Source organism: Talpa europaea, assembly GCF_964194135.1.
Source record: "Talpa europaea genome assembly, chromosome: 13".
NCBI lineage: Eukaryota > Metazoa > Chordata > Mammalia > Eulipotyphla > Talpidae > Talpa > Talpa europaea.
The window spans coordinates 68,442,400-68,586,578 of record NC_140080.1 but is presented as its reverse complement, the minus strand read 5'-3'; the positions used below and the strand labels follow the sequence as shown (position 1 = coordinate 68,586,578).

The window sequence follows — 144,179 nt, the reverse complement described above, 5'->3', positions numbered from 1 at the left end:
TCACGCCTACTGTTTTGTTCTGAGTAGAGGCAGGCTCACTTGAAGTTATTTGTTTTGGACTTTGTTTTCTTTAACTGTTATTATTTATATATTAAAAAACCTGAAATTCAGAATTGTAGAAAGAAGAATGAACATCCATATAATCACTAAGTTTTGGAAAATATTAATTTGGGAATATTTATTTCACTGTTGTTGGGGGGCAGTTGAAATGGTAAAATAAATTTCATACTATATATCACCCAAATACTTCATGTAAATATGTCTTTCTAAAGATGCCATTTCATGGCCCAATGTCATGAAAAGAATTTGTAATTTAATATCTAATATCGAGTCCATATTCATTTCCTGTAGTATACCTCCAAATATCTTCTATAGCTAATTAATTCAAACTTGAATTCAAACTTATTTAAATAGATATTATTTCTTTCTCATATTGAGTGTATTTAAGTAAACTTCATTAAAGTTAAAATATGTAATATCTTAATGATAATAGAACAGAACATGATATAAGTCTTAATAAAACATAGTTTAAAAAACTTAATGGATGGGCCTCCCCTGGTGGCGCAGTGGTTGAGCGCTGGGCTGCAAAGCTGCCTGCAGCCTCTGCAGCACCTTTTTGATCCCCGGCCACCATCAAAGGTCCCACATGGCGCGCAGACCTCTCCTGCTGAGCCTGCTGCTCCCCTCAGCAGTGTACTTCGGTCTTTCTGCCTGTTCTGTTCCCCACTCTGGCTCTGGTGAATTCTCTCACCCTCCCACGCTTCTGACTGTACCCAGTGCTTGTATAAATAAATAAATAAATCTTTAAAAAAATAAAAAACTTAATGGATGATAATGATAGTTTGAAAAATATGTGCACAAATTCTTAGATTCTCCACTCAGGAGGTGAAGATTAATCCCCTTCCTTTGAAGTGTTGGCTGAATTTTTCTAATGAATAGAATATAGCAAATAGGATGGATGTGTTTTTGACAGATTATAGCTTCCATCTTGAATATGTGTGCTCCCCCACCTTCTCTCTCTCTCCCTCCCTCAACCATACCCTCCTCCCATCTCTTCCTCAGAAACCATGTCCTGTGACCTTTGAGCATCCCTATGGAGATTGCATTATCCCTGCTACAACTGAAGATTTAGATACACCATAGGGATGGGGTCAGAATGAGGGGGTTATATGATTCTGATGTTTAATAACATTGATTCTTTTAGGGGGTTGCTCCTGACTAAGCACACCTGTCATGGACAGGACCCCATGGCCCAACCACAGCTGCCTTTTTTTTTTACTGTCCACTATCTACAGTTGATAGAAGCAACTATAGACAAGATAGAAACTGACTATCCTTTCTCTGTCCTTACATTGCTACATTTCTCTTTTATAAAACATGGAAATTTAGAAGCAAATAACCATGAAATTTGGAAATTTATCAGTATTACACTATTTTATGTTTGTTTTGTTGGGCTGTCAGGTTTAACTACTAACCTCTATGTCTTAACAATCCACAATCTGAAAGAAACAATTTTCTTTTTTTTTTATTCATCAAAAAAAGGAGTTCTCTGTGCCACCATAGAAATGAGATTTCGGGGGATGAAAGGGGACAGTCTTCAGGAAACAGGAGAATAATTGTCTGAAGTAGATTTACCTGGGATCCGGGACCAGACTTAATAGGAGGTTTTTTGGTTGTTTGTTTTTTTTTTTTTTTTTTTTTGTGTGGGAGAATGGGGGGTGGTTGGTGGTAGTAGGGACAGAATAAGCTCCATATGGATGATACAACCTAGAATGTAGGATGATAGCTGACACAGGGCAGCCAGCTACAAGACACTAGGGTTGATCTAGGTTTAGGAGGTTTATCCTTTTTTCCATGTTGATCTTCTGTTTTATTTTTCTTTAAAACTTCAGTGAAGACTCATTTTTAAAAGTTTAGTCTAGGGATATGGGGAAAGATGCCAGAGTAAAACACCTACCAAAAACTACTAAATAATAAAAAGGGAGAAATTAATCTTCATTGAAACACAGAAATAGTCACAGTGCCAAAGCCTAAATATGAAATGTGCCTGCCAAATACTGTGTCAAATCCAGTTTCATTTAATTTATTAATTAAGAATGATCACATCCCCAAATGCTGATCAAAAGAAAATTTGAATTGAGAGAGATGATCTAGGAGAACTAGGATACATCCAATGGATAAGTCACAGAACAATAGAAAGACTATGCTAAAGGAAGAATTCTTTTGCCCGTCATTTTCATTGTCTATGACCTGGACACCTATCCAGGGGATAGTGTGAGGTGACGCATGATGAGTCCCCCTCATGAATGATAAACACCAGATGAGGGATATGCCATAAGTAAAAAAATATATCAATAAGTGATTTAGCAAATGGCTTTTTGTAGAAGAAAATAGAGAAACTGAAGTTGTGGATTATCTTGTTTCATACTCTCCCTGTCCTCTGTACTTCCAAAGCATATTTTATAGCAAATATCAGGCTTCATTAAAGTATAAGCTAATGACCAGACAAGAAACTATGGAACATACATAGAGAAACTGCCAAAAAGAAGCAACAGAATATAAGCAAAGAACACACAAAGAATAAACTCAAAAATCAAATCGGACAAGGATGCAGAAGTTCTAAAATATTGTATTTTAAATAAAATTAGACATAGCAATGTCTCTTTTAAAAAAGAGAAGTCAAAGAAAAAGTACAGGTAATCACATAAGAGCCTATAAACTAAAAGAACGAGATTGACTAATACTGAGCAGGCAGAATAATAAAGAAATAGGAGAGACAATTTAAAACATTACATAGATGAAAGTCATTAAAGACAACAACAGAACAAACATGATTGGAAACTGTCAGGAGGCATGTGGACATGTTTGAAAAAATAACACCGTGATATTAAAATTGCTATTCTGCAATCTTCCAGGAACTATCTAGAAAGAACGTTATGTGAAAGGTGATTGTTCTTAAATCAGGTCTTTCAGTCCCCAAGTTTCTAAAAAATAAAATGAAGAAAAAAATGCATGAAAATGATGTCAAATATATGAGAGTGTTGGGTGTGCTAGTAGGTTAGGATCCAACCTGTGCCAGTTACTGTGGTGGGGTTGGGGGAGGGCTGCTCAAGCCTACTGTGGAAACCAGAAAGTCCCCGAGGCTGGTTTCTGGGAAATATGAATATACTTTACCAGAAAAAGAGGTAGAACTGAGATTCTGTATTTCAAACTCTCCGGTGCTGCAGGTGCTTTTGTTCTAGAGACACACTAGAGTAAGGCTTTTCAAAATGAACTACAAACATCATTCCATCTGAGATACACCTAACTGCTAGAAAGCAGGAGTTTCAAGGTTGAGGAACATATATTATAAAATTCCTAATCCAAAAGAGAAGAAATGACTGCTATCATCTAATCTGTAAACATCAATTAGAAAAATGTGTCCTCAATGAATCTTAAAGGACCCTGCTCTCTTTCAGTGGGTATCCAGCAATGCTAAATCATTTGGATGGCATACTCTCATTTGTCAAGTCTCCAGAGGAAAATAAACAATGGCTAAATGTTCACTTTTTTCATTACTGCAGTATTTATTGAGAACCCACGATGTCTTTGACCATTTACAAAGTGTTAAAGATGCAACTGGGATCAAGACAGACACATTCTGTAGAAAACTTGAGAAAGACTGGGGAGAAACAACGACAATTTCTCTCTGGATCCAAATGAAATTTATTGTAGAGGCAGATACATGTAGACTGAAAATGAGGGTGGATGGAAATGAGTGGTCCCTGGCTACCTTACAGTACCTGGAATAGAATGTGGGACCAAACTTGTACTTTACCTAGGAGTGAATCTGGATTTAGGGGCAAATTTTTTTTTTTAATGGTTTCCTTTTTTTTTTTTTTTAAAGATTTATTTATTTATTTATACAAGCACTGAGTACAGTCAGAAGCATGGGAAGGTGAGAGAATTCACCAGAGCCAGAGCGGGGAACAGAACAGGCAGGCTGACGAAGTACACTACTGAGGGGAGCAGCGGGCGGCAGGAGAGGTCTGCGCGCCATGTGGGACCCTCGCTGGCAGCCAGGGATTGAACCAGCGCTGCAGAGGCTGCGGGCGGCTTCGCAACCCAGTGCTCAACCACTGCGCCACCAGGGGAGGCCCTAGGACCAAATTATTAATTCTTCCCCATATAGTACACTCATTCCTTTATACCCAAACCTTAAATAAACTTTGTCAAATATATATATATATGTGTGTGTGTGTGTGTGTGTGTGTGTTATCTGTAAATGCTACACTGACAACTTGACACATGACCTATGCAAATATAATACAAAACAACAACAACACTTTGATCTTCCTTTGAGGTTGGGCTGAGTATGGTAGGTTTAGCCACTGATAAATTTAGCAGTCATTAGTGTGTCCATTGCCTCATGAGGGATTGCCAAGTAGGAATTATGGCATCATAGCAAATGAGGAGACTGGGGTAGAAAAATATGGAATACACTTAGACAATATTTAAAGCAGCATCTTGGGGAGCTCCCTCGGAAGTGAGAAACTTCCCTTTCAGGAGATTATATGTGTTTCATTCCATGAGCCTAATTTTAGAACTGGACCCTCAGAGCTGTTATCTCTTATTTCCAAGTTTTCCTTGTATTGAGTATTAAGTTCATATAATGAAATGCTTCTTTCTGCAATTAAAATATAGTGATCAATAATTATAGAAGGCTGAATTTTCCTTTCTCCTTATATGGCTGCTCCTAACACCTCATCTTCTCTGTCCTGTTTTCCCACAGCATTCACGGCTCCATCCGCAGTGCAGAATGGGAGCACTATTTCATTCTCAGGGACAGTCCTTCTCTGCCATCTGTACCACAGCAGCAATAATTCCAGAAGGACTTGTTTTAAACAACACTATGTCATTGCAAGACAGGAGTTTCTCAAAAGACTTTTAGGGTACAGAGACTTCTCCCATGATCCTCTTCCTATTTTCTTTTCTGTAGTCGCTTTTGCTGGTAAACTGTAATGTCTCGAGAAGGTTACACATCGTCTATAATTCTAAGGGGAGACATTTTTAATTTCTAAAACAGACTTAAAAACTGACTTTGAGCCTATGTATAAAAGAATCAGACCCTATTCACTATAGATGTTGCTGTCCAACAGTTTAGGAAAATGCGTTGTACCTGATTTGACTATATTATAGAAATTAGTAGCTTTGCTATTTTTACAATGCTAGAGTCTCTTAAATAATGAGCTCCCTTGATGAATATGGAACATTGTGCTTGAAGATGTCTTGAAATAATATAACTATTATGGGAAAAAAACAAATACAACAATTCTCAATGAAGAGGTTATAGACTTAACAGAAAATTTATTCCTGAAAATGTATTCCTGAAAAACAGAGATATAACTTTCCCTTGTCACTCAGGTGTGGCAATTAACCCACTGTGCCAACTGTTCTCTCAGGAGGAAAATACCAATGGAGACCAGGGTTACCGCTAGACTATGTCTCAACTCCAACTCAGCCTTTAGGGCAGGTTGGAATAAGTTGAGAGAAGATAAGGAGAAATTTTGTCTAATCAGGCCAATACTAATATTAAACACACAACTATGGAAATCTGGTTTTTAAAAAAGTTTGTTCCAATTTCGTTTATAGAGGACTTTGAGGAAACTCATAATTCTCCACTATTTTGTGTAAGATAAAGATCAGAAATCTTTATCTTGAAAATGCTAATGTGCATTTTTTAAAGTATATTTTGTTCATTTCTCCATTAACTTTTCTCACACCCTCCCCACTCTTACACCTTTTTTTCAAAAAGAACTTTCATCAGGCCCTCCCTGGTGGCGCAGGTGGTTGAGCGCAGCACTGTGAAGCTATCCACAGCTCTTCAGCACTGGTTCGATCCCCGCTGGCCTCAGAGCAACCCACATGGCGAAGCAGACCTCTCCTGTCTCTCCCGCTGGTCCCCTCAGCAGTGTCTTTGTCTGTCTGCCTGTTCTGTTCCCCGCTCTGTCTCTGGTGAATCCTCTTACCCTCCCACACATCTGGCCTGTACCCCAGCTCTTGTATAAATAAAATAAATCTTAAAAAATAATAATAAAAACTTTCATCAATATACATATAAGAGCACAGATCATAAGAGTGCAATTCTATGAATTTTCACACAATGCGTACACCTGTATAGCTACTCAGAGAAATAAATATCACCACAACCCTGAAGCCCTCTGTGGACCCTCTCTCAGTCCCTATCTCTAGTTTCCACTCCAAAGGCAACTCTATCTGGACCTGTAATACCATAGATTAGTTTTACCTGGTTTCAACTTCATATACATAAAGTGATGTAAAGTGTACTTTTTTGCATCTGACTTCTTTGATTCAACATTGTTTATAATATTTATTCATGTTGTTGCATATATCAATGGTTCATTCATTTTCATTGATGAGGGATCCCATTGTGTGAACATAATTGAATCTATCCATTGTATTGTTGATAGACAACTGAGCTGTTACAAATTTTGAACTGCTATGAATAATGTTGCTATAAAATGCTGTAAGTGTGTGTGTGTGTGTGTGTGTGTATCTTTTGGTAAATATGTTGCATGTATTTCTGTGGGAGTGGAATTGTTAAATCACAGAAGTATGGATATGTTCAATTTTAGTAGATACTAACTAATGATTTTCCAAAGAGGTTGTCCCAGTTGACAATCCCATTAGTAGTGTATGAAAATTCCAGTGCTCCACATTTTCATCATTTGGTTTCTCAGTTATATTTTTAATTTTAGACTTTCTGGTGTGTGTATAGTGTTATTTCATAGCATATTTAACTTTAATTTCCTTAGTAACTAACGATATTGAGCACTCTCATTGTCAGTGCCACCACTGTCAGCACAACACCAAGGCCACTGATACCAGTGCTGCTTATACCTTGTGTTGTTATCCCTCAGAAATAGAACATTACTCATTTCACTTGGCCTTCTATTACCATGTCCTTCATTCTAAAAATCAGATTTATATTCTGGTAACTAGCCTACTGGGCCCTTCACGTAACAAACCCCATGTCTTACTGAGAATCTCCCCTCTGATTTGAAATTCACCTTTAGTTCCTGTACCTCTTTACGAGGAGGTCTTTACTGGAAGCTATTTTAACCTACAGGCCAATAGACAGATTTATGGTAGCTCTACCTCCAGAGGTGTGTCAAAATATGGTAAATATATTGTGGGTTCAAGTTGGAATTCTTTATCCACTTGGGTTTCATTTTTCTTTCAAAAAGTCAAACCACACAAAAAGTTTTTTTATAAAATATCAAATTCATAAAAGCAAATATTAATGTGAGATATGTTTGCCTATAACAGGAAACTAGGCAATGAGCAGGAAAAAAATGTGGGGGCATTAGAGAAATAAGAGTAGTCAATGTGAAGCAATTTCAATCCCCTGACAATGACTGATAGATCACAGAAATGGAATCAGATGGATGCCTGTCTCTGAGTGCATTGCAAAAATGTTCCCTCACACAGCTTGTGAAGCAATCAACAGGACCAGGGGCTATTCTGGACTTAGTCCAAGGAAATGAAAGTAGGTGAAATGAATACTGTAACATGGAAGCTAATAAACCCCTAGGGGAAAGTTATCATAATATCACCAGATTGGAACACACTTCTGAGAATATTTGTGAATGGTAATAGAAGTATAAAAATATTGGAAATGTGGAATGAGTTAAAAAAAAAAAGTTGATTGGAATCAACTGTTGTGCACTATAATGGAAAGGTATACAGTGCTGAGAAAGAATGTATGACATTTGCTCTCCTGAAATTCAATTCTAATAACAGGACTCAATGTAGTCTCATAAAAATGTAGTAATGGAAATCAAAAACAATTTCCTTATTTAAAAATACCATCAGCTTTGACGTGAGATTAGATTCTGGAGATTAAAAAGAATGAGAGAAATTACAAGTAAGATTCAACAAGTGTATTTAAAACATAGTTTTACAAGAAGATGTCTGAAATTGCACAAAAAGCAGAGATTTTGGAATCTGAGTGACCTGAATTCATGCTAAGCAAGTCACTTCTCTCATTTCCTCCTGTATACAAAGGCGTGCAGGAGTATTTACTTTAGTGGAATGACATTCACAGTAAGTCAGAGCAGATGCATAAAAGCATCCTCGTGGTACCTTGGCTAAATGCTCAGTAAGTATCACCTCCATTCCCTTGAAATTCCTGTTCATTTCCACACCTACCATAGTATGGTACCACAGTCTACCATAGTTCTCTCCTCTCCTTTCTTTCCTTTTCCACTTCCTTCCATTGAGAAAAGGTTCTCAAAATGATCTTCCCTTCCAAATTGTCAAGTCAACTCTTAAAGCACGGTGGGACTAGTGGGAAATATGAAAGTGTAGAAATGGCCTTGACAAATCTTGAGAGAATATAACATATAATAAACTACTTTATAAGAAGTGCTTTTGAGGGCCTTCCCTGGTGGTAGAGTGGTTGAGCGCTGGGCTGCGAAGCTACCTGCAGCCTCTGCAGCGCCGGTTCGATCCCCGGCCACCAGCGAGGGTCCCACATGGCGCGCATACTTCTCCTGCCACCCGCTGCTCCCCTCCGCAGTGTACTTCATCAATCTGCCTGTTCTGCTCCCCGCTCTGGCTCTGGTGAATTCTCTCACCCTTCCACGCTTCTGACTATACCCAGTGCTTGTATAAATAAATAAATAAATCTTTAAAAAAAAAGTGCTTTTGCCACTGATAAACACTGATCCAGCTTAGGGTAGTTCTAAAATTGGAAATAAATACTGCACATCAGCAATATGTTGCTTTTCTTTTTTCAGTGTACAGTGAAGACAATGCAGACATTAAATGTGATGTGTAAGACCAAATGATTTCTGAGTCTCTGTCAACCCTTTTCTTCTGATTCTGGTTAGACCGACATGTTCTTATTAATCTGGCTCCCAGGGGGAAGGTTGGTGAACCATGGCAGCCTTCTCAGATCTATACCCCCAAAAATCTAGGCAGCACACGGATGGATGCACAGAGGTGCCACCCAGAGGTGATTCTCAAAAGATACCAAAACTGTACCTTTTTATTTTTTTTCTTTCTGTATTTTTCTTTTTCTTTTTTAAGATATATTTATTTAATTTATTTTTTTACATCATTGTTCATTTTTAAACAATATTTGCTTCCCCCCACCCCCTCAGGTGTCTTCCCCATAGTTTCCTTTACCAGTGCACAGGTGCACCATCACCTCAGTCCCCTGTGCTCCTCCCTCCCTCTGATCCCTCTCCTGCCTTTTCCCCTGCAGTAGATTCTGTCCAGGTTTACAAAAAACATAGAGCAATGAAATCAGAAGAAATCTATGATTTTCCTCAGACTCAGCCAATGAGGTATAATCCAAATGTAATTTATTTTCCCACCGTTTTAAAACATATTATTCCAAGGGGAAATTTTCCCCTGCTATTGAGTATTTCCTTCAACAGGTCCCTTTACTTCTGTCTTTACTGTTTTTGTAATTGTTGATTCCAGATTCACTTTAGGTTCAAAAATAGTCTCAAATCAGTAGCCAGATGTTCACTTCTAGAATTGATGAAAATTCTGATCTTTGTTTAGAATTACTCTCCTGTTCAACTGGACAAGTTTTGGAAGAGCTGCCTACCCCCTCGAGGACAGGACATACATCTTCTTTCTCCAGCCTTGCTCTTGTAATCTTTCTATCCTACTCATCAGCTATCTTTTCTAACCCCTCCGCGGTTGCATTACAGAGATTAGAAGTAGAAAGGCTGCAGGGGTATTTCTATGTGAACAGGTATTATTATAAGCTGACTCTATGCTATCTGGGCCTGGAAAAATATTTAACTTCACTCTTTATCTTACAAATGCTATAGTAGCTAAATTGGCCGTGTCCCCTGCCCGTCCCCTCCAAATATATCTCTAGTTTATGCTTCTCTGTGAACTGCCCTCTCCTTTGGTCTTGGTATTCAGATGAGTCATTCTGGAGGGATTATCTTCCTGAGTCCCATTGCTTCTTCCAGGCCAGCTTCTTTGCCAGAACATAAAATGGCATCAGGTCATTTCTACCTCATATTCCTCTCTGGTTTCTGGGGCTTTGCCTCTCTGAACCTTTGGCAAGAAAGAGTAGTTACATTCTGGATGCAACAGCAGCACACCTCCACTCACCTGCCAAACCAGCTCTCCAACACATCTCGTCTACTCTTCAATTTCCTGGGCTGAAGTCAGACCCAGTCCACTCTGGGCTCAGATCCAGAGCAGGGGTAACAAATTCTTCAAGCAATCCTTCAGGTCTTCCCTACTCTCAGTGAGAGCAGGTATGTCTCCAGCTCTCTTCCCTTAGGGAAAATGGAACCTCTTATTGCAACTTTCTTTGAGAAACTGTCCTCAAAATGTTCTTCCTTTTCCTCTGTCTCTCATCCGTTTATCATTTTTACATCCTGCCTTTAGGTCAGTGATTTCCCTGTAGTTGAGCTCCAAATTTGTGAAACCAACTCCTAACCTCCTGCTTTCAAATATATGCATTTTTGATCTAGCACCTCACTTTGGTATGCAATAGCTATTGTATAGTGAAAACTTCCTCAAAATTTAAATTTTAACATCCTATTACATATGCACATATCAATTTTTAAAAAAAGCACCAGCTTAAGGAAAATATCCACCATTTTAATATTAGGGGAATATTACCAAAGTATAAGAAACTATCCAACTACACCTGAAATATTGAGGCTTCCATGCATTAATTTGTTTATCCAATGTTAATTGCATATATATCATATACAGACACTGTACTAAACTTTGAGACAACAATGGTGATCAAAAAATTCCATGGTCTTTAATATGATACATTCTACAAGGAAGGCATCTGCCCCCATTTTCATTTCCCCTTCTCATTTTTCAAATAGAGACTGTATTAAGTCTTTGTCCTCTTAGCCCAATGTTGAAAACATGCATCTCTCTTTGTTGTTGTCCCATATGAAATGATTCTGTCAACATCTTTCCTGCAAAAATGTTACTAGAGTATATGATAGGAGATTATTACCTAAAGTCCTTGCCAAGGTTTTGTGTTATTGAAACCTGAAAGTTCACTTAATCAGAAATACTTCTTGCTAGAGCACCATGGGTCAGTAGGTGAAGCAATGGCATGGAAAGGACTCTGGGAACATGAATTTTAATTTGGTTCTGCCACTGACTTTGACCTTGATCAAGTCCCCAGACTTGTGTCTCAGTTTCCCTGTTCTAAGAGCAGGAGGGGCTTATAATAAAAATTGGTTGATGTTTTCTTTACCTCTAGGGATGGCAAATGGTATAATGATATCTGTTTGGTACATATAGAAACTGAGCTACCAAAAAAAAAAAAAAAATCAGAGGATATTTCTAGATTCACATAGTGAATGAGAAGCAATCTAAAAGTGGAACTGAAGATTTGTAACTTCCCAGTCTCATCTTGGTAATATTCTTGGCAGTGTTAAAAATGAATTCAAATTTTAGTGGTGCATTTTCCCATTTCCATTGTACATATAGTCTTTCACAGAAAGAATCTATCCTCACTTCTCATCCTGTAGTGAAAGAAACATATAAGCTGCCTCTTGAAACTTTTTTTTTAACCATGTGATTTAAGAATAACATGAGTTAAGTGAAACAAAACATTTACTGAGGCCTTGTTTTGAGCCAGACACTGCTAGGCACTAGATGTCTGGCTAGAAAGCCATATAATCAACCAGGGTTCATAGTAGTTGAAGGCTTACTATGTGCCCATGTGCTTTATATGGATTTTCCTTTTAATTATCAAAGCAATTCCTATGGACTTAGATTCAGTGTACAACAGAGGTTTAGAATAGTAAACATCTTCTCAAAGATAACAAAGCTAACACAGCTACTAAGTGATGGAAGCAGAAGTTTTATCCATTCCTTCTAACTCCAGAGTCCATATTCTTTTTTTTTTTTAATTTATTTATGCATACAAGAGCTGGGGTGCAGGCCAGAGGTGTGGGAGGTAAGAGAATTCAGCAGAGACAGCAAATCAACCGAAATACACTGCTGAGGGGAGCAGCGGGCAAGTCAGGAGAGGTCTGCTGCGCCATGTGGGTTGCTCCCTGGCCAACTGGGGATCTAACTAGTGCTGCAGAGGCTGCAGACAGCTTCACAGGCTGCATCTTAACCCTTTGCGCCACCAAGGAGGCCAGAGTCCATATTCTTAACCACTAACTTATGCTGCCTTCCAAAGATGAGTAGGATAAGGCCTCCTGTGAAGAATTTCATGGGTGAAATGAAAGAGGAAAACTGAAAGAGTGTACAACTATGTGCAACCATGAGAAATGTGCAATTATGTTTGTTAAAGATCAGAGAAAATGAGTGTGTGAGGAAAGTATTGCAAAGGAGGTGACATGAACTTGGAGGAAACAAATGAAGCATTAAAGATATGCCTTCAGAGGTAACACATGGGGCTAAGATATTGTAAATCTGCAAGATGTTCTAGGGGAAGAACTTTGAGTGGTAAAGTGTGATTTGAGGAGAGTACAATTTATTCCTTCCTTGGTATCTGTCCACACTGAAGTCTTTTCAATGACTGCACTGAATTTAAATGTAGACATAAGACTTCTCCCTACTCCGTCCTTCTGACCAACATCCATGGTGTAGGAATATCCGTAATTGCAAAAATATTGCCAACTCTACATCAAGCCCAAAATCAGTTCACAACTGTTCCATTTTCCCACAAATAAAGGAATAGAGTTCTGAGATAAACTTAATCTACAGATGAATGAATTTTGTCTAATTGTGAAGTCATCTAAAAACTGATAGTAGCTTTCAGGAAAAATAGTCTCTTTGTTCTTAGAATCCAATTTGAACCCACATTCCTATGACACCAATATATAGGTAGCACCAATGGGTTAGGATTCAGAAATGAGTGTGAATATGCTATGAAGATCAGGATATGGGTTGGAATAAGAAGCAAAAAATCAGATTGCATGCAGATCTGATGGGAAAAGAAAGTTGTTTTGTTTATCTTTTTTTTAGGGTGGGTTGGTTTTTGTCAATAGCAACTCATAGGGAATAGAACTTAAAATGTCATAATGAAGTATCCATTTTGTTTAAATCCTGCCACACCCACAAAATAAACCCTAATTAGCTTATTTTTTCATATATGAAATAAAGGGATCATATAGGAACACATTTTGTGTGACTTGGGGATAGTGACATGTAACTGTGTGCCCCATGATGTGTCATAGGTAAAACTAGATAGAGAAGGATTCAGATTTGCAATTCCCTGGCTTCAATTCTATCTCCTGGTGTTTCAAACCAGGTTAAAGATAAACACCTATGAACGTAAGCTTACAAACATTTAAATAGGCTTTTTATTTCCTCATAAAATACTGCTCAAAGGGTTAAGATGCAACCTAGGAAGCTATCTGTAGCCACTGCAGCACAAGTAAAAAAATAAATAAATAAATAAAATACTGCTCATCAGGCCTAATTAAAAAAATTAGCAAATTTTTGAAAGAAGATTGAGTCACTGGGAGAAAAAAAAAATCAATGGTAATAGCCAAAAAATTAACTTTGTAGAAAATAATATTCATATTCTCAAAGTGAAACATAAAATTCTTAAGTAAAAATATCTGAATTTATAATAGATTTTGCTAATATAATAACAATGTCTACAACTAATAATTTTCCTTCTATTATTTTTAAATGTTGAATATTTTTCACTCTTGATGTCTTTCTTTACACCTAGAGAAACCATGTCTTTAAGAAATTAAGTATCTTACTCAAGCTCATATAGCTAATGAGTAGCATAACATGAAATCAAACTCAAATATACAAGTGCTAAACTAAATTTTGCATGGATTACTGCCAAAAAAATGAAATGACAGTCTTTCTAAGGAATATATAATTATGCTCAGAAATCTAAATTCAAGGACAGTTTTCAAACACTGTATTTTAATGCTGTCACAAAATACTTTTCTGTGCTATTCTTCATCTAAACACTCTCAGACAGACATACCTATATCTGTATACTCCTCTTGGCCTACTTCAGAGCTGTGTGATTTGATATAGAATCACTCAGTATCAAATTCATGCTTTCTATCATCCTATCCCTGATAGTCAGTCCCTTTTGAATGGCTCTTATTCTCTTGTTATTGAGGGGTTTTGACCTAGACATATGATCCCAAGTTGCCAAAAACTTTTTTACCCCCTGACCATATATGTTCCAGAATCTTAACTTCAATTTCTATCTCTAATGTCGATCTCCTTGGATTCTGTTTCTTTTACTTGCTGATCTCTCTGGACTCAATCAGTCAGTGAACCACTCTGTAACTTATGCGCCTAACCAAACTCCCAGTTCTGGTGCCTCTGGCTTGATGCTTTTGAAGAAATGATGTATTTTGAAAGAAGCAAAATGAGTGTAAAGCTTATAAAGCAAGCCTTTAAAATAAGCACATCTTTAAAACCCCAGATCTGAAGGTATTGACATGCACATGACATGTCTATAGACCATGACACCAGTTATGTCTAAAGAACAAGGTAAGCAGGAAAGAGTACAGAAACCATGTGGAAGGAATACCCATCATATACATGCTGGCATATGTCCAGTTTATCTCTCCTAAATTATAATCTACCTGAAGCAGAGACTTGATCTTCATTCCATCTTATATCCCACACAATATCTGATGTAGTGTCTGATGCTAGTTAACCCTCATAAGTAAATATTGAATTAATTCGCTGATTGACTAATACTTAGTGAATTGACTACAAACAGACTTTTGAGCTCATGGTCCTCTAAAACTGTCTTTAGCACATGTATAAATATGTAAATAATGTATCTCTAGAACCCTCTGTATGTTTGCTTTCCTTTCAGAATATTAGAAGTACTGATATTATCTTGTACTCTGGAATTTATCTGTGCTCACTGAAAAGAAAACTGAATAATAATCTAAATATAGGTGAATAGAATAATAATAGATCACATTGTTAACTTCTATTTACAAAAAAAAACCTTTCAAATTATATCTATAACTGGACAGATTAAAGAGAATTACATCTTGGGGCAAAATTAAAAGAGAACAAAACATTCTACTACTAACATACATTCGGGAACAAATGGAAAATAACATTGGAACTTTGAAAATAATGAGGTGGCCCCTAGAATTCCAAGATGGACTGTCTTCCCTTCTGTTTGAATAATGGCACCATACAAGCAAACAGAGAACTGAGGGGCTGAGCTCTAGCCGTGAGCCCCCCACGTGTTTGCATTAGTGAGGTAGGGGACTTAAAAGAAGACTTTGTATTGTTCATGGGGCCTTTCAAGCATAGCAAGGGTGGAATTCCATCTGTTCAGTTCAGTATGGTTCAGCGAGCCGGTTCACTTTTAATGGTTCACTGAATTGTGACACCTAGTAGAAATTACAACCAATGCTTTAAAAAACCTTTGCATGATCACTTATGAAACTCTGTAGCATTTATGAAAGTGTATTTTAAAGTTTCCAACTTCTTGTGTTTCTAATCTGTTTCCAAAGCATCTCTCCCCCAGTGGAAAAAAAAATAATATGTACATATATATAGTGTTTATAAATGTCCCTGATAAAGAAGACTATATTTATTGAGCTCTGTTTTGCACACTTCTTAATTTGTGCTTGATTTCAGACAAACACAGGAAGTTACAAAGCTTTCACTCAAGGTTTGCATTCACCTAACTATGAGCTCTTTACATGAAGAAAGAGCTATGAATGCCTAAGTCTCTGCAGCTGCTTAGCAGATACTCTACCTTGAGGAACAGGTAGAATTCCACTCTACTCGCTTGAATGACTCACCTGACTCACTGAACAATACCAAGTTATTAAGTTTTTCAGTAGAGAGAAGGTGGTGGGGGAGGGTGCTCCATCTGATAGCTGCTCAGTGGTGTCTTTCAAAAAGTCTCTGTGCTTACACGGACCTTTGCAGGAGGCCAAGTACAAATACTGACCAGCAATGATTATGATCTCAACTGAATCATCATTTTCACTTACTTACAGGAGAAGTAAAGTGGCAGAATGTGATAATGATGTAAAGTGATGGATAGTTATTTGCAGTGTATGTTGCAAACAGCACTTGGGGCATGATGGAGGAGATCGCTTGAAAGAAGTTCAACTACTAACAGAAGACATTCCCACTTCACGTTGAGAAACTCACATCAAACCTACCAGAACTATTTCTCACAGGGGGATGGAAGCATGCAACCTATTTGGGAAAAGAAAAAAAAATAGAAAGGAATGCTTGAGGAGGAGTTCCACTACATGTACTGGAAATCTGAAAAGTATGAAAGTAAATCTCTAAAATAGAATTCTAAGGTAGAAGGAAATGCAGAAAGACTGACCACATCATGCACTAAGTCAGTTCATTGTGCCTTCATCATCTGTTTTTATCTTATGTATCTTACACTTCAGTTCACTCCAAAAAAAAAAAAAAAAAGCTCCATCATTTTCTTCTGATCATTGCTCAGCAAAGGAGGGATATGTTACGGAAAGATGAATGAACTCTCTGAGTCTCAACAATAAAGAGTTTCCCACTGAAATTATTCCATCAAAAAATATTCCATTCTTTACTTTTTTTGCTAACAGAAAGAAAACAGTTCAAAATAGAGAGTTCACTTAACTGATACTTTTGGCATTTTTTTTTTATTTCCTATACATTCTTAGAATTATTGTTTTTATGTTTCAGATCAATTCACTGCATTATTCATTTCAAGACAGTTCCTTTGAACTGTGCTCTGGTCTTCTGCACCATCACTTCAGATATTGTCACCACCACATCAAAGCAGGTAGGGATGAGAAACATTCTTTGCAGAGAAGCAATCTGATGTGAGTTTTGCTTTTCTAGGGTCTACTCATCTTTCTGTTGAAATTTCTTTCTCTAGACTTTTTGGCCGTTGGTTGTTGATGTTTCTGTCTTAACTGTATCATTTTCATTTATCTCACACTACAGCTCTTTTAACTGTCTTCAGCTTCCATCAGTGGTTGTATGGCTTATTTTCAACACATAGTAAGATAGGTCAACAGCACGATCTTAGTTCATATTTATGGCATTTGATATTCTTGGCCTTAACTCCTTTTAGCCTGTTTTCTTTATACTTAACTTCTTCCTTCCCAAAGTTTTTCATTCTGAGCAGTAAACTCTTTAAACTAATCAAATTAGTTTTCTTTTTTGTAGAGATAGTTTTTTAATTAATTTTCTTACATTGTTGTTAATTTTTGGACATTATTTGAGAAATAATGGTTTTCATCAGGTAAAAACTAGGTGACCTAGGAAGTTGCCTCAGATTAACTCTGTCCACTTTACATATACATTTTTCTTCTTTTAAAAGAAAAATATTGTAAAATGTTTTACATGTTAGTTGCCCCAACAAATAGTAAGCACAGGGGAAAAACATAATCAGGTCTGAATTATTTTTAATTAATTTTTTTACATCATTGTTCATTTTTCAGCAATATTTGCTTTCCCCCACCTCCTCAGGTATAGTCCCCGTAGATTTTCCTTCACCAATGCACTCATGCACCATCAATTAGGTCTGAATTTTTACTGAATTCTGTAACAAAAGAAAATACTCCTCTCTACAAATGAATGTGGGGATAAAAAGAGAAAAGTGACAGATATATTTTAAAAAAAGATGTTCTGAGTAATCTCTGGAAAGTAGAGATCAGCTATTTGTGTGTCTGTGGGTTAAGTCTTTGAAACTGTTTCTGAAGCTAACCTGGGTGGCATTTAGAAAATCAAAGCATGATTAAAGATTGCTGGTGTGTTTTACAAAAAGAAAAGAAGAGAAAGAGGAAGGTCAGGCCTCACTGACATCTTGGAATTTCTGGAAGACACAACTGACCGTGAAGACTGGGAGACTAGAATGAACACTTATTTCTTTGACTTTTTTTAGAGTAAGCTTTTGATACTGGTGTATATTAGATACTGTGAAGGATTTTGAGATAGGTAAACTCTTTAAGTAATGGAGAAGAAGTTAGAAAGCCTCTAGTGGCTCCCTGAAAAAATGAGTCCATTCATTCATTCAAAAGGTAAGGAATGTCAAAATGTATGTGAAGACTAGTAAAATGGGAAAAGAAAATAGGTCTTTTCTGGACACCTACTGTGTTCCAGGCATGTCACATACTTGCTCTCATTGGATCTTTGCAAGGTCCTGTAGAAATCAGTGTCCTCATTTCCTACATGAAGAGATTGATGCTTCATTAGATTAAGTAGATATCTCCAAGTCACCCGGCTGGAAAGGGAGTGGGGGAACAGGGATTCAAACTCAGGTCAAGCTGGGACCAACCCTCAGACCCTTGCCACTACAACACAGAGCCTCCTGGAGAATCTAATGCTGGTGTCTCCCCCCTTGCTCCTTCCCTGCCAGCCTCTCCTTCCAAATCCCCTTAACCAGATCCTGGTTTTCTTCATTCACAGTAAGGTAGAAATGCTCTATTGCCACCTTGGAGATATTTAGATTTCCCGCGTGTTTTTGACCTTAAACTGAAAGAATTTTGTTCAAAGAGGAAATCCAGGCATCTGTAGCAAATGACAAGAGAAGCTTTTTGACAACTTGTGACCCATTCCTGGCTCTGCACAAGGCCTCCCTCGCTCATATATACCTTTAAATATGAGTGTGTGCAATGTACCGTGCAGAGTTCAGCAACATCTTTTGGCTAACTAGCTGACATTTTGGTGCTTAATAAAAATGGACAGAGCCTGGGGGAGTCAATTACAATAAGGGTACTGAGCTAGAACCTCGCTGGGAAGGAAGAAAAACAAAAGAATACAGTGGCTAGAGTTGAAGAAAATATGTAACAGGTGATCTTCAGTAATGAATTTATTAGTCCATATCATAAGCACTGTCCCTACAGCTATGAGATATCTTTAAACCTTCTGATGTCCATATCTCTCAGCTAGTACATTTTGGACACCATATTTGATTTACATATACACAGACACATACATACAAGTATTCATCTCTGAAACAACCATCAGTTCGATACTTATAAACCCTTTATATCCAAATTAAATTATAAATCAGAGCAAATTTAATTGTTTTAGTGTGATTTTTTTTTTTTAAATAAGCATCCTTGAGGTCATTTTTTACATCCTGGATATTACAAAATCAAAGTACCTTTTGCATCAGTACTAGAAGTATTTTGGCCTTTAGGAAATAACTGCCCTGAGGAGTTTACCAGAGGGAATTGCTTAAAGAGAGAGTCACTTCCTGTGGATCTTCAGGAAGTTCATTAATGCTCTACACCACTCACAGGGACTCCCAATCTCATTCACCATAGCGGTTTTAACCCTGTCCTTTCAAGCTCAAATGTAACACTTGGCCAAGATTGTGGAGATCTTCCAAAGAGAGTATGATTGAGAAATCAAAATGTTACTGATAGTCATTTTCTTGTATTCCACACTAGTAACTCTCACACTTTTACACTCTTAAAATAGAATGAGTACTCCAAAGAGATGTTAGTTACATGAATTAAACATATTAAACCTATTGGTAGTTATCTTACTAGAAATGAGAAGATGGACATTTCAAAATATATTTACTATTTTATTTAAAATGATACAGCTATCATATGCTCAAATAAATCACTATTTTATGAAAAATATATTATCCAAAACAAAAATAATTAGTTAGAAGTGTGGCCTTTTTTATATGCTTGCTGATCATGTTTATGTCTGTTATAATTAATACATGACAAGTAGATTCTTATGTTTGCTTCTACATTCAATCTGTCGATATCTGTTGCTCTGGTAGAAGCATATGAATAAAGTTCAGACTCACACAGAAAGGTAGTTAGAAAAGGGAAGGCATATTTTTGTGGTCATTTCAGATAACTCCTTATAGATCAATTCAGCATGGGATATGAAGTTGTATTAATTAATTTTCTGTATGTTGTTATATTAAAATACATTAGCCTCCCTTGCATTTTGCATGAATCCTTTACCCAAGTATGATTTTTATATCATCAAGCATTGGGATTTGGAAAATATTATTTTACTGAATTATGTAAAACTTCTCAATGTTGATACATGTTAATACAGTATTATTAAAATATCATGTTAATATCACAATTCTCATTAAATAGGTGTTTAAATCAAGTTTATGATAGTGAATATAGTCTCCAAAATTCTACTCTTCACTAGAAAGTTCAAATTTTATCCTTGACAATAAATACTGTCAGTTGTCTTTCTTGAAATGACAGATTCTTTGTTCATTGTCAAGTAAATTTCTGCCATATATCCAAATCTGAAAATATCTTTCAGTCATTCTTTCAAATTAAGTCACATTCCATGAAAAGCTAGCTAGTTTAGCTTGCAACTCTAACATTTACACAAAAAACATTCCTTAAGACAACTTATACTTTGGTATATAGGGGAATTTCCCATTTTTGTCACAAAGAATATGAAAAGATAAGCGTTCAAGGTTAAGATGTAATAAAATCAGTATTTTTATTGCCTCATCAAAGATTTTCTTAAATGACACATCTTTTTTTTTTTAACTGGAATTGCATAGCATTTAAGAATGCAATGACCACAAGTTCAGTTTGGCATCACTGCCTTGATTTTTTTTTTTTTTATGGTAAAACAGGAAGGTTTTACTGTAGCCAAATGACCAATTCTTTTTTTTTTTCATGTACAATTTTTGAATTATAATTTTCTTTTTTTTTAAATAATAAATTTTATTTTTATATTCCCCATACAATTGCAAATGCCCCATTCTGACCCCAATCCTTCCCCTCCCGCCCCCCACCCCCCAAAAAGTGTCTCTGGTTCATAGTTTTTTGTTGATTTTGATTTTCACTTTCTTATATTCATTTTCCTGGTCCCTTGATTCTTACTGCAGCACTAGCAGTTTAACCCACCATTGCTTTTCCATCATTTGGTCAAATGTCAACATAGTAAAAAGTGCAGATAACATCTCTCTATTACTATAAAGATAGTTTTGATTTCATGTACCCTCTGAAAAGATTGCAGGCCCTCCTTGAGGGTCTATGGACTACATTTTAAGAATTGCTGCTCTAAGTAAATAGTCTCTTGTGTTATAAATAAAAAACCTTGACAACTTAGTGCTATTAGAAGTTCAAATACCTTGTGCTTAGCCTTCTTGCATTGACTTGTATGTGGTATCGTTCATAAGGTGTGCATAAAGTATAAATGTTATGAAGTCCCTGCATGTACCTTAATTAGTGTTTACTGGCTATTTTCACTGGCCTAATTTTAGTTCTATGCTCAGCAATTACTCATGTTCTTATCAATATCTGTCTTCTGTCTTTTTATATCTTTCAGAGTAGAAATTGTATCTTTTTTATTTTCAAATTCCTAGCACATGACACTTCATAAATGCTTAGGAAAGTATGGGATCCAGTGAATACAAGGCTGATGGGTAGTAGTCTTCCAGGCTGATATTGGTTCATCCTTATTGCATTATTATTTCTTCAGGGTAAGTGGTATGTAGAAATTACATAGGAACCTAATACAAGATCATTTTGGGGAAGTGTTACTTTCTTTGCCCTCCTTATTTTTCTCTTTAAAAAGTCCCTCTAAATTTGTATTATTTAAAGACACACAGACTATCTGGGAGTGCCTGCCAAATTCCTTATCTCTTAGCACACCACAATTCAAGAACATTTTTCTTTGAATTATTGGGGAATTGTGTATGATTTTTGCTTATTCTGATTAGTGAGGGATCTTGCTGTTCCTTCAGATTTTGTGCAAATCTCTAGATGCTCTAACTGAAAAAAGTCATGTAATCTAACTGGATTGATATTCTAAATATGTATTTACAAAGAATGATCCCCTAGCTGTAATTGTTTCATGTTTTCTAGCAGAAACTAATATACTAACCAACATTTATTCATCCTTTTTGTTTTACAAATTTTTTCAGGTACATTCATAGTTTCTTTCACAATAATAAGAGTTATTAAACATAAAGGACTTTCTCTTTACCAGTTCCAGGCAAGGAAAGCCACACAGCTCTGTGTGATGTTAGCAAAAGTTCTATGTGGCAGGTATTATTATCACTCCCAATTAACAGATGAAAAAACTGAGGCACAGTGGGATAAAAAACTTGGCCTTATAGCTAGTAAATTGCAGACATGGAACTTGAACCCGTTATCTAACTCCAAAGCTTGAATCTTTTCCTCTAAGGCACACTCCTGGAAATTTAATTTTAAGTTATTTTTATTGAAAATACTCCAAATTCTTTATCAGACGCTTGCTTCAAAACACTGTGGTTTGGGATTTGCTGTTTTTGGAAAGCTTATGAAAAGATTAAGAGTCTTAGGATTGATGTTATTTTTTACGAGTCTCTAAGTTAAGAGAGAATATTATCAAACCCTGAAATGTTTGATCAGGATGGCAATCTGAAAATATCAGTAAAAATACCTACTTAATGCCTTTAATAAAATAACCACTAAGCTAGGTGCTAGGCTTTTTTTTTTTGAAGAGGTCTTTGTTTTATTTTCCTTCATTTCCTAAGATAATTTTTGTTTTTAGTATATTTTTTAAATACTATTTAAAGCATATTTTGTAAACTGGTGAAACATAAAATCCCAGTTCATGTGTAGGTATAACAAAAAAAAATTAAAAAACATATCAATTCTTAAATATTGTATTTATTTTCTTGATAAATTATATTCTTGTATCTAAATATTTGATAATAACCCAGAAATTATATTGGCCCCCATGAGTGTGACCCAGTATTTATCTTAGGTTCCTATTATCTGTTAAACTAAAGACAATAATTAGTCTCTGTAGCACAACTGTAAGTAGTGAGCATTAACCTTTGCCAAATGTCTTAGTGTCAAATATACAGTTAGAAAATTAAAATATTTTCATAGGGCCTCCCCGGTGGCGCAGCGGTTGAGTGCTGGCTTGCGAAGCTGCCCACAGCCTCTGCAGCGCCAGTTTGATCCCTGGCCGCCGGGCGAGGGTCCCCCATGGCACACAGACCTCTCCTGCCGCCCGCTGCTCCCCTCAGCAGTGTACTTCATCCGTCTGCCTGTTCTGCTCCCTGCTCTGGCTCTGGTGAATTCTCTCACCCTCCCATGCTTCTGACTGTACCCAGTGCTTATATAAATAAATAAATAAATAAATCTTTAAAATATATATATATTTTCTTAAAATTCTCTTTCTGTCCCAATAGATTGTTCCTAAAACTCCACTGATTTTCCCACTAAGTCACTGGCTAAAGTCTTTTAAATATTATTCATTTAGTGTGTTCATCCATTAAATTATATTTATTTTATCACATACAGCTTCTAATGCCAGAGAACCAAAGATATAGAGATAAAGAAACAAGAAAATATAGTACTACAATAGTTTGTGTTTATTGTATTTTTCCTGCAATTAAATTGTATTGACTCAAAGGGTATATTTGAATCTGTTGCATAATCACATGAAATTTTATATGTGCCAGCACTTTGAAGACTGAAAAAATTGCTACAGTGCTAAGTGTTATTATTATTAGTGCCATTTTAACACAAATTGAGTCATCTTATTGTCGAGCCTAGTTATCTGTAGATTGAAGATAGATGAGATAAAAGTAATATAATTAAATGTTCAATAGCCAACATGTAGGAATCCATCTAAGTTTTCACTTTTGTGAAACGTTAAGGAATATTAACCTGTAGGCATTCTTGTTGGATTGACTTGAAGATATAACTAGACTCACGTAAGAATGGGAACACTGGCTCTCAAATTTGAGTGGGCATCAGAATCATTCAGCAAGCTTGTAAAAACACAAAATTATTGGGCACCACCTCCAGAATTCCTGACATTGGAGCTAGGATTGAGTGCAAGAATTTGCATTTCTAACACGTTCTCAGATGATGCTATTGTTACCTGTCCAGGGACCATAGTTTGGAATTCCCTGTTCTAACATAACCAGGGTCACGTGAGATGTCAGAATGAGAAATTTAATAACATAGTTTTTGCAAGAGAATCTGTAGTCATCCTAATAATCAATGTATCCATAAAGCCAATTATGTTTATGGTTGTTACTGCAGTTATAGCAAAATGAGAGAGAAAAGGAATAAAGGGAAAGTACCTAGTAAATAACTTCAATAACTGAGCCAACATCAGTAAAGGAAGTAGAGAATCTTACTTTGCTGTGGTTTTGCACAGTATTTTGAGTCACAAGAACAATGGTTGAAAGTGCCATCCCTACACAGAGACAATGACTTAAAAGCATCAAATTTGGAGAAAGAAGAAATAAAAATATTAATGGGAGGAAAGAAATATAATCCTTTCTTTTTCAAGGTAAAAGGAACACTGAGTAAGCTTCATGTGTCTTTAACACACTCCATTTCATCCATATGTAACAGTCCTAGCCTTAAGTCTGAAAAAGATTAGCTTCATGGAGCATGGATGGCACCACTAAGTGATCCATTGCTTTGAAAGTCAATCAGGATTCTTACACACACATCTGTCCTTTGGGCTGCTGCCCTCCCTAGAACCCTTATGGCCAAGTAGTCACAGCAAACCCATCTCTTTTTTTTTTTTTAGAGGCATGTTTTGTTTTTTTTTTATTTGTTTGTTTGTTTTTGTTTATACATGCACTGAGTACAGTCAGAAGCGCGGGAGGGTGAGAGAATTCACCAGAGCCAGAGCGGGGAGCAGAGCAGGCAGAAAGACCGAAGCACACTACTGAGGGGAGCAGCAGGCGGCAGGAGAGGTCTGCGCGCCATGTGGGACCCTCCTCTGGTGGCCGGGGAGCAGCCGGGGATCAAACCGGCGCTGCAGAGGTCGCCGGCAGCTTTGCAACCCAGCGCTCAACCGCTGCGCCACCGGGGAGGCCCATCAAACCCATCTCTTTTCTGTGGAAATTAACAAGAAACACATACACCTTTCTACAATTCTAGCAAGACCAGAAGTGCTCCTCCTGAGACCACCAAAACTCAACAATGTCACCCCTAATATTCATCCCCAATTCTCACCCTCACCAAAAATATTAACGTGTGGAGAAAGCTGGGGTCATCTGGAGTGGGAAGGTTTTGTCTGAAATTAATCCCAGAAATTCCTAAAGTAGGTCTGTGCAAGATGGTAATTTGAATCAGCCATGAAATATGGTGACTTCCCTTCCCCCCAAAAAAGAATTAAACACAGGTTTTATTCTGTCATGTAAAAGATATCCAGGATCATTGTTCTAGTTTAACAAAATCATCAGAGGCCCAAATCCCTTTAAGCTCTTTGACTTACCAGTCCCAGGCCTTATCCTCATGGTCCAGGATGGGCTGCTGAGGATCCAGCTAATAAAGGCACATTCCAGGCAGCAATTAAAGAAAAACAAAGGAAAAAGGTGTGCCCCCCCTTTAAGGGAGACATTTTATAAATCCCACACAAACCCCTTACCCTCCCCAACCCCAACACACACACCCATACACACAAACACTTGCATATAGCTAATCTGGAAGGCTGGAAAATGATAACTGGGCAGCAAGAAGCACAGATGAAAATAGGTTTTATTACTCGAGAAAGAAAATAATAGATTTTGGGTTAGCTAATACTAATTTCTGTCATCAGGCCCAAGAAAATTAAAATTCTTGTTTTCCATCATAGAAAGTGGTAAAAGGGTGGAATATACCAACATTGTAACTGTGGCTTTCACTATTTGGGGAACATAGAACTCCTTGGAGATCTTGCTGACATACTGGAGAATCTAAATTAGCTCTATAAATTGGTCCATAGTGATTCAGGAGCTACCAAAGGCCACACTTTGAGAAACACTGCTTTACAGCTTCATTACCATTTGTCACCCATCTGTCTATTGCTGTCTGGAATGTGCTGTGTCCCCTTTTAACTCTTATTCTCTATAACTAGATCTTTTAAGTGAGTTGGACACACTCTCCAGGAATGTCTACTCATCAGTATAGCAAAGTTGCAACAAGAAGGGTAGGTGGGTTTTAACAATGTAGTAAGTGCCTCCTCTAAGGTGAGTGGTAAAGGTCTTCCCTGGGAGGAGTGAGCCTGCCCTGGGTTGGGGAGTAGAGCCCCAGGGTTATGCCTCTGAGTGACTCTGATGGCAAGAAGGAAGCAGCCAGATCAGGCACAGCCCTCAATCTAACCATGAGTGATTAATAGCCGAGCAGAATCTCTCGAGCTTTTAGTCCTCAGCCCCTGCTCTGCTTCCTCTTTAACACTCAGGTAAATGTCAAAAATGGACCTAGGGATTATAGCTGACAAGGGGTAAATGCCTTCATGTTGTCCTCCAAAGGTTAAGGTTTCCCAGACTCAGTTGGAAGCCCCAATCTCCAATAACCATTAATCCACTCTACACTGGTAGGAGTGAGCATATTTATGACTGCAGTCACTAAAGGGTGAAATAAAGATTAGTTTTTAGTTAGGAACGCAAAGCTTTTGAGATCAATACAAACACACTGCTGAAATCAATCTAAAGTTTGGAATTTTTAAGTAAAGATTTACTGGGCTTCCCTCTACAGTTAATTTTCCAAAGGGAAAATAAACTCTGAAATGTAACATAGTAATCAAAATGAGTAAACACTAGTCAGTTTGTAAACTGACCTTGGTTATGTGTATATCAAATAAGTGTGTAAAGCAATAAAAATGCCCATAAAGTGGATTGTAAATTTGCCAATAAACAGGTAAAGCCAAAATATACATATAGATTTACATGATAAAAATACTGGCAGCTACATTTGCCTATCTGAAAACATAAATAATCAATAGACATTAATAATGAGGGTATTCGTGCGTTTCCCTATTACTGTGCATATTAAGTGTTTCAATTATTTCTACTTAGTTTGATAGATAAATGTATAGCTATATTTTATGAAAGCCTTCAAAAAGGATATAGAATTGTTCTTGAAAACAAAAGCTGCTGTTTGGATGAAAGCGCAAGTGGACTGGAAATACATAGCTTGTTATACTCCTCTGATGTTCATGTTTGATGCATGTATACAATTTATTATGCAGTTTCTTGAGATTTGACAAAGTAATTGTCTGGCAAGACATAGCTTTAATGATTTTTTTCTGTTTCATACGAAAAGACTGTAGGTATTTTAGGAAAATGGTTTAATAGATCAGTGTCTATAAGTATTCTTTTGCTTGTTTCATATCTGTAGGTTGTGGCGACCCAGGGATATTTTAGGAGGAGTGTGATTCACTATAGTAAATTCATTTTCTTCAGCAGAGTAAGTGCATGAAAGATTCCAGTAAGCTATAACCTCAGAAATTATTTACGCTACCCTTGGGCCCTGGAGAACTGCGAATCTTCTCAGTAGGGTATGTAGAAGAGGGACAGAACACCTCAGAAGCGAAGGGGGTACTGGAAGACAGCCACAGCCTGCAGTTAATTTATGACCAGTTTGTTGTGATAACAAGTCGTTGTTATATGCCATTGTTAGAGGGTAGAATGATCAATTACACTCTAACTAGTCTGCAGTCCAGATTCATTTGCCACCATTTGCTGCCTCGATGCCAGACATGGGCTCTGAAAGTCCACTTAACTGAAGCACTTTCCTTCCATTTACTCCATGCTTCAGGGCAGAGCTGTAGAATAATTTGGATTCTGAGGACTGATATTGCCCTCTTTTAAATATTTACAGGGTAGAGTGAAATTATTTTAGTCGCTTAATGTTGACATCTGCCACCTGGTGCCCCACTCTTGGGAAATATATAAAGCCACTGAGCAAACATGTGTATATATTCTTAAATAGTAGAATTCACATGGGTTATAAGAGACAGGTCATATTTCTTACTCCACTGGCTATAACATAGGTCCAAAAGCAATGTTTTAATAAATCATACCCTCTAAGAATGGGTAAAATAATTCTTAAGTTTTAATTCCTAACTTTCACAAAGTACACATATATAGTAATTAGATATATTAATATACTGATATAGTAGATACAGGTATATCTATGTATACATGTAAGTATGTATTATGTAAATATGTAACTTGTGTGTATAATACATATATGTGTGTACACAGATATACACTTATGCTTGTATGCATGCACACAAACCAAATCTTCATGTCTACCCCAAGGACAGAACACTTGTTATTTTCATTGTTGTTCAAATGTTTTGATTAACAACACATAATTTTCCAAAATAATTTGGCAGCATTTAAATCATTTTAGTAAATTGCATTTTTATTAGCATAAATATATTTCAGATTCTGATATGTGAGTACTGGGACTGAACAAGGTAGGGTGGAAATTGCTGAATTGCTGTCATGAACCTGCATGATTTTAAGAAACTCCAGGTTAGTAGTTATTAATCCAGAAGAGTTTCTAGGTTTCATCTTTCCAACCTGTATTATCCATAACATGATATATTTAAGAAAAACTCTATACATTTCTCTCATATATGAACTGTAGGATTTCAATTTTTTTATGCTGGAAACCATCGCAAAGACCCCCATATTCTACAGTCTACAAGGACTGTTGCAATAACCCTTTTGTTACAATCCAGTCTCACAGTTTTTTGTTTTGATGTTATATGAATCAATACAGGGGGTGTCAGAATATTCCTGGTAGTCATTCCTACACTGGAACAGCCAGCAACACATTAAGTGGAAGTAATTGTGAACACATGGATATATCCAACTATATCCTACTGCCTCAATTCACACTAAATTCCCAAATCAACTTCCCTTTGACCATATCTCCAAATGTTTGCCGACCTTCCAATGCCATCTGATTTGAGGTAAAGTCAAAGTGGAAATGGAAAGCCACCTTAATTTATTGCAATGAAAGTGTCTTATTTTTTCAAATTTTACACATTGCTAGGATCCCTCCCAGAGCCTTGGAAGGGACCTGTGCAAATGAGGGGCCTGTGCCGCTTCCTCTATTCACTGAATTGGGACTTAATTTGTATGTGGTCCCTCATAGATAAGTTTGGAGGCCAATTCCTCTGCTTCCTTCAAGAGAATTTACCCAGGCTTTGCATTATGAGCTGGAAACCCATATTCCATGCACCGGTCAGCATTTCACAGAAACAGAGAAACATATTCCCACTGAGCTAACATTAGCACAGTGCCCCACCCCACTTCATAAATACTTAAATTAAACTCCAAAGAAAGTTAATATGGAAATAGATTATTTTTCAGTTCTTTTATGAGTTAACTGTTTGAGGTTCACCAAAGCCAAAAATGGTTTCACCAAAACCATCTTTCATGCACAAGCCTTTCTCCTACAGAAATTCACAATGAGCATGGGATAAATGAAACCCCATTTTACCTATTAGAAAACTGAATCTCACTGAAATTAAGTTTCTGGCCTAATTTTGCACAATTTGTTAACTGTCTAGTTGGGATATTAACCTAAGAAATCTCTTTCCAGAGTTCATATATTTGACAACCTTGCTGTATCACCTCCGATTACCTACATAGCTACATTCTCCTAGGCAATATAAGTAATAATACATTTTGCATTGTTTTATCAGGCTCACAAATTATTTTCACATAAGTCAGTTTTCTTTAATGTTATACTACCTTTAAAAGTAAATGTAGGAATTCCCCTTTTAATTTTATTTTTTAGTGTAGTATAGCTGACATGACATCATATGAATTTCCATTGTACAGCCAAGCAATTCAGTGTTTGTATAAATATTATCCCATTTATGAAAGAGAAAATTAAGGATACATAATAAGTAGTAAAATTAGAATATCTATGTTATTAACAAAGGACAGAGATGAGCCTCAGATCCATTTCTCTTTGTTCCAAATACCATCTTCTTTCCTCCTATTCCCACTAGGCATTGAACTATTAGCAGAATGGTGCTACAACCACCCCATTATAAGAACTTCCAGTGGTCATCAGGACCAACGTCCTACAGCAAAAAAAAAAAAAAAAAAAATCAGGCTAGGCTGAGATGATATTATAACATCTCCTGAAGAGGTCCGTGTTGAGGTCTTCCTCTAAATTTACAGAATCCTAGCACCTCTTCTATTGGAAAAAAATTTAGAATTTGAGCAATTCAATTCAATTGCAAAGTATTCAATTTTTGCATGTTACACTGAAAGCATTTGAAGCATAGCACTATTAAATAGTAAATCTGAAAACCCCCACTAAAGGATATAGTTTATTCCTCCATTAGAGCACTTATTTACATCCTATGAGAACTCTCTGTAATCTATCAGCTCGTCATCCTCAAAGAAGGGAAACTGTTTTGGGTGTTCTTCCTTCTCCTCAAGTATTATTTTGCATTTAAACCATTTAAATTGAAATAAAGTTAACTGGTAATGGATCACAGTTGGAGACATCAGTATGAGTTCATGTTTAGTTTAATCTAGATACAGATGGTTTGGAGAGAAACATGTATAGATATGTTTACAGAGTTAGTATACATACATATTTTGCTTTGCTCTGTCAGCTGAGAGCATCTAAAGAAATACTCAAGTAGCAAAGAACCTACCCAATGTCCATATCTTCATTTCCAATGCATTCTTCAACAAAAGGAAACAGGATTCCTTAGAGAAATTGTTGTTACTAGGGATAGGACATGTAATAAACAAGATGAGCATATACATATATATGCATATATATATATCTCAGGAAGGAAGGGAAGGAGGAAGGAGGAAATGATGAGATAGAATAGTCTGCATTACTTATGAAATCCAGACACTTTATGTAGATATTCTCCCCTCCAGGACCTAGAACCTAACTTGTCACCCCTTAAATGTGGGCTGTGCATAGTGATCTCTTTCCAAATAATACAGTATAGAAATAAGAGAAAAAAATAAGTAGTACTTTTACTGTGGAGACACCTGGAAAATACTACCTCAGCCAGGTAATCAAGTTTACCATCAGCAGTGGTAAGTCATGTTGATTGCGTGTATCCTTGATGTCATATAATGAAAATGTGACTTTACCTCTGTGGTCCTTCTTCCCGAAACTCACAACCCAATCTAAGCATGAAAAGCACATGAGACGACTCCCAATTGAGAGGTATACTATAAATTACCTGACCAGTATTCCTAAAAACTGTCAAAAATAAGAAGTGTGAGAAATTATACAACCAAACAAGTCCAAGGGAAAATGATGACTAACCATAGTTTAGATTCCTGGATGGGATCTTAGAATAGAAAATGGAAAAAGGTTAAAACTAAGGAAATTTAAATAAACTGAGTACATTAGTTAATAAGAGAAGTATTGTTTATCATTATAATCAGCTAATTTTAAAAAGCATTGTTTATCAGTTGTAACAAATGCACCAAACTGATATAAGAAGTGAATATTCAGGAATCTGGGTGTTAGGCATATGGGAAGTCTCTGTACTATTGTCTCCATTTTCCTTAAAAATAAATATATTCTAAAATACAAAGCTTAATGTAAAAGTATTTCTGGCTTAGAAAAAAGACAAAATTAAATGCTATATAATAATAGTTTCAAAAGAAAATAAACGTGGCAAATACTGACAGCTACACAAGCTGAGAAATAACACACACCTTTGGAGAATAACAACAAATACCAAATTTCTCCTTCAAAATTAAATATTCTATCTGTTACCTAAAATCATTATACTAAGTCTTCCCCCAAACATCTACAGCACTTGTTCATTAAATGGGATAATAGGGCCTCCCTGGTGGCACAGGGATTAAAGTCTCAGCACTTTCAAGCTATCACCAGCCACTGTAGCATGAGTTAGATTCCCTGGCCAGGGAGCAAACCCACATGGTGCAGCATGAGTGCTCCTCCCCTCAGACCTGCATTTCAGTAGATCTACTTGTTCTGCTCCCCACTCTGTCTCTGGTGAATCCTCTCACCCCCTGCACCTCTGGCCTACACCTCTGGCCAGTTCTTGTATGCATAAATAAATAAAATAAATCTTAAAAAAATAAAAATAAATGGGCAAATAAACACATATCTGGCTCACTTGAAAAATTTACCAGCTTTAGAGATGTACATAATTTTCTATATACATTTAAGTATGAAGGCAGTACAAATGGAAGACTTTCTTAAAGATGAGAATTCTAAAGTTCTCTGTCTTACAGACTAAGAATGTTCTTGATATTTCTTTTTCTTGAAGCACTTAGCACCTTTGAATACTGTTAAAAAGTCAAGGAAATTAATACACATAAAGTGAGATAAAACTGGACAGAATATTCTTCCAAATGGGATATAAGCCCTCACAGAGAACTTAAGTTCTGTCCCTTATCTTGGCCTTTTTTTCCTACTGTTGAACTCAATAAAATTTAAAAAATAAATGAAAAGGTTCTAATTCAACTTTATCATCTTGTATATATTAGCAGTGGCTGCATGTTACTATAAGATTTTGAGAAAATATATCTTTTCACAAATCAATTGCCTTTTAAAAATTAAATGATATACCCAACAAAATCTTTATTTGTCACCTCAATAAATCAGAACCCTAAAATGTATATAACCTGTCAGACAATACTTCAACAATGTAATACTAAATCATAGAATTTGAACAATTTGAACAACTTTACTGAAATATTTTGAAATACTGTACTATAACAAACATAAGGAGAAATAGGGAAGAATGTACGGAGATAGGATAGAGGTATAAGGAAGATATAATGAAATAGAAGACAGAGCAACAGAGTACAATTATTCTGAAAATGGGAAGAGAAAATAGCATTAATATCAAAGAAATTGAGAAGAGAAATAAATATATCCTTCAAGGCATGAACAGGTCTCTAAATGGGAAAGTGAACCTCAGTCAAGTTGGTATATCCTTGAAAAGATACAATCCTTTAAGGTAATGATTGATTATTAAGCATATTAGTATATTACTAAGAAACTTAGATCATGTCTATTAACTATAAAATTTGTTATGGGCTGGTAAATATTCCAGCACAGTAATATGTATCTTCATTGTTAAGAATTAGTTAGAAAAAGAAAAAAATTATTGCCACAAATAAAAAAAAATTGAGGGAGGAGAAAGTGATGAGAGTAATTTGCAAATGTGGATGATAACTCTTTATGATAAAGATGCATTCTCTTGTTCATAGGAAAAGACTCCCATGCCTTTCCTAATGAGCATTCAGAATATGGCATTTCTACAGTTAAACAAATATGTTCCCATGTACTCTAATTCTTTGATAAAGATAAAATTATTTGTGCAGATAAAATTATTTATTTGTGAACATACATAATATAATTTCTGTTGACATACTCAAAATACTTTCAAATTTTGATTTGTTGCCTGTATTTTAAACCTGAAATCTCTGGACACTTTTCAGGAAGAGAAGAATGTTTTTCTTTCTTTCTGTATTCTAAACCTTCAGCTTATTCCATAAAGCACTACAAAATTCCAATTGTTCTTTGGGAATCATTCACTCTAGTCACTTTTTTTTTTAAAGATTTATTTTTATTTATTTATTTTATTTATTTATACAAGCACTGGGTATAGTCAGAAGCGTGGGAGGGTGAGAGAATTCACCAAAGCCAGAGCAGGGAGCAGAGCAGGCAGAAGGACAGAAGTACACTGCTGAGGGGAGTAGCGGGCTGCAGGAGATGTCTGCGGGCCATGTGGGACCCTCCTCCGGTGGCCAGGGAGCAGCCGGGGATCGAACCTGCACTGCAGAGGCTGAGGGCAGCTTTGCAGCCCAACGCTCAACCGCTGAGCCACCCAGGAGGCCCTCTAGTCAATTCTTAATGCAACTCTATATGGCAACTAAATTACAGAAAGTTATTTCTCTCCAAAGTTGAGATTTAGAGAAGAAAAGTTATTGTCCAGAGTCATAAGTGATGTCAAAGACAGAAGCTATAATACAGCATCCTCTCTCATCTGTCATTCTTGTGAATACCTACTAAAAGCTACAGTTCAGAACGAGCAACATATTCTGCAACCTATCGTTAAAATATTCTAATAAATATCCTTACTAGTTTAGACTCTTAATTGCCCAAGACATGTGCATGAAACCCAAATATCCCCAAAGGTAAAAGACTGATGGCTTTTAAAAGTATAGATAAGTTAACTGAAACATAAAATGTTTGGAAAAAAATTAAAATAGTGTTTTTTTTTTTTTTTGCTAAAATGACCAGGTGCCTCTTGAATAGCTTTATAAATTATTACAATTCTGAGTAAATATCTCTATTCCTTCCTATATCCAATATCTGTTAAGCACAAGACATAAAGTACAGAAAGGAAAAAATAAAAGGAAAACTAAAAAAAAAAATCTCTACATGAAATTGTTTATTTTTTATTTAGCAATCTAAGCACTTTTATAAATATTTACCAAAATTTAAGCAACATAGAACCTTAGGAGTAAATGCTTTAGCTACCCCTATTTTCAGATGAGGAAAGTGGGCAAAAGAGGCTATTTGCCCAAGGTTACACACATGGAACGAGCTAGGATTCAAAGTCAGGTGCTTTGCTTCCAGAATCCATGTTTAGAATCACAACACAATAGCACCTTTGTGGGGAGGAGTGGGTAAATTTGGTAAAAGTTCAATTGTATGATGAATGATAGAAACTAGACTCTTTTTTGGTGAGCAGAATACAGTAAATACAGATGTTAGTTTATAATGCTATATACCTGAAACCTATATAATGTTATAAACCAATGTTACTTCAATAAACATTTAGAGAAAGGGCATTTTAAAACATATTTCCATTAAGTACATACTCTTTCAAAGCTGTAGAGCTCTTTGCTGAATTATGGTTGCCATGAGTGAAAGGTTGGAGGGCAGCACTCACTAAGATCCCACCAGGCTCTTGTCTGTGTGCTGAGAACACCAAAATATTCATTTCACAATTTTGTAAAGATTTATCAATTTTCTGATAGATTAAATAACACTACTTTAGTCAAGTACCTAACTGTGAAATAACACCCTTGTTCTTTCTGCAATTATCCTAATAAATTTGAAAATTCAGCTTTAATATTCTATCAACATATTTATTGAATAACTACTATGGGCAAGGTACAGAGTTATTTACCAGGTGAGATTTTCCCAGGCACAAGGCTTTCTGTCCCCTGTAAGCTTACTGAGATGATCGCTAAGATCATGAAATGTATGGCCCTAAATAAGAACAAACTATACACAGGAATATATAACAGATATCAAAATAATAATACAGATAATAAGTACCATAAGGAAATTAAGAGTCTGTTTCTTTTGACATGGTGTAGTTCAACATATACCCCCAATTATCATGTTGTAATTATCATCTGTTGTGTATAATTTATCTGCCTGACTCCTCACAAGAATGTTAGCCTGTTGGGGCAGTGGGGAGAGAATAGTGAGGGAGAAGAATGTTAGCCTGTTGAGGGCAAGGATGCAGTGTTGTTCATCATAGTACCTCAATGTCTAACATTGTCCAGTGTGTAATAATAAAAAAAGGGAGCGTATTCTTGAAGAGTGAATGAAGTTCACAGAAGGCAGGTGTTTCTATGGTGGTTAGTATAGCAGAATGGCTGATCTTTGGAGTTAGCAGTAGTGAGAAAGTGAAAACTTTTCCTCTAAAATCAGGTACAAGGATCTCCACTCTAACCACTACTAATTAACAGAGTAATGGAAGTCCTAGCTAGAGCAATTTGGCAAGAGAAGGATATACAAGGAATCTAAATTGGAAAAGAAGTCAAATTATTACTTTTGCAGTTGACATGAAAATATACATTAAAAATCCTACACAGTCCACTAAAAAACTATCAGAAACTATAAATAAGTATAGTAAAATGGCAGATTATAAAGTCAATATGTAAGTCTCTTGCATTCTACATGCAAATAACAAACCAAAAGAGAAATAAATCAAGAAAATAATCCCATGTACAGTAGCATGAAAAAATATTAAACACCTAGGAAGAAACTTAACAAAAATGTTAAAAGACCTATTCAGCAAAATTTGTAAAGCCATTGCTAAAAGAAATAAAAGACACAAGGAAATAGATATTCCATGCTTACAGATTAGAAAAATTAACATTGTTGGGCCTCCCCAGGGGCACAGCAGTTGAGCACTGGATTGCGAAGCTGCCCGCAGCCTCTGCAGCGCAGGTTCTATGCCCGGCCGCCTGGGGAGGGTCCCACATGGCATGCAGACTGCTCCTGCCACCCGCTGCTCCCCTCAGCAGTGTACTTCGGTCCTTCTGCTTGTTCTGTTCCCCCGCTCTGGCTCTGGTGAATTCCCTCACCCTTCCGCGCTTTTGACAGTACCCAGTGCTTGTATTAATAAATAAATAAATCTTAAAAAAAAAAAGAAAATTAACATTGTTAAAATGTCCACTTTATCCTAAGCAATAAACAGATTCAGTGGACTACTTATCAAAGAAATAGAGCAAAGAAATAGAGCAAACATTTCTGAATTTCTTATAGAATCACAAATGACCCCAATAACCAAAACAATCTTGATAAAAAAGAATGATGATATCACACTTCCAGACTTCAAACTACTACAAGTCTATAGTAATCCAAGCAGTATGGCATTGGAATAAAAACTAGACACACAGATCAATGGACTGGATTTGCAAACCCAGAAATAAACCCACATTTATACAGACTGTTAATTTGTGACAAAGGAAGCAAGGCTATACAGTGGAGAAAAGAAAGGCTCTTCCACAAATGGTGTTGGGAAAACTAGATAGTCACTTGCAGAAAAATGAGACTACCTATGGTGTCATAGATAGGAATTAACTCAGAATGGATTAAAGATTTAGATACAAGACCAGATACCATAAAATACATACAGGACAACAATATACTCCACAAAACTGATTTAACTGATGTGTAAGTGACACAATTTTAACAGCAAAGGAAAACAGAAGCAGAAAGAAACAAGTGGGACTAAATTAAAATGCTTTGTACAGCAAAATAAACTATCATTAAAATGAAAAGACACCCTACAAATGGGGAAAAATATTTGCTTGTCATAATACAACAAAGGGCTAATATCCAGATCTACAAACACTCCTACAATTCTACAAAAAAAAAAAAAAAACACAAATAGCCCAATGAAAAAAGTGGACAGAAGAGCTAAAGACAAGTCTTCCAAAAAGACATAGGGATGGCTAAACAGTCACATGCAAAAATCCTCATCATCACTTATCATCAGGGAAATCCATATCAAAACCACAATGAGCTACCACCACACTCCCATGAGAATGCCCATATCAAAAAACAAACAACAGGGCCTCCCTCCTGGCACAGCAGTTGAGCGCTGGGTTGTGAAGCTGCCCTCAGCCTCTGCAGTGCTGGTTCGATCCCCAGCCACCTGCAAGGGTCCCACATGGTGCACAGACCTCTCCTGCCCCCCGCTGCTCCCATCAGCAGTGTACTTAGTCAGTCTACCTGTTCTGCTTTCCACTCTAGCTCTGGTGAATTCTCTCACCCTCCCACGCTTCTGACTGTGCCCAGTGCTTGTATAAATAAATAAATAAATCTTAAAAAAAAAAAAGATGATGGGAGTTTATGGAGAAAGAAAGGAATCCTCCTACACTTTCGGTGGGAATATAGATTGGTCTATTCTTATGGAAAACCATATGGAGATTCCTCAAAATATTAAAAAATACATCTATCATATACCCAGCAATTCTACTCCTAGGTATCTACCTGGAGAATGCAAAAACACTAATTTGAAGTGCTATATACACTCTTACATTCATTGCAGTATTATTTACAACAACCAACTTATGGAAACAACTTAAGTGCCCAATGACAGAGGAGTAAATGAAGAGGCTGTGGTATATATCCATGATGGAGTACTACTCATTATTTAAGAAAACAATGAACACATGGAACGAGAGGGGATTGTGCTAAATGGAATAAGTAAGAAAGAAAAAAGACACTGGTTGGTTTCATTCATATATAGAATATAGAGAAACAAAACAAAGAAACTGACAAGATTAAACCAAAACAAACCCTAGAAATGACTATAGAATTGAGGTTACCAGACAGGGAGTTAGATGGGGAATGAAAACAAAGGGATAAGGGACCCAATGTTCAGGACTGTTGGTGCTTTGGAGGTGAGTGTGTTGACATACATCTGAGGAGGTGTGAACTTATTCCCCTAAATCATAAAAACCTTGTAAACCAATGTTACCTTAATAAAACAAGTCCTCGGAGTCAGGTTGTGTTGGATTGAATTTCAGTTCTACCTTTGAAAAACTGTGACCCTGAAAATTTATTTGATTTCTCTGCACTTCACTTGGTAGAATTATAATAGTAGTACTATATTAGTAATTTTACTATGGAATAAATCATCCCAAAAGCAAATAGCTTGAAACAACAGTCATTATGGATCAGTCTTTTGGGCTTAGTTGGATCTTCTGTCTTGGCTAGACTTATTAATATATCTGAGTTCAGTTTCCAGGTTGGCTGGGCAATGACCCGTCCATGGGTACCTCATATGCCACCAGGCTAACATGGGCTTCTTCACCTGGTAGCTGGCGTGGTTCTTATAGGGAGAGTCAAAGCATACAAGGTTCCTTGAGACTCAGACTTGAAGTTGGCACAGATTCATTTCTGGCACATTCTATTGGTCAATGCAAATCACATGGCTAGCTCACATTCAATGAGTGGGGAAGGAAACCCCACTTTTGATTGGAAAGAGTACATTGTAAACACATTACAATGGGTATTTATACCAGACTGAATGGGAAGTTGGAGCCATTTTTATGATCTCTTTTATTCTCTCATAGATAAAGGATTGAGAAAATCAAACATCTAAAGGATTTAGACCAGTGTCCACCACACAAGAAATGAGCTTTATAAGTATTAATCATTATTATTCTATTTGAGCTTGCTAGAAGTTTCAGAGTGTAAAGAAATCTGAGTTTAATCTCGAGAAACAGGTGAGATTTTTATATGTGGAGAACCAACACCTTTCATAAGGACACAAGCACAACATACGCACCGTGGTCTGAAAGTGAGTTGCGTTAAAAAACCAGCTCACACACTTCCCAGAAGAGCTGGAGTTCAATCCAGGAAACCTGGATTGCTAGCCAAAGAGTTGGGTTTGATTCTAGGGCAAGTAAGCCACCAATTTTTTACTAAAAGTCAATAGCACCTTTTCTTTTCTTTTATTGTTATTTCAGATTTTTTGTTCTTCAGTTAGCTTCTTGCTGCTGTAAGTTTGTGATATCTCTGGCCATGTCCACTCAAGATGTAAAATAAAGCACTAGAAACCTTTGAGTTTCTGGATTTTGCCACATGCTGCCTTTGAAGAAGCTATGAGTTCCTTCTTGACTTGTTTATTCCATCTGCAAAATGGACTAATTTCTCCTTTTCTCCCCTCATTTTACAAGGGTGGCTATCGTATTGGTCAGACCACAAGTAGTGTTTGCTAACCAAAAGATGCATAGGGGACCCCAGGCTCTGATGTTTTTACAATTTGATGATAACTCATAAATTTTAAGCATAAGTGTCAAGAATGAGGAAAATAAATCAATGTGATTTCCCCATCATGTTAGTCAGCAAAAGACTTCTAGAACTGCCCTGAAGTTAATCTTGGGTTCACCCTGTCCCTTGAGATGATCCTGAGCAAACCAGAGCCACTGGTCTGCCTGGGTCCCTGCAGCTCTGAAGAGAGGCCAGGCTGCTGAGAGCTAGTGGCTGTTCAACTAGACTGCTCAGTGGTAGCAGTTTTAGAATCTTGCTACTGTACATAGTTTAAATGCAGATTCACTGATGAATAATTTTGATAATTCTACTGAAGTATCATGGCTGCTTGAATTAGATGACTACATGATCATATTTAATTTTTTTTATAAGACAATTCAGGCTTCACTTATGCCATGTGAAATCCATCCTGCTGAGTGCTCTTGACTAGTCACGTCCTTCCTGCCATTTTAAAAACAATAGTGGCAGAGATGCAAGCTGCTGATAGTGCTCAGCAGGACAGATCAAACACACAGATGCAATTTCTGTACTTTGAACAGTGAAGTAGGATAAAATTCAAATACTTACAATCGCTTAGTAGCTAGCATCTGATTGCTGCAAATTGAATCTTTCATAACGGGATTTATTGTAAATAGTGTCATATTATTTGTGAGTTCTGCAATAATTTCAGTCAAAGCCAGTACATGATACTGGAGGTGTGAGATTTGCATGATATATATGCTAGTCATGTATAGATTATGAAGATTATAGGAAGATTTTTGTTATTTATATTAATTGCTTACAAAATAGCAAGATGGCAACTTTTGCTCTGAAATTTTAAACATTCTTAAATAGTGTAATTTTAAAGTCCAGAAGAAAACAGTCTAGCCACTTCATTTCAGCAGTTGTTTAGAATTGCCAGCCCCACCCTCCCATACCTCTTCAAGCCCTTCCACCCTAGTTGCTAAAGAAGCAATTAAATTATAGGTAGTTAAAATTTTGAAATAGGGGTTTTACATTGTTTGGAAGCAACAAAGATCACTATTAATTATAATTACTAATCAATATACACTACCAGTAAAAAAATGGAAATTCAAAACTAAGATATTTGAATTCTACAAAACATACCTTAATTCCTTAATCATAAAACTGAATGATGGCAATAATTTAAGTGTTCAGTCCTCTTACTTGCCTTTGGATTTAGTTTCATATGCTTCATTCAAGTGCATAAATGATCAACATTAAAAACAAACTATACAAATCGTACTTTGTATGTATAAGAGTTTGGTGACACTCCACATACTTGGTAGCTTTGATGAAAAAGAACTCAAAGCAGGTGCTGTATTACAGTCACACAATCTTTCTCTTCCAGACCTAAATAAGGGAAATTCAAAAGGGGGAAGGAAAAGAACAAATAGTAGGGCCAAGATTTGGATAATATTCTCTCTCAATACTCTCTTCTAAACAATAACAACAAAAAATCATTTTCTATATTTTTTCATGTATTTGGGTTGATGTTATAAATATATATAAAATACAGCATACCAGCAAGGCCCGAATAGAGAAGTCTTACTCTCAGAAAATCTAGGACCTTGACATATCAAGTCCTTTGTGGGGGATAAATGCTTCAGTATAATCCTTCTTCATTCAGGAAAGAGTAAATAGGCCATACGCATGTTAATGTTTGTCATTCTAACTGTGGAATTCTCTATTCTGAACCAAAGAATTTTCATTTCCCTTCCCCCTCCCTTTTCATTGCTCACAAATCAAAGGGAAAGGTAAAAAGACAGCCTTCCTATCCTTAGGTAGATTTTAATAGGTTTACTAATCAGAGCACATATCGGTTAAAAATGAATCGTATTCATACATTTAATAGCAAACAAAACTCAGTTTAACTCATGTACTGCTTTCTTTCATGTTCATTTTATTCAAGGACATACCTTCCTTTTCCTACTTTTTTTTTTCTTTCTTTCTTGGATACCTCCAACCCCCATTGATAACCAAAATGCAGGGCTATAAATGTAAGGGTGTAATACATCATAGATAAGTCTAGAGAACATGTCCTCTACCAAAATGCACATGAATCTCTGGTGCAGCTAAAATCTCAGGATCATGCTGGAGTTCATTTTGCATGCTAAGCAGGGTCAAATACATGAACTCTATGTGGACGTCCTCATATATCAGATGAGCTCCAAAGTTTAAAGGTTACATTTGTGAAATTGCATCTGGATTTCCTAGTACTTGCTTCTAGCGTCTGTAAATCAAAGACTCCTAATTGAAAGACAAATCTGACAATATGATAATCTTTCAATTAAAAATATGTGGCTTCTAAACCTTTATTTGTTGAAGAGCTGACAGAGAAGTTCAGAGATGGTTGTTTAACCAGAGAAAATGATAGAGAAAATGTGTTTTCTCATAAGATCATAAAGCTTGAATAATGCAGGGGGGAAATGAACAGCAAAGGGCTGTCCCCTATTCTATCTACCAGGCTCTACTTCCCCTGTTCCTGGTTGGTACACTCAGCCACTCACCTCTTAGGCAAGGGCTAGTGTCTTCCAGTCTGACTCCAACCTCAAATTCCAAGACATATAAAGTGACATCTTGGCATACTTTGAGATCAGATCGGAAGATTTCAGCATTTCAGAGTGGGGGGGTGGGATGGGGGTGGAAGGGAAAAGCAGCATACCAATGAAATCTGGAAACAACAGCATATATACAGGCACAAAAAAAAGTTTGCATATTGCACAGAGCGCTTGAAGATCATAAATCTATGCATGAGAAAGATGTAGTGGAAATTTTGGGGGGGATTAGAGTTTATTTTTGTCATCTCTGTGAGACAGCTACTCATTCATCCAGATCACAGCTAAGAAAAAAGCTGGTCACAGAAATTAGCAGTTTCAGCTCAGCAGCGAAGTCGCCAGCCTGTGAAGGCAGAGAGAAATTGACTAATTAGCAATGCGCACTAAAACTTGACGGTTCTTTATAGAGAGAGAGAAGAGAGAGGGAGAGAGAGGGAGAGGGAGGGAGGGGGGGCTCGCTTTTTCCCCTTCTTTCTTCCAAAGATGTTTGAAATCGCAGTCATTTACGCTCGACAATTTTTACAATAGCCTTGAGCCATAATTTTGCGAGTCTCTCCAGCATCCATCCCCCTGTATGGTCTCTCTCTACTGGCCAAGCACGACCGTTTCTCTCCCCAACCGTGGATTTCCTATTACTCTCGTTACGACTCACTGAGCCCCAGGCCCAAGGATAATGATGTGTTGTTTCTTGGTAGCATAATTTGTCACACGTACATTTTTTCTTCTTCTTCTCTTGCAGAAAGCTCTGCTCCCTCTCTCTCTCCCTCTCTCTCCCTCTCTCTCCCTCTCTCTCTTTCTCTCTTTTCTCCCTCTCCTACATTTTCTTGCTGTTGCTAATTCATGGTGATCAAATGATGTACGACAAAATAAATTGTAAAGAGTGACTGCCTGGAGTTGGGAACCAGAAGGTGTTTTCCCCCTCCCAAGGAGAGAGCAAACCTTTAAAAAGGAAGGACAATTGATTTTGGGGGGGGGAGCTTAAGTGAGCCTTGACTTTGCAGCTGGTTGAAAGCAGGTAAGTTTCTGGCCTTGTGTCTGCCTTGTGTCTATTTTGTTCTGTGTTTTGGGTTGTTGGCGGGGAAGAGCCTGGGAGGGAGTCTTCCAGAGGGGTGGGGGGGGTAGTGGTGTGGCAAACGCTCATAAAGAATATAACTCCTATTGCAAGAAATAAGCAGGGGAGGGAGGAAGCAAAGGAAGAACAGGAAGGAAAGAGAACAGGAAAAGATGGGGGGGGGTTACATCGAAGCGGGGAGAGCGAAAGAGGGGCATGATCGGGTCCACTTACAGGGAGAGACTCTAGAAGGTGTTTCAAGACAGCCAGCGCTTTGGGGGCGTGGAGGGGGGGCGGTGGTTGCCGGGGGAGGGAGCCCGAGGGAGGTTGGGGTCCACCTGGAACGGGATGGGAAAGTGAGTCGAAAGGAGCTCAGCCCGGTGTTAATATGAAGGCGGCGATCCAGGACCGGCGCCAGGCAGGACAGAGTGAGCCGCAGTGGAAGGGGCAGGTCCGGCGGGATCCCCCGGAGCCGGGCGGCGGCGGCGCGGGCGGCTCGGGCGGCGGCTGTGGCTCTCCCCGGCCGGCGGGCGCGCGGGCGCGCGGGCGGGATGTGGGCAGAGGGTCCCTTTCTGCTCGGCCCTGGAACGTGCAATTACAGGTTACAGACCTGGCTATCGATCGCCTCACCTCCCCCTTCCTGCCGTCCTCCGCCTGGATGCGGGCGGCTCAAAGACTTTTTTTACAGAAGTAGTTCCAGGGCCAGCGGAGTGGGGGTGCCCGAGTTGGGGGGTGGGGGGCGGCTTCTAGGGTCTGTACCCAGGGACTCGGAAGGAAGAAGGTGCGGCTGCAGGCCCGGTTGCTGGATGGGGTGCAGAGACCCCTACAGAACTGCGCCCCCTCCCCCCACCGCGCCCCCTTTGGGCAGCCCCCGCCCCACCCCTCCCCCAACACCTGCCTGTTAACTTGAACTTCTCGTAGTTACTGGAGTTAAAGCCACAGCGCCTGGTGCCCGGGAGGGAGAACTGTACACACGAATCCCTCCGGGCACTTGCTCCAAATCCACCCCACAGCCCCACTGCCACCCTCCCCAGCTCACTGGGCGCCGCCCGGCGAAAGAGTGGGCGATACACGTCGGAACTTTGGCGCTTTGAAATGAGGGGAGCCAGGCTCTGAGAGGGGGCCGGGTGGGGAGCTGGAGGGGTGCTCCAGCCAGGTTGAAAGGCGTCTCTGGAAAATTAGCGAAACTGAGTGATGACAGGAAGCCAACAGTTTGCGAAACAGGGAAGCAGGCAGGGCCGGGGTGAGGGAAATGAGCTAGAATTGATAAGGACAGCTCCCGCCTCTGCCGAGTCCACTGAGCTGGTCCTCACCGCGCTCCGCTGCACTTTCCCGGGAGAAGAAAGGGCTGTATCTGCTCTCTCAGACTATTAGGAGTTTCTCGGGGCAGCACGGATAATCGAAGGGGTTACCAGCTTTTGGAGGGCTCAGAATCACCCGCCCGCCTGCACGCACGCTTCTTGGACCCCCCCCCCCTTTCCTGCCCCTCAAAACTGGATCAACTGAGAAAAGCAAATCTACCGACACAAGTTGACCTGGAACCTCCGCCGTCGGTCGCCGGGCGCCTCAACACTCTCGGGGCAACCCCCAGAGCTCCCCACTCCCCGGCCTTTCCCTGCATCCGACCCGGCATGGACACAAGCCCACGAGGTGTCTTGGCCTCAGCCGCCACTTTGCCGTCGCTTCTGCCACCGCTGCCTCTGCCAAGAGCCGAGCCGGGGTGGTTTTAGGAAAGTGAGGAGCGAAGTGTGTGGGAGGTGGCGAGAGGAGTAGCTGGGAGCAGAACGGGTGCCCGGACCCTAGTCAGGGCCCTGCTGGTGGTGCTCACAGATCCAGAACCGTCAGACCTTCCTCCCCAGGGTCGGGGTCCGGAGGCGCGCCCGGCCGGAGCCGAGCTAAGCACTGATTGTTGTTCTTCGCCCTCCCCTCGCCTCCACACCCTTCCCCACCCCGACCACACCCCACCCCCTCCACTACCCTTCTCCCCTCCCGCCCATCCCCCACCCGTCTGCCAGGTTGGAGGAGGGCTTAAAGGCAGGTGCGCCGAGTCAGCTCGCCATGTCCAGATCCGGGGACAGGACCTCCACCTTCGACCCTAGCCACAGCGACAACCTGCTGCACGGCCTCAACCTGCTGTGGAGGAAGCAGCTGTTTTGCGACGTGACCCTGACGGCCCAGGGCCAGCAGTTCCACTGCCACAAGGCCGTGCTGGCCTCCTGCTCGCAGTACTTCCGATCGCTCTTCTCCAGCCACCCCCCTCTCGGGGGAGGGGTCGGTGGCCAGGACGGCCTTGGGGCTCCCAAGGACCAGCAGCAGCCGCAGCAGCCGCAGCCGCCACAGCAGCAGCAGCCACCTCCGCAGGAGGAGCCGGGGACTCCTTCCTCCTCCCCCGACGACAAGCTGCTGACCAGTCCCCGGGCCATCAACAACCTGGTGCTGCAAGGCTGCTCGTCCATTGGGTTGCGCCTGGTGCTGGAGTACCTCTACACGGCCAACGTGACCCTCTCCCTGGACACGGTGGAGGAGGTGCTGTCGGTCAGCAAGATCTTGCACATCCCCCAGGTCACCAAGCTCTGCGTGCAGTTCCTCAACGACCAGATCTCGGTACAGAACTACAAGCAGGTGTGCAAGATCGCCGCGCTGCACGGCCTGGAGGAGACCAAGAAGCTGGCCAACAAGTACCTAGTGGAGGATGTGCTGCTGCTCAACTTCGAGGAGATGCGCGCCCTGCTGGACTCGCTGCCGCCCCCCGTGGAGTCGGAGCTGGCGCTCTTCCAGATGTCCGTGCTGTGGCTGGAGCACGACCGGGAGACCCGCATGCAGTACGCACCGGACCTCATGAAGCGCCTCCGCTTCGCGCTGATCCCGGCCCCGGAGCTGGTAGAGCGGGTCCAGTCAGTGGATTTCATGCGCACCGACCCGGTCTGCCAGAAGCTGCTGCTGGACGCCATGAACTACCACCTGATGCCCTTCAGGCAGCACTGCAGGCAAAGCCTAGCCAGCAGGTAGGAGACAACAAAGAGGAGGGTGGGGGTGAAGGGGAGCCGGAGAGGCCGGAGAGAGGGGAGGGGGCAGGGTGAAGTAGGGACAGAGGTGGGCTGGACTGGAGAATCTGGCAGACCGAAAACAAACGCAAACATTCAGATGGTGTGAGGAAAGTTGATTTCAGAGACTCTAAAGGTCAGTGGGGACCTGGCCTAACACCATCCCCCAGCGCTGCAAAGCCCATATTCTCAGTATCCCCAGAGGGGGAAATGTGGGACGTGAGGGTTGAACAATTGACAGGCAGGTGGGACCAAGGCTGGGCAGTTAGAAATCCAGCTTTGGAACTCTCTCTGTCCCAATTCTCTGTCCAATCTCAAATGATTTTGTTTAAAGGGAAGGGATTCTGCCATGAGAAGTCCCCACCCACTCCGCCTCTTTCCTGCCTTGGGCAAAGCCAAAGTGCTCTGGCAATGCTCTGAGAAGTGAGTTTTCATTCTTTCTGTCACTCAAGTTGCTTTTTTCTTTTTTTTTTTTTTTTTAATTGACTGGTGGTTGCTCTCTTTCCACGTGAGAATTCTGAGATTCTTTGTCTGTTCGGGTTGCTTCTGGAAATTTTGATGTTTCTATACCCAGGCAAACTTTTCTATCTTATGGAAAGCCTTCCTTTTTCACTTTCAGAGTGTCTTGGTGAATCATGCCTAGTAGCTCCCATCTCAGAGGGGACCCTGGTTGAAAATTGGGAGGAAGGAAGTCAACTCCTCTGGCTAGGTCTCTTGTGGCCAGCTCAAAAGTCATGAAGAAGTTGAGGAGCAGGAGGAACGGTTGTTATTTGGAATGTATCTGTGTATGTATGTTGCAGACAGGATTTCATGTCAGAGGAGAGGAAAAAAAAAAAGATATCTTTACAAAAACGCTGCTGAGATTAAATTCAAAGACTATAGGATTTGACAGTTGTGTTTTATTGGCTCCAATTTTAAAACCCTCTTTATTAGGCCCTAACAATGCATTTATTTCTCTTTTCAGAAAAGAGAAACAGTATTGTCTCAGTTTCTCATGATAAAATATTGTGATTCGAGATGCCAGTCTGCCCCAGCCTAATTCACCAAAGTATTACATCAGAAAGTACATGGTTTAAAAGTCCATTATGGCCTCTCCCTCTCAGAAGGATGGCTAAAGGCTGGGGTGCACGTTGTGCAGCCTTATGGAATTAAATGTTTATTTTTTCATTGTGATAGTTCTACCAGACCTAGGTAGCTAAAGTTTTAAGAAATGGAAGACATTCCCTACAGTTGTTGAGGTGGCACCAATGTTCAGGTGAGGCCTGTGGGAACCATGGGCAATTCTGAACTTAAAAATCTTCTAAGTTACTTTTTCTAATATTTGTGAGAATGAGTTCATGAATTGTTGTGTCAAAAGGTGATAGTAGGACAATAGCACAAGCAAGAATACAAACCCCCCCGCACGCTTGAAAGTGAACACAGGCACCCCAGTGAAAACATGAGCATGGAATGTATTTTTATTTTGTAAGAGTCTTTCATTTGTCTAAAGATGAAAACGGTAAGATGATTATGGTTGACAAGTTTTACCATATCAATTGGTGCTGGTGATTGATAGTCTGTTATTTTAACTTTTCTCACTATTAAATAACCTACAAATTTACTTAATTTAGTACATATCACACATACTCAAGAATTTAGTTACAGCCCTGAATACACACTTATTTATGTTTTTAAAAATATTATACAAACCTAGTATAAATTCAGAAGCCAGCCGACTAATAAAATGAAGATTTAACTTGTTCTAAGAGTGATTTTGGAAAATGAGCATTATAAATTTGATGCCATAAATAATTTCTGAAGCCCTCAATGTACTTTTATCTGAAAAGTATGTCCTGGGATTCAATGTTAGAAGAGAGTTGACTTCCAAAATGCAGAATCTATTCTTCACCTTAGTCTGGACTCAGCACACCAGTTGGGGCTTGCTGGCTCTGTGCTGGTGGAAAGCTGAGATACCAGGCTGCCTGGCTCTGTGACGACACCTTCCAGCTTCACTGGGCCATGTCATTTGAAGGATATGTAGTGGTGTCTGACCACTGAATGCATACAAGTGTCATGGATGCTGCAAGAATCTGATACTTTCGGTGTAGGAAGAAAACTGTATATTCCTTTAAAGGCAGAAGATAATACAGAAAGGAAAAAGAATTCATGTGAACCTATTATTGATCTCAAAATAATATAATTTAGATTTTGTTCCATTATTAGCAACTGTAGCCTTTCCATTTTCAGGGACTAATTACATTATTCTAATTTTAATTCACGGAAGTAATGCAAAATAAACATCAAGATCTTACTTTGATCTAGACAAAAATGTCGTAAGTTACAATCAATAGTATTATATTAGCCTATTTATTATGGTATCAGCATAATATTAAAATATTATTTCAGTCTTACACATAGTTTCACAGAAGGATAATTGCATTAAACAATTGTGTTTACAATCACATCACTTTTTTGGAGACGATTGAATGGAAGGTTACGGTGTTTATTAATTTTAATCCACTTGTAGTTTTTAAAGTCTAAATATGAAAGAGCTCTTCAAATTCAGAAGAGTTAGGCAATTAAAATTGACCACTCTTTTGGAATAAAAGACAAAATATAAGCAAATAGATTATTTTGAAGGGAATTTACTTACAGAGGAATGTTATTGATAGAAAGTAGGACTATTAATATAACCATTTTAATCATGTGTTTAGAGATTATTAAATAATTTTGCATTTTTAATTAAGTCTAAGAAGTAAAGCAATCCAAGCATAAAGAGTTCCTATATACCCCAATTTTTGCTTTAGTTGATAAGTTTTTCTGAGTATGCCATTTGTGCTTGGATTCATCTTTTACTTTAGCAAATCAAACATTAAAGATAATAAACAAAAGAATTATCTCCTTATAAATGAATATGTACATAACTGAGATAACAGAACTTGAGTAGACAAAAATCAAGATATTTTAAAGTCTTATTATTTCTTACTTTCTTTTTTACTGAAAGAAATTAAAACAATAAGTTCTTTTAAAAAGTTTCTAGAAAAGTCATTATTAAAGGCTTCTATGCCTGAAAATTTAATACAGTGATACGATATGCAATGTTTAGTACACTAAAAAGTAAATATTAGAAGACTTATAGTCTGAGCTTCGTTTAAATAACCCCCCATGTTAATTTTATTTGTATTGTCAAAAATTTAATGCATTATTTAGTTATTGTCCCAAATAAATCTAATTGGTCTGGTTTAATTACTTTTTTCCACATTTACATTGTTCCATACACAACATAGTGAATAAATGAATGAAGGAATGAAGGAATTAGGATTATAAAATAAGACAATCTCAATGTTGCATGTACCACCATGTTCCTCAATCTGTACAATTAGTGTACATAACAAAAGTTTATTGAATCTTCTCCAGGAAAACACCTGTAAGAGAAAATCATTCATGAAAATAATTATATTTTTAAACATTTAACCACCAGCTACTACAGTCCTGTGTTGAAGTGTAAAAATTATATTTTATAAAAGACAGAGGGCTACCTTATAAAGATTTCACATTCTATCAAACAGTCTTTAAAGATTTCATATAAATTAATGCAAAAATCTATTTAAACATCAGGCATACTAATTACCTACTTGCTAAAGTGACTTGCAATGATTAAAAAGCCATTAGATTTCCCAACATACAATTTTGATTCCTGGATTTGATGCTTCAAAAGTGTTTCTTTAAATGTAGGCAGTATTTTCTATTGGTTCTCTTAAGAACTGAATTACAACCTTGAAAAAATAAACTAATCTTGTATCCATGCATTCTCTAAATTGTTACTTCCCTTTATATCAATTTGATACCCTTAGATTGGAAGTTGTTAGGTAGTTAGATTTGTATCAGAAGTTACTCAACCATTCAGAATACAATTTGTTTATTATCTGAAACAAGACCATTGATTACAAAATTATATCACAGGTATGGGAGCCAAATAGTTATACCCAACAATCAAAAGGCAATTTGAATAGATATTAATGCCTTTTAGTGGCTTAGAAGACTTAATGACAAAAGTGGACATGTTCAAATTTTAATTCGTGCTTGTATTTTTCCTTATTTATAAAAATGTTGAGGTGCACTCAATAACCTTAGCTAATTTCTAAGTATCTTGATTTACTTGACTTAAAAATTTAGTCAGAAATGTTATTTATAACAGCTATTGCATATTAGGTGATGTTCTAAGCATTTTACACATGTTAATTTATTTGTCTGTCATCACTAGTCTTAGGGACAGGCACCATCTTTGACCTCATTTGTAGATGGATCTATGAATATAAAAGCTAGGCATTTTGTCCATGGTTGCTGGGAAGTGATAGACCCAAATTCTGAGCCCAAGCAATGTGGCTCTTGAGTTTGTGTTTTCCAACCATAGCATTCTTCTTAGAATGAACCACACCTTGCTGGGATATAATCTGGTGTTTGACCTTACAGTAGATTTAAGACTTTTTTTTTAGAGAAAAAACTTGTGGTTTTATTAATGTATCTGGCACTTAAGAAGAGAGCTGTTGTTCTAGTCCAGGGGTAGGCTTTTTTTTTTTTCTGCAAAAACCCAAATTATAATTATTTTTGGCTTGGGGGGGGCACACAATCTCTGTAGCAACTAGTCTACTCCTCCCTGTAGTGCAAAAACAACCATCAACAATAAATACATAAATAAATGGGCCTGCCTGTGTTTCCATAAGCCTTCATTTATGGACACTGAAATTGCACATAATTTTCACATATATGATATTTTATTCTTTTGATTTTTTTCCTACCATTAAAAAAACAGAATACACTTAGTTTGTGGGCTGTGTAAAAACTGGATGTGTGGTCTGTATTTGTTCTGTGAGTTGTAGTTCACTTACCCCCATTTTAGGTTTTTGGGTTGCATCAGTGAACAAAGCGGACACAAAATTTTGCCCTTATTCTTGCTCAAAGAATCCCATTGATCTTCCTCCTTCCATCTGGGAAGAAATCAAGTCAAAATAAGGCTACCTTGCCAAATTAGATTTCCAGAATAAGACTCAGGGATAAAATAGTCATCCCAGAAAAATGAATAATGATTAATTAAAATGGCGAATAAGTTTTTTTCCCAAGTATACTGGATATTGTTATTCAAAAGAAACAATACCATTTATATTATATGTAATTTCCAATGGGAAATTAGTAGAGTTAGGTACAATTAATGCATTACTTTCTGAGATTGACATACACTTACCACGCAAGGCAATGTAGGCATATAAATGACTATGTGAGCAATTATTTTTCTAAATGACACCCTATATCTACAGCTGCTTTGATTGAAGGGTATATGTTATCAGAACTCCAGATTTCTGAGTCAGTCAGCTGGATGAGTATGTCTCTATGACCTCTCTGCCATTATCCAACGTGAGTAATTTCTAGGAGAGCACTCACACACATAAGGTTTGGCTAATGTCTGTCTCTCGAGTAGAAGGTGACCTCTCTGAATATATGTAATCAAAGTACTTAACTCAGTCCTTCACTTTGATCCAAAAATATGTATTGAATAAGACTTAGTATTGGTCTGAAATACAATTGAGGTGGGCACTTACAGATTTAGCTCTTGTGTGAATTGACAAAGCCAATGAGAAATTAAAATGGAGATAATTTTAGGGACAATAAACACAAATAACTGTTATTTGTCAAAAATAATAGTAACTATCCTTAAATGAGAATCTACCAAGAGCTTGATATATTACTTACATTCTTTCTAATCTTTAAAATACTCTCATTCTTTCTAAATATTAAAAGTTAAAGCTTAAAGAAGATAATTTGTCCAGTTATATGACTAGTATTGAATTGGAATTGATCTTCATAAGTTGAAGAATTTTCTATTATTATAAGTGTAATAGTAGCTATTGCTTCCTCAAAAAGCTTCACCTTCCCTATCTTTGTCTTCCTGTACTGTAGAGTGATTAAAAGTTCCTACTTCTAAGACTTCTTCTAAGCACCCAATCAATGAATAAAAATGAATTAAGAAGCCATAATTCTTTCCTACTGGTCCACCACACTTAGTTATTATTCTTAGTTTAAGGGGCTAAATAATGTGATTGCTGAGATTTGTCACCATGATACTGACTTACTAAAAATGCAGTGAGACAATATATTTTAAATAAATCAGTAAAAATAAGAACATTCAGTTTAACTATGAAAATAAAGCAAAGCAAAATGAGGCCTTGAAGCCTGAATTTTAACCAAGAGGTTTTCCCCCTTGATTTCTGTGCACTGGGTATTGAAGTAGTATCAGCTTTGTTTCTGTGACTACAATAGAAATTTATTCATGTTGATGATAATTACAGGTAATAATTTCAACAGATAGAAGACAAATTGTGAGAATTCTGGTGTATTTCAGTAACATAAAATAAGATTTTTCTAATTGGAAATTTTTCTGTTATATTTTGTTTTAAGGAAATCACTTAAACAATTTTTATGTCATGAATGTTTATACCTTTCATCACTCATTTAGAGAATTTCAGAGAATATATTCATTGTTATATCCTTCCAGAATAACTTCTGATGCGTGAATTACTAATGATGATTTCTTTTTAAAAACTCAACACTATGACATGGGTAGGTGAGTGTCATGAGCAGAGAAAAAATTTCCTGTTGTAATATAGACCAGACTGTCAGCATGTCCATTTTACTGCAAATAAGAGAAGGGTTTATGTATTCACAAATAATGTTGATGAAAATAGAATTAGAACTATCTGCAACATTAGAAGTAAAGCAGAAAGTACTAGAGAGAAAGCCTTTAATGGTAGGGGAATGAAAAGCAAGTATTTGTGATATAAAAAGAGAAAATCATGAGGAAGTGAAAAAAAAGGAAGAAGAAAAGCAGTAAGAAAAATGCAAATAAATGTAAGAAAACAAAGAAATTATTAAAAGATAAACCATCTGAAAAAAAAAAAAAGAACAAGAAAACTAGCAGTCAAGGAGGATGGGCAAGGGAATTAAAGAACCTATATAGTAGATGTTCAATATTTGTCTGACTAATAAATATAAATTTAAAAGACTTTTAAATAGCTATATACCCAACTTAAATAATTTACAGTTATCGACAGTGTTCCATTAAAATGAAAAGTCAATGCTCAAAAAAAAACTAAGTTTGCATGAGAAAAAGAAAAATGCCTATCATATTACTGTCCCTCCTATAATTCATTACAGCTCAATAATTATGTGACTTTAATCAGAGTTAATCAAGATGTTTTATTTTAAAAAATTCTTGTGCTAGTTAAGTGCAGTAGTTTTAGAAGCCTCAGAACTTTGAGGGGACAGCTTGTTAGGCCAATAGGAGAAAATGAAAATATAACTTCATTCTGTAAAATCTGGTATAATTGGCTCTGCCAGCAAACCTGAAAAGCAAGGAGACCTTCCTAACCCTGAGCACCTTTTACTACACATATGTCTAGGACTGTGTCACAGTGAGAACTTGAGGTGATGCATTACAATTTGCCACCCACAGGAAATTCTGTTGTGAAAATATACCCCAAATTTGTATTGAACATGTATAATGCACCAAGCCCTGTGCAAGTTTCTGAAATACATATTTGAACAAGACACACATTCTTGATTTCATGTAGTTTACAATATAAGGGAAAAGTGTAAAAAGTTACACACAAATTAATTAAACTGGTAATCGAATATAGTGATGCATGCCTTATAGAATAGAAAAGTGCCATGAGCCAGAATATTAGAGATTTTCTCTACAGAAGAAGCTTAAGATGCACCTTAAAGGATGAGTTATGCAGAATAATGGGTCTGGGTGGAAGGCAGGATAAGGGGTACCCCAAGATGAGATAAGAGCATGTGTATGAGCACACATTTCAGTACCTTGCAGGAACTGAAAGGTGGTGTGTGTGGCTAGAGATCACATTGATCTAAATTGTTGTCTAAATCATAAGAGAAAGTTATAGACCTCACTAATGATTACCCACTTCATAGTGAAAAAATAGAGGCTTTTTTACTTGAACTGAGAAAATACGTGATACTGTAGTGGAAAAACTGCTGCCTTTGCAATCATAAGCCTAAATGTGTATTCTAGCTCCCTGTTAGCTGAGACCCACATCAGAAAAATGGGTTAATAATTACACTTCTAGGGCCTCCCCTGGTGGTGCAGCGGTTGAGCGCTGGGTTGCGAGGCTGCCCGCAGCCTCTGCAGCACCAGTTTGATCCCTGGCCACCGGCGAGGGTCCCACAAAAAAAATAAATAAATAAATAAATAAATAAATAAATAAATGCACTTCTGCTTCCCAGGGTTTTAGTAAGGATCTGCTATGATCATGAAAACAATAAAAACTATATAAACAGAAATACAATTTTAAATTAATTACTATTTTTAAAAAAGATACATTAAAGCAAAATTTACCTGAATATATTTTTGCCTACCAAGAACACTCATAATCACATCTTTAATTTCACTGATAGCACAAAATTAGTCAAAGATTTCTAAGACCCAAGGAATGAGGTTGGATGAATCCAAAGGTGGGCACAAGAGTATCTGAAGGATGTAGGAAAATTAGACTTTCTGATTGCTCTCAGCAACTTACAGTTAATTCCTGAAAAGGAAAATGCTGGCCTTTTTAGGTATGAAAATCTTTCATTTCTTCCTTTTATAGAGGAACTGCTCCTTCTTTTTAATCTCATAAGCTAAAGCTTAGAGTCTTCGTTTTCTGCTGCTCCCAGAGCCTCTCACTGCAAGTCTGGCTCTCAGCTCCCAGTGCGCCTGCGCCTGCAAGGGTTGGTAAATTGCACCTGCGCGGGACTCTGAACTTCCTCAGTGCTCAGCTGGGCCACCACCGTATGGAGACTGGCTCACTGGAGGCTACAGGCAAGTGAACTGAAGAATTACAGTCGGTTTCACTTCCCTGACTTATGTGCCTTCAGGTGCCTCTGAAGACAGGCGAGGCCAGTGAAATGGAGAGGAGGAGGAAGAGAGAAAGCACCAAATGTAGAGAAGGAAGAGTCCTTGGAGATGAAGAGACATTGTTGGAAAATGCGCACAGATGGATGTGTGTGTGTATCCACAGTCAAAGTGCATATTATTGGTGCTGGCTTTAAATTTTCTGTAGATCACTTCTGAGATGTGTTTTTATGAGGTAAAGGTCTATTTTGTATGTGGGGAGAGGGAGTAAATTCTTCACAGTCTGTCTCTAAGTGAGGAATTATTAGGTTTGGAGGGTCCATTTTATCCCAAAACGGAAATAGTCATCTTTATAAATCCTGCTTAGAACAAAGCAGCAGAACACTCTCTAGCCCTGATTTTTAACACCCCTCGAAACCAAACAAGCCAGAGCTTCCTAGACAGATGGAAAGAATTCAAAGAAAGAATGTACGATCTGTGAGTAAGAGAAGGCAGCATTGAGGGAAAACTTAAATGCTTCAAGATGTACCACCCTAGCATCTCATCACTTTCTACCTCCTAGGCATAGGGGTTCATTGGTACTGTGAGGAATCCCAGTAATAGTGGTCTCTTACAAAGGCAGAAGTGTGTGGTTCCTAGCATAGACCAATTTGATGGATTGGTTACTATGACAACTGTTAGTGGCAACTGAAACCCTGTCAAGGTTTTCACAAACATTCATTCCAATTTAAGCATTATAAACCAAAGGTTTGGGTTTTTTTTTTAAGATTTATTTATTTTTATACAAGAGCTGGGGTATAGGCCAGAGGCGCAGGAAGGTGAGAGGATTCACCAGAGACAGAGCGGGAAACAGAACAGGCAGATTAACAAAATACACTGCTGAGGGGAGCAGCGGGTGCGACAAGAGAGGTCTGCTGTGCCATGTGGGATTTTCCCCTGCCGGCCAGGATCAAACCCGCATTGCAGAGGCTGCGGACAGCTTCACAGTGCTGTGCTCAACCCGCTGCACCACCAGGGAGGCCCTAAACCAAAGGTTTTTGGTGTATTTACAGAGTTGTACAATTGTCACAATTAATTTTAGAAGATTTTCATAATCTTCTGCAAATAACCACGTATCTGTCAGTAATCAGCCCTTTCCCTGCCACCACCACCATCCCCAGTCTAGGCAACTACTAATATACTTTATCCCTCCATAGATTTGTTTATCCCAGACATTTTATATAAACAGAATACTACTGTGTGTTTGTCTGTGTATTCCTTCTCCAGCTTCTTTCATGTGCCATAAAGTTTTCAAAGCTCATCAGTGTTATGGTTTATAATAGTGCTTCATTCCTTTTTATGAGTAAGTAGTATTCCATTGTAGGGATTTGCCACATTTTACTTATCTGTCAAGTGGACACTTTTGCTTCCTTTGGATATATGTCTAATAGTGAAAATACTAGGACATATGGTAATTCAGTTAACATTAAACAAAGGATTAATCTTTTGAAAAACCATCAAATTGATTTCCAAAGCAACTGCACCATTTTGTATTCTCACTAGCTGTGTATAAAGATCCCACCTGTTCAGATGAACATCCCACACCACCACCCCCACCAAAGCACCCATAGGCTTATACATAGTCCATTGTGCTTCTGGATGGGACCAATTTCTATTTTGATTAAGATTCTCTTTGAACAACCAAACTATTGCTTTTCTATTAGAAGATATGCATTTCTATTACACCACAAAGAAGACTCCAGGTCATCATCATAGATCTGAGCGCAAATTGGTAGGAATTTTAAGGCAGATATCTGGATATTCAAGGGCACAAGGTGTTAACCAAAACATGTAATAACTTTGTCATTTTTAGCATGCATCACCAACAGATTTTAAGAATAGATAATCCCTCTAACTTAGTCACATGTGTGTTTGTTTAGAATGCAGGTGTCTTCTTCCCTCACTGGCTATCTTAGTCACATAGAGAAGGTACTTAATTCTAGGTACTTTAGAACTCTTAGAAACTTGACTAACTTCAGCTGTTATTTACTCTTACACTCAAAATTTGGAAAGGGAGAAATCAAAGTAAAACTGAAATAATTAAACATCATTCTAATGCACACAAATAAATTCAAAGTTTCTCACTTCACCAGAGTTACAGAACAGCAAATTAAACCAGCAACAAGTAGTGTAAATAAAAAATCCACTCCAAGGAAGGACTATACCTGTACAAGAAGGAGCCCCTCAAGTCCTCCATCAGCCTAGTCAAACTGAGAACACAAGCTCCAGAAAGCAATAGAAAGAATAATTCTCACCTCAGAAAGATGTTTCTGGAGAATGCTTCACCTTTCTTAAAGCAAGGAAACTTTAAAGTCTCAGATAATAAGAAGCATTCAAAATTTCTGCAATCACATTTATAAAAAAGTCTGTAATTTTATAGACAAATTAGATTCTGCCATGAAAGATTATATAAACTTTTCTTCCATTAGTTCTATCTGTTCTTTTTTATGTTTTTTTTTAAAGATTATTTATACAAGAACTGGGGTACAGGCCAGATGCATGGGAGGGTGAGAGGATTCACCAGAGACAGAGCGGGGAACAGAACAGGCAGACTGACGAAATACACTGCTGAGGGGAGCAGCAGGCAAGACAGGAGAGGTCTGCTGCACCATGTGGGATCCTCGCTGGCCTGCCGGGATAGAACCAGCGATGCAGAGGCTGCGGACAACTTCACAGTGCTGCACTCAACCACCTGCGCCACCAGGGAGGCCCTGTTTTTCTCTTTTTTGAGCTAATGTTGGTTTACAACGCTATATATGCTTTAGTACATAGGTTCATACCTCTTAAGATACATGTTACCATACCACACCCTTACCCAAAGTACGCATAGCCCTCCATTGTCTTAGCTGTATCTGTTTTTATGGCTCCTACTTACTTTTTCTCCATTGAAGCATTGCTATTTATTTATATTTACTGTATATATACAGTAGCTTAGCACTGTACAGAGGAATAGATAAGAAGCCTACCTCCCCATATTCCAAGTTCTCCACATCGAGTGTAATTAGACTGCTATTAAGCTTAGTTGTTATGTGTTGAAATTAAGAAGATCCTTTCTTAAGGCCATCATGCATAGAAGGCCCTGACTCAAGTGCCAATTTCCAAAACTGAGTGAAACTCATTGGTCTCTCTCAGTCCTATGTTCCTATTAACTGGACAGTTCTATTAAGCAGAGCTATATTCATATGCTAGGCTGCCATAACAGAATAACACAGTCTAGGTGGCTTAACAGAAATTAATTTTCTCACAGTTCTAGAGACTCGCCTTTAGATGCAGTTCTAAAGGAAATCTAAGAACAAGTTGTTGTCAATATTGGTTTCTAGTGAGCGCTCTCTTCCTGGGTTGCACCTGGATGCCTTCTCCTTACATTCTCATATGGCCTTTCTTCCATGTGGATGCAGGGACCAAAGGGCATGGGGAACAGAGAGAGTGAGACTAATCTAATATTTCTACCTATTCTTATGAGTATGCCAGTCCTATGAGATTAGGATCCCACCTTTATGACCTCAGTTAACTTTAAGTGCCTCCTTGAAGGTCAAATCTCCAAATATGGTGACAACGGGACATTAGGGCATCAATAAATGAATGGGGAAGGTGTGAGGGGTGGGGGAGAGGGATGGACAAAATTCAGTCCAAGAACAGGACACAGGGAATTGGAACACAAGTTAGGGAAACTAAGTGAAATGTTACTTTTCAACTAGATGTATACAGGCAAAGTTATATTGTCAGTTGAGCAATCATCTAAGTCAGCAATATGTTAATAGCCCTTCCAGTAATACAAAGCTAAAAGAGAAAAAAAAAATGCAAGACTTCTCCCCTTCATCCCCAAAAAAAATCCTGACAAATCAGTCTTTCTCTTAAGTCATATCTTCCTGGCCCTTCTCCGGAGTCTAAATAAGTTGCTCTATAGCGTTGACTCAGGGACCTCATATTTAGCAACATCCCAGGTGGTTTTGCTACCACTGATTTTGAGCCACACTTTGAAAATCACAGAATGAAAAAAAAATTAATTGTTTTTGTTTTCTAACTTGCTACATACCTGTAGTAGAGGGAAGAAAAAAATATCGATAGTAACTTATTGAAAGGTAACTGTGATGAAAAATTATGTAAAACTAAAAGAAATATGATGAACTGACATGAGAAAGAGAGAAATGGGTCCTAAGGGAAGTTAAGAGATGCTAAGAGAGTTATTTCCTGATGATGAAATTTAGGTACCGATTATTACTGGAGAATTTTCAGAATAATTCAAGCCACATAGTTCAGTGTCTACAATTCAGCTTCAGAGAATGTGGTGAACTTTCCAAGAAAAGTACGTTTCCATGTGTCAAAGATTTGATGACTATAAGAGGCTATTGTCACAGTCTGATAATGGTCTCAAAGGTTCTTTGAATGCCCTTTCGAGGCTGGCACGCTGGAGGACTCTTAGACTCTGCTGAGCCCTCAAGCTAGGGCTTACTTTAGCACTTAGCCCCTCCAGGGTTGGTGAAGCAGCAAAGAACAGAAAGAACTGGCTCCCCACGGGGAGGGAGAGGAAAAAAGGAGGAAGATAAGAGATTCCTATTTCACCCACAGCAGCAGGGTGTCCCTAGGCTGGATCCCACATGCCACACCTCATTGTCTCTACAGCATACACACCCCACACCCTGGGTCTGCCTCAGTCCCTTGCTGCCTATCTACCCCAAAATAAGGATAACCGTCTTTATTTATCTTAACCCCAGAATGAGTTCATAGGATTATTTTTCCATTAAAGAGAAATTCTGGATCCATTTAAAGGGTGTCAGCAGAAACTCCCTTTTCTTGAGGAATGGACATCTCTGTTACAAGTGAATATTCCAGAAGTCTGGAGTAATACACTTGGTTAGTAACCAACTTTTCTTACCATCTCCCTGCATGGCCACTCCTGCAGTGACTCTCCAACTGGAAAGAGCCTGCTTGGCAGGAGGCTGGCTCCAGTTCCTCTGAATGGCTTCGTAACTTCCCCACAAGAAATCCCTCCCTGGAGTTTGAGTAATAGGTAATCCCGAGCTCTATCTCATGAGGTTGGATCTGGACATAGCCCCCTCAGCATCCTCCTGAATGACTGAACTTTCTTCTTTGGAATATGATTTTGCAAAATACTTTTACTGTTATGTCTTAGATTCTCAGGTACAAGTAATTGGGGAGATGTTGTTATCCCCTGAACCTGAATTTTCAATGTTATCCTGTGATCATGTATTTTCCTGCACTATTTCTTCTGCGGCAGCTACCAAAGTTTCCCCAGGTCAGAAAGTCATTCTTATCTCTTCAAAAAGCCAGCCAGATGGGAGGGAGAGAGAAGAGAAAGGAGGGAAGTGTCAGTAATGAGATCAGTTCTCAGGAGACAGCAGAGTCTAATAATTGGGCTTTATTAGGAGTTTACATGCAGGAGTTACTTATGAGTCCATCACTAACATGAGAGTGCCGCTTTATCTCCTTTTGTCACCGGGCTACCCAGAGCTGGAAAAGCTCCTTTGTGACAGGCTGCATAGAGCCACTTCTGTCTTGCACACGGAGAAGAGCTTTCTCCCGTCACACAAACACTGGTTGTCCACACCAGCTTGTTCAGCAGCAAGCATCCAAGCTAGTAAGCATGAGACCCTGCGTCCCACTTGCAGGGAGGCAGATTAGTCTAAGAAGTAATACTTGCCATGCAACTTCCTCACGGGGATGTGGGGAGGATTAATGAGATGCTATTTCCATTGCAATTTATGCTCTTCAGAAGAAAGGCACTAAGTAGTAGGTATTAGAATTAGGGATTATATAGGTAATCAAGCAAAGAAGATATTCAACTGCTTCTAGTTACTAAAGCAAGCTTTAATCTGGGAGGTGGGGAAGAGGGGTGAGGAAGCAGTGAGTATAAAGTTGGCTAGAAGCCACTGTCCCTCATGAAACAAAGGACTAAGAGTAGTGAGTGCTGTGTCAATATAAAGAGAGGCCTGTACTGGCTCTTGAGGCTGATAATCTAACCCTGGGGGAGTCTGTATTTCATGCATTCAGATAAAGATCTTAAGGTTTTTTTTGGTCATCTCTGTCTCTGCCATCATTAGCCAATCTATTGGTTTGGTGCCCAGAAACATGTTGCAAAAGCATAAATAAACCACTCCGTCTGCATGCCAGGGGATATGGTCACATTTGGGAATTAATATGTTTTAAGGAAAATTGGTGGAAGACCCTGGTATGTTACAGGGACTGGGTTGAGAGTGAAGGGAAGATGGTTAATTACAATTGCATTGTGCAAAGCTACATCCAGTAAAGAGGTTTGATCTTCTCATGGTCAAACAAAGCAGAAGTGACCAAGCTGAAATATAAATTTGTTTTCAGAGGTTTGTATTTCTAAGTTCTGGTTTCTTCTATTTATTATAGTATATCTTCAACCACGTTTTGCCTACCACTGCTAGGATGTGAAACAATTTCAGATGGTACACAACAAACCATTTTAAAACTTAGTGACTAGGTTAAATATGACTATTTTTAGCAGGGATTAGAAATAAATCATAATTAACCCATAGAGCCTATGATTCATAAATATAAATGTTTAGAACAATGATTCTCAATCCTGGTTGCATGTTAGAATCAAACAGAAATGGTTTTTTAATGCCAATAAATTATTGTCGTTACATTAAAATCTCTGAAAGGTATCCCTACCCAAAATATTTTATAGAAGCTCTCCCAGGTGATTCCACTGAGTAGTTAGCATTGGGAACCAATAGGACAGACTGAGATTATGTTTTTTTTAAGTGATCAGTTTAAACTAAAATATTAAGTAAATAATATGATAGGATGTGGATGTGGCCAATATCATGAAGATTCTATTGATATATTGAGCTGATGACTGAAGATTACACTCTGTCATGGGTGACTCCCATTCTGAGACAATACTGATCCTAAGAGAACAGTAACAAAAGCAGAGATAGTCAATAAAAATGATGAATACGGTGGTGTGACAACAGCAAGACTAATTATTTGGGCACACTCACATAAGAATGAAACACAGAGAGAGAATGGGGGCAATGCCTGGTCAAAGTGGAAGATTGTATTTGAAAATTAGTAAATAAGACTGTCTTTTTGCCAATATATCCCCTTCTGACTCATCTAACTTGTGGTTCAGAAACCTGACTTTTCCTCTCCCTTTTGCCTGCTCCCCCTGCCCCAACCATCACCACACCCACTAACTACAGCTTAAAACAGATGAGGGAAAAAATGGTAATAAGGAATCTATAATGACACATTTCTGGATGGCGGGAAAACAAGTGACATGGACTTCTTCACCAACTCCTTGTTTGATTCATAATTTCTTCATTTATACAACAGTATTTATTGAGCACCTACTGTATACTAAGTCCTTTTTGTTTTTAAGTAGAGACATGATTTTTCCCAGTGAGGATGCATGGTTTTTATATGACCAAACAAACCTCAAAATTCCATTTTCAGAAAACTAAATAATATAATCAATCACAGCCATTCTCCAGTCCCCACATGGCCACGAAGGGAGGAATGTGGTTCCAGGCTCAGATGGAAAGCAAAGGCAGGTTATTCAGCCACACCTGAGAATCACAGAAGGGCTGTGTGCCAAAGCCCCAGAGACATTTCGTCTGTGAGGTGGAAGAGATAAAGCTCACCCGAGGCACTGGAAAAGGTGCCCAAGCCCTTTTTCCTCTATTCTCTCATCTGTTAAATGGGGATAATGATACTTTGTGTTTACCTACCTCAGAGAGGCATTATCAGGTCTATTTAAAGGCTCTTCCATGAAAGCTGCTGTGTAATTACCAAGAACCGCTATGATAAAGAAACCTAAATACAATAGCAAATCAGCTGGAACAAATTCTCAAGGGAGTTTACTTCCCTGGAAAATTTTAAGAAAAGGGTAACAATTCTTCTCCTGGGACTTTTGGATACCCCTCTCACTGGCAATGTAGGGAAAGCTAGCTGACATTCAAAGTCTCCTCCTGACCAGTGTCTCGGGATCTTCCTCTGCTTACTATTCCCGCATGGTCTAAGCAATTTCCATCTGAAATTCTTCTTTCAATTTTTTTCAGATCTTAACTCAGAAACTGTTATCCCTGAAAAGAATTTCAAATCAGCATTTACCTATGAGAATAGAAAAAGAGGGAGACTGAAGCAGAGAAACAGAGAAAGAGAAAAGGGACAGTTAGAAGGTGGGAAAAGTGAGCTTTCAGTTATTAGGTTAACAGGGATGTTTTATGGTTATAAATGGAGGATTGACATTATTGATCACTAATGTCAGACTTCTCTGAATTATTTGACAAAGTATGTAGAGCAAGTGGGATGGGAACAGGAGCACAGAAAGCAAGAACACCACCATTACAACAGCTCAAGAGAGCTGGTCCAGCTGAATTAGGCTGTGACAGTTGACTAGAATGAAAAGAGAAAATGAAGAAATATTCCAACTCTAGAATTTATGCTCTTGTTCCCTCTATTATCACTAGTGTTCACCACAGAATCTGGAACATAGCGAAGCTCCCTTAATAATTGCTAAATATTAAGTGAATTCAAACAGTGTCTAAAACCATAGAGATTATAAAAATCTACAAAAAAATTTATGCATTGATGTTTACAATATTTAACTCAAAGAAATACAAGAGAGGGAAAACTGAATTTGGAAACACTTGTTTGTTTGTTTGTTTAAGCTTTATTTGTTTATGCATACAAAAGCTGAGGTGTAGGCCAGAGGCGGGGGAGGGTGAAAGGATTCACCAGTGGGGGAGGGTGAAAGGATTCACCAGTGACAGAGTGGGGAGCAGAACAGGCGGATCCACTGAAATACAATGCTGAGGGCAGCAGCGGGTAAGACAAGAGAGGTCTGCTGTGCCATGTGGGTCAGCTCCCTGGCCGGGGATCGAACTCGCACTGCAGAGGCTGCGGATCGCTTCATAGTGCAGAGACTTAATCCTTTGGGCCACCAAGGAGGCTCCAACATCTGTTTTGGTTTTTTTTTTTTTTTTCAATCTTTATTTGCTGTCAACCGAAAGCTTGAACACGACCTTGTGAGGGCTAATAGTATTGTAATTTTAGAGAAGCTTAAAAAATAGTTACTATCACATAACACATTTGTTATATTGTGTCCAGTTATGACCTTCACATTTTTTAAAAGGGACAATGATAACTCTCTAGAGATATTGGTGGAAACAAGAGGAATAAATTCCCTGCTCCTCATGGTACTCAGACTTCCATATTAGAAACATCTATTGAAAAACATCACAGTTCTGGAAGCAGGACAGTCTGCTTGTTAAGGGTCAGAGGACATGACCAGGATAGTAAGAAAAATGAGACATTTTTCAGAAAGAATGGAAATGTGGAAAGGAGAAGCTGATGGCAACTCTCTTCCAATATTTGAAGAGCTGCTGTGGCACAGACAGGCATGGCTCTTTTCCTCTTAGACTGAGGAAGATTTTCAGCTCAGCATCAGGAGAAAAAAAATCTAACCCAGCTGCCCAACCTCTTTCCAGAATAAATTGAAAAACCAAGATCCTTTCATTATAAATTTTATTATAAATTTCCAAATTGACAAAAACAATTACTTATCAAAAAACATTACAAAGATTTCGACATTATGTAGAGAACCAGACAAATCAATGGCCTCAGGCCTAGAGTGTTAGAATCAACTGGAAGCCTGTGAAATACTGATTTTGGAAATCTTGTCCCATAGAATCAATAATCTCTCAAAGTTTGGCCCTAGAAAGTATATCAAGAATCTCAATTTTTTAATCTCCTCAGATGATGTTAGTGACTTGTTAGGTTTGGGAAATACTGTAGTAGGTTACTTCAAAGTTCTCTACGACTTCTCTGAATTAATGATTTCTTAGTATATTGCAGAATATTTCCTTAAATAAATGAGAATCATTGTAACCAGTAAAGTGATTTTAGTGTAAATGTGCATAGGTAGCTCTAAAGGGCCAGCAGATCAGCCAGTTTCTTAAATAGGTTAAAACTCTTGCAATCTAGTTTCTAAAAACTTTTTTCATGTATCATGAAAAGAAAAACTTTATCTCGCTTGTTTCCTAATTATTAAAGTTCCAAATCACTGAAATATAAATAAATGAGACTTTGCTGTACTTGGAACACCAGTATGATGAAAAATTTGTTTACACCATGAGATTTTAGGTCATCCTTCAATCATTCATCCCCGGAACCCAAGTATATATGTGCACGAGCACACACATACACGCACACACACACACAGGGATGTGACACATGGCAAATGTTGTGCAATTACTGAGATGGAACAAAGGAGACCTTCAAATTCTGTCGCCTTTTTAACCTATGTTTTGCTATGCAAGAATCTAGGGACTCAAATCAAAGGCATCCAAATAAAATCATGACATATTCAGCTCTTTGTTTCAATTTCTCTAAATCCTGTCTTTCAAAAACATGACTTTGGTCTTAGCAGTGCTACGATGAGGAGTGAACTGGAGAATTTTTAAAATATTAACAGATTTGAAGAGAACATATTAATTTTGGCTAAATTGGTTTCCCATGTAAAGAGGGTCATGTGAGGAACTCTAATTATTACAATAGGGCTACATTTTTAGATTTTGCCTAATCTAAAATTAAACCGGTAAGCTCTGCTAGGATTATTTAGAAAAGAATAATTGAAACCTCCTTTAGCAAGTTAATTCTGAGTCTCCTAATTTTACTTTTCTAACTCAAAAGGTATCTTTTCTTCATGGCATTTTCAAACTGTACTTCACACACATCTAACAAATAGCAAGTTAATCAGAGGTTTCAATATCCAATACACATTCATTATTATCTGTCATTATTGTCATTGTTGCTATTATAATTGCACATTGTAAAAAGAATGGAAGCTTTTCCACAGAAATTATTCACGTGTATTACTTTCTAGGAGTAATTGAATAGTTGACATTACATTTATATCAAAGTAAAATATGTGAGGGTTTTTCTCATTTGTTTTATTCTTAAGAAAGAAGAAATGTAATCTCTAATAGTTCCCTTTATTTGGATCCAAAAACGTTCACAGGTTTACATAATGTCCAAATGCATATTTTCTTTTAACAAGACTGAAAAGATAGCCAATATAATTAAAGAGATAATTTTCTAAGAACATATAATTTTAACAACTGGACAGTGAAGTACTCTTAGTTTGTATACATGAACACAACCAGAATTCCAGTGGAAAACATAGCTTTTCTTTTTTTAACTATTCAATCAAGTTTGGTATGTTGAAATGAAGTCACCTTGTATTGTCAATATCTAAAGATTGGTCAATAATTATTTATTATTATATTATTTACACTTTGTTGTTTTATATAATCCTCATAGAGGCAGGTCAGATATTGTTAGTCTATTTAAAGATGAGAAAACTTAGGCTTCAGGAAGCCAAATAATTCATATAATGTCACCTAGTGAATAGAAAAATAAGCATAAGAATCTGGGTTATTTGACTCTTAGTAAAATTTTTAAAAATTAATTTGGATTTAAACAAGTTTGTTGGTCTTTGGCATTAGAAGGCCTATGTCTGTATACTGTTTCTGCCACACTGTTTATGGGAAATTTTGCACCTCTAGTATAAACCAGTGTTACTGAGATAAAAATAATCATAATCAAAAATAAATAAATAGCAGAGTGTAATTGTTCCTACTATACAGACTGTCTTGAGAGTCAATGGAGAGAAGATGTTGAGAAAACCACTCAAATGTGTTTTATTTTATGTATCCTGTCTTATGTACGGTGCTACTTCTGTGCTGTGCCCTATTTTTTATTTCCCTGTGATTCCCCTTCACAAGGGTAGAGTTTTAAACTTTCTTAAGAATTAACACTGACACTGGGTTGGAAAATTGAGTAACACTAGCTTACTACAAGAATATTAGAACCAATATAAGTAAAAAGTTATAATAAATTGAATGATGATATAAATATAGCAGTACAAAAAATAAGAATTGTGTCTTCACTCACTAAGAAAGCAATACATAGTGAACTCAAACTGCTCCTTCACATAAAACACAGCCAACGTAGATGGAATTCCCTTTACTTCCGTGTAATTCTTCATCATGTTCCCTGAGGAGTTTGGAATGGTTCAGAGATTTATCTTAGTTTATGTTGGAGTCTTGAATTTGCTGTGTTAGGCGGTCCTTTGAATCATATCATTGTTATCAGAGGTGGAAGTTGTTGCCATTTGCTAATTGTGCAGTGGCTAATGTCTTTGGCAATCTCAGTCCAGTTCTTAGAAGAGAGGTGGCAATAACTGGCTCTTTGGACAGAGAGGACAAAGACTCTAGACCCTCTCCTCACCTGCAGAGGCAGGCCATGTAAGTAGGTATTGAAAATCACCAGTGAGATTGGTCCGGCCTAGGTGGATTTACCAGCCCTACAAACATATTTGAGCAATGCAGTCATCCCCCGTATCATTCTTGAAACACATTTTCAAAATAGCACATTATTTAAATATTAAAACAGAGATTTTATTATATAGATTTAGCACTTTAATGTGTTCTTTCCTCTAAGTCTAAGCAGTAGATACTGATCTCTCTGCCCCCACCTGCAGTCTGGACACATACAAATGTGACATGTCTGCACAGCCACAGAATCTCATGACTTCCAGTTGAGCAAGTATACCTATACGTGGCAACTGACAGCAGCCTTAAAAGAATGTTTGTTTTTAATCTTCATCTCTCCGACACTCACAGAGGATTTGATTGTTTGGACTAACACTATAGTTATAGGGGAAAAAATCCTTATCAACTCTGTAACCATGTATATTGAGGATTGTGTGACACAAGATTTATATGTGTGTCATTTCCAAGCAAAAGAAAGGTACTTTCTGCACTGAGTTTCCTTAATCCCTCTTAACAAACCACCCTAGCTACTGAAATCTTAAAGTAGGGAGACCTTGGCTATGTATTTTGTTTTTGTTTCCCAACTACTGGTTCATAAGCATATGGATTTAGCGCCAAAGTTCTTTATAAATTCAACGGAGTTGGGGGGGTTTTTATGTTATGGCAAAATTAATATTGCAAACTCATACTATGTTAGGCATTCTTTTGTAAGTACATCTCCCCCTGTCCATGAGTCCCTAATAGGGGTTTCTCCAGAAGGTATTTTTCCCACTGAGGCATGTACAATGCATTCAATGGCACCAGAGTTTCATTAAAGGAATTCTCTTGTTCCCTTCCTTCACATGGAAATGTCATTAACTGTATTAAGTTAACTCTCCGAATGTTAGGTTCTTAACCAATAAACAGTGCTTCTCCACAAGGGCATACTTCGCCAAGCATCCTTGAATCAGAATGACGGGCTGAATATGTAATAATCGATTCAGAGCCACACTGTGGGCTGTGATGATATGTAAGAGGAACCTCTTTGTATTGACTTTTTCTTTCAATCATGATTGTTCCGTTTCTTCCACCACCACCTTCAGTCTTTCAGGTAAATGAAAAGTTCAATTATATGTAAAGCGACAGTTAAATCAGCAGGCCCCTTGTGGGGGTCTGAGCCTCCCCTCCCCGCACCAATCGCAAGTGTGCTCAATCCATTACTGTTCCTGAGGATCGTGCATCCATCAGGTCGAGTGTGCCGGCCAGGGTGCATCTTATAGCTTTTACTGCATATGAGACGTTGCAGGCCTGTTCTCAGGAACTGCCAGGCAGACTGGGAATCACAGTCACGGTTAATAGCAGCGAATTGCCAGCTCTTGATGGGTGGGTAGTCACTCCTTTCAGTGGTTGCCCCCTGGGGGAGAAGGTAGAAAAACAGAGGGAGGGAATTAGAGTGACTTTGCACAGTTGAGCAGGTTCATGCCGCTGGATCAGTGGCAAGCATTGGCAGGGCTCCACTCTGGGGAGGCTCAAAACAACCTCACAGTCTCATTTTTACCAATTGGTGCTGCTGTGTCGCCAGTGGTGCCCGGAGGGTGGGGGGAGGGGTGAGGAGGAGCTGGGAATGGGGTGAAGGCGAAAGTCTAGGCTAAATTAAAAAAACAAAAAGTCATATTCCTACTGGTTAACCCACCCCAGTTAGCCCTGTGCTACTAATTGTACCAAACTAGTATTTGAAGTTCCCTGGGTGATTAAAGAGTTGGCTCACAAACTCTCTGCATAACCTTAATTTTTTCAAGGTTCTTTGAGTGGAGAATGGCTTATAATAATGATTTTGACTAATACGATTTTTGACATGCAACTTTAATGCTTAACCTTAGTACAACTCCAGAGCATTTCATGTGTACTCAGCTGTAAAGAGTGATGATTTAAAGGGATAATATAAGAAAAAGGTCGTTCTAGAATGAACCTCTAACAAATTGCATAAAGGGAGCTTATTATTCCACGAGTATGGGGATATGCCGCTCTTCTGATCATTTTTCTGCTTGGTTCAAAAAAATTGTTGAGACATGAATGGGAGAAGAAACAGGAAAAAATGAAATAGAAATCTGCAAGCAAGGAACATTCTTTTGATGGTTATGATTTTGTTGCCACTAAAAAGGCTCTACAATAATGTGGTTATTCATCTCCTCTTTTGTTTTGGGTGAAGAATTCGCTCTAACAAGAAAATGCTGTTATTGGTTGGAGGATTGCCTCCCGGGCCGGACCGGCTCCCCAGCAATTTGGTTCAGTACTACGATGATGAAAAGAAGACATGGAAAATACTCACAAGTGAGTGCCCTTCTTTATTTATTTACCCACCTATTTATTTCAGGTTAGAGCTGTCTTGATGAATTCGAAAACATGGTTAATCAAATTAGACATTTTATTGATTTGTTACCTTTTGGAGGTCTGTTTATGTATCATAAGGGATTTAGAGTAAGAGACTAAATTAACATTGCAGAGGTGGCCAATTTGGTAGTTGAATAGGCCTAAATTAAAACTGGCCTAAAATCACTGCACGAGTTTATGTTTCTGTGTGTGCTGTGTGGCAGAGGGGGAGGGCAGCCAAGATCTGCCCAAATATATTTTTTCAGTTACTGTTTTTGTCCATTGAAAAGTGAAAGGTCGGCTAATAGCTCTGGTAAATTTTCTCACATTGTTTAGTTCATTGTCTCTGTAACTAACATTCATTTTGCTTTTCAGGCATTTTTGCTTATTAATCTTTAGTTTGTGCAGCTGGGCATTTGGAGAATCACCCCCACCCCCACCACCACCTTTTAGTACTTGTGAGTTTGGATGGACAGAGCTATCGGGGCCTATCCCAGTCACATTAAATTGTGCTTGCAAACTTCCACCCAAGATTCTCCTCCTCCCTTTCTTAAAGGGTGATTGTGTTTTACAGCAAACCTCTTGCCTTGGGCACTGAGATTTGGAACTTATTGTTATATCGGTTATGATTCCCAATCTGACTCAGTCATGGAATCAAAACTCATCGTGTCCTGAGTGCAGCAGGCTGGCGCACCAGGCCCCTCGTGGGCACACTGACTGCACTGGTCAATAAAACTAAATTTTAACTGTCAAAATTGCCCAGAGCTGTATAGATAAAATAATAAATGAGTAATTTTGATCCATAAATCAAAGCTATACATTTAAAACCGACAAAAGTGAAAGTTAGATTTTCTTAGTGCATGTGTCTTTTAAGCAGCTATATGTTTTATCAGATTTTTTTCAATCATTTCCTCTTTTTTTTTATTGAAGCCCTTTAAAATAATAAAATCAGGACAACAGTTTGCTCATAAGAGCAGAAAAGGAGTAAAGACATGTGAGGTGGTGCTTGAAATAATACATTTCGGAGCTGGCTTACCCCAGCGAAACCTGCAGTAGCATTGTCCAGGAACTGCAACGAGAAAGCTCCCAGGACACCTATACACAACGGCTGTAGTAAAGAAGTGGTGGAATAGTAGCCATGAGATTAAGGAGAAGGAAGAAAGAAAAATAAGTTAGTGATGCCTTAAAATGATTTTTACTTTCTTTTTAATAACAACAACTACAAAAAGCCATTAGTCCTGGTTTAAATATCTGAATAAGTGACTAAGCTGTATTTTAACAATTCATCGGAAAGTAAAGCTAAAATAAAACCATACAATGAGTTTTCTGACACTTGGATAACAGAGAAAGCCTACGCAGACTGAGACACAGATAGTAGGAGGAAGAAAGAGGAAGGACTAAAGGTTCTGAGAGGTGACAGAGAAGCAGAGGATAAGGAATAGGGAGATATTAGAGCTAAGCAATAAATGATAGTCACCAATCTGTCTGTTTTCCCAAAACACCCCACGTTTGGACCAATGTGCTATTTGTCTGAAGCCCTTTGCTAAAGATAAGAAGATACCTAAGAAAAGTTTTATGGATATTTTAAAAATATGTTCAGAGACAAGGTGATCCATTTCTAGACCAAACTGGGACACTTTAGAGAATGGAATGGAAATCTATTCATTGTGCTAGAACAACAGGTATAGACGGGCACATATGGCCTCCATTCTCAGGTTGATTTTTTTCACATTGTTTATTTAGCTCTTTACTAAGAGGAATATGGTAAGCAAGCATGAACTTGAACCAGACCTTCAGCAAGTCACATATATGTCCTGAGTCACGGTTTCTTCATGTTGTCATCATCATTTGAGAATCTTCAAAATATAGTGGCATTTATAATACATTTCGGAGCTGGCTTACCCCAGCGAAACCTGCAGTAGCATTGTCCAGGATTGTCTAGCACACAGCATGAACTAAGCAAGTGACAGGTATAATAACTGTTTTTGTAATACTACTGGCAACATTAGCATGAAGATTGCATGTACCTTTATTCCTTAGAGGCATCAGTCAACTCAAGCCTGCCATGCAGATGGGGAGACAGTAACACAGCAACAGATAAGCTGCCCCCTTCTCCTGAGAAGGGACCCAGTTTTCCATAGTATTCATATGTTGGGTGTAATAATGTATAGACTAAGAAGTAAGATAAAAGAGTATCTGTTGACTCCACTCACCAGATTTGAAATTATAGAGAGAAAGTGACAGTTATGTATTAAAAAAAAACCTCTTATAATATGACACAGTCAAAGATCATGAGCCTTTTCTCTATACTCGAGCACGCTCACAGCTTTCAGCTAAATGACTACTGTACTCAAAGTCTTCATTTCCCTGGGCCTCTATTTGAAAAATAGAGTCCATTTCCAGTTGATCTATGACTACATAGCCCAAGTGAAGGCATGTTTTTCAGGTCTGTTGAAGGAATGTAGACAGTTTATTTGGATGATTTCTGCTGTTAATTTATATTTTTTAATGAAGGTGTTTTATTTGACTGAGATATGTAAGTCAAATAATTGATAGATCTTCACACTGTTCTTGTCATCTAGTAGTAAAGGAAGACATGTTTCCCATCGGAATGATAAAATATACAAGCTCTCCCAAATCCATTAAGACATTGGGGTGGCAGAACTTCTCACTGCCTTTCTTCTGACCCAGAAAAACTGCTGAGCTAATTGGCAGGGAAGTGAGGATGACAGTTAATGCGAGGAGACAGTTCCTGGTTTGGTGTCTGCTTACTTATTGAATGACTGTCTCCACACAAATGAACAAATCAGCTAACAGGCAAAAATCTAAAACTTGATGTTACCTAGAGCCTCTAAATCTGAAAATTCTTTGCCCACTTGGCTTGAGGAAACATTTCTCAGACCGTCGCACAGAATTCCCCTTTCAGAAAGATGCTTTCCACAGGCAGGAGCAAACAGCCACCTGTAGGAGCCACGCCACTCACTCATGTTCTGTAACAAAGAAGAATCACAAGGTCAGTATCCCTTAGATCTTACGCTGTGACATTATTTATATATTGTAAACTATAAGAAATACCCTTAATAATAAATACTTAAATAATAAAATGAATGGCATGGAAGTGAAAAAAAGAATCTAAGTAATATATATATAGATTTGTTTTATATATGTAAATATAATATAAATATATATATATATAACAAAATCTATATATATATAACAAAATTCAGCAGCAAGCCAACCAGTGATTTGGTCTACCCAAATTGCAAAGGGAGCAATTTTTCTCACTGAAAAGACTGTTTCAGTAACGTGCTGGCATAAAATGTATTTTTATCCTCCTCTTTGGAAAACTCATTTAAATATAACCTTATATAACTGATGTTATAGAAGTGTCAGCACTCCCAATCCAGTCTCTATCAGAAAAGTATTGAGAAATCACATGTAAAAATTACTATAAAGACCTTTTGCAAATGTGAAGTATTAAGTAATAATGATAAAACTGGCATTGTTGTTCTCTTGACTTTTAATAATAAAGGGGAAGTTGAAATGTACTTTTGTTCATTTTTATTTTACAGTACTGCTTTTCTTGCATTTCTCACTCCTGCACGCAGTCTCCCGTTTCATTCTTAACTTATTAGAAAGCAGTACAGGAGACATGAATACTAAAATGGTCAATGCAAGAAAAACATGCCTCCTGCACTTTGCAGGTCCTAAACTCAACAAGCCAGTGTTGCTGCATGCTTTCGAGAAAGTATTTCTTCCAGCCCAAAGTTTTTATGAAGTCCAAATGTGGAAGCAGCTTACATTCTTCCCAAGAGACAGCACGGAGGAGCTGGCTAATCTATTTTTATTCCCCAATGACCAGTTTCTTTGCTGGTGGGTGAAGGTGTTTCCCAAGAACTGACTTCCTTTGTCCTACATTTCAGATAAGAAACTTTACTTATTAGGTGCTCTTATGGCTTTCTGTGAGCAAAGACAGGAAAAAGGATTTCAAAATATAGATTTATCCTTCCATGTGCTAATGATGACTTCCCTTTAATAAACATTAGAATGAAAATTAGACGAGTTAAGAAAATTAGAGAGCTTGCTCTTTCTTTTGAGCCTCCCTTTGTTAGAGGGGGGAAAATGTCTTTTCTCACCTCCCCACTTCCTTTCAGCCAATTTGTCACTCTACCCTCTGCTTTGTCGTGCAAGGACTTGGGGACTTTAAGTTTTCAATCATAGAAAAAAAGGAAACTGTTGTGCAGAAGTTTCCTGTGCTGTCTTTTCTGAGCCATGGAGGATATTTATTTAGCTTGATCCCATCTATGCAGGAAGGGTGGTGGGGCTGGACATCAGTGATTTCTTTGAGGAGATGGATTAAAATCAAGCTGGTGGACTCCTCATACCTTGGAAAAAATATATTTTCATAAATGTTGAATGCTGAGAAATGTAAATGTTGAGAGAACAAATCTTATGTGAGATTCTGAAATTCAAATCCAAAAGATAAATACAGGTTTGATCATATCCAATGGACCTTCAGTTGGACTTCTTTGGCCCTTCTGTTTTTTGGTTTCCCTTCTGTTCTTTGGGGCAATGTTAGGGGGAACATCAAGTTAGTAAAAATTTAATAATCATTTCTTGGTTATTTGTTCTGAAGGAAGTAAAAAGTAAGTTCAGTGAAAGGTTTTTATTAACAGTAGGTTTCCTTTATTTATGTTATCTTTATTGCCAAGAACCAAAACCCACAAATTATTTAACTGATTTTCTACACAGGTCAGTAGAGTCTACAGATAGTGCCTTTCTCAGTGTAGGAGAGTTTCAGAAACCAATTAGGTGTTTTGAAAATAACAAAAATGGCTTGAAAAAATTTAGATTTTTTTTTTAACAGACTCATTCCTTTGTCTAGCAAACAATTATTGAAAAGACACTCTGTGCTCAGGATAGGGTTGAACATGAGGAAGATCATCTCTCTTCTCAAGAACCTAAGGAGGCACTTACAATAGAGTGAGAAGTAGGGAAAGCTCAAAGTACTGTGGGCACATAATAAGAAGCCTCTTATCTAAACATGGGAGGTTAGGGGAGCTTTCTTAGAATTGACCTTTTGAATAACTGAAAAAATAGGTAGATGAGAAATTTTTTCTTTAAAAAAAAAAAAAAAAGATTTATTTATTTATTTATTTATTATACAAGAGCCAGGGTATAGGCCAGATGCATGGGAGGGTGAGAGGATTCACCAGAGACAGAGCAGGGAGCAGAACAGCAGACTGAAGGGAACAGCAGACGAGACAGGAGAGGTCTGCTTCACCATGTGGGACCCTCGCTGGCTGGCCGATATTGAACCGGCGCTGCAGAGGCTGGGGACAACTTCACAGTGCGGCGCTCAACCGCCTGTGCCACCAGGGAGGCCCAGATGAGAAAGTATTTTAGTAACAATGCTCAGTACTGAAATGCCAAAAGGCAAGATAGAGTTGGTGGCTTCTAGAAACAGAAATAAATGTGCGTCTCTTCAAGAGAGTCTAAAGTAGGGGAGATGTGTAGTGGGCTGAACAGCTAGTCAAGAATCATATTATATGGGGCTATTTCAAGGAATTGTTAAGATAGGTCCACGAATGAAAAATTGAGTATTAAAATACCCTCTAATTTTTGTTTTCAGTATTAGTGAAAACACAGTGATCTAAAGATTTTATACAGTAGCATGGCAGTTGCTCTCTCTTAGCTTGGAACTTTTAATTTTAGTTCGTGGAATAATTGTTTCCATGACTTTGGACAAAGAAGGAAAGAGAATTGTGTTTGGACTTTTTAAATATGTTAGCATCTAATTTTACCTTCAATGAGCTCAATTCTAATTTGAGATACATGGCTGCACACTGCTATATATCTTGAATTATTTGCTACTGTGTATTCATGCACCAGTGCATTAGTGGATTTTTCATAGATTTTTTTAAAAATATGTGTGGTGGTTTTCCAAATACTGTATTTCAAGCAAGTTGGTGCCTAGAAAACCCAGCTGACTTTATTTCAAGTTTATACATCCCTTGAATATAGCAATTGCTGCTTCTCCAGAGAACTACATGTGTACAAATAATTCTGATGCCTTCTACAGAAATATAAGCTGTGATATTTGCTACTGAGTCTGGCATGAAGGAGGAAGGAGAGTCATATGGGCTCCATAAATTTGCTCTGTTCCATTCCTAGGCAAATTGCAGAATAAGTCTGGCAGACCATTGAATGTGAGTACCAGAAGTTTAAATGATCTTCTTGCCCAACCCTCTCATTTTACATGTTCATTTCATTCATTCAATAAATGTGATTGATACCTTCTATGTATCAGGCATTGTTCTAAATAGAGAGAATACGGTGCTGAGTCAGCAAGTGACATCCTGCCTTTACCAAGCTTAGAGTTTAGTGGGAGAACCAGAATTAATAAATAATTACAGAAAGTAGTATATAATAATACAATGTGATCATGGTCTGACGGAAGGGGCATAAGACATATAAAATCTTGCAATGGACAAAAACCTGATCAAGTTTAAGAGTAATGAAGAATATCACCAAAGAGGTAACATTACAACTGAGAACTGAGGAATGTGATCCAAGTGCCCAGGTGAAGATGTGAGAGAAGACTGCTTCAGGTACTAAAGAGTAAGTGCTAAGTTCCTGCAGAATGAAGGCTCAGGGCTGAGCTCAAAAGAGAGGGAGAAAGTTATGGGCTAACAATAAAGACATGGGCTAACAATGTCAGCAGAAACCAGACTGTTTGGGCACTTCTTTGACAGGTTTACTATTTGAGTTTTTACTCTAAGTGTCTGAAAGAAAGGATGTGTCTTACCCAGAGTCTCACAGTGATTTAGTGGCAGAGTGAAAAATAGAACAGCGGTCTCTATTTCCATCAAACAGTATTGCTTCCTATGCTGGGCTGATCCGGCTCACCAACAAGTGCCATCTAGTCAGGAGTCCCAGCAAATGAATGGGATTTAACCTGTACTCAACTATTTCATCCATGAAAATCTAAATGGACCCAGTGGACTTGGCATAGTACCACGCTCATAGACTAGAACTCATATAGGTTAATTGAATGAATACTCTGCTTTTAGGGGTCAGGAACATAATCTTGGTTTAGGGACTAAACTGCAAATTATGATGTGTAAGTGATAAAATTTGCATTTAAGATTACTGGCAAGCTATCATTCATTGCAAATTTCTTGATATTTTAACTCCTTCTTTGTAGTGAAGTCAAAAATGAAACAAAATAAACACACACAGTAACATCTTTCAGGACAGATAGGTGTAAATTGAAATATACCCCCAGATATTTGTTGACTGTGTGACTTTAGAGGGATTTCTTTCTCTTTGATTCTATTTTCTCATCCTGAAATTGAGTGCAATTGCATTCACCTCTTAGAGTCTTTGTGAGAATTAAATAATATAATGCACATAAGAATCTAGGGTTAATGTCTGGCATGTAGTTGTTCTTCAGTACTTTGTATTCATCTATGACCGAATAGAGATAGCAAGGAAGATTGAGACTTGTCACCTGCTCTTATCATTAAAGCTTTGAGAAAGAAGGTACATCTTTGCTTCAGAATGGAATTTCCACCTAATTCTAATATGAAACTTAGTCATATGCACCAAGATGGACTGGATTATGCTGGGGTAATAACTCTAAAACCCCAGGAGTTTAAATCTACAAAGACATTCCTCACTCATGATACCTGCCCAGCGCAGGTTATCAGAGGTCATTGTCAGAGTTATTCAGGGATCCAGGTATATGGCTCCAGTTTAACATGCATTTCTACAATCAAGGCAGCAGGGGAAGAATGAGCTACAGCATCTTTACTGACCATTAAAAGCAACATCGATCATTTCTGCTCAGCAACAGCACCATACCACATTTCAGGGGACAGGGAAATGCAATCTTCGCAGGAAAATACAAGTAATGACAAACAGTGCAATATGCCGACCATAATCTATCCTATTAGATATCAAACATTCCATGTACGTGCCTTACTGAACTCAAACTACACCCAGCCCTCCCCAGAGGGGAGCTCACCCCAACTAGCTCAATGTTAGTCTTTGGGCTATGAACAGTCATCCCAGTATCAAGCTCAATAGAGCCTCCTCTTGATCTGGAAACAAACTAAAATTATAAACTCTTTGGCCTCTCACACTTAATGTACAGTGATAGATTAGGAACAGGAGCAGCACAATAAACACTTTCATTTGGAAAGAGCATCACAATCTACCAAATACTCAAAACCCTTCCTATTTCTTCTCATTGTCCTTTGTTCTCCACAACCACTGGCTCCATCTATGACAGATTCTTCTTTTTTCCATTAATTTCCCTGGTCCTATCTAAAGTGAAGCTGAGGAATATGCTCTTCCTGAAAGTGAAGAGTTTTCCAAGTACATTTCATATCTGTAGACGTTTAGGGCACAGTACTTATTTTAACTGTGTACTTGACACACTCTCTTTCAGTCCAGGCTAGTGGTATTTTTGGTAATTAACCTTTTTTGTTTGTTTGTTTTCTTAAAAACAGCTGTCTTCTTAAGTTTTCATTCGCTCTATGGCCAGTGGCCATACCCACAGTTCTTTTCTGAGATACTTCTTAGATTGCTTTTTCTTTGTTTTCTTGTTACTGTTTTTTTCTCTTCTCTCTCTCTCTCTCTCTCTCTCTCTCACACACACACACACACACACACACAGTATCTACATATAGCTACAGGCTTTCATGGGAAGCTCCCTCTTTGCTCTGAGTTCAAAGAGTCTAATGGGTATCTCATCTTTCACTGAAACTTCTAAGATGTTCTAACAGTGAAATAACTGTGAAAACCATAATTTAAATTTTGTCTTTGTCACAAAAATTTACTTTTTTTGCTGAAAATTTTGCTCATTTTGTGTATGATACACAAAACCAAACATTTTACCATATGAAATTGAAAACATTGCTTTTTCCACTACTGCATATTCCCAGTTATCTAGACTGTTTCCTTTCAGTCTTGCTCATAAATGTGCCAGTTTCTTATGAGATCATCTGTTTTTATAGCTCTTGCCAAGTGCAGCAAACAGCAAGTTATTTTCATGCCATAATGTGCATTTCCATCTTCCCATGCTCCAATATCAACCTTGTCATCAACCACTAAACCCTCTTGGTCCAATGCTTGCATCCATTGGGTTAGGCTAGGCAAGTTAGAAGGTCATAACAATGATCCCAAAACCTTAGTGACTTATACAAATGAAGACCTAACTCTCTCCGTGCCACATGTCTATGATATGTGGGTCTGTGTTCCACATGAACATTCTAGTGCTCAGGTTGATGGAAATGCCACTGCTTGGCATGTCACAATTGCCATGGCAGGTGGGGAGGAAAATTTCACACTCGCTCTTTAAGCTTCTGGCCTGAATTAGTGTATTGTATTGCAAAAACAAATCACATGGCCACCCCTAATATAAACTGGGTGAAGAAGTACAATCCTTTCAAATTCTCAGAAGGAGAATAATTGAAATATTTGTTTAATGGCCATAGTGACTACAGCAATGCACCCTGATGTTCAACAAGCATTTGGTTCCTCTTCTTATAACATGCAAGATCTAACTCCTCCTATGAGCGGTTACTGCTCAGAAAAGATAATTTCTGAATCTTTTCTGTCTCTTCCTGCATCAATGTGAATTTATTGTTAGAGGTATTCATTCACAGAAGATGAGATGCTCCTATATTAAAGGAAAAGTTTTAAATATATATATATCAATGTTATTATAATGCATTTGGGTGGAATTTTTAAAATTTTGACTCTGCTCAACTAGTTTTAAAATGTCAAAGTTTAAATAATTTTCACAGTTCCCATCCTATGTAAAATATTATACATCCATAATATAGTTATGCAAATATGTATATAGATATAATTTGTATGGTAAGAGAATTCCCAAAGAACAGAATTTTTTTATCATTTAAAAAGTCCTCTTTAAAAGAATTGAAATGACATTCAAAAGTACTATTGAAAAAAGGAAAAGATAATTGGGGTAAGTGATTATTATATGCAAATATATCCATCAAAATAAAGGAGTGGTTAAGCCAAAGTGCAAATAAGCAAACATTTTCAAATCCAGAGATAAATTAAGGGTGGATTCAAGGAACCAAATCTGTATTTCATGAATATATGGTCAGTTAGGATTTTTTGCTTTGTGTTTAATAAATAAAATGAATCCATTACTAAAGAATGATCACTCTATATGTGCACCTATATAATCATTAACTGCATTGCTTTTGATGCAGCAAACATCACAGAAGTGCTTCATAGATGATACCTTAAGGACTTGGCTACATTTAGCTGACATTAAAGATGGTTTTGTGAAAGGAGAATGCTGAGCAGACAGTTTCTTACCTCAGTGTCTCGATGTTAAGGCAAACTGCTCCTTATAGTGTGTCCTAATTATTAATCCCACTGACATGCCTTGTTTGGTCATTAAGTCTTAATTTCATTAAAAAAATAGATTTGAGATTGAATTCTAGTTATTTAGCTAGAACAATAATCATTGTGAGTTTCAAAGACCAAAATCTTCCCACATTTTTATGTTGAAAACCACAAAGCACTTTCAGAAAACCCTACTGCTAAGGCAATGATGTATCACTTTCACTTTCATTATATGTTTTTAATCAGAGCGTGACTTCACACTAGACAAAGCGATGCTTTATGCATGGTCTCACTTGTTTTTGCTAAAATCTTTTGACATGATTAATTTTACTTTAATGCTTTTGTCTTGTTGTAATGGTAAGGATGATGGGTATAAACCAGGCAAAAATACATGCTTTTCTATTATAATGCCTCTGAGCATTAAAAATATCTTAGATGAAAGGGGAAAAAAATCACAGGAGACTGGTCCGACTGGAATTAAATTTCTTGCTACCTGAACACAGAGTACATGAGATTTAAAAAAAATGATTCAGTCATTGTTTTTAGTTTTATTTTTGGTATTTTATAGCAATTTATTCATCTGTATGATTAGATCTGAAGAGGAGGCGAGAGATTGTAACTCACAGATTTCTTGATCTCATTTGTCGCTTTTTAGCATTTTTCTCCTTCAGAGTATTAAGGGACCAAAGTATTAACCAATTCTATACAAAGTTTATCTCGACCACATCAAGGTAAATCAGGTCTTACGTCTCCATGGGGATGCCTGGCTTGGATGCAAGGCGAGTTTAGAGCTGTAATAATTTTCAGTCTAAAAGAATAGAATACAATATCTTTTATCCAAATTACAGAAATCAATGATGTAGATGACTTTAAGAAAATAATAGCTGATCATTCAATAAATGAGACCTGCTTTGTGTGCAACTGTCAAAGTATCAATTCTAACATAGTCACTTTTGCTTTTTTCCTTAATGAATGAAGTAGTTTACCATATTACAAGAGTATAATACCTTCCCTTTTTCTAGATAACCCGACTGCTTGTTTGCTTGCCTCTTCAATAAATCCTGTTATATCAAAACTTGTTTTAGAACTGTCCAATAGAGCTTCATGCAATTGTGGAAAATTTCTTTATCTGCATGGTCCAGTATGGCAGCCACTAGCCTCATGTGGCTTCTGAGAGCATTTTAAACATGGCTAGTAGGACTGAGAAACTTAACTTCTGAATTTATTTCATTTTAATTAATTGAAATTAAATCATTCCCTGTGTCAAATGGCTTCTGTATCATGAGTATAGCTCTAGAAAACAGGAAGTTGTATGATATTTTCACATTCAATCAAGAGAGCAGTCTGCCTCACCTACTCCCCTCTGAAGAAGGGAGAAAAATAGGTGACATCACAAAATAACCAAATTCAAAGAACATCCAATGACCTAAATGTACGCCCCATTCTAGGAACTGGAATTTCACCTTTTAGCATCTCATTCTGTCCTTCCACAAGCTCCATTGTCTCATCATGGTCATCTGCCTCATTCACTCCCAGGACTACCATAATTAAGTGCCCCAAACTGGCTAGCTTAAATCAATGAAACTATAAAAGAGCCTTATTCTTTTATATTTCTGGAGGTTAGACAATCAAGACCCAATTGTCAGTAGGAACATGACCTATAAAGTCTCCAGGGGAGAATGCTTCCTTGCTTCCTCCTAACTTCTGGTGGCTCCTAGAACTGCTCAGTTTGTCACTTCATCAATCCAACCTCTACCTTAATGTCACATGGCCTTCTTCACTGTGTTACTCCTCTGTCTCAGTATCTAAATATTTCTCTTCTCTATCTTATAAAGACATCTACCATTGGCTCCCTAATCCAGTATGACTCATGCACTTGCTTACATCTGAAAAGATGCTATTTCCAAAAAGATTTAATTCACAGGTACTGGCAACTAAGATTTAAATACATATTTTGAGGGATACAATTCAACCCATTACATCTAGCAAATGACAGATGGAAAGAAGCATTGTGTATGGAACACACAGCTATTAGACACTATGTCATGAAGTCACTTGCATTTATTAATTCTCACAACATCACTCTAAGGTATTATTCACTATTGTTATTTTGACTTCAAATGAAGAAATGGAGGCACAGAGACATTAAGTCATTTGCTGAAGGTCACACAGATGGTAAATGGCAGAGCCAAAATGTGCACCCAAATAAAGCTCCAGAGCTGGCACCCTTTGCTTTTCTCATTACTGTAGTGATAACAGAGAACATATTGTGAAAGAGTTAAAGGTTAGGAAAGACCAGTTATGCGACTTCAGGATTTTGTGCAGAATAAAATTGAATATTCTGTGCACAAATGGAATATATTAAGATCCCAAATGTGCATGTTTATTTGCTCAACCTTCCACTCTCCCCTTTATTATTAACTGAAGACTGAAGAAACAATATTGTATTGGAACATTTCTAGAATGAGGTGATCTTCACTTCCAAGGGCCTTATAACCCTGAACATTGTTTTCTGTGTGTACCTCCTCAGCTACAAAAATCATAAACTTGAGATCTTTGTGCCAAGGCATGACTTTATAGAGGAAGAAGCTGTGCATTCATGCTTTCTTGGTTGTTAATGCTCTATCTTGTACTAATAATGCTGAAGTACTCCTCAGTCTGTGGTCTATTGATAAATATCAAATTTTTGTTTCCTAATAATTCATAAATTTGTTCAAAGTTTTTCATTAAGGTAACCATTCACTTTATCCACATCAGTAGCTGCTCTTGGGTATGCATAAACATTTCCTAGAACTAAATTATTTTCTCCACTTTAAAGCTTTCTTTTTTAAAAAAATTATAAAGCAATCCTTCTTGTCCTTTTTCTTGTCAAAAGCCCAAGTCATTTTCCCCTCCTGAGTGATAATTGAAAGATGTCTGTGTAGATGAATTAAGGAGAAGTATAATGATTATTTGCCTTCAATTTTATTATTAAATTTGCAGGATTTTATATTTATATTCTCTGTGTTGTCACAAATACATTGTTTTCAGATCTAGAGGCTTCTAAATCTAATTCAGAAAACGACCCACAGTGGTTCTCAAAATGTATATGTTATCTCTAATGTCCAGTTCATTTGCTAATCTCAGCCTTGAGGTTTCATCTTTTGTGCTTTGCTTCAGCTGGTTTCAGTCCTGACCTGTAAAGCTTGAGTAGGTGTGGCTACATGACGAACATAGAGGGCTGGCACTACCAAACACCTTCACTAGACAGAAGAACCATTCTTGATCTTTGGAAAATGTTTAAGTTTCCCATAACCTATTCAAAAAGAAAGAAAACCAAAAGGAAAAATACATATCTTAAAAAAAACACAGTTTTTGTTCCTTTTACCAAATAAAATTTATTCATTTACAAATATGATAGCAATGCCTAATTCTATCATGGTCTGAGGAAAGTCAAAGATGAGAGTTCAATTCCTTTTACAGTTCAACTGACTTCAATTAGGGGGAACTTCTTTCTCCAAGCCACAAGCTGCACCCTGACCAGCTCCGTATAAGTGTATGTGACAGTTGATAGCAAAAGTCCACTGAAAGAGAGGATGGAACACTGCAAATCCATTAACATTAGTGGAACATAACAGGACATTTATTCTCTGAAAAGTAGGTTAGTAACATCATCCTCATGCATGTTGTTTCCTTAAGCAGAACTGATGGGGGCAAGGAGAGCACAAGCAGCATCTTCCAAGGTCTTCCGTGTTTCATTTGTTTGCATTGCATAATATGTCACTTGACAGAATGCAAACTTGTGAATATAAATGTATTTCTGAGAATAAATAATTTCTATGCCAACTTCTTCTTTTGAGAAAAATATGTTACTGGTTCTCTATCCAGGAATCAGCAAGCTTTTTCCAGAAATGATAAATATTATGGTCTCTGTCACAACTATTCAACTGCACCTTTGTAATACGCTAACAACCTTAGACAATACATAAATGACTAAGCTGTGTTCCAATAAAACTTTATTTATAATGATAGGAAGAGGCCTGGATTTGACCTGCACACTGTAGTTTGCCAACTTTTGCACTCTAGTCTAAAGTCTTATCTATTTTATTTACAAATCACACCTCTTGGTAGTAAAATAATAGTTTTCATGGTAACCATTAACTTTACCAACATCAGTAGCTGCTCTTGGATATGCATAAACATTTCCTAGGACTAAATTATTTCCTCCGCTTTAAAGTGTTACTGTGACTCCCATTTTATATAGAAGGAGCCAAGGCATAAAGACATAAAATAATTTTTTCAAAAAGGAATACAAAGATTCGAACTCAGGTGGTCTTACTCCAGAGATCATGCTCTTAAATCACAAACTCAACTAAATCTTAGGGAACATTTTGTGACCTTCATCTTTAATGCCAAAAGCAGCTCTGTTCTAAATGTAAATAAAAGCCAGCAACGTGGGACACACATTCTATCTACTTCATTGACTAACTCCCCCTCCTCTGCCTGGCTCACTGGACAGGCCCCACAGACAGTGGGCAAAAGTTGAATCGGGGGATTAACTCACACTGGTCAAGGCCATAGGCAAGTACTGAAAGTAGCTAAATATTGGCTCATTAGTCATGAGGTCCTCTAGGAGGTCATATACTGTTGTGCTGAGACAATGTCAGCCTTCAAAGATATGCCCAGCCCTTCAAATGTGTGTAATTAGATTTTTTTCTGCTTATCTTAATTCTGTCTTTGAAATTGCAAATATCTTTTTACATAAACCAGCCTGTTTCCAAAAGACACATACAAAAGAAATAAGGGATGAAAAGACAAGGAAGGATAGTTTTTATTTTAGGAACACCAAAATGGTAATATGCGCTTTAATTGAGCACTTATTATGTGTCTAGCATGTGTGTCATTCATCTTCTTATTTAGTGTTCATGAAATCCCACTTTAAGACAGATAAAACTAGCTCAAAAGGACAATGGAAAGGAATGCTTAGACCAAATAAGTTGTTCAGTTTTAGTTTTTCTTGTCACTAAGATTGGTAGAATAAGAGTAAATATGTATATTTCTTGAAGACTACTATATAATATCCCTATCTAGTTTTCCCACTGCAAAGCCCTTTCAGAAAAGACTGTCATTTATTGTGTCCTCTTAATAAGCCTGGGTATAAACAAGTCAGGCATTATCACTATTTGACTTATGAGGAAACTGAAATTCAGAGCAGTTAAGTGATTTATCAAGGTCATGCAATAATTTATGAATTTGTGACTCAAACCCATGACTGCTGACCTAATTTAGTTCAGTGTTCTTTCTATTAAGTCATGTTCTATGAAATCTTATTAGAAGTTCTTTGACCTGTTCTAAACTGCCATTACTTGATCTCTTAACAATATAACATTTTTCCCCAACTGAATTATTTAGAAAAGCATAATCAAAACATTTTATTCACTCAAACCATTTTGAATGAAAAATAATTAACTCCTTGTTTGCAAATAATGCAAACATGAGAGCTCACAAGGTGCCATATTAAAACTGAAACAGGGCCTTCATGGTCACCTAGGGGTTAAGTCAGCACTATCAACACTATGGCCTGAGTTCGATCCTTGGCCAGGGAACTAACCCATATATGGCGCAGCAGACCATTCCTGTCTCACCTGCTGCTCCCCTTAGCATGCATCTCAGTAAATCCATATGTTCTGCTCCTACACCCCAGTTCTTCTATGCAAAAATTTAAAAAATAAACAGCTGAAACATACTTGTTGTGTAACACAGCGTCCCAAGAGGAAACAAACCACCTTGTTTAATAATGAGAGCTACTTCGTGAAATGTGGGTAAGGACTAAGGAAAACTACTATTGAGGAAAAAGAGAGTAGGAAGGTATTGAGGGCTCTCTAGGATGACAAAATTTTACATTTTATGCTCAGAACCACTCTATGTAATTTCCCTATCTTGTTTTCCCACTAGAAAAACTTTTCAAATCTTTCATTCATTGTGTCCCCATAGTAAGCCATTCTCCCATATTTCCATATGGTAAGACCAATGTGAAAAGATAATCTTAAAAACATGTTCTTTCAAGGGTATAGGAAAAGAATTGGAGGAAGAGGTGATTAAGACAATGATTAACATATGTAAGGAAGTTTGATGGGCCTGGTATTGAAATCATGACAAACACACTTTTATTTGACAATGACTCCTAGTCCAGAGAGAATCAATCCTGTACTTCACTATGCCTAATAGATCCTTCATCTCAACACAAGTCATATCTATCTAACTGAGTCATCTTACTCCAAAAACATAGCTCCAAAACATGTATGTATATAGATACGTGTGCGTATGTTTATATGTAATAATATATATTATTTTTTAAAGATTTATTTATTGATGCATATAAGAGCTGGGGTATAGGCCAGAGATGCAGGGGATGAGAGGATTCACCAGAGACAGAGTGGGTAACAGAACAAGCAGACTGACTGAAATACACTGCTGAGGGGAGCAGAGGGCGAGACAGGAGAGGTCTGCCACGCCATGTGGGCAGCTCCCTGGCCGGCCAGGGATCAAATTCGTGCTGCAGAGGCTGCAGATTCCTTCATAGTGCCGTGCTTAACCCCTTGCGCCACCAGGGAGGCCCTAATAATATATATTATTATGTATATATATTCTCTCAGGTTCCTTCCTAGATACCTCTCTTTCTAGCTGCTCTTTAAATACTAACATTTGGCAAAATTCCTTCCCGAACCCTATTCTCAGCCTGAAAACCCTTCCTGAGCCACAGCTGACAGACCACTAATCTATTTTCCCAACCTTCCTAGTCTCTCTCTCTCTCTCTCTCTCTCTCTCTCTCTCTCAACCCGCTATCTACTGTATTTCCAGCTGCCTCCAGAATGTCTCTATTTGGTCTTAAAATTGCTATCTTGCCTTCAGACCTATTCTGTATTTGTTACTCTCTATCACAGTAAATGGCATCCTCATCTCCCCAATCAAAATGTGTTATTCCTGACTGTCTCTCCTCTAAACTCTTCTTAATCCTGTTACTGAGGGCTGGATTCCTTATCCACCTAAATTAATTTCTTCACTTCTGTTCACATTGTCAATCCCTAGTATAAAATCCTCAGTGAGTCCCTGAAATTCGCAAGAAGAAATCCAATTCCTCAGCTGGACTTCTAGATGGACTTGTGCTGTTTCTCCAATCCTATGCCTTATCCTCAAGCATTTCTAACCTATATGTAGATTCCTGAAAGGTAGTCCTTCTGACTCCCAGGCCAAGTACTCCTGCCCCTTTATACACAATTGTGCAACAGTCTGTGTCAAACTTTGTGCTAGGAATTTGTGATACATTAAGATGTGACCCACATTGTTAATTTGATAGGAAACATAAATGAATCATAGTGTTATAACCGCCAGACCATGCATGTCCTTCTGACCAAGTGCTAGGGTAACTCCTGACCGATAACAAATGATTACTGCCTCTGTGTTATCATAGTCCCCTGCCCATTCCTGTCTTAGAAGCTTATTGTTGTTTTGTGTCGTACTTGTTTAAATGTGTGTATTCCTATACTGAAAGTGAGAATATTGTGCCATATTTATCTTTATGGCCATTATATCAAACATATGTAATAATCATTGAAGAAATGAATGAGTCATACCTAAACAATAGCAGCAGCTTAAAGAATCCTGGCAATCAATAAACTGACAGTTTACCTTCATGCCTTATTTATACAGTGATCAGTATGGGTGAATGTTACATCAATTTGGTTTTTATAAACATAATAGTATATATAATAGTATACATGCATATACTATTATATACTGAGATTCCAACATGCTTACATTTGCTTATTATAAGAGAAATACCCAATTCATCCTGATGTTTGAATAATGGATTTATGTGATATAGACATGTCTCATTCATAGTCCAAGTTTAAAAATTACAGGCAAGGGCTTCCCTGGTGGCTCAGGGGTTAAATTCTCAGTGCTACCAAGCTATCGCCTGCCTCTGCAGCCTGAGTTTGATCCCTGACACAGGCCCGGGTGCTGACCCACATGGTGCAGCAGACCTCTCTTATCTCGCCTGCTGCTCCCCTCAGTAGTGTATCTCTGTAGATCCACTTGTTCTGCTTCCCACTCTGTCTCTGGTGATTCCTCTTACCCTCTACACCAATGGCCTACAGCCCAGATCTATACAAGATTATGCATAAATAAATAAAATAAATCTTTAAAAACTAGGAAATTGCAAAGAGTTGGGAACTGCTAAAAGGTGGGTTGAGATCAGATGTAGAGGGTCAAGTGAAAGTGAAGAACGTTTAGATCTTATTGTATAGTCAGTGGGGAGTCACCAAAAATCTTTGAGCAGGGAAATAGCATAATTAAATTTGTGTTTTAAAGGCTAATTTAGGGTGAATTAGTAAAGGAAAAACTGGAGGCAGGGTAACCATTTATTGCATAACTCACGCAGGGTATAATGAGAGCTGGGTTTACAGCAAAGGCTATGAAACCAATGATGGAATGGCAAAATTAAAACTCATTTAATAGAGTTAAACATTATTTGGTAATGCTTGGCACTGGGGGTAAGAGAGAGAATGGCTCGGTTGGTCAAACTGAACAGATATCTTTGATCCAAAGAGGAAGCCAAGAAAGAGAAGCAAATTTAGAGGAGAATAAAATAACTTTAGTCTTAAACTTGTTGAGTTGAAGTTTATATCCATCATATTCAGCCTTTTGCCCGGCATATTTAAGGAGTCCAAAAATATTTGGTGACTGTACAAATGAAGGGAGGAAGAATTAAAGACCAAGAGCTATTTAAGGGAAGGGACTGGACAGCATTGTTTTTTTGTTTGTTTTTTTGGTTTGTTTTTTATTTATTTTTTATTTTTATATTCCCCATACAATTGCAACCCCCTGATTTTGACCCCAATCCCTCCTTCCCACACTCCCACCCCCAAAAGTGTGTCTCTGGTTCATAGTTGTTTGTTGATTTTGATTTTTTTCTTTCTTATAGTTATTCTTTTTCCTGGTCCCTTATTCAGGTTTTCTAGATTCCTGTTATGAGTGAGACCATCCAGGATTTTTCTTTTTCTTTCTGGCTTATTTCGCTGAGCATGATCCCCTCCAGCTCCATCCATGTTGCTGCAAATTGCATGTGTTTATCTTTTTGAATGCTGAGTAATATTCCATGGTGTATATGCACCACATCTTCTTGATCCAGTCATCTATTTTTGGGCATTTGGGTTGTTTCCAAAGCTTAGCTATTGTAAATAGTGCTGCTATAAACATAGGGGTGCAGGTGCTCTTTGGAATTGATGTTTCTGTGTCCTTTGGGTAAATACCTAGGAGTGGAATTGCTGGATCATATGGAAGCTCTATCTCTAGTAGGTTGAGAATCTCCACACAGCTTTCCATAGTGGTTGGACCAGTTTGCACTCCCACCAACAGTGCAGGAGAGTTCCATTTTCTCTACAACCTCGCCAACATTTGTTGTTGCTAGTTTTTTTTAATATGTGCCATTCTCACTGGTGTGAGATGGTATCTCATTGTAGTTTGGATTTGCATTTCCCTGATTGCAAGTGACGTTGAACATTTTTTCATATGTCTGGTGACCATTTGTATTTCCTCTTTGGAGAAGTTTCTTTTTAGCTCTTCTGCCCATTTTTTGACTGGATTATTTTCTTTGTTTTTGTTGAGTCTCATCAGCTCTTTGTAGATTGTTGTAATCAGTCCTTTATCGTTAGTGTGGTGTGCAAAAATATTCTCCCAGTTGGTGGGGTTTCTCTTTGTTTTTGTTATTGCCTCTTTTGCTGTGCAGAAACTCTTTAATTTGATGTAGTCCCTGATGTTTATCTTTGCCTTCACAGTGATAACTGCTTTGGGTGATATGTCTGTAAAGATGTCTTTGAGGTGCAATTCATGTAGTGTTTCACCTATATTTCCTTCTATATATTTTATGGTTTCAGGTCTTATGTCTAGTTCTTTAATCCATTTTGAGATATTTTTGGTGCATGGTGTGAGGTAGTAGTCAAACTTCATTCTTTTGCATGTAGCGACCCAGTTTTCCCAGCACCATTTATTGAACAAACTTTCTTTGCTCCAGTGCATATTCTTTGCTCCTTTGTGAAAGATTAGTTGACCATAAATCTGTGGGTTTATTTCTGGGTTTTCTATTCAGTTCCCTTGGCCCATGTGTCTGTTCTGGTTCCAATACCATGCAGTTTTGATTATTATGGCATTGTAGTATAGTTTGAAATCTGGGAGCATGATGCCTCCATTCCCTTCTTTTTTTTTTTTTCAGGAGGGTTTTGGCTATTCAGGGTTTTTGGTGGCTCCATATGAATTTCATCAATATTTTTCTATTTCTTTGAAGAATGACATTGAAATTTTAATTGGAATAGCATTGAATCTGTAGATTGCTTTTGGTAGGATGGCCATTTTGATATTGTTAATTCTTCCAATCCATGAGCAGGGGATGTCTTCCCATTTCTTTGTGTCATCTTCTATTTCTTTTAACAGTGTTTTATAGTTTTCTTTGTATAGGTCCTTTACTTCTTTTGTTAGGTTTATTCCCCGCCAAGTATTTTTTTTTGTTTCAATAATAAAAGGAATGGTTTTCTTGATTTCTTCTTCTTCAGATTTATTGTTTGTGTATAGGAAGGCTACTGATTTTTGTGCATTGATTTTGTATCCTGTCACTTTACTAAACTGATTGATTAGTTTAATTAGTTTTTCTGTGGAGTTTTTGGGGTTCTCTATGTATGTTATCATATCGTCCACAAATAGTGGTAGTTTGACTTCTTCCTTGCCTATTTGGATTCCTTGTATGTCTTTCTCTTGTCTTATTGCTCTGGCTAGGATTTCCAGTATTATGTTGAAAAGCAGTGGTGAGAGTGGACATCCTCGTATTGTTCCAGATCTAATGGGAATGCTTTCAACTTTTCACCATAGAGAATGATATTGGCTGTGGGTTTGTCATGGATGGCCTTTATGATGTCTAGGTATGTTCCTTGTATCCCAAAAATTTCAAGGGCCTTTATCATAAATGGGTGTTGTACTTTGTTGAATGCTTTCTCAGCATCTATGGATATTATCATATGGTTTTTATATTTCTTTTTGTTGATGTGTTGGATTACATTGATTGATTTTTGGATGTTGAACCATCCTTGTGTCCCTGGAATAAATCCTACTTGGTTGTGGTGAATTATTTTATGGATGCATTGTTGGATTCTGTTGGCAAGGATTTTGTTGAGGACTTTTGCATCAGTGCTCATTATGGAGATTGGCCTTTAATTTTCTTTTTTTGTGCTGTCTTTGTTGGGTTTTGGTATTAGTGTAATGTTGGCTTTGTAGAATGTATTTGGTAGTAGTCCTTTTTCAATTTTTTGAAAGACTTTGTGTATGATAGGCACTAATTCACTGCTGAACGTTTGGTAGTATTCATTTGTGAAGCCATCTGGGCCTGGGCTTTTGTTTTTTGTGGAGTGCTTTGATTACTGCTTCAATTTTGCTGCTTGTAATTGGTCTGTTTAGTTGTTCTATTTCTTCTTTGTCCAGGTTTGGATGATTATATCATTCTAGGAATTTGTCCATCTCTTCTAGATTGTTAAATTTGTTTGTGTATAAGTGTTCATAGTAATCTCTTATTATTCTTTTGATTTCTACTGAGTCTGTTATGATTTCTCCTCTTTCATTTATAATCCTATTTATACGTGTTTTCTCCCATTTTTTCTTTGTGAGCCTTGCTAGAGGTTTGTCTATTTTGTTTATTTTTCCAAAGAACCAACTTTTGGTTTCATTGATCTTTTGGGTTTTTTTTTTAATTTCTAATTCATTTATTTCTGCTTTGATTTTAATTATTTCCTTTCTTCTACTGGCTTTAGGGTTTTTTTGTTGTTCTTTTTCTAGTTCTTTGAGATGTGACATTAGGTTGCTTTAGTTCTTTCTTGTTTGTTTTAGTGAGCCTGTATTGCTATATATTTTCCTCTTGTTACTGCTTTTGCTGCATCCCATACATTCTGGAAAGTGGTGTCCTCCTTGTCATTCAACTCAAAGTATTTTTTAATTTCTTCTTTGATCACCTCATTAGTCCAGTGGTCTTCCAGTAGTGTGGATTTCAATCTCCATGAAGTGGGAAGGTTCCTTGTTTTATTTTCATGATTTATTTCTAGCTTGATGCCTTTATGATCAGAGAAGATAGTTGGAATGATTTTGATTTTCATGTATCTGTTGATGTTTTTCTTGTGGCCCAGTATGTGATCGATTCTGGAGAATGATCCATGCACACTTGAGAAAAATGCGTACTCAGATTTTTTTGGGTGCAGTGTCCTATAGATGTCTGTTAAGTCCATGAATTCTATGTCTTTATTTAGGGCTCCAGTGTCTTTGTTTCTTTTTTGTCTTGTTGATCTGTCCATTGATGAGAGTGGGGTGTTGAAGTCTCCCAATATATATATGTATTTTCTTTAATATCTGTTTTCAGAGCTGATAATAATTGTCTAATATATTTTGGTGCCCCTTCATTTGGTGAGTATATGTTGATGAGTGTTATATCTTCCTGATGTATTGTCCCCTTGATCATAATGTAGTGTCCATCTATGTCTCTTTTTACTTTTTTTAATTTGAAGTCTATTTCATCTGATATAAGTATGGCTGTTCCTGCTTTCTTTTTTGGTCCATTTGCTTATAGGATTGTTTTCCAACCTTTTACTTTCAGTCTGTGTTTATCTTTTGTGGTTAAATGTGTTTCCTGGAGACAACAGAAGGTTGGATTTTGTTTTTTTAATCTAGCCTGCTACTCTGTGTCTTTTTACTGATGTGTTTAATCCATTTACATTTAGAGTTAATATTGATATGTTGGCATCTGTGTTTGCCATTCTGTTTGTCTTTTTTGTGATTTTTATTCCTTGCTTTATTCTGTTCTTCTTGTTCATTCCTCTGTTGGTTTTGCCTTTAGGACTTCTTGTAGAATTTTTTGGAGTGGGGTTTAGTTATAATGAATTTCTGAAGTTTCTGTTTGTCTGAGAAGGTCCATATTTTTTCTTCATAAAGGAAGGAGAGCTTTGCAGGGTAAAGTATTCTTGGTTAGCATTTGCTGTCTTGAAGTTTGCTGAATATGTTACTCCATTCTCTTCTTGCCTATAATGTTTCTTCGGAGAAGTCTGAAGTTAACCTGATTGGTTTTCCCTTATAAGTTATCTGTTTCTTCCCCCTTGCCAGTTTCATTATTTTTTCCTTGTCTTGGACTCTTGCAAGCTTTACTATTAGGTATCTTGCCATAGTTTTTGTTTTTTTTTTTCATTATGGTAATTAGGAGTTCTTCTCACTTCCTGTATGTCTCTATTCATCTCCTTTATCATGCTTGGGAAGTTTTCTTCAATTATCTCCTTGAATAATTTCTCAGTTGCTTTGTCTCTGTCCTCACCTTCTGGAATGCCTATTACTCTTACATTTCCTCTCTTCATGGAGTCAGATAATTGTCTAAGAGTCTCCTCATACTGCTTCATTTGCACTTCTCTCTCCTTTTCTCTTTTGGCTATTTTTATTTCTGTATCTTCAATAGTACTGATCCCTTCTTCCATTTCATCGATCCTGTTTTCATTGCCTTTCCCAGAGTTCTTTATCTCTTCTAGTAATCTTTTTATCTCCTGCTTTTCTTTTCTTTCCTTTCTTAAGTTCTCAATTTCACTCTTCTGTTCAGTGATTATTTGTCTCAACTCGTTTTTTTCCTTGTCGTTTTCTTTCTGCTTTTTAATCAGGATGATTATTAATTCTCTATCTGATAGGCCGAGAAGTTCTTCCATGTCATCATTGAGCTCTGGTGACTGTTTATTTTTGTGGTGTGTCCTCCTGCTGGCTTGCTTGGTTATTTATATTTTTTCTTCTCCCTGTTGTTTGCTTTCTAATTAGTTCTGTGTGTTGGGACGTTCTGCCACTGGTGTTGTCGGACATCTCTTTGGAGTGCTCCTTTAGGGGTGTTGGAAACTGTTTACCAGACTGAGACCAGCACTGGTAGACCAAAACTTCACCAGGGTGTTGATGCTGTGTTTCTGGGCTCTGTCCCTTACAGTTCCCTCCTTCTGTACTTACTCAGTTCCAACAGGGAATCAGCTAGTTGGTGATTTAGTTCTAGTCACGAGGTGGCACCAGAGACCCGTACTTGCTGACCTGTGCTTTTTCCCAGTGGTTCTCTAAGTAGCGGAGGGGAGAGGGGGGCACAGGGGAGCACCTCAACACAAGGGCTCTTATTCAAGCCAGGTGCTGTGTCTCCCTTGTGTTCACCAGGTATTGTGCCCACAGCTGTATGGATCCCACTCCCTGAAGTCTGCACTCTAGGTCTCAGTTCCAGGGCTATCAGATCCAAAATGCTGGCTGTCAACCTATGCAGTGCCCGCTGCTATGGCGCATCCCACGCCCGGATCCTGTGCCTAGCTCTCAGTTCCAGGATGGGGTCTTGCTCCATGCCTTATTTCTCTCCTTACCCCCGTTTGGGTTGCCCACCCTTTCTCAATGCATGAGGGTGTTTTTGTGATCCCTAATTTCCAACTATAGGGTGTGGGTGATTTTTTTCTGGTCACTAGGTGGCGCCAGAGATATTTCCTAGTGTCCTTCGGGAACTGTTTTTAACCCCGTGGGTGGGGGGGGGGGGGAACAGAGTGGGAGTGGCATGGAGAGCCTCAACGGCGTGGGGGTGCTGTGTCTGCCTTGTGCCCCACCATCATGGGGTTCCCAAACCCCGAATTTTATGCCCCAGGTCTCAGTTCCCAAAGCCCTCAGGTCCAGGACATGGGCTGTAGCCCAGCTCAGTGTCCACAGAAATTGCGCCTTTTGCACCCCACTCCCATGTCTGGGCACCTGGTTTCTGATTACTCAGTGAGGGACATTCACCTCAATGAGGGCCCCTGTGCATCTCCCTGCTTGCCTAGGTCGCAGGCGCGGGGACCTGGGCAGCCTGGATCCTCATATGCTTTTCAAGCGCTCCACTTTTCCGCACAACCTTACCAGCTGGCCTTGCACTGTTTGTAGGTCTCCGGGAGTCTTTACTTTTCTCCAGTGGTGCCTGGAACCATTCGCTCACCTCCACAGCGAATCCTGTAGGGTTCTCCACAGCTCCAGTTCACAGGGTGCGGTGGCCGAAATAGTTCCTTTCACTCACAGTCCCGCTTGATGCATAGTTTGTTCTTGTTGGTTGTTTTAGTTTTTTTTTTTTTTTCCTCCTTTCTGTTGGTCAGAGAGTGCCGACTTTGTGGGTGGGGGAGGGTAGCAGGGTTCTGAGCTTTCCTCCCTTCTAATCCTCTTTTATGGCAACTTTCTTCTTCGGGCAGTTTGCCAGAGTCGTCCATTTATCTTCCGTGTCCCAGTTCTCTCAGGGACCTGCTGCTTTTCCTCCCTATTAACTTTTTTTTATGGGAGATCTTACTCTCAGCATTTCCTCGCCGCCATGTTGATGACGTCTCTCTCAGGACTGGACAACACTGATCTTTATGATAGAGAAGAAAAGATTGGAAATTTGAAATCAGAAGTCACCTTTTAAGAAAGCAGCATCATTCAGATCTGTGAGAGAGAAGAGAGAGAGTGAAAGGAGAACTTATGACTCAACCCTCGGAAAAAAGGACTATATATGTTCAGTACCTGCCATAGAATAGGGCTCCGTAAGTAGATATAGATAGGGTACATAAATGAAAGAATTAAAGAATACCGAATTTTCAGGAGTAGATAAAGAAAGAACTTCTGGGAGTCTTGTTATAGCCCTTGTGTTTCTAAAGTGTTTTGTAGGAATCATGGACTCATTCCATAATTCATTTTCTAGCTTCCATAAGGAAATGTGATGATATAGCCTAAATTCCAAGCAACCTTGTCCTTCTCACTTCAATGTATTCTCTTTGCAGTTTAATTAATTTACTTAAATCTATCATCAAACAGCACTTGTAACAGATTATTCTTTCTTTAAGACTGTATTCAACAATGACAGGAACTAATAACACTTTTTCATGTGCTGAAAGTGGGCCAAATGAACCAAAACACTCAGTCCTTTCAAACTTCATTCATCGTGACCCAGATAGATAATATGTGGCATGACAGGTTTTGGAGCTACAGGCCCAATACCTGGACCATCGTTGAGAAGACCCTGAAATTTAGAGGGAAAGAATGTTTCAATCTCAATCTGAGTTGGCCTTGCTCTTAGAGACCTAGCCTAGAATGGTGATGAGGGTCACAGAAAGAATAAAGAATATGCAAATAATAAGAAATTAAACCCGGGCTTCCCTGGTGGTGCACAGGGTTGAGACACAACCTATGAGGCTGTCTGTAACTGCTGCAGCATGAGTTCAATCCCCGGCCAGCCATGGAGCAGCCCACATGGCACAGCAGATCTCTCCTGACTCATCCACTGCTCCCCTCAGCAGTGTACTTCAGTTGGTCTACCTGTTCTGTTCCCCACTCTGTCTCTGGTGGATCCTCTCACCACCCCCCACAGCTCTGGCCTGTGCCCCAGTTCTTGTATGCATGAATAAATAAATCTTAAAAAAAAATAAATTAAACCTAAAGCTTATAGGAGTCTTAATGTAAAGGGTGCATATTTATAAAAGTAACATTTGGAGGAAAAAAAAAAAACTAAGCTAGAAACTAGAAACAAAACATAATGTGAAAAAAACCACCAAATATCACATGAGGTAAAGCAGTAAAACTGACTGCTAAAATTCAAGCAAATTAAAATCCTCATAATTTATAAAATGTTAACCATATCATTTCCATGCCCTCATACCGCCCCCCACCCCCATGCATACACCAGAGCTTTTTCTTGGCTGATACATGATCAATCTATTTGCATTTTCCACTGCTCTCTGATGAATTAAATAGCCACAGGACAGATTGAAGGGAGGTCACAGAAGGCATAATGGCACTAGAATAATATACACATCAGACTACTGGTCACTGAATAATCATGAATTGACTATATTTTCAAAATATAGTTATCATTCATCATTATATGTTTCTCAGTTAATAAAAAAATTCCCTTAAAATTACTTGTAAATGTCAGATGAATGCAATTCAAAAAATGAGAACATAAAATTAGTGTCTATTTTCAGAAGCACCATTAAGGTCTTTTAGTAATTCCACTGACTTTTTAGATTTTCCAACTGAAGATCCACCTATAAACATTTTTTCATCTCATTATTATGTATAGAAATGAACTTTGAGCAGGTTTATCAGCCCAAAGGCCCTGTTTGGCTTGAATATTACTACTTTCCCCACAAGTGATCATACTGACTAGCTACAATCATCTTTGACTCAAGATTCAGAAAGTTAACTGCTACGTGAGATGAGAAGCTGAAATTCATAAAGGACCTAAGTTAATATGACAAAAAAGATAAAAGGTATCTTGAAGTTACTTAATCAAAAAAAAGATCATTCATAGTTTAAATGAATGTGTTATTTATAAAAATCTGAGAGAGCAGTTTAAGAGGACATTTTTTTAAATTCTTACAACTGCTTCATAAAAATCAATTTGCTATTTTAAAAAGTGCATTCAATATAGAGTAAATTCAATATACAGTAAAGGGTATGTTGAAGCTACTGAAAAGACTTCATCCATAGTTAATATCTATGTAATTGTAAAAATATGAGAGAGCACTTTAGGATGAGGAAGAAAACTTTATTCTTCCAACTTCAGTAATATGTTTGCTTTTTAACTTAATTTACCATTTATAAATGTTAGACGCTTGTGTGGAGTCATCTCCTAAAAAACCAAAGTCAACCAAATCACATATATATATGTACATATATATGTATCATATATATACACCACATATAGAAGTGCAAGTTCATATTATTGCATGAATCAAAGTTACTTACAGATGAAAGGGCAGCAGTAAATTCTTGTTCATTACATTTCTGCCACATCAATGCCACAAGACTTATCTGCAGATCTTTCAAGTTATTGAAAATTCTGGTCTAATTTTAAAAATCTGCCTAGCAATGTTAGCATAGGATATCCTTGCTGAGTATTTGTCCATATGACTCTATAAAAGAGAATATAAACTATATTGTCATCAGCACTAAAGTCTAAATTTCAAAAATGGGTTTTTGGGAATAGCTGGATAATCAGAGATAGATTTCAGTCCAGTTCAAGTATTTTTAATTACTGAGGAAGAATGGAATCAAGAAAATTGTATTGATACTATTTTCCAACTCAGTGTGATGTGCATCCAAAAAATTAATACCAGAGTTTTTAAAGAGAGCCACCTAATTTTTGTTTTTCTTTTGTAGTTTTCCTCTTTGTTTTTATTGGCATTATTTAGAGTTCCGTATCTGAGTATTTTCTAGATGCTTTTCCTGGGGGGCAAGCAAAGAACAGTGTACACCATCTAGTGGCTCGGTTCAGAATTGCAGCAGACCACGAAAGGCGAATTTGAGCTGTGTGCAACAATGGGCGTCTGCAGCCATGACAATTAACAGCCTTACTTCTTTCTTCAGCATTTCTCCAAGTGCCTGAGGAACTCTAACGTGGTTGCCATGAATTCCAGAGGGAAGCCCTCACAGCACATAAAAAGATTCAATCTAGGAAGTTAATTTAAATAGCCCACAGTTAAATTCCTACTTTATTCCAACTACGTATCTATAATTACTCTGCTTTAATGAGAACTTTTTACTTGCCTGCTTAGTAGCAGAATTAATATTACTACTGTAACACTTTATTATATCATGAAGTGAGCTAGTTGGATGGAAGAGAAAATAGGTTCCATTTGTGATCATATGCTTGCTAAGTAAATTGCTTCTCTAAATCATCATCAACCAAAGCTCTGGTTGCCAGTCTGTGAACTCATGGAGAGTCAAGGAGCAACAGCCAGAGGTCCCTGAATCCACAGCGAGAAGTCATGTTCTCTGGAAATCAAATACGTCATATCACTTTCATCTCGGTATCTAGAAATTGTATTTTTTTATAAACACAATTTATATATAAATGTATTTACATATATATTTATATGTAAATTACATAAAAGATAGATTTTTCAAGAGTTTCACGAATACAATGGTCCTAACCTTAGGCAGTCCCACCTCTAGGAATTTGTTCTAAGTAAATAGTTGTTCACGTGTTCAAATATATCCACATAAGTCCTATTTATAACTGATTAATTAGAATCAGATATGTGGTCAACAGTTAGGGGTTATTGATTAAGCTTTAGGTTATTCATACCAAAAAAAGATTATATACAACTATTAGAAACTATTAATGTATATCTCTATGTATTGAAAAGAGCTTACCATATATTTTTAAGTGAGGAGAGCAGTTTTTCTAAAAACATATATATATCAATTCATTTTTTATTAAAGTCTTTTCTTTTTAAAGATTTATTTATTTTATTTATACAAGCACTGGGTACAGTCAGAAGCGCAGGAGGGTGAGATAATTCACCAGAGCCAGAGTGGGGAACAGAACAGGCAGACCGACGAAATGCACTGCTGAGGGGAGCTGCGGGCATGGCAGGAGAGGTCTGCGCACCATGTGGGACCCTCGCCGGCGGTCGGGGATCGAACCTGCGCTGCAGAGGCTGCCGGCAGCTTCACAGCCCAGCGCTCAATCGCTGCGCCACCAGGAGAGGCCCATTTTTATTAAAGTCTTAAAGAATAGTTCTCATCCCAGGAGAAATAATCATTATTTTATCAAGTATCATGGGAGAGAAAGAAAGGAGTCAAGAATGCCCCTAAGGTTTTTGTTTTTGTTTTTGTTTTTTAAGTTTAATGTCACTGTTTTCTTTTTTCTTTTTTAATTTTGGTCAGTTTTTTTTTTAATTTTATATATTTTTACATCATTTTTCATTTTTGCACAATGTATGCATTTTCATCTTGGTTATAGTCCCCATACAATTCCTACCCACCTTGTTTTGATCCTACTTCCTCCTCCCCTCCTTGTAGTGTGTTTCTGGTTTATAGTTGCTTGTTGATTTTTATTTTTAAGGTTTCTATCTTGAACAAATGGAAGGAGAGTTTTGACATTTTCTAGGTGCAAGGATAGAATCACAGGGGAAAGCCTGGAATTTGTTTAGGGTGTTTTGATAGACCATTGAAGCTGAATTGGTGTTTGTTTGTTTGTTTAAGTCATGTGGCTGGAAAATCATCAATGTAGTGTGTGGATGGAAGTAAAAAAAATTTAAAGGGCATGCTTGTGGGGCGTGCCAGCATTTCCAGACTGAGAGGAGAAGGAACCATCAAGGAGCTGGACCAGGGAACAGCCCATGAGGTAGAAGGAAGATCTCGAGAAAATTGTCTTCCAGATGCATATGTGTGAAGGAAAGAGTCATCTACTATGTCAAATGCTAAAGAAAAATCATGTGCAATGAGCCCTGGAAGTGACACTGGGTTTAACAACATGGGTGCTAACTGAACAGCAGCTGTTTTGGTGGAATGATGAGACTAAAGCTTAATTGGAAAGGGTGTAAGTGAAAATGGAAGGGGAAAAATTAGAAATTTTTAAGTCAGGACAATTCTTTGAAAGATTATTAATGTCAAGAAAGAGGATAGTTAGGAAGAAGAGGATATTGATTCAAGAAATAATTTTAAGGTGAAAATATAACAGCATGTTTCTCTGCTGATAGTGTATTGATAGGAGGGAAGAATTAATTATTTCAAGACATGATAAAATTACAGGGGAAAAATATCCTGTAGAATTTGAGAGGAAATTGAGTTAGTACATGGATGGAGGGCTTAACTTTAGAAATAAGCATGGCTAGTCCATCTATCCTTAAAAAAAGGAACTAAAAGGAAAGGCAAAGTATATATTGATGCAGGTAATTTGGTAGGTACAATATTGGGAGCCTGTGGGAGTTCTTTTCTAAATGTTTCTATAGTGAAATAGAAAGCAAGGTTATCAGCTAAAAGTAAATCAGGGAGCAGATGTTAGGGAGTTGAGGAGAGAGAACAAGATGTGAAATAGTCATTTAGGACAAAGGTCAGAAAACTTTCTCTAAAGGGCAAGATGATAAATAATTTAGACCACTCAGTTTCTGTCACAAATTTTCAACATTGCCATTGCATCAAGGAAGTCACAACAGACCATACATAAATCATCAGTATGGCTGTCTATTAATAAAACTTTATTTACAAAAAACAGAGGGTAGGCCATATTTGGTACATGGGCCATAACCCTTGAACCAGAAAAACTGGGATAACAAATGATCTGGAGAAACAGCAGGAATTTCAGACAATAATAACATAAATTTTAAATAAGCTCTATTCACATAGTGGTATAAATATTTCCAGCCAAATTCAGTTGTGTGGGTGCTGACATGGGACTGTATATAACCACGATTTGTATTTCATACTTTGCTATGCAAGTATGAAGAATACAGAAAGAAGTAAAGGAGTTGAGTATGTATGCCAGGAAATGATTACAGAAATGAGCTTTGAAATCCAAGCTGAGTCAAGAGGAAAGACTTGAGGAGAATAAGATTTGAGGAACAGTGAAAAGGAGGCATGGTGAAAGGATTTAGGCCTTGCTGCTAACTTTTGATACTCAGACTGAGGAGAGGGCAATTCACTAGCTATTTTATCGAAGAGTAAGAGTCAAGTGGTGATTCAGCTTTTTGGGTAACAGTGCATAGAGTGGTCTTCATTCCATATGGGGTAGATGTAATGTTACTCCCCCATTTTATCAACATGAAGCAAAGGAGAATCTAAATTGAGTTGGAAGTGGTATTTGGATGACAGTATCATTTACAATAATACCTAGTTTCTTAGCTATTAGGACTATTTCCTCTCTTTTCCTTTGTTATATAAAAATGCTCTTGCCTACTCCCTCCCACGAATAATACATATAACCATTGTTTTGTTTTAGTTAATGGTCTTCCTCCTACCCCCTTTGGCTAGCTCACTCTCCTATTTTCTTTGCCTCTTAACCTTTGTATGTAATTATGTTTTACTTTTTCTGGTTCAACCCTGAAATATGTTTATCTCTTCATATTTTGCCATTAAAGATTTTTTTCTCTTTTATTGGATTTATGAGTTTTAAGATGATTATTTTTATTTTAGCAGAACATACCCAGGTGATGAAAGAATGTTAGCAACATCTAAGAACAAGATCTATTCCTTGATCATAAGATTCATGCTTTACTCCTCTTTAACCATTTAGGCTTTGGAATTCAGGGACCTCCATGATCTTATCTGTTCCCTTATCCTCACTACTTTTATAGTAGTATGTCCCAGTGTTGCTCAAACCTTACTGTACACTCCCGCCCCACAAAGCTGCCTAAGAGTTCCCCAGCCACTGTGCCTTTAGGCTCAGAATGGTAGTGACTGGAGTTCCCTGAGCCCCTTCCATTGGACCATTTCCATTCTTCCTCAAGCACCAAAGACAAAACCTGTAGCTATTATTTTCCAAAACAACTAAAAAAATATTACTTCATCTCATCATTTTCTGTATGTTGGACCTCTGTCCTATCATTAACTACAGTCTGTTTTGCACTAAAAGTGCATGTAAATTGTTCCACCATTGGATGTGAGTTCCTTAATGGTTAAGCACTATATATTCTTCTTGGTTTCATACACAGCATCTAGTAGGTGTCTAACATATGTTAGCTATATGAAATGAAATCTCTTATCCTCATGGAATATGTCATAAGGAAATGAGTTTAAGCCACTTTAAGCATCAGCTCCATAACTCCTAAAAGTCCAGGAACCTGTCCACAAATGCAGATGTGGTTATCTTCTGGGTACCAGACATTCCTACCTCCATAAGTCAAACTGCATTTTAAGTAATTCTGTATCAAACTCATGGTTCTATTAAGCAATTAGCAATCACAAGTGAAAGCCTTTTCTTGTTTGGAGATGTGTTGTCCTTTATAAAATTAAACCATGTGAGAATATTTGGTGGGATATCTAAAAAGGACAATTAAAGAATGTTTATAATTGGCCTATAATGAGCCTGGTACTTTTTGTAAATTGTCCAATTTAATTAAATTCTTACAATAGCCCTATGAGGTAGATATTATAATCTACATTTTACTGATAAAAAAAAATCATGACTCATAGACTCACACAGTTAAATGATACAAAACCTAGATCTTTATGACACTACCCTGTCTTCCATTGTAAAAGGCAAATGACACTTAAGTCTCCAAAACTGAACTAGGTAGCTAACGGTACACTCTTATTAAACAACTATTTCACCTTAACCAAATTGCTTTAGATTCTCTACCTGAAATTTAAAAGTATTGCTTGCAAATTACAGAATTCCAGTTCAATAGAACAAACTATATTGTCATTAATTTAACAAATATTTATTGGGCACCTAGTGTATGCAAGTAATTTTTCTAGGTACCAGGGATTCACTGGTGAGAAAAAGAGAACATGCAGCAAATAGGTTAGTATATTGCCTACCTACGCAGATAATATATTAGGATAGATGTTGTTTATAAACAGACCAAAAAACTGTATAATGATAGATGTTATCAAGTGCCATTAAGAACTGAAGCAAGGGCCTCCCCGGTGGCACAGTGGTTGAGCACTGGGCTGAGAAGCTGCCAGCAACTTTTGCAGCACTGGTTCGATCCCCGGCCACCAGCGAGGGTCCCACATGGTGCACAAACCTTTCCTGCCTCACCTGCTGCTCCCCTCAGCAGTGTATTTCATCAGTCTGCCTGTTCTGTTCCCTGCTCTGGCTCTGGTGAACTCTCCCACCCTCCCACTCTTCTGACTGTACCCAGTGCTTGTATAAATAAATAAATAAATCTTTAAAAAAAAAAAAAGAACACTGAAGAAGGGTAAGGATGTGGTGAATGGCAGTGGGAGACATTATCAGTAGGATTGTCAGAGAAGCTTTCTCCTTCTAACAGACACCTGAATAAAGTGATGGGTGAGCCTTAAGCATACACACACACACACAAATATGAGGCAGAGAGACTAACAAGTGCAAAGTCCCTAAAACAACAATGTGTTTGTGGTACTGGGGAGATCCCAAGGAAGCCAGGGTGTCTGGAGTACCATCAGTGAGGGAAGGATGGCAGGAAGAGGTTTGAAGTCAGGTCATGTGCTCCTTGTAGGCCATTCTGATTAGAAGTGAATGACACTATCTGGCTTGGGTTTTAGAAGGTTCATTCTGGGTGCTTTTTGTGATAATTAAAAAGAGACCCAAAAATGACAGCAAGGAGAATTTTGGAGGGCACCTTAAAAGTCCAGGGAGTAAAGAAACCTGTGGAGCCACATAACCAAGAGGGCAGGGCAGTACTGGTCTCAAAGAAGACTCAAACAAAATTTCACAATCCCGTCAGGATTCTCTTTGTAAGTCTCATTCTCCTCACTACATAAACTCCTTCTTTACTCAGACCTGCTTCTCCATTACCACAGGCTCCAGGATCTGTGCTCTGAAAGGAAGGGTTTCTGCTTGTCAACCCAGTGTGTGAAAAGCCCTTTGAAGGGCCTGGCTGGGTCATGGGACCATGTCACCCGCTGTGGCCCATGCTGTGGTTATGTTCCCGGCTTTGTGACCCAGGGAAGGGGTACTCTGATGATAGCTGAAAGGGGCAGCAGGATGAAAGCAGTTTGCATTTCTTATTGTCTAAAAGACAAGGCAATGTACGCCGAGAAGACAGCAGAAGGATGCAGTGATGGGAGAAATTGATGATGGCATGTTTCCACCTGGCTAAGCAGAAACCTGGTGACTTCTTCCTCTAGAATTCTTTAATACAAAGCTCTTACACTACTGCTTTACCCCTTCCCAATGCTCTCATAGGAGTCCATATCAGAATTTTAACTAGACTGAAATGTCCCAAGGAAGTAAAAAGGATCACGGTGTCAAGCTATCTGACAAATCCTCTAGCACCTCTGACAGGACTCTAGTGGATTCTCAGGAAGATTTGCACATTGATTCCAACCAGAGGAAATCTGGAGCCCATACTTCCCCAGCTGAAATTGTTCCTCAGGAATCTAGAAGCAGAGTTGTCAAAAATACAATCCATGATCAGTTTGCTGAGTGCATTTTGTAAATGAAGCAAACTAGAAATAACTTTTTCCAGCAACTGATGTCTCAAAACTTTTCTGTTGGATGTCTTCTCTCTCCTTGTGGGTTATACCTTGGAAAGTTCTTTTCTTTTTAATTGAAGTAATGTTGGTTTACATTGTTGTTCGTATTTGGAAAGTAAAGGACGCCCCCCCTTTTAAGTGTAGTTACCATAGTACACCGGCCACCAAAGCATCCATAGTCCATTGTGCTCCCTGCCTGCTTTGTTCTCACCCTTTCCCTTCCTCTCCCCCTTAGTATGCTTCAGTTCTGTAGTCAGCTTTCAAGGGTTAGTTTTTATGTTTGCTTTCATCTGACCCTCTGTTCTGTTTCTCTATATTCCTCATGTAAGTGATACCATCTAGTATTTGTCTTTCTCCTTCTGACTTATTTTATATAGCATAATCTTTTCCACCTCCATCCATGTTGTCACAAATGGCCTGAGTTATCTTTTTTGGATCACTGAGTAGTATTCCATTGTGTATATGACCACATCTTCTTGATCTCCTTATCTGCTTTTGGGCACTGAGGTTGCTTCCATAACTTGACTCTAGTAAATAGTGCTGCAATAGACATGGGAGTGCAAGTTTCCTTTTGAATTAGTGTTTTTGTGTCCTTTCGGTAGATACTTAGGAGTAAAATTACTGGGTCATATAGCAGATCCATTCTTATTTTTTCGAGAAAGCTTCATACTGTTTTCCATAAAGGCTGGACCAGTCTACATTCCCACCACATGTCCCAGTTATATTGGAATGTTATATTAAAATCTTATGCTCTACATACATTTGCAATTTCTCTGTTTTCTATTATATCAAGGATCCCCAAGACCACCCCCAAGTTTCAATCATTCACTAGGAAGGCTAGCAGGATCAGCATATAGTCATACTCTCACCTATGACTTACTACAGCAAAAAATATAAAACAAAATCAGTGATGAAAATGATGCATGGAGCAAAACCCAGAGGAAACCAGGCACATACTTCTGAGTGTCCACTTGCAGTGGATTCACACCAGACAAAAGCACTGCCCCCAATATCAAATCATGACAACTCTTATGGAATGGTGGCTCACAGGGAAGCTCATTAGAGATTCAGTGCCCAAAGTTTTTACTGGGTGTTGGGCAAGTAGACATCTTTTGCCCAGCACATGCCTAAACTCCACACTTCCAGAAGAACTACAGGTATTCATATGGATCACATTGTGCAATTTGGGTACAGACAGCCTCTCTTAATTAAGGTAGTGGTGATACTCCTAAGATCTAAGTTTGCTGATGCCAGCCAAAGGCCAACCTTGTGAGTAGACTTTTCCAGGGAGTACAGTCTCACGCCTGCTGCGTTTACCCTTTCCTGCACACTGATATTGACATGAGTTAGTAGGTCTGACTTATCCTGGAGGAAATGAGATATCCCAAGTAGTCTGGTTCTACCAGGGATAAGATGAAGGAGGGAATAGCAGAGGAGGAAAGTTCTTACATATCTTTGTTTTTAGAACCTAGCTTTCCTGCTCATCAACAGGCAAATGCTGTAAAACATCTTTGAAGAGCTGCCTCTATGGGTTCTATCTTGCACCTCTTCCTATAAACTTCCAACTGCAGTGTGGGCTGTCTGCCACATAGTTTCTGTTAGGGTCACCTTGACCTAGTAATTAATCTTCTTAGGTGGAGGGTCCTTTCAAGATAGTTCTAGACAAGTGAGCTTCCAAGTACCAATTCAGTCCTCAGGAAGGTACTGAGCACCATTGCCTCCCCACCAAATCCAGAATGTAGGCCATTTCTACCTCAGCTCTCTCCTTTCTGCTACCCTCACACGCAGCTCTGGCCAGTCTCTTGCCATAGGAATTCTTCCTGTGCCTGCTAAGCCCCAGGGGCCATGGAAATATCCACCAGCTTCTGCTTCATCTTTGGGGTTGACGGAGAGAAGAGTGTTTCCTTCTTCTGAGGATAGAAAATGCCCAGTGTTCTCACAACCTCCCAAAATCATGCTATAAAAAAAAGCCCTATTTACTAATTGTTGTCCATGTCATTGTATACACAAGCTAAATATGTGTGTGTACACACATACACACAGCCAGTCAGAAACAGTTTGGGAGCCAAGGCCTGCACAGATGGTCTGGCATATATCTTTAGATCAGTTTCAGCATTAGGGTCACAGTCTAAATTCTAAGACAGGACAAGTGCCAAATATTCATGCACATTCATAAATATATTCATAAGTAAATATCACTTAATTCAGTGACTGACTAGTTTTGCCAGTAAAAAATGGTGCCAAAAAAAGAGAAAAGGGAACCTCAGTATTTATCATGTTGCCCTACATGTTTCTTTCTTCAGATCTGCAACCCAGCTCTCTGCTTTTCCCCACCAATACAGATTTCAGAACTTTCTCAAAAGGGAGTTCTAGGTACCTCTTCACCACCAAGACCACACACCTTGGATTCATCTCTTCAATTCATAGGCTACACTTTAATTTTCTGTCTGTTATAAGCTGATTGTCTCAGTGTAATCTTGACTGTCCAACTTCTTTAGTACTTTCTGGGAGTAACACACACAGTTCATGTGAAGTGCACACACATACACTGTGAACAAGGAAAGGGAGCAAATCCATCTGAATTTTTGCAACAAAATAACAAAAGTCAAATATGTACAAAAGCAAAATAACACACTGAAGCAAGAAGAACAAATGTAGTGAGAGGTGGGAGGTCTAAATGAAACATTCTGCTCACTGTTTTGAGCATAACTGTCAGCTGACTCTAAATGTCAGAAGAGACTTAGTAAGAGCAGACGTCACTACCTCTGTATTGTCTGAGATTAGACACTTCAAAGGGAATTTGAGTGGGGACTAAATGAGTTGTCTAAAAGGACAGCATAGTAATAGTGTATCTTCCTTTTTTCTTTTCTTTTTTTTTCTTCCACATTTCCCAAACACATTTCTTCTCTGGCCTTAAAAAATAGCTGATGAAGTGATATGATCATAACATTAAGAACATTTTAGAAATAAATCTAATTTCAATAATCACTTTTTAATGTAATAATCTATTTATAATAAAAATAGTATTACTGAGGCCTAACCCAAAGTCTGGCACATAGTAGGAACTCAAAAATCATTTGTTGAATTCATGTTCTTTCTACTGATAATGATTTGTGTCTTTGACAGCCGGGAAAGTCCCTTTTAAACCTTATGATTTAGCTTTGATCTCTCTCTTTCCTTGAAGTTTGGTCATTTCCTCCCTGATGCTTCTATTGCCCTTCTGGAACACTTTATATTCTGTCTCTGTTTATGAGTTCTCTTTCTCTACTATGAGCTCTGTAACATAAGAATGGTCTCCTAGAGTTTTGGACAATTATAAATAATTCCTAAATCCATATTTTTTAATAAATGGATGAGTTGATAGACAAATATTCTTAAACCTATCTTTTGATCTCATGAGTTTTAAAGTGAAGCACTAGCACTTACATCCCAATATTGAATGAATGCAATTCACATTAGAAAACACTTCTTTATAAACTCTCATTCTAAAGACGGCATCCACTTCTTTCCCCCTGCCTACAACAATTTGGGACAATAAGGGGGCCATTATCTAAGAGAATTCAAACTATTTGACAATCATTTTTGCTACCCCGTTGTCATATCATCCATAGTATATTGGCCGTCTTGATCTTTGTCAAGGATCTTATTTCAGCAACTTTATATCTATTGACCTTATTTTCAACAACTTTATATCTGAGCCTTTGACCTTGGCACAACTACGTCTATGATAGTTTCTAAAGAAATATATCACAGTTTCTGAAGATCTTATAAACCTTTGTTTTACACTGACATATGTATTACATACAGGGTGATATCTGTCTGAAAAGTCATAGAATCCCAATCGAAGGCACAGCTTCCTCCCTACCATTTTCTTCTCTTCTTCCTCCTTCATATGTCCTGGTACCCACCACATTTTTGACACCTTACAAAGAAGTACATTCCAGAGTCTCTCTTAGCTAGCATCCATTCATGTTACTGACATTTATTGATTTACTAATATTTCTAAGTACTCTTAGGCATGAAAGTTATAACAAAGCCTGAGTCTGAACCATCACTTGTTCTGGGCCTCAGGGAGCTCATAGATCCTTTAGGAATTACAAACAAAAGACAGGGGATTTTAATACTCTATTACATGGCATAGGAACAGCAAAGGGCACTTTTTAGTGCAATAGTTGCCAGAGGAGTGGTTAATAAAGCAATTCCAATTGTCAAGATAAACTCTCCCTTAAATACAGTTTTGAACTGCAAGAGAAACAATTGCTTTTGGTTATTGCAGTCTCCAAATGCATGCATTTATTTTACATACATGCATTTATTTTACTTTCAGATTTATGTGTCTTAAACTCACTTCAGTAACTTTGTCTCCAATGACTATGGGGACCTGGTCTGGTGTGTGCAGAACAAGTTGGGGGTGAGAACGGGAGTATTGGCAAGATTTGTGTTAATTCAGAAACTCAACCTATTGGACACTGGATTCAGACCATGTGAATTTCTTATGGGGCTTAATTTTCCAGGCTAGTTGTCCATAATGATCAAATCATTGTCAAGTACACAAAACATATTCATGTATTTGTAGTTTGCAGGTATAATACAAATATAATAGAAAAAATAACAGCACCTTCTCTGTAGATTGTTCATTTAATAATAGTTATTTATTCAATAATAGTTATTCAATAATAGTTATTTATTCAAAAATAGTTATAACCACCTGCTTCATATAAGATGTTTCACTATGTGTCTGTTTCTGTCTACAGAGAGACACTGGCCAAGTTGCCAGATCTTCACAGAAACATTAGATGATAGAATTAAACTAGCATATTTTTAAACATTTATGTTTTTCAATTACACTTACTATAAAATTGAAGAAATTGTAAAACAAAATTCCTCTACAATCCCATGGCAAGGAAAACTCATTCAATATTATTAAAGTGAAGCATCTTTCTTTCAGGTTATATTTGTTTCCAACAGCATGTAATTGCTATTTGAATTTGCTTCAATGAGTAAATATTTCACGAATATATGTTCTAGCAATACCAAGCTTCCAAAATATCATTTATTTTGCCAGTTTAGATAACTCATAGAAAAGAACACTTTAAAAATAGAAATCACATAATTATAGGTAACATAACTTAGGAAATCAAGAAATCAAACCCAACAGAAAAATATATAAAATGTAAATGGATTTTAAATATATAAAAAGATGTTCATCCTCTACCATAATTAAATAAATGCAGATTTCAATCCTAGCCAAATACCATTTGTTCACCTGCCATATTGGCAAAAAAAAAACCAAATGTAAAAGGAGGACACTATGATGAATGATATTCATCAAAATGCAAAATGCACCCCTCCTTTGGCTCAAAATTCTTTCAGCAGAATTAATCCTACAGATAAAATATTGTATATGCATGTTGTATACTTACAAGGACACTCACCAAAGCGCTGCTTGTAATAGCAACAACCTTCAGTACATGTCCCCTTCTCTGCATCTCTAGTGTCCCTTCCTGATTAAGCCTGTGTCATTTCAGGAGTGTCCTATCTGATCTCCCTCTACTCCCTCTTTTACTCCTACAACATCCATAGTGGTCAGAATGATGTCTTTAAAACATAAATCAGATTATGTCATGCTGCTGCTCAAAACCCTTCCAGTGCCTTTCCATCATGCTAAGAATAAAATCCACAAACTTATTCCAGCATATAAAGACCCACCTCCCAGCCTCCATCTGCTTCCTGACTTTATCTCAGCATCCTTGGCCCTTATACTCTGTGTTCCAGGCACACTGGCTTTCTTTCGGCTTGTCTGGCAAATCTAGTTCACTCACATTTCAGGATCCTCTGCATGCATTTCTTCCCTTTATTTTCCAATGATGTTTTCTGCTCACCCTATCTTAAACGCCATTCCCCAACGAGGCCTTCCCTGAGCACCCCAGCTAGAGTATAAATAGACACTCCTCATCTTAGTGTTATTTCTAAAACATCATCCCGTTTTATTTTCTTTATATCATGTGTCATCACCTGGCTGTGTGCCTGTGCATTATGTATTTGTTTACATTCTTCTTCCCCCAATAATGTAAGCTCTATGAGAGCAGTGACCCTGGAAACTTAGTTCCCTGCTGTATTATAAGCAGCCAGAAAAGTGTCTGCACTTAATAAGAGTTTAGAAAATATTTGTTGTAGGAATTAATAAATAGCTATCAGAAGAGAATGGAATGCACTGTGTCATACCCATCAAAGCAGTTAAAAAGAATGCATGATAAATTATCCAAGTGTTTTCTCCTAACTCAGCCTACAACATTACATCTGACCTGCCTTTGGTCTCCCTGCTAGACATCATCTTGGATCCCTCTGTTCCTGGTTGTCTTGCTGGGCTCCCCTCCATGCCTCTGCCTTCGGGCCTTTGCACTTGCTACTCCTTCATTTATATCCTGTGTGGTTTGCTTGTTCCCTTCAGTTAACTCTCTGGTCAAAAGTGATGTACTTGTCCATGGAACTGGGAGGAGTCATGCTAAAATAATAAGTGAGTAGGGAAAGACAAATGCCAAATTATTCATTCATATGTGGAACATAAAAGCAATGTAAAGGGATAGATTAAAAAAAAAAAGTCAAATCCTTGATATCTGACTGCAGAACTGAGATTACCAGAAGTGGGGGGCAGAGGTTGGGAACAAGGAGAGGGGGTATCAGTGAACTATGGTGGAGGATTATTGGGGCTTCAGTGGTAAGCATAGTGTGACCACATACATTTATAGAAGTATGAACTTATCCCCTAAAACATATACAATATTGTAACCAACATTACCTTAATAAAAATAATTTTAAAAGATTACAAATAATTAAAAATATTTTTTAAAAGTCAACTACTCAGCCTACTCTGGCCTTTTCTAACCTCTATCAAATATCCCAGCCTGTCACTCCCTCTCCTTTGACCCTGCTTTACTTTTCTTTGCTGCACTTGTGATTTGAAACAAAAGCACCTGCTTATTTGTGTGCTTTCCTTGACTAGAATGTTCCCTGATGTTGTTCACCATGACTTCCCGGCAAGTAGAACATTGCCTGTCCTAGGGCTGCTGCTGAGCAAATATTTGATTGAATGGATGGGGTGGAGGATGAAGTGGGACAAATGTTTCTTGAGTACAAAAAACAAAAACAAAAACAAACAAGTGTGCCCATGGCATATTGCCACCATTTATATTAAAGAAAATGACTCATATAAATAACTTTTCTGGAAAGAAAATTCAAGAAAACACTAATAGGAATAAACTTTGCGGTAGGAAACTAAAAGACTGGTGTTAGAAAGGGAAGGAAAACATTACTGGTCCTGTATATCCATCTTTTATATAAGGCTGAGTTTTTACCATCGCCATTAATTATTTTTGCAAAAAAAATTAGAAAGTATGTCATATTTGACAATTTTGCAAGTTTATATGTTTTAGGCAAAAAAGAAATCAAGGCCCTCATAAATGTTTCATCAAAATGATAAATATTCAATAACAATTTATATGGCAATTCTATAACTTTGGGGTAGCCCTGTCCAATTTTGCTTGGATATTTCTGAGCATTTGTGGTTGCAAAGGGTACTTGTACTTTCTGCTGGAAAAGGTATACATTCCTTAGATAAAAAAATATGGAAGGAAATAGAATAGTGTGGTCCCTAGCAGAAGTCTTTCACTAATATAACAAGCCTCCTGCACATTTTATGTACCAGGAAAAGGGCCTCTGTGCCCAGGAGTCTTGGAATTGGCTTGCAAGATTGAAATATACCCTCATTGTGGAAAAAAATAAAAACTCTCTGCCAATAGGCTCTACCCATCCTTAACAGGCTGATTTGCTCAATGTTTTTCTGGCTTTGTGAAACAAATGGACTCTACTTTAAGAAAATCAACTTTTTGAATATCTGGATTTATGGAAAAAAAATTTAAGGTGTGTCCACCTGCTTTAGTCATGTATTCCTTAAAGTATGAAAATAATAAACATTTTAAATATGATTCAGGACAAAAATATTATACAGAAATTCAGGAACACTATCATTGAACACACAGGTACTCAGTAATTACTTGCTGCTTGGATGAACATACCTATTGAAAATCAGTAGAGTGAAATGGATAAGAGCGTGGGGTGGGATCCAGATATCCCTGTGTTTGGATTCTATCTCTGCCATTCATTTGCTGAGTGTGACCTTCAACAAGTGACTTAAACTCTCAAGGCCTCAGTATTTCTTATAGAGGTAAAATTAATGAATAACACCTCCCTTGGAGTTAGTGGCATTAAGTGAAAGATCCGGGAAAATAAAATGAAGGTATATTTGGTCATGGATTGCAGTCTGTAATGTATTTCAACATCATGTATTATTTCCTTCACTTAATTTTTGCTTGGGAATGGGAGCAAATGAATGGCAAAACAGAAAAAAAAAAGTACACCTGTTGTTCTATTTTCAGATATATAACATGGGAGACTATGTATAAATATAATTGTATATTTAATCTATAAAAATGTAGATATAGGTACAGGTGGATATACAAAGCACCTGCACATTACCTGGCATGTTTATATTTGGCAAATATGATTACTCTTGTGAAAATATTCTGAGGGTTTGACTCTGTTTTTATTTCCACAAAAGCTAATTTTGTGCATAACATCCCAGGACATTTTATTGCACTAGTACAAAGAAGGGGTAAAAGACTGTGTAACTGAGATTTTTATGCCCCTAAAATTATGAGAGAACAATTAACAGGTATATAAGTGAATTGTGCAGACATCCGGTTTGTAACAATTGCTGACGTCTATTTATTGCGTGATGATTAGTCATTCTGCCAAGCAAACACTGTGACTTACTATCCTTTCCAAGTATTTTTTTAATAGTATTACCTGCTCTCAACTTTCTTAATTAAAAATATTAGATGTAAGTGATTTAATTTCTCAAATACAAGTCCAGGTGTTTGATGTGAGAAAGACACAATGGTACAAATTGCTTTAAATTTAGAGACTAAATAAAGGTGTTTCCTTAGATAACAAAGGTTTCTTTTTCAATTTGCTGCCTTTCCCCACTTCCCTTCTAGCACAACTAGTTTGTGTCATGAAGTTAAGAATTCTCACAAAGGACCTTATAAACACGTGTTATTAGATTTTAAATCTGATTTGAAAGTGCCTCTCTCCTACCTCTTCTGAGTAAAGTGACCTTTTTAAATGGAGGGAAGTGGGTTTAGATGACAGTCATGATAAATGCGGTCATGTTCACTCAATAAAATAAGGCCCAGTGCATTTGAGGATAAATCAGTGAAATGTACAGCCCCACCTGTCTGTCTCCATCATTCATTTCCACTGTCACTTTCACAGTGGCTGATGGATCACAGTTGCTGTAAAATTAGACAGCCTTTAATCTCATTTCATCCTGATTAGCTTCTCTTTACCCTTTCCCTCTAACTCACTGACTGACACGCTAAAAGCTCACACCAGGCGGTATATGAACGTGGCGTACAAACTTCTCCTCCACTACCTGCCTGTGAGGGCGAGGCCAGTGTCCACCTGGACAGAAATGTACGAAGGGAAAAGCATGTATTTCTGAATATTTAAAAGAAAATAAGTGCAGTACCCACTGCCATGTAGAACAGATATTTACTTTTGTTTCCTGCCCTATTTATTTTGCTTTCCTTCAGGTTTAATCAGAAGTCAAAGAAATTAGGTCTTTTGCAGAACTTCAATTGATTTAGTATAGATTTTTTTCCTAATAAAATTAGAGCATTTTACATTTAGAATAATAATTCTTAAATAGTTGTTTGTGTGTAGTTATAATTCAAATACTCAACCAAGAAATATAGCATGTAGGTTTTAAAACAAGAGTAAAAATATATAGATAAATGAGGTAAATTAAGGAGCTTTTATTATAGAATTTCAATGACCTGCTCTTTTTCTGAAGATTTCAATCGTCATTTTAGTGCAATAGTTTTCATTTGTTTGCATAAAGCACAATAGGGGTAATCAAATGAGGAAGAGACTTAAGAATAAATCATGTGTTATTTCCATCACTTAATATCTGTTTGCATGAATGGGAACAAGTGAATGGCAGAAACAAAACACAAGTACTGTGTTTTCAGAGACTGTGCTTTATTACCAAGCTGGACTTCCAGTTTAAAAAAAAAGATAATATAATTTTTCACTATTTAGAAGATTTGGGGATGAAACTGACCAAAAATTCAAAACGAATATTGGAAGGATGGCATCAAGTAAGTTGTTTACAGTTACATGACCTCTGTCCTGCCATCAGCAGGTACATGCAAATGACCACAGTGCTGTAAGTTACGCTGACCCGGTGCCATGACAGTGACCTGGAGCAGCACCAGGCTGTTCACAATATACAGAATGCATGCATGGCATGGTATTGGTGTTGGCCTCTTGGAGCCATTGTCATCCTCCAAACAATGATGAGTTGTTTAAAGATAATAAGATGACTACAGTCTTAGTTGTTCGGTGAATCCAACATTTACTCTGCCCCAGTAGACTCTGAGAACTGACATATACAGGACCTGTATGGTTAAAAACATTTTTCCAAAAAAATAACTGAGGATTGAGGGGCAAAAGAACTTTTCCGAGATGACTCCCTTAGTCAATTAACCTAACTGATGGACCACACAAATCCACTGCACAGCCAATTTCTGCATTATCCCCCAAATCAAGGGTTTACATACCAATGCCTTCTCCCTTGTGGGTATAAGTTCAAAAACAATGAATATCATTTGCCAGCCTGCAAAGAAATTGGGGCACCAGCAACATAAAGATATTTAAATCCATGCTTAAATTAAAGAGCAACAATGAAATAGACAGATGAGAACACAGGACCAAGGAAACTCCATGATTCACAGATATGAGGAAGGAGTAACCCAGTGTGCACAGAAAAAAAGTCTGGATCATTCTCTTCAATATTCCCTGGGCAAACCGAATAATTCTATCTGTAAGACGTAGACAGAAGCATATAAATAAGTGCATACATTGTCTAATTTGACATTGTATCTTAAATAGTTTAAATCAATATTGTATAAATTGTAGATTATAGTCTACATAAAACAATGACTATTGTGACAGAAATAAGTGAATAATAAAATAATCAGAACTCCTAAAATCCTTTTGTAAGTTCTGATTTGGTCTGTTTTGCTTTTTCAGAAGATGTTATAGGTTTCAAAAGTGTGCCTGTTTACTAGTTTTATTTGCATGTCTCAGCCAGTATAAGTACATTCTGTGGAAAATTAAAGATAATAAAAACAAAATTAAATGAGAGATGTATAGCATCCTAAATTACTCGGGTATTGGATAGGTGTTCTCTATCACTCTCGCTCTCGCTCGCTGGCTCCCTCCCCCTCTCTCTGTTCTCTGTCTCTCTCACTCTTCTCTCTCTCCCCCAGCGCTGGCACAAGACCACAAAGTGGAAGAGCTGGCCCTGACTCATATTGATTTCCCACTGCACTGGTTTCTTAAGTGCTCTGTTGATCCGTGTCAAGCAATAAGTTCCCTGCCTGCACATGCACATCACCTCCCCATTTGTCCTCACCTAGATTTAAGGTGCCCATATGATGAGCTGAACAAGGACATCATTTTTCCTACTGGTGTCACTGGGCCCAAACCACTGCATGTGATATGATAACTAATGCCGGGTAAGTTTACATTTACCATATGATAGTACAATAACAGCGACTGACATTGCACTGCCCGCAGGGCGACAGGGGGCTCCGGTTCTGGCCATGTGTCTCCCAGAAGAAAATGTAAATGAGAACACACGCAGAGAACTCTGGCATTAGTGGGTTTCTAAATAACACCCCCTCCTCACTGCCACCACATTGGGGCATGGAGAAGGGTGAGACGAGGGAGTGGATGTTTGTGATGTTCCAGACAGTTTTTAATCTTCGTTACAGAAGAGCTCCTAAGCAGATAGATAGAAAATGTGTGATTGTGCTGCTAATGACATTGTACAGGAAATTAAGCGTATACATTTGGAGAAGGCATTAAATCAGCAGGACCTTAATTTAAAAACTTGAAACTGTATGGAAATTCAGCTTGCTCATTGCTGTGGAATAGAAAGCTACCCAGCACCCCGAGTCTGTTTTTGGAAAGATTGCCAACAAACCAAGTTTAGGCAGAACATCTTCATAGCTCCAAGAGTAGGCAGGGTTATTTCTTCCAAGGAGTAACCCCCAGCCCTGACCGTTTGGGGGTGTCAGTCATCGTTTTGGAACGTGATCCCCATCACCAGGCAGGTGAGGAGAACTTGAGCATCAAAAGCAGCACGACAGGTTGTTCTTGACTAATTTGTGGAATAACATTATGCAAAATTCATCAGAAGGGGCTGGGATTGAAGTGGCTGTGAGCACACCGCAGGCGCCGCTGTGGATAGACGGGCGCCCCGCTCTGCTGCCCGCGAGTGTCTCTTCCTTCTGACTTGTCTCTCATTTTATACACTTTGGTGAAAGCAAATAGCAAGTGAGCCAAGGGATCAAGTCCTAAGATGGAAAAATTTCATACATCCTTTTTTTTTTTTAATCTTTCCAGTTATGCCATACAACAGTGCCCATCACTGCGTGGTGGAGGTGGAAAACTTCCTGTTCGTGTTGGGTGGCGAGGACCAGTGGAACCCTAACGGTAACTATTGAGCAACTTGACAGTAGATGTGCAACAAGTGTGTGCATCGTGCAAGGCACCAGAAGCCGACCATTTTGTCATTACTGTGAGAATATATTTCTGTGCAGCAGGGACAATAAAGTAGTCAGCGAATTGGGCTGACAATTGGAGGAGGGTCAATCACGCACTAGCAGAGGACGTAGGCAGCAGAGCGTTCACTCATTGACTGTCTGGGGATTTGAATTCACAGTGACGCCCCAGCCCTCTCCTCATCCATCCCCTGAGGAATGCCACAAGCATAAGTACAGACTCCCCAGAGGCAGGTAGCAAGCTGCAGCTATTAAGAATTCTCACCACCTTCTCCATCACTTTTCTCCCATTTTATCAGTCTAATAATGAAGTTTCAATAAATAAGCATTATCTGCCGTCATGCTGTACCTAACCTTTCCTGGAGTTCCTCTGCAGCATTTATTATTGGAGACCTTTTCCAGTCGCTGTGCCTTTTGCAAGGGCTCCTTCCACAGATTGGCCACCACCTGCCCTGTCGATGTGATTACAGCACAAATTTATTGCAAAGAGAAGTTAAATATTTTAATACCCTTCCCACGCCAAGCACAGGGAGAACACTGTGCCTTGCAGAACATGCAAAATTATCAAGATATTTTTGGAAAGCTTGCACATGAAGGAGGAGTTACAGTTGTAACCTTCTGTGTAACAGAGATCATTAGGACTGAGAAACCATAAAACAGCTTGCAGGTACACATTTTTACTTTAAAACCCCAGAACATCCAGCTGAAATTACATATACTGCATATATTTTATTGTGAATGCTCTCTTTCAGCATCTGTACCAAGGCAAATTATAGAAAATTGTTACATCTGTTCACTCTAGAAAATCCTAAAGGAAAACAATCCAGGCCACCCTGAAAGAACATTTCTTTGAAGAGGGGGGACATTCTTTCTCAAGAGCTGCAGTTGTGTTGCTTGCTACTTTTCAGTGCTGGAAAAGGGACAGTCCTGGGCTTTGTGAGAAACAGGTTTGGAACAGGGGTGAAAGGGTTCTTTTCCCTCCTCTAATTTATCTTTGCAAAGATGTATTCAATGTGTTAACAAAGAATCCTGCTTACATATAATCCGCTGTAAACCGACCCCCACCCCCGGCACACACACACACACACACACACACACTGTTGAACTTATCCTGTCTCTGAAATGGTTTGAACTGAATGGGGCATTTGTAAGTAAACACAGTGCACAGATAACGGGTTTGTCCAAGCAAATAATCTGAAGAACATTCTTTTTGACGGCCGGATTAAAGCTAACACCTGACCCAAAAAAACTGCTGCAAAGTCCTATTTCTAATGACAGTGCTCTCTCAGCCCACCCCTCTGCCAGGTGGAATAGGCCTCTGTTAAAATACCAATTTTGGTGCAATGACTCAACTTCACAAAACACTATGATTCTCCCACTCCTATGAGCAGAACTTAATCAACAGCTAGAAAACCTGCCCCTGAGATTTATGGCCTCCTAAACTAACCTGTAACCGCCTACTTCAGCTTCTCTCAAACACACAGCTAAAAGATTGGGTGGGGGGCTTAGGGACAGTATAAAGGACATATTCCTTCCTCTCTAAAAAATGTAGATTTTATATTCGAATTACCCAGGCTCGCATAAGTATGCTGCTGGATTTCACTGATTTTACTCCTCCCACCCCTGAAAAGAAAAGCAATTTGGTTTCATACCCTCAACAAATATGCTCTGAAGAAAGACTGCAGAGAGCACCACGTCGCACTGCTGTGGGGCCACCCTTCACTGTCACACAGCTCACGGCGCTCCGTGTGAAGGCCCAGAGCTGAGGCACTGTGCACCGCAGGAAACAGTGGGATCCCTGTGATGTAGTGTGTGTCTCCTCTCTGCTTTAGCCACTAGGAAGTCCAGACAAATTCTGTAAAACTTCAGTCCCTGTATTTTAATTGTATATTCTGCCACAGTGTAGGCCTGATAACTCACTCTCTTTACGGTGGGCCCCTCGTTAAAACTTTAGGAGTTCCCACTGCAAGGCTGTCGCTCTGTCCCTGACTTGGGCATGTGAAGTCGTTTCATATAGATCTGGACCAATAGGTCTCCAAACAGAGAAGTCAAGCATGCCAGCGTTGTACTCCCAAGTCAATGAGTCCATCTTCCCTGAGCTGGGGGTACCAGGGCTGGAGTGAAGCAACCTATGCCATGAAGGGCACTTCCCCACAGGGGGAGCTGCATGACCATGAGCAACCAACACTCACAACAGAAAGGGTGTGGGAACCAGAACACACACCACATCCTTTCAGCATTTTCCAAGTAGCTTCAATTTTCTTCCATCTCATCAATTATATAGCATTAGTACTAATATTTACAAAGTGATGGTTTTTTGCCAGGAATTTTGCTAAGCACTCACCTGCCTTGTTTCATTCAATCCTCACAACCATCCAGTGAGGCTTGTTCCATGATGGCTCTTGTTTTACGAAGACACTAAGCCTGAAGAGATTAAATAACTGGTCAGTATGCATAGCTTGCAGAGAATGAGTTGATTCCATCATAGGTCTCATGACTCCAACACCCTAGTCTTTAACTACTATGCTACACTGTTCCCCTTCATAAACATATGCATCTGTTTAGATATTAAACAACAATCTTTTGCTTTGCCTCCGACCTTGTAAAGTTAAATTAGTATTATATTATAACAGAAAGTGGCTCTTGTTTACTCACAAAGAACTCTATCATTCCCTAATTAGAAAACCAGGGAGGAATTCATCTTCTCAAAAATACGGGCTTTTCCTATTATATTATGTCATACAATTAGAAAGAAAGAATATCAAACCTTATGAATACTAACAATCCTATGGTAACCTATAACACATTTATATGTCATTGCTGGAAAGGAAGCAAAATTAAAACTCCTTGGGTTCAAATGTTTTGTATGTGTCAGTTCCAAAGATGAAGTCTGATGAAAACAGTGTCTGAGGATGCATGTCCCTGAATGAAATGAAACATTGTACATTTCAATACATGCTCTTAAACACAAATGTTATTTTACTGATTTATTATCTTGATTATTAAGACCAAACTTTGAAATCATGAAACATGTTAGTTACTGGAAACATAAGCAGGACACATATATTAAATTTTACTCAGCTATAGATGCTAACTCCTATTAAATCCTTTCACATGATTAATGAGAGGAATGCATTATAATATTCTAATGATATATATGCATATATTCTGTCAGTGCCCCAATTTACAGAGAAGCAATTTACATTTTGTCACTTACTGATGATTGGCTCCCAGAATAACTGCCATGGGGAGGGGGCTTCCTTTCCCCCTCAGTTATTTCTCCTCTACCACTGACTGAAAACTTCACCCTTCTTCCATTTCACACGTCACCTGAGTGATAGTCAACAATGGTGTCTGGTGAAAGGATATCATCACAAAAAATGTAGAAGTGGAGGAAGAGTCAGAAAGAAATGAAAAAGGTGAGAAGCAGTAGGATCAAGTGTAGTAGGTGGTATTGCAAGGCAACAGGGAGTATAATTTGAAGACATATTTTAAAATAGTGGTTCTTAAGGATGTGGGGGTGACAATGTAGAAGAATTGGAAGTGCTACCCACCTCCAGTGATAGAAACAGTGTGGTGGAGCTGGGGGGACCTAGTCCTCATAAGAGTGAGCAGCAGGGAAAATAGGACACTCAGAGGTTAATCTCAGAGGTCAGTGATTAGAAAAGAAGTTTAAGGCACCCTTCCGAGGAGAATTTAAGGGTTAAAGGGATTTCATTGATGTAAGATCGTGAGTTCCAGGGATCCTATGGGAGGATTCATGTGGCCAGGTTTGTTAATAAAGTTTTGTTTGGGCATATACAGAAAGCTAAGAATGCCAGAAGTGAGAATGCCCTCCAAACACTGTGATTTCATCAACGGAGACTCAACTCAAGGCAAGATTATGTCAAGAATTGGCTTATAATTGAGTTTTTTTTCAAATTTACCATCATTTCCTATAGAAATAAAACACCATTCTTGATAGATTCCAAGGTTAATTCCCAAAAGAATTTAAGAATCATGACTCTCCAGCTATAATCCTTTAATGTCAGAAGTTCTAAAAATTGTTGACTATCCTCTCACCCCTGCTCTTACACATTAAGGTAGTCCAGAGGAGCACCCCCCCTCAGGCTTTCATCACCACCTGTTTAATGAAGTAAGGCTTGTCAAGGCCATCACCAACCTCCAGGTTGCCAAATATCCTGATCAATTCTCAGTTGTACTCCTTTTAAACTATTTGATGGGGCTTCCAAAATACCTTTCCCATCTTCATCGCCAACAATTCCTATCCTTTCCTAGTTTTTCCTTATCTACCCTAGAGCCATTCAATTTGCATACCCTACCCTACCAGGTGACATCCTGATTGATGATTTTAAATAATATCCCTGGACCAGTTACTCCAAAATGTACATTTGCCACCTCCTTTAGCCAGTGGACTACCAGACACTTCCACTTTGAGACCTTGTAGGCTTCAAAGAAGTTTCAGTCCAAAACAGAATTTTTGATATTTCCGCTTAGCCCCCCACACTATTCCTGCCTGGTCTTCCTTACCTCAGCCAATTGCAAAACCTTTTACCTAGTTACTAAGGCTAAAAATCTGGCCACCTTCCTAAATTAATTCATTTTTCTCACACTATCAGAAAATTCTAATAACTGTTTCCATAAAATAAATCTCAAACCTGACCACACTGCACCACCTTCAAGTCACTATCAACTCTTTGCCCTGGCTTTGCAATGGCCACCGGGTAACTCTCCTGCCTTCAGAATGGTCCCTGTTGAGTCTACACACAGCACCAGTGTGATCTTTGTTAGGGCTAAATTGTGCCACTTTCCTCATTTCTCAGTGAGGTGGCTTCCTATAGTTCTTATATCAAATACACAACCCTACACTAGCCCACCCCTTGACCTTCACACCCCTCTGACTTCTATGTCACCCCAACATTCTTGATAGTTTTTAACTTGTAGCCAGCTAGGGGACATTCCATATGCCATGGGCTCACCATCACAGGTTCAGTCAGCAAATTCCTGAATAACTTGAGAAGACATCTGTGAATGGGTGACCATCCTGCTTAAACTGGCCTCCCCTCTATTAATCTCCACCTTATTTTTCCTTATAGCATTCATCTCCACTTGATAATGTTTATTAGTTTATTCATTTATAAGGACAGGAACTTGTTTTTCTTGTTTACCCATATATTCTCAGAACCTTGAACACATAAGACATGGAATATGTGCTCAACATATATTGTATGATTAATAATAATATTGTCTACATGCCTGTGTGAGCACATGTACACACATATCAGTTATTGTAGTGGTGAATTTTGGTACCTGTAAGTTTAATGACACATGTCTGAACAAAATCAGACTTTTAGAGTTAAGGCCTCAGGTGCTGTATCGAAAACAAAAAAAAACAAAAAAAGGTTATTGTCATCCCAGCTGCTACACAGAAAATGGAGTACACTCTTGTGCTTCCATTTCTTGCTTTGGTGTCAATCTATATGGAAAATGAGATCATTTTAATACCTTGGAGGCATTGCTGTGCTTCTTAGGCTCAACAGAGAGGATAAACTGGTTAACCAGCTCAGAGGACTCGTATTTCAGCAAATGTACCTGTAACACATCACAGCAACTGTGCTTACACCAAATGCATGCACAGAACTTACACAATATGCATAGACTAAAACTGACTTTCTCTTGCAAACTTATTGTAGTGGTTGTGTCATTTCCATGAATAATAGCAGACTCCACCACTGCTAGTTATTGGATCATTAAAAAAAAAAAAAAACTTTAACAAGAGATGTCTTACAAGGTAGTCTCTGGATCTGCTTATTTATAGGTAATAATTTCATGTTCCTAAAGTATAACACGAAAACCCAGAAAGGTTTACCCCAATTTTGTGATGAAACCGGTTTGATTAACAACTAATTGCTATAATTATGGTCAATTTATTTTTATTATAACTCACTCCCCTAAAAAAAGACAGAGGAAAGAGAAAGAAAAAAAAAAGAAGAAATACATTTGAGAAATAAATAGTCATTCTACTGAATTCTTCTGTTTGCTGAACCTGAGAACAGAGACATTTTAAAAAGAACTATTAAATGTACAAACAGGAAAGAAGTCTAAGTTTTAAGTGTCTCAAATATATATTTACAGGAAAACACAGTACAAATTTTGTCAGCCGATATGATCCCCGATTTAATAGCTGGATACAACTTCCACCCATGCAAGAAAGGTAAGTGTTGGGCTTGTGTCTGAAATATTGTTACTGCTTTACAGGGAACATGGGGGCTGAGTGGTTTCCATGATAAGGTGTGCTGGACAGAGCCATGGAAAAGACATATGAGGCAAAGCACCAAACCTGACCTGGTGGATTTGGATTAACTACCTCATTAATTCAATGGAGAAAAATAAACAAATAAGTCAACTATTTGTTCTAATGGAAAAAAAATGCATGGTTTGTCTTTCTTTACCACATTGCATTTGATTTTTAGCAAGCAGAACTAAAATCTTACTGACGATCCCACTCTTCTTAATGATAATATATTTAAATCACAGTGATAGGCATTTTGGATGCAGAAATGTCAATATTGAAGTATTAAAGTCTTGCTAACTCAGTTCCTTTAATTTGCCTTCTCATATATCTTCTCATTATACATTAAAAACCAGATCATTTGTTAACTGAAAAAAAAATAGTTTTACAAAGTGTCCTCTCATGATAGCAACAAAAGACAAAGTGGCTACTATGTTTATACATACTTTTTCTCTCCTGGCTGTTATTTACACTTGAGGCCATTTCTTAATCTGCATATGCAAATTTACACACTAAATCTTGAACACTTGGTTCTTTTCTAATAATATTCTGACATCCTCTTGAGCAAATCCTCTAAGAGTAAAAATAAGCTGCAACTTATTTCTTCTTGATTAAATTGTTTAAGAAATGATTATCTTCCCTCATGACCCTTGACCTTAAAAGCTTTTTTTTAAGAACATTCAACTGAGTTGCACTGAGCTCAAATTAGATCCTTAATCATAAATTCCAGGTTGAAAGGAAATTTTCAGACAATACCATGGACTCTAAAACATGCTTTATCAGAACAAGACAATATGACTCTGTGTTGTGAAGGTGTTAAGTATCTAACTTTTTATTCTCTGTTAAGGTATGAAAACTCTCAGGAAACTAAAAGCTGCACACTAAAAATGATGTAGAATGATAGACAGTAAGGACCATATACGCTTTTAGCACTGTCTAGTTCAAAGGTACCCCAAGAAATTATTCTGAATCAATTAATAACCAGACAAACTTCTCAATCCTCCCTTCGTGCCTCCTTATAGACAGAAACCCTGCTGGTGTCAGTTTTCCATGCACCTCATGTGTCACCTTGTTTATTTCTTAGGGAGTTATTTCCTGGTGCTTGTTATTGTAGCTGCATCACTTTGCCCTTTAATCAAAACCATTCCAACAAGTTTTATTTAAAAAAATTTTGAAAAATAAATACTGGGAACATGTTTGAAATGTCAGCTCCCTGTCACCGTGGCCCCCTTTGCTGGGGGCTGTACACCATGATAATTAACCTTCACGCCTTGGGTTTGGGAGGCATAACTCATGTCGCGGTCAATTATCTCACTGTAGAGCCCCTAAGGATGAGAAGTACGGCTGCAAAACCTAATTAGTAATTTTTTTAAATGTGTATTGTTTACTTGATATTCTATAATGACTTCCTCTGAGGCACTACGGCCTATCATGGCAGGGTCCTACTTAGACAATTTTTAGCAGCTCATTGACCTGATAAAAAGGCCCGCCATGGTCTGTCGGCGCCCGGCAGCCACCGTTGACAGGATGGACTGTTTAACGTTTCTTTCTAAGTCATTATGGTATATCATGTCAGGTCCCTAGTAAAAGAAGGTTTTTTTTAGATTTAGAACAATCAACTCGATAGACCAAATAAAGAGCTCCTTACAGAGCTGAATGGGAAAAAACAGATCTCACAAATGCCCAGTCAATCTTCTAGCTCCATATCTCCTATGGGTTGGTTGACCCAGGCAGCAATCCATAACTTAAAAATGGCATTTTTCTGTCATTGCCAAGCTTCTATTCAAAACAGCAAGCATGATCAGTTACCAGCGTGCTTTAATTGGTGAGTAAATGAAGAAGAAAATAAAATAAAACACACATGACACTTTAGAATGGAAGTTTCTCGAAACATTTAATTTATTTTACATTGCTTAGATGATGAATCCACCTCACCAGAAGTTCCCTACCTCCTCCCTGCCAAACTGGTAGTGACTACCAAACTGCTGAGAAGTTATTATTCTGCTGACAAGTCATCAAAGTGATTGAGAATAATAGACAAACTTTGCAAATCACCGCTAGGGTAACTTTACCTTACAGAACTGGCTGGCCAGATTCCTAGGATGTCTCACCTAAACAGCACTTCCAAAGGAGCTTAATAAAAAGTGCAGAACATCCGCCCAGTTCAGCTTCTAGGCTCACTCCACCTAGTGTCAGCTTTTGAATTGCTTGCCTGCTACCTATGAATTTACTGGCAGAAATGAGAAGAAAATATAAATGTAGTGCTGATGAGCTGTTTTGATGTCAGACTTAAGATTCGATTCTTTAAGAAGGAAAAGAAGGCAAAGATGTAAACTCAGTTCAATAGAAATGCTTTGATGACTTTAAAATTTTTTAAAAAGAAAACTTTAAAAAGAAAAAGCAGTTGGGAGAACAGCAACAATTTCTTTCACAGAGTAAGTGAAGAGCTAGAAGCAAATGCATCAGAAATGTTTCCAAATTTAAATATTTTGTTTCTAGCAACCTTACAAGAAACCATGCGAGACAATATTCTGTTTGCAAAATCTGTTGTTTTTAACCTGATGAGAAAAGTCAAAAATTCAAGTTGAGATAAGGTGATAGTGGTTGAAGTTCATGTTTTCAGATATAAACTAACTACCCTAAGAGTCTGAAATGACCTTTAAAGATCTGTACAAGACACAGGGTTCAAAGTATGTATGTAGAAGTTATTAATAGTCTTTTTTAATTTATTTCAATACACTGACTATTGCCTCTGGGAGTAGGGAAGGGGAAGTAGTAAAACAATTTGAAATGAAGACAGTGTAATTCTACTAAGAAATATTCAATAATCTTGGACTTACTTTAAAAAAAAATAAATAAATAACCTGAACCAAGTATGTGCTTCTTGTGGGGAGGAGGAAAAGGAAATTCCTTAGAGAAACCTGGGTAGTAATTTTATTTTAAATTTATTTTTTTAAGATTTATTTATACAAGAACCAGGGTACAGGCCAGATGTGTGGGAGGGTAAGAGGATTCACCAGAGACGGAGCGGGGAGCAGAACAGGCAGACTGAAGAAATACATTGAGGGGAGCAGCAGGCGAGACAGGAGAGGTCTGCTGCACCATGTGGGACCCTCGCCGGCCGGGATCAAACCGGTGCTGCAGAGGCCATGGACGGAATCACAGCACAGCACTCAACCACCTGCGCCACCAGGGGAGGCCCTGGGGTAGTAAAATTTTAGGCTGAGCAAATAAATGTTCACCTTGACTGCATTGATTCTGTCATGAAAGAGGGTACTATAGTGCATTTCATGAATTCTTCTTTGGGCATGCAAAGAGTATGTTCACTACTGGCATTTCTACATAAAAATGCAATTTTAGTCAGGAAGGGAAACCTATTGATTTTTTTTTTTTCCATTTAGATCCTAACAGTGACACTGTGTGGATAAAGTTAGGAATACACATGGAACATTAAATTAAGAATGCCTTAGCTAAAAAAAAAAAAAAAAAAAAAAAATAGTTCTGACAGATTTTAAACTAATGTCACAATAAGGAAGGAACTAAATCAGAAAAAGTGAAAAAAATGAAACTCAGACTAGATAAAAAAAAAGCATATACTACCAAAGAGAAGGAGAGCTTTGTCTTCCTCATTACCTAGACTTATTGAATAGTGCTTTTATATTTGTCATGACTTGCTTTTCTCGACCACAATATAAGGCACAGAAGAACTGATCACGTTAACCCATAGTGAAATTGGTAGATTAATTGTTTCAGAGACTCCAAGACCTGTCATATGGAAGGGGGGTACTGAAGGACCCTTGTGTCAGCGGTGCAAAGAAATATGTTTGTTACTTTAGTGTAGAATTTTGTAAACATGTCTCTTCAGTAAAACATTTTTACTGAGAAGATAAAGCACCAGTATTACAATAATCTTGATCTAAGATATTCAATAAGAGAGCAATTGAAATCTAGTTAGAGAAATGGAAGGAACCAGTTGTCCATCTATATTTACTTAATTTTGCAATTGTTTTAACCTAATTTTTATATTTAGATGAGTATTTGCAAATAATCCTGGGAGAAAGGTACCATTATCATCTTTATGAGGCATGTGAAGAATTTGACACTGAGAAGCTACAAGTAACATGTTAAAGGCCACACATCCAATATATCGCAGTCAAGCAATCTGATTCCAGACACCAAGCTGTTCATCAAGATACTATTTTACTGCTTCCTGGAGATTTCAGCACTTTGTAAACACAATTTGGGAAAATCTTCAAGTTGTGTTTATACTGATTATAGGTTTACCTGATTAAAAAAAAAAAAAGACCTCTAGGACACTTCACTTACTATTCATGTTGGCCATGAGTCTTGGCATCAGCTTTTATAAAGCCGTTTATTTATCAAATATACAATATATTTTCTGAGAGATTTACCACTTAATTTTACTTACTCTGTATTGGACCACATGTTATCCTTATGAAGCAAATTATTCCAGTAGTATCGATGAGAAATACAAAGCAAAGCTTAAGATTTTTAATCTAGTCATCCTGATGCAAATTTTTTTAAAGATTTATTTTTATTTATTTATTTATTCATTTATTTATTTATACAAGCAGTGGGTACAGTCAGAAGCACGGGAGGGTGAGAGAATTCACCAGAGCCAGAGCGGGGAGCAGAGCAGGCAAAAGGACCGAAGTACACTGCTGAGGGGAGCAGCGGGCGGCAGGAGAGGTCTGCGCGCCATGTGGGACCCTCCTCCGGTGGCCGGGGAGCAGCCGGGGATTGAACCGGCGCTTCAGAGGCTGCAGGCAGCTTCACAACCCAGCGCTCAACTGCTGCGCCACCGGGGAGGCCCCTAATGCAAATTTTTTTAATCCTTTTCATTGATTCTACTCAGACCTCGTTCTTGTTATCAAGTCTTACATACGCCTTTAAAATAGCTCTTGGATCACCACTTTCCACTCGTCTACTGAAACTCTAAATCAGGTCTCAGCATTTCAGAATTGGTCGACCTGTTTCTGTTCCTTTCAACACAGCTTGCATCTTTTGCCCTTCCTGGTATACTGGCATAATTTAATAAATAGCCTCTCTTGAAAAGAAACCAAAAAAGATCTTTCACTTTACAAGAATTAACAGCAAAAGCCATGTAAGATAAAATTCCTGTAATTTCAATATTATTTTCAGTTCAAGAAAGTTTCTCTATTTGCCGTAATACAGGGGGGAGAGAAAAAATGATAATTGAAGAAATTTTTTGATGATGTAGTTCTCTTATAAATTGGGAACAATGACCCTTGAAGGACCATAAAGAAAGTGAATGTCAAGATAATTTATTATTGTTACATTACCTACCTCATTTTTCACTTTGTCTTACTACCGTGATATCATTGCAAGGTACCAAATATCCCAAACAGCAGTGAGCACTTGAACATGTGTGAAAAGGAGCTCACACAAAGAGTTGCTGAATATCTCCTTTCCTGTTACACTAATATAAAAGAATGTTAACCAAATGGGAAATGCATGCAATCACTGCAAAAGGCTCAGATTTAGCAGATTCCTCTGTTTGTCATTTCCAGAGGTCAGCAACCCTCTCTGAACCAGGATGTACTCCTTTCCACACTGACTGGGCTCCTTTTGTGATTTACATTGTTGTTTTCATTGTAGAAGAGCCAGTTTCTATGCATGTCGGTTGGACAAACATTTATATGTTATTGGTGGAAGGAATGAAACCGGCTATTTGTCCAGTGTGGAGTGCTACAATCTAGAAACAAACGAATGGCGTTATGTGTCCTCTTTGCCACAGCCTCTGGCAGCTCACGCAGGAGCAGTTCACAATGGGAAGATATACATTTCAGGCAAGTCATTCCTCTACTTTCCGTTCCAAAGTTCAGTTCCAAGGCATTTCTTGACTTTTATGTATATGCTTAATTCACAGGGGGTGTACACAATGGAGAATATGTCCCTTGGCTATATTGCTATGACCCCGTGATGGACGTCTGGGCTAGAAAACAAGATATGAACACAAAACGTGCCATCCACACTTTGGCTGTAATGAATGATCGCTTGTATGCAATTGGAGGAAATCATTTGAAAGGTCTTCTTTTTTTTTAAATCACAATAACTTTTGCATCTCCTGTTTCTTGCTAAAGGGGTTTCTCATTAGATAATCATAGTTAACCAAGTAAAAAACATGTTGACCAAATAAAATCTACCCTGTGTAAATTAGCCGAACCCTGGGGCAAGCATTTATTTTGGCTCTTCTGCAGATGGGATTATTTTTAAGTTACCACACACATTAAAGAAGTGAATAATGATGTCTACAGAAAATAAAAACCAAGGACATTAATAACTGAAAAGCACAAACAATTTATTGTAACAATGACTTCGGTAAACTAAATTATTCCTTATCATCAAAGTTATAGTAATGGATTTTTTTCCAGAAAAATTGTTTTTTGTACTAATCATTAAGAATTTTAAGAATAGCTGCATAAAAATGTTTAAGATTTTTCTTAAAGAAAATAGTAGAATATCATGTATACATTTTGAATAATTTCTTTTAAGAATCAAATATCAAACCACCTGTGATTTCAAGTTCTTTATACTTTCTTTCGTTAATGAAAAGTCTTATTGGAAGCAACGTATATTTAGAGTCATGTTTTGAGTCCTTTCCTTCCCTGTTTGTGTATATGACTACAACCTTTTTCAGTATTTTGTTGTTGTTTTTTTAAGTTTTATTTTTTATTTATTTATGCATACAAGAACTAGGGTGTAGGCCAGAGGTGCGGGGATGGGGGCGGGGGTGTGTGTGAAAAGATTCACCAGAGACAGAGTGGGGAGCTAAGCAGGCAGATATGCTGAAATACAGTGCCGAGGGAAGCAGCAGGCCAGACTGGAGAGGTCAATTGTGCCATGTGGGTTAGCTCCCTGGCCAGGGAGCAAACTCATGCTACAGTGGCTGGTGATAGCTTGATAGCATTGAGACTTTAACCCCTGTGTCACCAGGGAGGCCCTACAACCTTTTGTAGTTTTTGTGAATGCATATAACTTTTACGCATGTATATAGCATTGAACTTGACAGGAAAGCAAGAGACCTATGATACTGAGAACATTATTGAACTACTTTGGGCCACAATTTCCTCATCTGAGAATGAAAAATGTGGTTTCATTGAACTCTAAAATCTCTAGCTCTGACCATCCATGATTCTTGAAAATGAACTAAATAAGAAATAGGCCATCTGGCTAGGATATATCAGGCCCAATTGTATATTTACTTTTCAACGATATACCCATTTTAACAGTGGGTTAGACATAGAATTTTTTCTATTTTTCCTAGCACATATTTACCCCTAAACATAATAAAGACTGAACAGGCATAATTTTTCTGTAAATATTTCCAAATTCATATTCAATCAGAAATATCAATATCCTACTCTATGTCTGCTGCTAAACTTAGTGCTGTCCTTATGGGAGAGGATTACTTTTCCAGTGCAACTCAACTCTTCCCTTGTTATTCTTTTTCTTTCAGTGGTGTGTCTTCATTTCAACCAAATCATTCCTTTATATCAACATACTTTATATTAACTTTGTAGTGTTCTATACTAAAGTATGATTTCTACTAAATTCGTTTGCACAGTAATGCTTAAATATTTTAGGCCCTTTTAATATTTAAGATTATACTTGAGCAGAAGACCTGGGTAATGAGAATCTAAATGAGAAATCTCAAACACATATCAAAATTAGGGTGATTGAGGAAGACTTCATGGTGTAGAGGAAAGGATGTGGGCCTGCCCAAGTCTGGGATTTATTCCCAGTTATGCACTTAGAATGGTGTGATATTACTCAAAACATTTAACCACATGTCTATAGAGATAATTATCCTTTCCTTGGTGGGCCTCCCTGGTGGTGCAAGGGGTTAAGCAGCACACTGTGAAGCAATCCGCAGACTCTGCAGCATGAGTTCGATCCCCAGCCGGCCAGAGAGTAACCCACATGGTGAAGCTAATCTCTCCTGTCTCGCTCGCTGCCCCTCTCAGCAGTGAATTTCAGTCTGCCTGTTCTGTTCCCCACTCTCTCTCTGGTGAATCCTCTCACCCCCCGTATCTCTGGCCTGTACCCCAGCTCTTACATGCATAAATAAATATTTTTTTTAAAAAATAATTATCCTTTCCTTGGTAGTTGTGAGGATAGTAGCATATATAATACATGTCCTTGGCACAGAAAAGGTACACATATCCTATTTGATGCCACTAGAACTTTAAAACTGAGGATTTCCCCCAATCATTCCAACTATATATATTTTAAAAGTTATCAATAATCTTATTGGTAAAGGAAAGAAACACAGCCAGAGTTGTAGTGTGCACATTGCTCCATTCCCAAACCTATGAAATTTATTTTACTTAAGAAGTAGTGGCCTTAAACATAGTAAAAAAAAAAAAAAAAGTGAAAGATGCTGAACAATATTTTTTATTATTTAAAATAGTTTGAAAAATTCAAATACATTTTTAAGAGAAGCAATGTAGTTTAGTCTGTAAGAACATGAGCTCTGAGTTAAAATCTCTGCCTATCTATTTACTATCTGTGACTTACTCCAGTTATTAACTCTCTCTGCTCCTCAGTTTCCTCATCTCTAAAATGAATATAATGGTATGTCTCATAGGGTGATTGAGGGGATTGAATGAGTTCATCTACATAAAGTATTTATGAAATAACTAACAGTCAGCACTCTATAAAATACTTGGTTATTTCAAACTTTTTAAAATAATATTTTCATAAGACATTTTCAATGACATTTACCTCTATGCCATCAGACTTTACCAATGACATCCAATCAGGCATTCTTGCTTTAAATTAATCTAAAACACCTGGTTTGGTTTTTGGTTTGTTTCTTTGGTTAGTTGATCGGTTTCTTGCTATTTCTGACGTCTCCTACTTTTATGAGTAAATTTAGGGATTTGTGTCTTCAGAGACACATTTATTATCTACTTTGTGACTCTAGACTTTTTTTTAAAGAAGCACTTAATTTAATTTGGAGCTAAAAGTGTATTCTCTTATGGTTTCATTTTTTCTTGTCACTTAGGTTTCTCCCACCTTGACGTAATGCTTGTGGAGTGTTATGACCCAAAAGGTGACCAGTGGAATATTCTCCAAACTCCCATTTTGGAGGGTCGAAGTGGTCCTGGCTGTGCAGTGCTTGATGACAGCATTTACCTTGTGGGAGGCTACAGCTGGAGTATGGTATGTGTTCACATTGACCTCATCCTTATCCTTTACATTTGTGTATACATTTTATTTCCCTCCAAATGTGTTACCACCCACACATGTACCTTTTAAGAGCATCCTGCTTATATACAAGCAGGAGGCTATTCTAAATGTAAAATAGAATCATTGTGGTTGCTGTAGAGTTGCTTGCTATCTTGTCAACTGTATCACAAAATATGATATGTTTCTGTTGCCCTTATCTTCCATGCTTTTGTGATTCAGTGTTTTTAACTGAAAGTTAGGCAGAAGTGATTTTACAAAGGTTCTGTTGAAATTGTTTGAGTAGCAGGGTTGAAAAGTTTCTGACCACTAGGCATGAAATAATAATAGTTCAATATCCGTTAATTGTTCAATATCCACAAATTCTGGTTCAACTATATAATTGAACACTATTTCTCGCTTTTTCTCCCTCTTTATCATGAAAGTTTCTAAACACACAAAGACAGATTAATGATGCATTAATGTATACTCTCATTAATGCATCACCCAGCTTCAACATCCATCAACATGGGCATACATACTTCACCTATCCAGCCTTTCAAAAATTTTGACTGAGGCAATTTGAAGCAAATTCTGGACATCCTTAATGCTTCAGCATTTATATAAAAAATTATTCACTTACCTAAACATACCATCATTATCATATCCTACCCAATTAATAATAATTTATACTAAATCAATTTTCAAATTTCTCTTATTGACTTGAGAAAAAGTTATTTTTCAAATTGACATGTTCAGGTCAGGAATCTGACTTGTATTTGGTTACTATATGTCTTGCAATCTGTAAAATTACCCTTACCAGACTACTTGTTCTATGTCACTGACTTGTTGCAAAAGTAGAGTCAATTAACTTATGGAATACTCAGCATTCCAAAATTGGCTAATTATTTACTTGTGGTGTCTCTTAAAATAATCCTGTCTCCATATTTCCTATCAACTGGAAGTTAAAGATTAAGTTCTACTTTTTAATTTTTTTAATTTCTTTTGGCTTTTGTTTATTTGTTTGTTAGTTTTCTTTTGTTTATTTGTCAAGAACACCTGAGGAGGTGGCAGTATTTATTTGGACAATTACAGTATAACGGGAGACACACAGGGTTTAGGGTCTATCAATTCACTTTTTAAATGATGACTCTTTATATTTCCCTTTTTATATTTGTTGGTGTTATTTACATTTGGGGTTTCATTTCTTTTGCATCAGACAAAGTTATTACATAAAGTTTGGGGGCAGGTTTAAAAAGTTATTAGCTAAGCTCAATGGAAGCAAGTTTGTACTTACTATGTAACTAGATATTTGATATTCATACATTTCTTGTCTGCTGTTATAAATTGCTAGGAATGTACTTTCAGAAAATGATTATTAAGTTGGTTGAGAGTTTTGTTTTATGCTTATGAAAAATACAAACTTGCTTTGATTTGGAAAGGGAAACATTATACAACACTAGTCCTACAATTTGTAAAAAAAACAAGATTATAGTTTTTTTTTTAATGTGCCTCAAAATAAATCAATATGTGAAGAAGTTGGCAATTTCCAGCTTGTTTTAAGCTGATTTGGAATTCCAGTTGTGATTCTCTATAATAGTAAATTAAAAACAAAGAGAGAAATCATGGAAAATTCAATTTACTTCAACTGTATGTATATTTAAGGTGATTTTTTTTTCCTTTTTTAAACTTAAACCATCTGTGTAACTCCCAATTTTGGGTTTCTTATTTTAAAGAATTTGCTGATCCTTTAGGATGTCCTGGAGATTTGAATCTTATTATTAGTCTCACCCACACAAAAATAGACTTTGAAATCTTGACTATGTCTAATTTCCCCTTGGAAATGAAACAGCTTAAAATCCACTGCCATTGTTAGACATTTTTTTAGCAGAAGCAGAGAATGTTTTCTTTCCAATGTAAATGTGATAATTAAGATTATCAGTGCACTTTTCTAAGCATCCTTCCCTAAATGCTCCCTGCTCTGCCATTACAGGGGGCCTACAAGTCATCTACAATATGCTATTGTCCAGAAAAAGGCACCTGGACAGAACTCGAAGGAGATGTAGCAGAACCACTGGCAGGCCCAGCCTGTGCCACGGTCATCCTGCCCGCCTGTGTACCTTACAACAAATAACACCAGGAAACCCTGGAATGAACAATATCACATTCTAGGAAGCAGTAACAGGTGACATCACTATTATAATAGGAACAATGCATTCTAGTGGTACGACTGCCGAAACCCACCCTTGGTTTCTGATGATTTACAATTAACTCTGAAAGAAAAAGACCTGTTCTTGAACAGATGCTATGTATGTAACTCGGATCACACCAAACTTCCTGTGGTGACAGACTCTTCCATTTCAGACTGGTTTTAACTTGTCCCAGCTTTACAAAACTCCTCATATGGATCTTAACTTTCAAAAGGAGAAAGATAAAATACAAAAGAGTGCCCCCAGAGAGACCTCAGATCAGTATTGTGCATTGTAGTCTACCTGCATGTGATCTATGTTGAAGTTTCAGGGATATTGTGTTCATGAATGATTTAGAATCTGACCCACCAAGATACTTACACTGCATTACAGAAATTGCCACTTGATCCTATATTCCTAATCTGTGGCTACTTCACAGACTCCATAGGCAACACAGTTATAGAAAACCATGTAAGATTAAAGAGGAGAATTTTTGTTACTATAAAACTGCATTTTGTAGACCTACCCTTAACATCACCTCATGGAGTCAGAGAAGAGAAAGATGTTGGCTTTTGTAGCAATTGCTTTCTGTCCTGTAGATTCTAGGCTAATGAGATTCATAATTTCTTTGTTCTCAACTTTCTCTGAAAGAGGAAAACAAAATACACTATGTCACTCTTCACTTCTTGGAGACTCTTGTTTTCTCATTTTTTGACATTATATAAGAAGTGAATACACGAGTTATTTGCTTCAAAACATAGAACTGGCAAAGCTTGTCATACAGCATTGAAGAAATTCTGTTGGACAACACTTGTGACCCAAACAGCCCGTGATGAAAACTAGGAGCATGCATTCAGAAATTCAGGGACAAAAAAAAGAACAGTTTCTTTTATCTTCAATCCCGGTTGTCTCTCTGTACCTAAAACATAAAATCTAAGAGAGTCATAGGAGCAAATTATAGCTCCTAACAAAATACATTCCCCTCTTCCTCCCTAGAAAAGGCTCTAAATTAGACTCTAGAACCACACGTGACTTACCCATTTTTCCCCAACTCATATTTGTTTGTTATCACCAGAGATGCCTGAGCTCAGTGAAGTGAGCAATTGCTGGTTGTCTTCAAGAACATGAAGAATTTAGGGACAGAGGTCAGGAGAGCATGAGATAGGCACAGTGTGGCCACTCAAAAGAAAAAACTGGCAGGAATGTGAATTCGATTAATTGTTTGGTTGTTTTAAGCTCTTCAGAGCCTAACTGAAGTTGTTCCAGTTAGGAGTAAATAAAAGCCTAAAATATATTTTAATCACCCAGAAATGCTATTGAATCCCTCAACAAATGTGTCATTCAAAGCAACAACATGGGGAAGCCACAGATTAAAATGCCTTGGTGATAAGCTTTCACTGTGGAGCATGTCGCGATGGATGGGTGTACTGGAATCCAATGATGTTTCTACAGTAAAGTGCAATCTTTGTTGTTTTTGTATTTATTTGTATGTTCAGATCCAAAGGATCCGTTGTAAAAATATATATATAAATATATATATATATCTCCAGTGCAATCAACTTTCATTTCTTTTTCCTTGAAATCATATGAATATATAGAAAGAAAGAAAAGTTACAGTACTTTGTGGAAAAATCCCAGCTGACATCATGAAGAGAACAAGGTCTGCTTCAGAACCTTCTATCATCAACTGTCACCATTTCTTCTGAAAGTCACAGTTTATACAAGGATATTTGCTTTCCTTAGACTTGTTCTTCATTTATTTTTTATTTTTAGTCAAAATGAATAAAAGCATTTATGAGAACTATAAGTAAAGCTTTCTGTATTTCAGAAAGACACAAACTATTAGAAAGTGAAAAGTGAATAAATACGTCACAGAGAATGTAAATTTTGTACAGTATTAGAATGTGTAAATGAAGCTTGCTTGAAGGGGAAAACTTTAAATAATAAAAACTTTATGTACTAATTCAATGGTCTCTCATATTCCTACTTATAGAACATACGTACAGATCCCTACAATAATTGATGAAGGTCTGTAATATATAAATGCCTAAATATTTTTATTCTTCATATATATTTTACAAATCTATTTAATGTCCTGGCAATAAGCAAAGGTATACCATATGAGAAATGCTAAAAATCATAGAATGCTTCTGGAAAGATATTGTGAGTTAAAAATCGTAAGTTCAATCTGATTTTTCTCTCTGCAAGAGTGTTACCATAAGGCATAACTTATCCAAGATCTAATGAGTAAATATTTGCAGAAATAATTAAAAGGACCATATGTATTAATATGTGTATATTTATATTTTCTAAATAATATGTGAATCACATATTTAAGTATCTCAGTTATCTAAAATTGTATTTAATTGTATTCTCTTTTTAAAAATCTTAGCAAGAAATTGGGACTGTGAGAGATAGTAGGAGAAACCGAGGCATATAGCTGATGGTTGCAATTAGATAACCATCCAAAGTCCCTACAAGTTAGAGTGCTTGCAGTTAGAATTTGCCTTAATGCTTCCAAAAATCTGTTATTGATGATTGAACTCACAATGAAAGGAAGGATCATTTGATCCACCCTATACTGGTTATTTTAAGCATGTTCCCTGATTTACTCCTTTGAACAACCCTTGAAGGTGAATATTATTCCTATGTTGAAAGTAAGGATACACACCAGAAGGGTAAACTATTTGATAAAGACAAATGCTGACAGGTAGCAGAATGAGGATTCAAACTAAAGTTTTAATTAAAAACCATCCTCTAACCACCATAGTCTCCTCCTCACAAAGAAATTTCTTAATCATTTGCAGTCATGTAGGAATTCCTTGTGGATTTGCTACTTTTTCCATAATTGAATGACATGTGCCAGAGGGAAGGTAAACAATTAATTATGATACATTGTGACAAATGCTGTATGTTGGTGGGGATGGATCACTAGAAAGTCTAAGGATGGGCAGAAGGAAAAGATAGAATTTGCTCTACGACCTTAAAAGGTCATTTTTCTCCAACTTTACTTTTGTCATCTGTAAAGGGTGTGATAATCTCTTCTTTGAAACAGCATTATGAAAATCATATTAAGAATGTGAAACCCTGTACCTGGCAAACTCTGAAGTGAAATGCGCATTCGCTCAGGATACAATGACTAAGTCCAACGAATAGCCAGGCATAGAAGATACTTTAAAATATAGCCTCAGCCTCACTTTGAAGTCATTTTTATTTACTACTCTGCTCATTGAGCAATATGAATCCTTGCTTTACCACAAACACAGTTATGCTTTTCCATCTTTGCCCTTTTGCTTGTGCGTTTTCTCCACAGAGAATGCCATTTCATGTTCAACACTATCTATTAAAATCCTGTCCTTCAAGGTCCCGTTCAAAGTCCACTGACTTCATTAAGTCTCCATGATCACAGCAGTCTTATGTTGTATTTTTCAACTTCATCCGACTTCCTAGGTCTCTTTTGCTTTATTTGCTTGATACTATTTGTAAGATTTTATGTGTTACCCACTTAATCAATTCAAGTTTCCTTGAGGGTAGTTATAATATGCAATATGTCTCTGAAAAAATTATAAAACCATGAAATACCCATTGAAAAACCATACTATTTTTTTAATTATTATATAATCAAACAATGGAAATTTTGGAAAGTAGGCGGGGGAGAAAACTACCTTTAGTCTACCAAACAACACTATAATCTTTATCTTTTGGGACGAAATTCTTCCCAGTCTTTTTCATTTCCATTTTTGCATTCATACAACTGAATTTGTATCTTGACATCTCAAGTTTTTAGCATTTCAAAGCATGTTTCCATATGACTAGGTGGTCTTTATAGTAATTTTTAATAATTTCATAGTATGCTGAATGAACATTCAAGCATTGGTAAATTGATTTATGTTCTGATGTTGCATACAGTCTTCAAACAGAATTCTTATGTGTTCCTTCTGATTCCCTCCTACCAATTTCACTCCACAGTTCATGTTCTATCCAAATATTAATATTGTTTCATCATAACAAACATTTTGAAATACATAAAAGCTCTTGCTCTCCAGAGATATTGCTCATTCAGTTTGTCCCTGGTCCTTTTCCTCATTTAACATTTCTGATGAGAAATGCTGCAACTCCCCCCACCTCCAGGCTTTTCCAGGATAGTTGTGGTAAAATGTACTTTTCTTGTGAATGGACTTAGGCCACCAAGATCTCACTTCAGGCCAGTTGGCATTCATATAGTTTGGCAGGAAGTTCCTTACTTGTCTTACAAGTCTTTCTTTAAAGCAATTCAGACTATTAAAACCAGCTGGGATGGTATGCCATATTGAATTTATTCATTTCTTTTCCAACATGATTGGCCATGTTAATCCAGCTCACAAGAAAGAAAGGAAAAGAAAAACTTTAAAGCCCCAAACCCCTGAGGCTATGTGTCTGATGAGAAAATATAATTCAAGAATCTGGCTAGACCATCCCTAGGATGGTCATCATCTCCTCTAATTCTTAAGACTCTTTACTATCTATACTGGTCACATAGTACCAATCGCTTATCTTCCTATATTGCTGTGTTTTATTATCTATTTACGACTTGTTTTAACTAATCCTTTTTCTTGGTGTAGAATTGATAATGTTTGATTTTAGAGGTATTAGAATCCCTGGAGTAGCACAGCCATTTCTGATTTAGAAATGTTATGCTCTAGTCTTGAAAATATAAGTTGTATATGGATATTCTCAAAGACAATTCTGACTGCTACCAATATAACAGAGCCTTTGTGTATGTGAGATGCCTTTGACATTTTAACCATGCTTTCATTAATCTGTTAAAGTCAGAATTTGAGTGCAAAAACCACTGTTCAGTTGTATGAAAACCTACCTACTATGAAAATCTTGGCCAGTAAACAAACAGAATAGTACTAGTGTAGCTCTGACCACCAGACCAGAAAATACTCACAAATACGATATGTGAATTCTTAAGTGACTCTTAGGTGAATCTCTTCATAAATGGTAAGAATGAATCTCGTCATCCCAGAGAGTATCCCCAATAATGTGCTGTCAGTTTTTCATTTAATAGTTCCACCGTGGACAAAGCTTTATGACATGCTTTGTGAACTATATAGGTAAATAATTTTAATGGAAAGTATGTGTGCAATAAAGACACATAAATAAGGTGATGTGGGAGTTCAGAAAAGAAGTGTTTATGTCCATTTAGGGGAATCAGGAAAAGAGAGGCAGAAGGAGTTTATGAAGTCAATACAGAAGTTAATTCAGAAGAATGGGCAGAAAGAAAATTTTGCCTTTAGTTAATGTTTATAAATTAATCCTTGAAAATGCAGTACAGGATCTCCCCGGTGGCACAGTGGGTTGAGCGCCACGCTATGAAGCTGTCCACAGCCTCTGCAGCGTGGGTTTGATCCCAGTGGGTGAGAATCCCACATGGCTCAGCAGACCTCTCCTGCTGCACCTCCGTCTGCCTGTTCTGCTCCCCACTCTGTCTCTGGTGAATTCTCTCACCCTCCTGAGCCTCTGACTGTACCCCAGTTCTTGTATAAATACATAAAAAATCTTTTAAAAAAAGAAAGAAAAAGAAAGAAAATGCAGTACATAACACCTATGCCAGTTTCTTATGGAAAACTGCTAGATAAATAATATCATAGTTTTCTCCAGATTAGAGTATTGAATGGTGATATAATTGATGAAGAAAATGAATAAGTGTAAGGCAAAGGACTTCTCATGTTCAGATAAAATGAACTAATCCACAGCAAGCTAAGGCATCAATTGAGAAAACTAGTAAAAGGTAAGTTGTTTTTAAATATTTTTTAAGGTTTTAGAAAGCTATAAGGGCAATTATGACTAAATGAATTAAAGTCCAAAATGGGAAACATTGTTCAGAGATGAGCTAATGATGGCCAATAATTTTTTTCTCTGAGGGCATTTTTTGAGAGCTGGCCACAAGTTGATCAACTTTGGCCCAGGAAGAAGACCTATGCTGTGGGAAAGAGAAACCACAAATGTTTAGCTATTGAAAAGACTTGGGGTAACAAAGTAAAAACCTAAATACATAACCAATTTTACCTGAAAGGAAATTGTTGGAATTCTAGAAAAGATTTCCAATAATCTCCTGGGAACTTAATCTCCTGGCAATTAAAGACTTGACAGGTGAAGGGAAATTTTTCAAATACAAGTTGTTGAATGAATTAGAAGAGTAAATATTAAGCTGAAAATGGCTAAAGGAAAGAGCTGAATCTTCTTCAGATTTTGGAGCTGAGGAGAAAAAGACCATACTTTAATCTAAAAACATGACAAGGGGCCTCCCTGTTGACACAAGGGTTTAAGACACAACCTATGAAGCTATCCGCAGCCTCTGCAGCACGAGTTCAAACCCCAGCCAGGGAGATACCCACATGGCGCAGCAGACCTCTCCTGACTCCCCTCAGCTGCTCCCCTCAGCAGTGTATTTCAGTCTATCTGCCTATTCTGTTCCCCACTCTGTCGCTGGTGAATCCTCTCAACCCCCATACATCTGGTCTGCACACTAGTTCTTATATGCATAAATAAATAAATCTTTAAAAAAATAAATGAAAACATGGGAGGGTCTGCCCTAGGATTAGGGATAGACCAAAGTTAAACAAAAATGATGAAATGAGGGCCTCCCCAGTGGCGCAGCGGTTGAGCGCTGGGTTGCAAAGCTGCCCACGGCCTCTGTGGCACCGGTTTGATCCCTGGCTGCTCCCCAGCCACCAGAGGAGGGTCCTGCATGGCGCGCAGACCTCTCCTGCCGCCCCCGCTCCCCTCAGCAGTGTACTTCAGTCCTTCTGCCTGCTCTGCTCCCCGCTCTGGCTCTGGTGAATTCTCTCATCTCCCGTGCTTCTGACTGTACCCAGTGCTTGTATAAATAAATAAATAAATAAATCTTTAAAAAAAAAAAATGATGAAATGAGCCCCAGTCGAGCTTAGTCCCTGATTGAATTGGGATAATCCCCACCTCATTCTATCTTCATAAACTAAAGGAAGGAACCTTCTCTAAAGAAAGATAAAATTATATGTAGCCACAAAACAGTGCATTTTGTCAAAAATTATTCGACAAAAAGAATGCATAAGCATATGATCTATAATCAAAATAATAAAACAAAGACTAGAAATAGACCTCTTGCTGATCAAGTTTTTTGAGTTAACAAGCAATGTCATCAATATGTTAAACAAAGTGCAGAAAAACTAGACAAAATAAGTGAAATTATGGAGAATTTCATCAAAGAGGTAGAATGTGTATTTTTTTAAAAGAATCAAATGGCTATTCTAAAACTTAAAAAAAATGCAGTATCTTAAACTAAGAACTTAGAATGGCGTCAACAGCATATTATACACAGCTATACACACAGGATTGGGAAATTAGAAGAGAGATTAACAGAATATACCCAAAAGGAAGCACAGAGAGAAAAATTAAAAAGACTATGTTAAAATGAAAGATTTTTGATATCAGATGTTTTCACTTATAGGGGGAATATAGGGAAACCGAACAAAGAGTCAAAGAAAAAAAAATCTAGCAGGCAAATTAGAGACTGGAGACATACAGGAGGGAAGGGAGGCGGGAGGGGGTCAAAGCAGTGAAGGAAGAGCACAAAGGACTATGGTGATGGTTCATGGGTGAGATAATGATGGGAGATTTATGCGGATACACCTGAGGGAAGAAATCAAATATTGCACAAAAATGAACAACACTATAAGAAAATTGAAAAAAAAAAAAGAAAAACAACTTCGTTTCACACAAAAAAATAAAAAAGAAAGAAAGAGTCTCAAGACATGTTCACAGTGTCTAATATATGGTCATTATGGTTACAGAAAGGAAGGGAAGAGGTGATAGGAAAGCAGTAGTCTAAGGAGGGTGGCCTGTAAAGGGTTGAAAAAAATCTATCAACCCACAGATTCAAGAAGTACAATAAACTCCAGTCAGAATAAAGACAATCACATAATAAATACATCATACTGAAAACCAAAGACAAGGAATCTGAAAAATAACTGGAGGAAAAAGTCATATTATTTCCAAAGGATACTTTCAACTTAGTTATCAACAGAAATGATGGCAGCCAAAGGACATTATAACGTTTTTAAGCACTGAAAGAAAATAAAAGGCAACTCAGAATTCCATTTCCCACAAAAATATTCTCTCGAATTTTAACATGAACAAAAGGCAATGTGGGGTATCCATTCTAAAGGAAATACCAAGGCAAGATTTTGAGACATAAAAAAATGATCACAAATGGTTATGGGGGAAAAAAGAAGGAATGAAAAACAGGAAAGGATAAATTTGTAGGTAACTATACATAAATATTGACCATAAAAACTGAAAATTCTTGTGAAATTTGAAATGTATAGCTAAATGTGAATAAAAAGAATAATTCAAAAGGCAGGAAGGAGTGGTAGAGTTCAAATGTTCTAAATTTATAGCAATACTAAAGATGAGGTCAAAGTAATAATTTGTGGTAATTGGAGGAGATATAATCTCTAGTCTAACCATTAAAATAACAAAATAAATTTGAAATGACCATTTAGGACTATGGTGGATGCCCTGGTGTGGTGCAGTAACATGCATCTGAAGAGATGTGGTCCTTTTCCTCCGAATCATATACTGTGCTGTAAACCAGTGTTGCTTAAATCACAATAATGTATTTTTAAATGAATGAACACTTAATAATAACCATAAAAAATTAAAAAGTAATAAAATTAACAAATGAATAGGAGAAAAAAGAAATAATGAAAATATTTAATTAATCCCAAAAAAAGCAAGAAAGGAGAAAACAGAATATAAGAGACCAAATTAAAAGCAAATGGTAAGATGGGAAAAATAAAACCAAATACATCATTAATTTCATTACAGATAAATGGACTAAATAAAATGGACCAAGTGAAAGAATAAGATTATCAGATTTGTTTTTAAAGCTCATTATATGGCACTT

The 144,179-nt window shown here is 37.7% G+C and overlaps 1 protein-coding gene across 2 annotated transcripts; it reads left to right on the top strand.

Moving 5' to 3' along the window:
- Window positions 1-43,261: 43,261 nt before the first annotated feature.
- Window positions 43,262-135,191, top strand: KLHL14 (kelch like family member 14; the record flags this gene model as incomplete). Of its 2 annotated transcripts, XM_084251762.1 has the most annotated exons (9): window positions 43,262-43,449; window positions 44,876-45,865; window positions 69,345-69,466; window positions 117,395-117,484; window positions 123,688-123,766; window positions 129,485-129,675; window positions 129,756-129,914; window positions 132,897-133,054; window positions 135,051-135,191. In XM_084251762.1, the coding sequence occupies 9 exons, from the start codon at window positions 43,412-43,414 to the stop codon at window positions 135,189-135,191; spliced, it is 1,968 nt and encodes a 655-aa protein (XP_084107888.1). The 2 variants fall into 2 exon arrangements, with proteins under 2 accessions (XP_084107888.1, XP_084107887.1); XM_084251761.1 differs by lacking the exon at window positions 43,262-43,449 and having other exon boundaries at window positions 44,919-45,865.
- Window positions 135,192-144,179: the final 8,988 nt, after the last annotated feature.